General features: G+C 44.2%; 12 protein-coding genes and 3 long non-coding RNA genes across 22 annotated transcripts; 9 read left to right on the forward strand and 6 right to left on the reverse strand.

The window, feature by feature from the left end:
- The first annotated feature begins 958 nt into the window (after positions 1-958).
- On the forward strand, positions 959-3,224 carry LOC129583100 (uncharacterized). Its single transcript, XM_055474815.1, has 3 exons — positions 959-1,762; positions 1,838-2,677; positions 2,782-3,224. Exons 1-3 carry the CDS (start codon positions 1,136-1,138, stop codon positions 2,947-2,949), a joined length of 1,635 nt encoding a protein of 544 aa, XP_055330790.1. The 5' UTR covers positions 959-1,135; the 3' UTR covers positions 2,950-3,224.
- Positions 3,225-9,760: 6,536 nt separating this feature from the next.
- LOC129582906 (uncharacterized) lies at positions 9,761-14,873 on the forward strand. Its single transcript, XM_055474534.1, has 6 exons — positions 9,761-9,897; positions 12,832-13,088; positions 13,157-13,291; positions 13,650-13,772; positions 13,842-13,950; positions 14,193-14,873. Exons 1-6 carry the CDS (start codon positions 9,877-9,879, stop codon positions 14,871-14,873), a joined length of 1,326 nt encoding a protein of 441 aa, XP_055330509.1. The 5' UTR covers positions 9,761-9,876.
- A 322-nt stretch (positions 14,874-15,195) lies between these two features.
- Positions 15,196-17,385, forward strand: LOC129583045 (putative glycerophosphodiester phosphodiesterase YhdW). The gene is made up of 2 exons (XM_055474736.1): positions 15,196-15,456; positions 16,301-17,385. The coding sequence occupies exons 1-2, from the start codon at positions 15,242-15,244 to the stop codon at positions 17,133-17,135; spliced, it is 1,050 nt and encodes a 349-aa protein (XP_055330711.1). The 5' UTR covers positions 15,196-15,241; the 3' UTR covers positions 17,136-17,385.
- A 5,477-nt stretch (positions 17,386-22,862) lies between these two features.
- LOC129582907 (uncharacterized) lies at positions 22,863-24,790 on the reverse strand. Its single transcript, XM_055474536.1, has 4 exons — positions 24,627-24,790; positions 24,416-24,565; positions 23,682-23,804; positions 22,863-23,283 (listed from the first exon to the last, which is right to left on the reverse strand). Exons 1-4 carry the CDS (start codon positions 24,689-24,691, stop codon positions 22,863-22,865), a joined length of 759 nt encoding a protein of 252 aa, XP_055330511.1. The 5' UTR covers positions 24,692-24,790.
- A 781-nt stretch (positions 24,791-25,571) lies between these two features.
- LOC129583094 (uncharacterized) lies at positions 25,572-28,903 on the forward strand. The gene is made up of 10 exons (XM_055474808.1): positions 25,572-25,699; positions 26,129-26,246; positions 26,323-26,367; positions 26,745-26,823; positions 26,883-27,518; positions 27,771-27,896; positions 27,954-28,123; positions 28,197-28,256; positions 28,324-28,362; positions 28,442-28,903. Exons 1-10 carry the CDS (start codon positions 25,590-25,592, stop codon positions 28,541-28,543), a joined length of 1,485 nt encoding a protein of 494 aa, XP_055330783.1. The 5' UTR covers positions 25,572-25,589; the 3' UTR covers positions 28,544-28,903.
- A 15,234-nt stretch (positions 28,904-44,137) lies between these two features.
- On the forward strand, positions 44,138-50,878 carry LOC129583070 (serine/threonine-protein kinase nekl-3-like). 4 transcript variants are annotated; one of them, XM_055474771.1, is made up of 4 exons: positions 44,138-44,267; positions 44,338-44,782; positions 46,853-47,891; positions 47,973-48,729. In XM_055474771.1, the coding sequence occupies exons 1-4, from the start codon at positions 44,238-44,240 to the stop codon at positions 48,532-48,534; spliced, it is 2,076 nt and encodes a 691-aa protein (XP_055330746.1). In that variant the 5' UTR covers positions 44,138-44,237; the 3' UTR covers positions 48,535-48,729. The 4 variants fall into 4 exon arrangements, with proteins under 4 accessions (XP_055330746.1, XP_055330749.1, XP_055330748.1 ...); XM_055474772.1 differs by having other exon boundaries at positions 44,146-44,267; positions 44,342-44,782; XM_055474774.1 differs by lacking the exons at positions 46,853-47,891; positions 47,973-48,729 and adding an exon at positions 50,705-50,878.
- Positions 50,879-53,000: 2,122 nt separating this feature from the next.
- On the forward strand, positions 53,001-55,024 carry LOC129583106 (uncharacterized). The gene is made up of 2 exons (XM_055474820.1): positions 53,001-53,853; positions 54,514-55,024. The coding sequence occupies exons 1-2, from the start codon at positions 53,143-53,145 to the stop codon at positions 54,727-54,729; spliced, it is 927 nt and encodes a 308-aa protein (XP_055330795.1). The 5' UTR covers positions 53,001-53,142; the 3' UTR covers positions 54,730-55,024.
- A 298-nt stretch (positions 55,025-55,322) lies between these two features.
- On the reverse strand, positions 55,323-58,448 carry LOC129583063 (uncharacterized). The gene is made up of 7 exons (XM_055474760.1): positions 58,318-58,448; positions 57,929-58,247; positions 57,611-57,856; positions 57,351-57,540; positions 57,019-57,233; positions 56,663-56,950; positions 55,323-56,253 (listed from the first exon to the last, which is right to left on the reverse strand). Exons 1-7 carry the CDS (start codon positions 58,372-58,374, stop codon positions 55,694-55,696), a joined length of 1,875 nt encoding a protein of 624 aa, XP_055330735.1. The 5' UTR covers positions 58,375-58,448; the 3' UTR covers positions 55,323-55,693.
- A 5,587-nt stretch (positions 58,449-64,035) lies between these two features.
- Positions 64,036-74,179, reverse strand: LOC129583004 (uncharacterized). 5 transcript variants are annotated; one of them, XR_008689701.1, is made up of 10 exons: positions 73,415-74,027; positions 70,510-70,824; positions 69,438-69,560; positions 69,170-69,288; positions 69,068-69,094; positions 68,860-68,958; positions 68,672-68,782; positions 65,152-65,621; positions 64,355-64,438; positions 64,036-64,292 (listed from the first exon to the last, which is right to left on the reverse strand). XR_008689701.1 is itself a non-coding variant. In XM_055474668.1 (9 exons), exons 1-8 carry the CDS (start codon positions 74,074-74,076, stop codon positions 68,708-68,710), a joined length of 1,170 nt encoding a protein of 389 aa, XP_055330643.1. In that variant the 5' UTR covers positions 74,077-74,179; the 3' UTR covers positions 64,036-65,621; positions 68,672-68,707. The 5 variants fall into 5 exon arrangements, 2 of the variants coding, with proteins under 2 accessions (XP_055330643.1, XP_055330642.1); XR_008689700.1 differs by having other exon boundaries at positions 64,036-64,438; XR_008689699.1 differs by having other exon boundaries at positions 64,036-65,052.
- Positions 74,180-100,624: 26,445 nt separating this feature from the next.
- Positions 100,625-105,962, reverse strand: LOC129583060 (uncharacterized). Its single transcript, XR_008689716.1, has 7 exons — positions 105,848-105,962; positions 105,257-105,448; positions 103,918-104,621; positions 103,786-103,851; positions 103,234-103,347; positions 102,759-103,039; positions 100,625-100,746 (listed from the first exon to the last, which is right to left on the reverse strand). It is a non-coding gene; the product is annotated as an uncharacterized LOC129583060 (long non-coding RNA).
- Positions 105,963-106,084: 122 nt separating this feature from the next.
- Positions 106,085-107,453, reverse strand: LOC129583061 (uncharacterized). Its single transcript, XR_008689717.1, has 6 exons — positions 107,361-107,453; positions 107,087-107,246; positions 106,739-107,023; positions 106,495-106,675; positions 106,304-106,438; positions 106,085-106,248 (listed from the first exon to the last, which is right to left on the reverse strand). It is a non-coding gene; the product is annotated as an uncharacterized LOC129583061 (long non-coding RNA).
- A 3,388-nt stretch (positions 107,454-110,841) lies between these two features.
- LOC129583062 (uncharacterized) lies at positions 110,842-111,349 on the reverse strand. Its single transcript, XR_008689718.1, has 3 exons — positions 111,211-111,349; positions 110,971-111,106; positions 110,842-110,909 (listed from the first exon to the last, which is right to left on the reverse strand). It is a non-coding gene; the product is annotated as an uncharacterized LOC129583062 (long non-coding RNA).
- A 3,098-nt stretch (positions 111,350-114,447) lies between these two features.
- LOC129582908 (uncharacterized) lies at positions 114,448-115,616 on the forward strand. The gene is made up of 2 exons (XM_055474537.1): positions 114,448-115,075; positions 115,207-115,616. Exons 1-2 carry the CDS (start codon positions 114,544-114,546, stop codon positions 115,614-115,616), a joined length of 942 nt encoding a protein of 313 aa, XP_055330512.1. The 5' UTR covers positions 114,448-114,543.
- Positions 115,617-120,854: 5,238 nt separating this feature from the next.
- Positions 120,855-122,833, forward strand: LOC129582909 (nucleolar protein dao-5-like). The gene is made up of 3 exons (XM_055474538.1): positions 120,855-121,314; positions 121,494-121,733; positions 121,902-122,833. Exons 1-3 carry the CDS (start codon positions 120,855-120,857, stop codon positions 122,831-122,833), a joined length of 1,632 nt encoding a protein of 543 aa, XP_055330513.1.
- Positions 122,834-127,134: 4,301 nt separating this feature from the next.
- Positions 127,135-130,410, forward strand: LOC129583080 (uncharacterized). The gene is made up of 3 exons (XM_055474788.1): positions 127,135-127,648; positions 128,520-129,540; positions 129,795-130,410. The coding sequence occupies exons 1-3, from the start codon at positions 127,246-127,248 to the stop codon at positions 130,342-130,344; spliced, it is 1,974 nt and encodes a 657-aa protein (XP_055330763.1). The 5' UTR covers positions 127,135-127,245; the 3' UTR covers positions 130,345-130,410.
- Positions 130,411-140,402: the final 9,992 nt, after the last annotated feature.

The following is a 140,402-nucleotide window of genomic DNA, read 5'->3' on the forward strand; positions in this document are numbered from 1 at the left end:
CTAGATTGTGATCACGCTGATTTCATAATCTGCAAAATGCTGATTTAAGGCGAAGATAAGGACTCCGTGTGCGGGTGGAACGCCGTGGATGTTCTCGTTGACGGCCAGATAGGCTGTTTAGTGTATTATCTGACAATTTCAAAATTTTGTTGTAAACTAAGTGACAGGCGCTGCAGCCAGCTATAGTCCAGCAGAAAAAACCACTTCGTACTGATTTCCACCCGAATGTTATCCTGCGAATACATCCCCTGCACGAAGACTCTTAAAACCCTGCAGCCCTACGTCTACCTCGTACAACGTACACCACAGGGAAAAAGCTTAACTTTTATTTCATGACAGCTGCACTCCCGACAACTGTGCCGTCTCCACAGTTGCATCAACTATATACCACATCAATATGCATACAACACGCTCATATCGCATACAGCCACAAAGCTATAAAACACACGCACCAATCTGACCACTGCATCCGCTCCTGCATCCTGCCTTCCTCTCATTCACACTTACTTGACCATCGGTCACAAAACACTCATGCATATAAATGCATAACACCATAAAGACATAAATGTCCCGCACAAATATGATCATAAACCATACAGCTCAGACTCGGCACAAACAAGACCATACAGATACATACAGCCATGCAATCCACGCTATCCAGTGTCCACGGTCGTAATCCACGATCGTAACAAGACGAAAAATAACATCCTTACGATGAGAATTGTTACGCAAGAAAGCAGAAATCCAGTGTGCGTTGCGCTGCTGAACACTGCAGAGTGCAGATGCTGTCCAGCCCGCACGAGGCGGCAGTTAGCGCTGCCCTCTATTCTGTATGCCATACTAAGGCCCGTATAAGCCTTTAACAGTTTAACTGTGTGTGAGGACAAAATCTGAGTGTGACGTCTGTCGTTCGCTGGAAATTGTCAGTTTACTTTTCTTGTTGGTTTCTTATCGCTTTTCACTTGTCAGGTTTTACCTTGTAAACTGAACTGTTGACACAGTAGTCCTCGTTCAACGAATCTGTGGTAACTGCAACTGGCTGATCAGGGGTGTCTGGTGACTGGTTATACGGAAAGCATACTGACACTGTACATAATTGTATCGCGTCCGCGTAGAGGTCGATCCTCACTGCGCCATGCTGATTTACCGAGACACTGTCAACGCGTGGAACGGCGTGGACGTCGAGGTGGACGGCGGCCAGCTGCAGCACGGCAACGTCATCGGCGTGGTGGAGAAGGGCCTGCTCATTGATTTCCAGTGTGGTAATCAGCGCTCGCAGTTTGTGGAGTACGAGCGCAACATTTTCCACTACAGCGAGTACGAGCGCGCGCCCGTGCAGTGCCCGACAGCGCGTGCGCAGGTGCTATCGCGGCGGCAGTTACAAACCGACGGGCCGTGGCTGTGGTACGAGGCCAGCGTCATCCCCAATGTGTGCACGTCGTACGACAACGATGCGCTGTTCGTGGAGCTGCAGTTGCCGCAGGGCGTGGGCACCGTCCACGAGCTGCTCCCGTTTCAGCAGGTGCGCGCACCGCCCACGGACGCCCATCTTAACAAGCGGCGCGTGGAGAAAGGCCAGTTTGTGCAGCGCTGCTGCCCGCTGCCGACCGCCTTCTGGTCAGCTGCAATGCCGCAGCTCGGGACTGTTTTCAACAGGGAACTGGGCGAGCGACACAGGGTAGTGTTCGTCGCTCGACTGAAGCAGACTCTGCTTTATCTACAGAGGGCCTATAACAAAGACCAACTGGACGCTGAGAAACTGGTACAGTCCGTCATGCGTGCGTAGTCGAACGGCATGTTCTCATAAATATTATTAGCTAAATGAGTTCTCTTGCAGGAGAAGGTATGCCAGCTGGCGACCAATGCAGCGGAAGGCAGTGGCACCACTTCCCGTTTGCCGGCGGTGCGCGCCCAGCCGATGATGGCGATGACCGATCATGTTGGCAGCGGGAGCGGGTCCGGTGGCCGCAAACGGCGCCGAGGGGTGGATAGCGGGGCCGGGTGTCTGCAGTTGCCGGCGGAAGTGCTGCTGGAGGTCTTCCGCACGCTGGACTCCATCGAGCGCGTCCGCTGTCGGCGTACCTGCGGACTGTGGAACGGCCTGCTCACCACGGAGGCCCACTTCCCGGAGGTGCGCGTGTCGGGGGAAATTGAGGATTACGGGGATCAAGGGGTGTTCGGTGAGGAGAGCATGTACTGGGCGATGGCCTGCATCCTCAAGTGTCTCCACCGTCGCACCAAGGCGCTGGTCATCAGCAACCGACAGCTTGGCGGCTATGCGCAGCTCTTTGAAGCGGTGCAGCACCGACTGCAGAACGGCCGTCGTCTGCCGCTGGTGGTCTTCTTTGGCTGTGTTTTCGGCTGCGACCGACTGAGTCTGCCGGACATGATGGAGCTGGAGGCTGGCGTGGTCAGGAAGTGCCCGGGTCAGCGCGTGGTGTGGAAGGAATGCCGGCTGTTTGACGGGTTTCTGCAGGCCGCGATTGCCTATCACGAATTCGACGTCCAGGGCCAGTCGGCCGAGCAGATGGAGATGCAGCTGTGGGATGTGTTCGAGGGCAATCTGGTTGTGGAGGAGCCGCTGGATTTGCCGGCCCTACAGGCCATGATCGCTGCGGCCCACCCTCCCGCGGGGATCTGCCAGTTGAGTGCGAAGCGCGTCTTCATATTGGGGCAGGTAGGTCGTAGGTTGATTGTCCCTGCAGATTGAGCTGGCGCCCGACGGATCATCCGATCCGACGGCTGCTGACGTTCTTCTGAGGACTGTGTCCATTCCTGTAGGGTCAATACCAGGATGCAGATCCCCGCCCGACCACCACGCACTACCGCGACTGGCACTGGAGGCTGGACGCCATGGCCGGTGTGGATGTGCGCAAGCTGACTAAGCTGACGGCGGCCTTCCTGGCCAAAGTGTACAGCGATCCGCAGTCCGATGAGTGGGACGGGTAATCGCCGGATGCCGACTCTCTTGACCTTTGGCTGGCGCAGCTGTTTACCCAGATGGAATGCTGTGCCGGCGGAGTACAGTATGATCCTCTTTTGCAGCTGAATTCCTGCTTAGTGTCGCGGATAAGCGTTTGTTTTTGCTTCTTGTGGATCAGTTATTTTTGGCTGGTGTCACTGTTTCCTCTATAGACGATTAATTCCCTTTCCTGCTATGGTAATTTCATTTTTCTCAGATTGTTTCCTGCTTGTAAACGTTACGGACTTGTGTCGCCGCCTCAGTTCACCGTTTCTAGAGGATTACACTGTACATGTTATTATTTTCTTGTGATTTTCTTATAATAATTGCGGTAAAGCAGGTACATAGATGCATTCGAACGTTTTGGACAATTATTGCTAAACGTGCTGTTACGTGAGGATTTCACGTTGAACAGAAATTTCCGGCTGGCTATTCGCTGTGAATAATTTCTCATTCCAAAAAGGACACGGCGCATAGTAATCCGTTGAGGTATTTGTATGCCTCTCCGGTGGGAAATGAAACCTCGTTCTGTTTTAACCACATTTACAATCACAGAAGCTCATTGAAATTTGAAACATGCCATTTCACGGACGATTCAGTTGAATTCTGTAGAAATGGGAAAAGTCCGGCATGCACGTTCACGCCATTAATATCGTATTAGATAAATTTCTTATGTTTTAATTCCGTATTTTCCGCCGCCGTTAGTTGTAGTTTGTGCAATGGAGCGCGACGCGACGGTCTTCTCCTGCTGCTGCAGTAGTCGCTAGTGGTGGCGTGACGCGGCGTAGTGCCATACTGAGCTGCAGCGTGGCCTCGGCGGACGACTGGAAAGGACGACTGGAAGTTGCAATATTTTTTGTCTAGAGTCGTGAATTAACCTTTAATTTTGGAAACCCAATATTTACTTTTTATTCAGCAGTAGCCAGTACATTTAAGTAAATGCCTCCGCGAAGGGACACGAAATAAAACTACTCAAATTTAAACAGAATAAACCTAAATCAGACAAGTGAAAATGTTATCTCTTTATGTGAGTTTAGGAAGTAACCACGCAACTTTTCCATGTTTTTGAAATTTTGAAATTCCCTTCCAAAACTGAAAAAATGCCAGAATTTAGTATGGTTTAAAATTCCCATAAAATCAATCACAGATCTACACAGGCTTCCATTTGACAATAGGAAGGCGTTTACGTGGATGCGAAGAAAGAGTTGCAGAGAGGAGAATCCCGGGAAGCGCAGCTGCTACTCTGTCAGCTGAATAGCGGAGCTAAGAAACCACGAAAGACTTCCGGACGTCTTCAACAGACCTCACCGCTGCCGGTGGAGTTGTTGGTGGAAGTCTTCCAGTCGCTGGATTCCATCGGGCGCATCCGCTGTCGGCGTGTGTGTCACGTGTGGAACACCCTTCTCACCACCGCAGCCTACTTCCCCGACGTGCGCGTCCGGATCGACCATCCGGATTTCGGTGTGCTAAACCTGGCGTACCACGGTATCTACTGGGCGGTGGAGTGCTTGCTGAAATGTCTCAACAGCCGCACCAAGATGGTCATTATCATGTCAGTCCAGAGCCATCGCCGCGAGAGTTTGACGAAGCTAATCCAGTTTATCCTCACGCCGCAGAAGATAGCGACGCTGGTGTTCTACCAGTGCGAATATTATGATGAGTGGGAGGTCCTGGAGGATGTCGTGTACAGCGTGGCTAACACGTTCCCCGGGTGCGCGCTGTGTGACCGAGTAATGTGGAAGTACTTCACCATGGGAGACCGATTTCTCGAGGCACATGTAGCGCAGTATACCTTCCGCGCCCAGTCGGGCGACGAGTTGGACAGGGAATTGTGGGAACTGTTCGAGAAGAACCTGGTTCTTAAAAAAACCCTTGGACCGGTCGGCCCTAGCGGCGTCTATTGTCGACTGCATCGCTGGCCAACCCAGTGAGCTGACGGAAGGACAGATTGTCAAGGTAAGCCCAGTATCCGACAAACCGTTCCCTCATGTTATCCCTTATTCTTAAGAGCATGTACACAGGCGTCAGGCAGTTCACTAATATCAGAAAAACAAGAAAATTTATTGACAAACGTGGCTCGGCGTTCAGTTTGTAGAACCGGGTGTTTAAGTGCTTGGTTCTGATTTCTGAAGTCACATCGGACGAGCCCATCGATTTACTAGGGCAGTAAAACCTCTCGTTACCTACACTTCCTTATTAAATATACTTCTCTGTAGCATACAACCTGTAAGGAACCGAATTGGCTTGCATGTTATAACATAGGGGGGATTCTCTTTATAACATTCACCTCTTTATAAGCCTTACATACATTTTTCCGCGGAACCGAATGCAGTTTAACTGGTGTAGAGAACCTCTGAACAACATTCAGCTCCGGTTAAATACCGCTGCATACAGGTAGCCGGATGCAGTCTGATGTTATCTTAACATCCTCAACGAATATGGGGCAACATTAACGTTGTTTGTGTAAATGTTTGTGTAACTGCGACGCCCCTCACCCCAAATTATAGCAGCGCACCAGGGGACAGTTTCCCTTTATATAATACACCCGGGTATAACATACGAAACTGATGGAACCGTGCCTGTATTTATAGAGAGGTTTTACTGTATATTAAAACGATGCTCTTAAAGCATCTCAACTCGAATTGCTTACTCAGCGCCTCGAGGGAGCTTACGGCTGTTCAGGTTGGAAAAGGATGCAAGGTCACGAAGAAAGCTGTGATTACAATTACCAGAATCGAGAAACACCAGTTTACTGTGCGGCCAGATCCCAGGCCTAACTTTATTAGTAGGTCCCGTACGAACGGACGAAAGTCCAAAACTAAAATCAGGTTTAGAAATAGAATTGGCATCTTCCGATAAACGTGTCTAGTCATGCTACGCTCATGGTGAGCTGGTCAGAACAGGTAGTCACACATGGTGAACCGCTTAGACAACATTCATATGCTTTAATTAGGTTGCCGTTTTTCAGGCATTGAATACTTACCAGAGTCGTGATCTGCGCCTGTCCACTTATTACCGCGATCGCACGTGGACACCGGCTAGTCTCAGCGATTTGGACACCAGCAAGCTGACCACGCTGACGGCAGCTGTCTTAAGCGAGGGCATCGATTCGGCTACCGATTCGGAAGAAGACAGTGAGACGGCTACGGATTCCGAAGCAAGCGATGAATGAATGATACGATCCGCGTTAAATTCCAAGGTAATAAAATGAATACCAGGAACCCGAGTTACCGGCGCGCCTCTCCTAAGTCAGTCTAACCATCTATAATCGTAATATAATTTCACACGCGAATCTGCTTGTGGATGACTTCATTAAGCTTAATACCGTACTACAACTGTATGGAGCCGCACATGTAATGAAGATTTGTGACCGTTAACTGTGTTTGTACTGGTCAAATTTTGGAACTATAACTGTTGTGTTTAAATGAACAAAATCAATCAACGTCACTTTGCTGCACCGTTTGGAGCGTTTGATTCCGCAGTTTCAGTTTAAATGAGCAGGTGGCTACTGGCTGGCGATCTGGAAATCAAGGAGAGCTTCAAATAAGTAAAAGACAGGTGATAACATATGTACTTGTGCCGTACTTGTGCCTCACGACCTTTGATCCCGGTGTACGCTGGTCTGATGTTTCGCACGATAAAATTACTGCTGAGTACTGAGTGTCTCACTCACTCTCAAACCGCCCGGTTATTACGGCGAGAGTGGACAATCATACCATGGTTAAAATGCCGTTTTACAGTTTACTGTATGATGCGTCAGTGAACTGTACTCGTACATTAGTCACGGTTTGTAAATGTAAGGTGTGGTAGTTTTGTGAATTTTGACATTACATTAAACGGAGGTGAGTTATTACTTGCGCCTTTCCAGTCCCAGGATTGGCATTTTGTATTTGGCTTATGGCTATAATGTTGGGCAGCTGCGTCTCTGGTAGCATTGGGATATTACTACTGTATACTGCGGTGATTTGCGCGACTGTAATGATCGTCTCCTCGGCGCGGATACCTCGGATGGCGTACTGTGTGGGAGGACCGTCGTGTCAGCAGGACGCGGACTGTAGCGCCTTCTGTGCTGGGCTTAACGGCGGAAAGGGATACTGCCGCGGCCAGCACGGCAAATGCTTCTGCCAGCGTTGCTGACAACACTTGCCTCCTTTGATAAATCTTGGCAACCCCTTCGGCAAATGTCTACCAATTCTGATTAAGCTTTGCCAATCCCCTACGGCAACTCTACAACGTTTCACCTGAAATTAGCCTGTAAAGCATTAACTCAACAGCTTTATTCAGTAGAAAATCATTAATGGGGTTACGTGCTCTTTTTCCTCTTTTTATTCGCCATTCATCTTTTTTCTCATGAATGTTGATTATGTAATCCGGAAGGTGTGTGAAAGGTTACTTATTTCTCAGTTTACTTCGTGAATGTTCGAAATGAACTATGATAAAGTCTCCAGTTCGTAAATCACAACTTCCCGTAGTAATGCGCGGTGATAATGCTGTTTTTCTTTTTTGCTGTTGATTACAGAAGCTCATGTATCTGTAGCACGCTCACCAACATTAAGTACTAATTTTTCCTTGCCGTCAGGGTTTATGTTCTAAATTTTCGATTCGGAAAACGTGATTCGTCTGTATAAACACCTGGCTTGCTGTTTTTACCCTAAGAAACCAAGGAAAACCTCCACTACGCTGGCAGTAAGCGGTCTTAACACGGTCTTACCACACTTTTGAGTCATGACCTTTGAACCTTATATGCAACAGTTTGATGCTCCGAACGATAAAGTCACTCAAAGCACGGCATTGCTGCCGTATAAACTTCCATTTTCACTGAGCAATAATATAAACTGAACAGTGAACACCGTTACAGAGTCGGTTTGGTAGATGACTAAATCTTTGGTGCGCGAGGTTTGCAGACCGCAGTAACCGCACGTTTTAACGCGATTGCCACTCCAGTCCGTGGATTTACATTAATTTTTGTATCGCATCCTAATGCAACAATGTTGGCCAGCAGTGTTTTAGGCGACAATGTTAAGCTACTGTTAATTGTCGTGTTGTGTACGGCCATGATAACCGCATACCCGGTACTCGAAGAGACCGATACGGATGTGATGTTTTCATATCGGACGCAATGTGTGGGTGGACCACGGTGTGGCCGGGACGCCGAGTGCAGTGCATACTGCGCCGAGCGTGGCGGCGGACAGGCCTCCTGTCGGGGCAATCCCGGGCGTTGTTTCTGCCGGCGCTGTTGAGAACATCACCTTTGCCTACAACGTTTGCGTTCCTTTGTATACTGCATTTTCAAATGCTGGGTTTGTAGTACGTTTTTGGTGTCTGTTTTTGCGGTTGTTTGTCACGTAGTAGATTCTGATTAGAATAAAACAAAAGAGGTTGTCCATCTGCGCTTTTTTAAGTTGAGAATTTACTGGTCAGTCGGTAGCTAGTCATCACATTATTTTCATTTTATACAGTATTCGCTTGACAAGGCGCTCGACAAATTCATTTATTTAGGTGTCTAGCCAGGCAGGTCCTTGCCTTTGATTCGTCTTCTTTTCGATTACCCGCAACGATATTAGAGAACCCTTGTAATTCCTCATCCAGCTCTGTTGGCTGTGGTCCTGTGGGAGGGGGGGGGGGCAAATGGATTAAAGAACACCGGCACGTCTCAAGTAAAAAACATAATACGAACACGCACCAGCACAAACAGCACATACATACTTATGCACAGTAAATTGGCTATTAAAACGGTTTAGAAATGCTCTTTTAAGTTTCGTTATCTGCGATCTCACACCTACTCGTGTTCGTGTTTTCTTTCTGCTGGCGGTTACAACAAAATATACTGTAACACCAGATAATTCCCAGCGTCGTCTTGTTGTTTTTATTTCTTAAGAATACCGCTGTTTTGATGCGGCGACGAAGCACACGCCAGCACTGGACTGCTTACTGCTGAAATGCCGTACGTCGCCGCAGGTGGAAGGGTCAGTTAAATGTACAATTAATTTGTCCAAGCAATAACAGAGAGCAGTGCGAGACGGCGGTTCGGGTGTGTACACAACGTCTGTGCATGTATGTACACAAATAGGGTGAATGCATGTAATAATTGAGTCGTATATTATGAGGTACACGGCAGTTTTCAGTGCACATATTCCAGAGGATGCGCAGAGTCAAAACGCGGACTTACATCGAGCATCTGCGACTTACACCGAAGCAAGAAATAGGCGTCCCAAGTCCCAATTGGCTGGGCTTCGATGTAAGTCGCTTTTTGCTCGATGTCTGTCGGTGAGCGTCGACGAAAACCATTACCAACATGGGCGTACCTTGTAACGGGTCTAAGCGACGCCCAGCTACTTACAAACTTCGCGTTTCTGCGATCTTGATTGGTGGGTCAGCATTTTGAGTTAGATCGAGGCTGCCCACCGCCAATGGCAAAATTCGAAACCACGTGGTCGTTTTCCCATACTTTGACTAAACGTCAAGAATCATGGCAGTAGAACAACGGGCTTTTTCTAAGTTGATTTTCCAAATTTATTAGCCTAAACTACTACTGTGGAAAATTGAAAAGTTTCTATTCTGTACTGGGTTCATGCAGCAGGGAAGCCTGCTTTTCTGGGATTCCAGTTGTAGTCGGACAAATAAACCCTGCGTGTGGCTCCTGCTTTCTTAAGTGAGTTGGGTTTGTCCAACTGCCGTGACTTGATGCCAAATTACCCGTGACAGCACTTATAATACTGCCAAGTGCATTGCAGATGGACAGAGAAAGACCCAGTGGCGTGCAAATATGCATCTGGGCTTTCTTTTAAAATCTGTAATGTTCTTGTTATTTGCTGCTACCATTGCATCGCAGGGAACCCTGCTTGCTGGCTACCCAGCTGGTGGATATGTTGACTGCGCTCTGAGCTTGTTCTTCGGTAGCGCTGCTACCCATAATGCTGGATAGCACGCGTCTGGTATGTGATAATTTTCGTTTTAAATAACTTATTGACATAAACGATATAAACTGGGTTAGTTTTAATTTGGTTGTTTATCGTGGAAGTGTACGTTGCAGTAGAACAGTAACGTAAATTTGTTGTGGAATTTCAGTTTGTAATACAGCGCGTTCCCGCATTGAGCTTGTTTGAACGTGCTAGCACCTTTATTGTTTATTATTTTAATATTTTTGTGGTATTCAAATTTTTAACATCACCCTGCATTCCACGCTACGTTTGTAGCATACTCGCTTGCTGGCTACCCAGCTGCATCAATTTTCGCAGTTTTGTGTTGCAGGTGCAAATAAATTTCATATTTTATTTTGTTTCCGTACATTTTTTTTATTTTGTGTTGTTGTGTTTTATTTTTTGTTTATCAGCTGATGCATTGATATTGCTTTACAGTATGTATAATTAATAATAATTTCTCGACTTTAATTATCGTATCTAAAGTACAGTACAGTACTCTACTTCCGGTTTAATTATATGTGCGGTCTGTATGTAAGTGCGGTGGCCATGTAGTGCGCACACGGTGTGGTTTTACACGTACAGACTTACACGGAAGCCGTGCAAAAGGGCGCGGTTTTGCTTACTTTGTATGTAGGTGCATGGTGAAATTCGATGTAAGTAAGTCCCCGAAGCGCCTATGCGCATCTGGTCTATTATATACTGTACTGTGTACATACACACACAGCTGCGCACTTCGTTGCGGCCATAAAAAGCGAACAATAAGAGAGAGCCGTCGCGTAATGTCGATCATATGTAGGTCGTGGTCTCACTGTCTCAGGTAACGCTGTATGTACAGTGCATGCAAGCGTTTTCCTGAAATTCAGTGTGCAAACTTTCTTTCTGAACTAATTTGTTACCAGTATTGCGGCGTTTAGACAGTCGTCCCAGACCAGTCTTCTCAAGACGCGCCATATCCGGGTTAGCCAATGGGCAGTGTGGCGCAGTAGCGTTACAAAACCGGCGTTGAGTCCATTTCATCAGCTGTGCGTATGATGATTCAGTGATGTTATAACCAGAGTTATAATCGGGATTTTTTTGCGGATTTACACGTTACGTTAATAATTATTTTTTTCGGAGTTGTTTGGGTTATGACTGGATGTCGGGATTAATTGTCTGACTAACCGTTTTATTATGGAATTCACTTACACACCGGTAAGCCACACACAACATTATCTTTCTGCAACTTCATTCTATTTTTTAAAGAATTTTTATTCACACAGCGATTTTTTTAAATTGCATATTAATACTTTTCCCCTTGATGTCATTTCTAATTTCCTACGATACTAGTATTAGTGAAAAAGCGAAATCGTTGACATTGAAAGGCAGTAAAGTGGTTTGCGGAAAGTGAGCTGTCGTCAACAAATTAATTCGCGCAGTCGCATCCTGCTGACCCATTTCGCTGCTCCCAATGCGTGCATAATTCAATGCCGGCAAATACTTACCGTATTTTCTTTTTATCTTGACCATGGTTGCACTGCGGATTTTGTCTCGGGTTTCACCGTTTCACTGGAAATATGCAAGCCTTCCCTAATTAATTCGCCAGCTAGTTATCATTCCCAAATTCGAATTTATTTCCCCGTTTTTCCGGTTGTGGATGTTTCTGTAATTATCGGTCAAGGTGGACGGACGACTGCCATTTATAAACCAAACGCCGATTAGCCGAGCTAAATGCCGCTCCGCATTGCGCATGCATAATTTTATTAGCTAATCGTCAGTAAATCAATAACTCCTTCGCGTCACGCTGAACGCAATTCATACTCGACATGCTTTCTCTGTCCGATGCCGACAGTTATAATCATGCTTCAAGACCAATATTTCCGTAATGTTGTTTTCGGCCCCATTTACGCGTTTCCTAGTTTTCGTTCTATCGTAAATTATTTTTGGTATTTTTATCTAATTTCCAAACGAAGAAATTCGGTGATCTAAAGTAATGTTTGTACGAAAAGAAGTTATAAACAGCTCTTTGTCGGGATTCTGATATTATTATTCATTACGAAATGTTTTCTCAGATGGACCAAAATTCGTATCGCCGTTTTGTGCTGTTGTTGGAAAAATAAGCGTCAAAACAAAAATTACCAGAAATAAATTTTTAAAATGCAGAGAACTGATATTCGTCATTTGCCAGTTCACCCGGCTAAAGAACTACGGTGGGTGGGCGATGCGACTCACAGCGCGTGGTTATGCAACCGCGATGGCGCAATCGATCGACCCGTCCATCAGGCGCGAGAGCGATGCTGTGCTGAGTGCAGCGTGACCTGTTTCGGTGTAATCTGTCTGCTTTCTGTTTTTTCTCTCGGAAACAGCATTACCGCAGCTGACCACTAGCTGGCCGCTGCATCCAATAAGCTGCGCAGGGTTGACGTTTCCGCAAACTTTCTTTTTTGTCGCGATGGCCCAGGCCTGGCAATCTGGGTCACTCAGATTATTATTTCAGTGTGTACCGCAGCAAGAAATGCCGGCGAAACCACACATCATTAAATTTTATTTGGTAGATTGTCAGCTTTACCTGTTCAGCCTTTAACAACTGGCTCTTAAATCGTACGCTTAACGGTTCCCTTTTTCGTGGGCTACAGAAATACATACGGTTGTTTATTATAATTATTAATTTTGCAGCGGGAGAAAATTCTCACGGTAGTATTGCGTGGGAACATCACTTAGCATTTTATTTTTTTAGTATTAGCATTTTAAATGACCGAAAAGCCCACTGGAGAAAGAGCCAACTGTAACAAACCATAATAATTAAAATTATTTGAAAAAGTACTGGTAATATAATCCATAAAAGATATAGCTGGAAATTTGGAAGGCAATAATAACACGCCACATTAAAAATTAATAGGAAATTGTGGTATGGAAAAAAAGGGAGAACCATGCGCAGATAACTAAGAGCAGTTGGTTGTACATTTTCAGGTATTAAATAAGAGGAGATCCGTGCCGCGGTCCAGCCCCACACGGGCGATCCTGCAGCTGGTTTTCATAGTCAGCAGCGGCGGATTCCTGCTGCAGCTGGTCCGCGCCGATCGTGAACCGCTGCGGTCGTCCTCCTCCAATTATTTGCCGCGCACCCGGCCGGACTTTGATCTCCACGACATTCCCTGCGATCTCAGCCGGCCGGACACGCCCTGCACGCTGCCGGGCAAAGCCTACCCCTGGCTGGCCATCAACAGGTTGGCTTAATTAAAAATAATATAATAATAATTATTATATCAATAATAATAATTCTTGTGACTAACAGTTACATGGAGGACAACAAGGCGCTAATCAAGCGCATGTACGGCGACCACGATGCCGGCAAGCAGGCGCGCCTGCGCGCACAGGGCCCCATGAGCCGGCAAGGACGCCTCGAGAAGGACAAGCCGGACGGCTTCGTGTGAGTGCCTCCGTCTACCTTTGACTTTCGCGTTCAGTTCTGACGTGAAAATTTAAAAACATTTATTATATGTGATGACTTCACAGTGGAATACATGTATAGCAAATCAAAAGACCCAATTATGCGGTGTACAATTAAGAAATAAGAATTATGCAGTTATCTGCTTATTTATTAGATATTTTCTCACTATATGTTTTACTGTTTCTATTTTTTAATTTCCCAAATATTTCACGGAACAAATTGCTGGTACACATTGATAGCGCTCGTTTATTACTCTGAATAATTTGTGTTAAAAACTAATTTTGGTAAATTCTTTATAAAAATGCGGATTAATTTGTTAGGACACTTGATGCTACAGGAATGCGTGCCCGTCGGAGCAGTTCGTGGTGACGCCGTTCTGGGCCAACAACAGCGCCGGAACCACGCTGGCCCTCGTGAATTTCCAGCCCTTCGAGCAAGCGGTACAACAGGAAGTCTGCAAGTACGTAGCAAAAACAGCACGCACAGTTCCTTAATTTACTGGCATTATAACCGGCTTTTTTTTATGTAGACCGGGCACTTCCGGACGCTGTCGCGACGGTTGTCGGTGCGAACAGAAATACTCATGGTACCGGCTGCTGGCTTTCGATCCCCGCAACGAATGCCGCGGCATTTTTATGGTAAAACACTATTTCTTTTTATTTACAAATTAAATTTTTGCTTGCTATATATTAATTTTGGCTTTTATTATATATTATTCAATATTTAGTAATTATTACAATTATTTATTACATTTTAATTATTCGCTTAACTGCTAAATGTTTATTATTAATTAATTTTATTTATTGATTTCAGTTAAATTTTTAATATTAATCCATAATTATTAATGAATGGCTTCATTTTTTCCTAATTTTTCGTGCAGGACTGGTTCCAGTTCCCGTCGTGCTGCGCCTGCCACTGCTACGAACTGGACCCGTCCACCAACGCCGAGTCCCATCCCGACCTGCCCCTCCCCAAAATGGTCACCCCCACCAGCCCCGCCCCCGTGGCCACCTCCACCCCCTCCAACAGCACCCCGGAGACGGACTTTGACTACGAAAACGACACGGAGCCATCCGTTACCCTCCTCACCTCGCTCCCGACTACCCCACCCACCTCCACGCTCGCCACGACCACCACCGTGACCGCCACGACAAAGGTCACGACCACCGCCACAAACACCACCACCTCCGCAACCCCACCACCGGCCCTGACCTCCCCGGCCCCCGGGCACGCCGCCGGGGTCCTCAAGTTCCCCTATCCGCCCTCCAACCGCACCGACTACATCGCCGCGTTGGGCAGACCGTTGTCAAACAACGCCACGGCTTTCCGACGCCGGTTGGTGGGTCGGCCGACGACCACGCCACTTCCGGCCCTTCCCCAGGCCACCGCGGACCTCGGAGGTGCGAGCAACACCACGACGCCGTCGTCGACCACCTCCGGTTTCGTGTCGACCACCTCCGAGGGCGCCGAGAATGTCATCCCATCCGGGCGCGACACCTACCTGCAACTGTGGAAGAGTGTCGATCCGGCGAAGCGAAAAAATCGCGTTCCTCGAATCTAATATTTTTTCTCTATTTTTATTTATTTTTTATATTTATTCTGGATTAATCTGTTAATATTAATTTTAATAAAATTTATTCGCGTTTTCGTTTTCTTGCATGATAAATTGGTTAAATTTAATTTTTAATAAAAGCCGACTGATTTATATGGACTTTGGACTTGTTTATCGTTTTACGCGATTTTACTCTGCTTTGTGTAATGATCGGGCAAAGGTCACGCGCATATATACGATGATAACCGATAAATCAATCAGTGACAATCTGCCGCAGCCGGTGTTTGTTTTTCCTCTTAATCGGCTGTGATTACCGTGCAGTTATCCGGTTTTATCGTCGTGCGCGTATCACCACACTATCATAAACACATGCGTTCATGAAATTATCAGGAAACTTTCATGGTCATTATGGTATTCAGCATAATAAGCAGCAGAGTGTGGTGGAGCGTCAAAGTCGACTAAAAATGCTTTCTGCACGTGTGTTGGGATTTTTGTTAGCCAGCGGTGTGCTGGCGGCGATTGCCGAGGGGAATACGCGCAGTTTCAAGGAAGACACGGTACAGCCGCTGAAGAAACCCGCCACCTGCTTCCGGTATTTGTTTCTACAATTTCCCCCATTTGCCCGTCCATTTTTTCCTAATATTCGATTATTCTAACCAATTTTTTAGCGCTATATTTTATGTTCTGTTTTTATGAAACCGGTAAATTATTGCTGTGCAATAAATTTATTAAGGAGCTTTTACAGTCAATTGTCATTGCATTAAAAATTTTCTTTATACGATGGCAGGATTTTAGCTGTTTTTTAGTAAGAAATATTTCAGTCACGTTTAATTACTTTCAGATCAAAATTGAATTTGTAGTAAGTATCTACAGAGTACATATACTGGTTTTCCTTAATTCTGCCGTTATAAAGTTAGTCTGTATGTATTTTGGAAAACATTCAATCAAAAAATTATTCAGTCTGTTTTCAGAAATGTTTGGTTTGTACGCTTGACGGAATTTTGTAAACCATATGACCATTTTTAACACATCGAACAATGAATTACATTAATTTTGCTTATTTTTTAAAAAATTTTCTAATAAAATCGTAATTACTTATATTTGTGAGCCTATTTCGTTCAAGCGACTTCGAAAAATATTGCGGATTTAAATCGTAAAAGAAAAATTCAGAATGCACATCACAAAGAAAACCATATAACTAGTTTGAAATTAATGAAGAATTTAACATGAAATTAATGTCGAATAACAAATGTATGATTAATACTCGTACAGCAGTAGAAGTAGTGAATATGATTTCCCGTGTTTTATATGCGTTTGCGTTTGCACTTTAAATTCCTGCCGTTTACCAATTTTTCTACGCGCTTTCATAATCATATTCGTCTTCGCAGTACTTAATCAAATTCCCAAATGCTGAACGTTTAACTGGCATTTTACAGATGCATTAAAACCCTGTCGTCCTTCGACAAGCAAGGCCACCGCGGCTGCCGCGGCCTCCTCCCGGAGAACACCATCGCCGCCATGCTGCACGCCCTGGACCTCGGCGTGACCACCCTGGAGCTCGACACCGTCATCACCAACGACGGTCACGTGATCGTCTCGCACGAGCCCTTCTTCAACCACGAAATCACCACCAAACCCGACGGCTCCTTCGTCCGCCCCGCCGAAGAGCGCTCCCTGAACATCTACCGCATGAACTACACCACGACGCAGCAGTACGACGTGGGGGCCCGCGGGAACCCCCGTTTCCCGCGGCAAACGCCGCAACCGGCGACGAAACCTTTACTCCGCGATCTAATCAGCAGTGTGGAAGAGTACGTAAAGGTCAACAACAACCGGACCCTCCCGCTGTACAACATCGAGACGAAATCGTTAGCGTCCACCGATGACCTGTTCCATCCGCCGCCCGCGGCGTTCGTGGAGGCGCTGGTGGGCGTGGTTTCCGCCGGAAACATTCTAGAGAGATTGACGATTCAGTCGTTTGATTTCCGGACGCTGCGGTATTTACACGACAAGTACCCGGCAATCCGGACGGCCGCGTTGATCGAGGAGGGGTCACGCGGGAATTTAACTACGTACCTAGATTCGTTGGGGTTCGTGCCGACGACGTATTCGCCTCATTATTCGCTGGTGACGCGGGATCTGATTGACGCGGTGCACGCGTTAGGGATGAAGATATTGCCGTGGACGGTGAACAGTGCGGTGACGATTAATCGGTTGATGGACGACGGTGTTGATGGGATTATCACCGACTACCCGGATCTCTTTCAGTGACCTTTCTTTTTTTATTGTACGCAAATAAATTTGCGCTAAATCAAGCACAAATAGAAAAAAGAATATTTTTATAACGATGTTTTTAAAAGGTAGTTATGTACAATGCTTGACTGAAAAAATCGAAGCTTGGTTTTACATGCATATTGAACAAACAAGCGCTTCTCTATTTGAACGCAGCGCTGGCTATTAACATTCGGATATGCTCTTGTTGCAGTGTTGATTAAATTTATTAAGAAATTTTTCAACCGCGAATTGACTGGCCGAATTCAACTTTTACAATGCCGAGATGCAATTTTGGCAAAGTATAAAAATGCAAAAAAACTAATAATTTTTTTCATTTTTGTATGCAGTTCATAACATGATGGTGTATTAGGCCAGGCGATAATTATGTTGTATCTTCTGACAAGATCAGATATTTAAAATGCCAGCATGGCACGGCGTTCTACGGCTGCACTTCCGTTTAGCCATCGTTTTCACTGCACAGCAGCTAGAACAAACGTTACCGTATCGGTTTGATAGATCTCCGGTGTGGAGTCCACACCGGTCCACACTGTGGACCGCACATTACCGAGGCATTAAGGAGAAAAACACTGTGTGCCACTGCAGTCCGTGGTTCGACATGTTTGCTATTGCAGCCATGTGGACCAGTAGTGTGCTACGCAGCAGTTTCGGGATACTATACACTGCCCTGTTTTGTTTGATAATGATAGCCGCTTACCCGGAGCGCAGTAACGACATCATGGACCTCCGTTCGATTGCGCGGTCGCAGTGCGTCGCACCTCGGTGTGCCAACAACGCCGACTGCCAGCCTTACTGCGAGCAGCGTGGCGGCGGACAGTCCTTGTGCCTGGGCTGGCCCAAGAAATGCTTCTGTCAGCGTTGTTGACAACACTGGATACCCGTTTTGTCAAGAAATTCTTGGTGTTTACCTACTCATCGACGGTAATGCTGGAAAGGCCTTACAGTCACAGCAACCGAAAAAATCTGTTGTGGGTTTTCTGATTCTGTTTTCTGTAACAGTCAGAGCCTAAAATCTTCAAAATCTATGTGAGCACACTTAATTTTGCAAAGAGGGGGTATTGATTATTTGCTCTGTATTTTCATAATGGCTGACATTGTAATCACTCAGGAGATTGCACACGTTGGCAAATTTACTGAAAATTTTATGGGAATGCCTATCGGATTGGATTCAGAGGGACGCAGGAATCCGGGTATTGCGACACGCGACACGCCCCCTTTCTAGTGGTCTCTCTGTTACAGTTACATGTGTGTGTGAATCGGTATAAATTGGGAAATGTTAAGCGCTAACGTGTGTCACTTGCTGCGTAAAAAAATTTTCAGCATAAAAGTTGTTTTACTGTATACTTTTGTAACGTTGTGTGGTGACCCATGACCTTTAGCCTTTTGACGCCATCGTGATACCGTATGTTGACAGCAGCTTGCAGATGCCTTTGATGCATAAATCGCATGGATTTAACCATGTCTGCGTTTGTTAAAGCATGTGTCGGTGTGTATGTGCTGATTGCGTTCAACCAGTTAGTAAGAAGAAGTTGGATCGCATGAACCGTCAACACGTCAACCGTCCCATTTGTGATGTGGAAAGAAAGCATGCCCGTAACCCGAAGATGGAAAGGAAATCGGCCTTGGACCACTACTTGTTGCCACCTACTCTGCATCAGCCGCTCAACCTTGCGGACTTGATTCCATGGCCTAAGCCTACTTGGCGGAATTCCGTCAAAGCTCCGAGCCAGGACATCGCAGTTGCCGAGCCCGTTATGGAGTTTTCGTCCACGGTCCATAAATGTTCCTTAACAGTGGAAGATGCCACCAAATTACCGCCGTACGGACTTTTCCGGGATTTCCTACGCAAACCTTGCTGAAGAGATCGCCGCGCTGTTTCTTACTTCGAAACGCCGGTAACCTTTGCTCACTTTAATCACGACCTTTATGGTGTTTCCGGAGAATTACTTCTGTCTGCCTCCTACCTAAATAAAAAATTTTCCTTTGACCCGGATTCTTCGTCTTCGCTTAATTGTCTTCTGCTGCCATTGAATTCTTACCGCTTTTGCTGCCGTGACCTGTCTGCCTTTCACATTCCGGATCTTCAACCCGTTTGTTGTATTGTGCAACTTTTACGTGGCATAGATTACTTCTTTACTCCCGGAACCGTGCTGCTTGCGGTTGACCTGTGGAATTCCCAGATCTACCGAAAAGTTTTGCTTATCGTTTTCTATTAACAGTAGGACGCAGTAAGAATTCCGTTGCTTCCTTTTTTGTGTGCACGCTTCTCCGATTGTGTGTACGTTCCCATGTACCGCACTGCACGGTGTGAATTCCACCAAAGCAGCGCTTTACCTTCCAGTAGTGCGTCGTTGTATTACTTCGTCTTATATGGTATCGTTTTCGTGGTTGCCATTAATTTTATTTTATTGTCGTCGTAGGATGCGACAGGAATTCCGTCGCTACCTGCTTGTGTACGTGATTCATCGATTGCGGACATCTATTTTGTGAGCCGTGCTGTACTTGACGTGATTTCCGTCGGAACAGCATTTTAACTTATTAGCAGCATCCCAATCCAGGAATCAGGCGTGAGTTTAGCTAGGTCTGTGGAAACCCCAGACCAACTAAAAGCGTTCGTCTGTGTTGCTTATTGCCGCCGGACGCGACAGGACTTCCTTGCAACCGGCTTTATTATATTTTTCGTGCAAATGTACTTCGCTCGGTGGATTCCGCCCTAAGCTGTACTGATTTGCGTTTTATGTGGAGCACTTGATTTACAAATATTTTCGAGATTTGCGGAATTCCGCACCTCACTTATCGTTCTGACATAGCTGCATCATCGTTGCGACTGATTCTATCAACTAGCATCCTCATAACGCTTTATCGGATCTTCTTCCGCCGTCTCTTTGTGTTTTGTTTTGGCTTTTGGGCTTGGGGCCGTTTCCGGCCATGTTCGGCATAACTGCCCAAAGGAAGTAAATTCCGAGCCCACCTTTGGTGTTCTCGCGTGGCGTGTAGGAGCAATCAATAAAATTGGCATTTAATACAATAAACATGAGTTGTGAGATAGTTGGAGTTGTTAGTATTTTTGTTCTAGAGTTTTGTAAGTACGACAGCGAATGTTTTTTTTCTTTTTTCGCTTCTCCCATGAGTCCGAATCGAGGCCTCGCGCGAAGCCGACGTTGCTTTTTGACCAGGAAATACAAGAAAATTAATAAAATTAAGTTATTTATTCAGAACTATTTCGGGTTTGTCAAATTTGTTCAACACTAGTATATAAAACTAGCGAAACGTTTTGTGTTGCGATTCGTTTTGCCCCGAACTCTTAACATGGCAGGGGCTGCATTGATGACCTTATGGCTGACATTCAGCAACGGTGTCAGTTTTGGACCGGGCGAACTGGTCTTTGATAAAGATTTACTAAGATAACCACGAGCTGAATCGCTAAGATATTCTAATGGTCGACTAAGATCACAAGTGCTACGAGTAGAGGCTGTAAAAATATCGCCCAGTAGAGAGATATATGCGCCAGTACCCACCACGTTTAAACGTTTTCAGTTACTGGGAGATTTGCCAGTAGACACTGGGAAAGTTTTTAAGTAACCACACTTTCTGGCGCTACATAACTCAAATGCACAATAGCGCATTGCAGCATTTGTTGAACTTAGTAATAATGCTGTTTCGCAGGGTAAATCCAAAAGCGGAAATGAGAAAAAAGTAGATCAGTAATTTCGAAAAAAGTATTCATAAATGTGGCTATTGTTTCCATTACGCAGATGGCATTCCCTATTTAACTCTATCGGTAAATGGACAATTGTTGCTGGTACAGCCACTAGAATACCGCATGTCTAGCCGAAATGGTCGTTCTCTCAAATGACCACCAGATCATCCCGTGAAAGTTGAAGCACACAATGCTTGTACATCAAATGACACAATCAAAGCAGTCTAATACGTGGCTTGTGTAAATTTTTAATTTTCCACCTGATTCTGCCAACTGGAGGTCAAATATAAGAACGCAGCTGTTTCTCTGAGTTCGCTGATTAAAGATTTGTTTTTCAGTATTATACGACCTTATGCACTCTACTAACTGCGCACGAAAGACATTTATACAAATGCTATAAACAGCGCGCGTGATTTTACTACGTGCAACAGGAGCACTATTGACCATGTAAGTTATGCATCGTCAGAAGTGTGGCTACTACACTGGCTAGTAAGTAGTAAGTATAAAACATGCCGTCTGCCACATCTCCCAGTGAAAGTTAACGTGACACGCATTAGCTTGTAGCTTTTACTTGTTTTTTCGTGAAAGTTTTTGCTCTCTTAAAACAAATAAAAACAATTAGAAGCTGGTTAATTACACAGAACGGGGGAGTATTGACAATTTTTAAGCACAAGTTGCGATCTAGGTGAGCACATGCACCTTTATGTGAGCACATTTTGTGCTATGTGAGCACAAGTTTTCAGGCCCTGTTTCTGTTATCGCACACTGTACTGGTGTGAGTGGCTTCCCATGGCTGTTTATTCAGTCGAGATATCGCGTTCCCCGAATACCAAATTAAAAACAAGGAATATCGCATCCGTGCTTTCTTAAGCTATTTTTGAATTCCTGATCAGTCGGTAACTGACCACATTCAGAGCTGCCTGACAGGTCACTGGGTAAGAGGATCATTTTGGGGGACTGACATATTGGCATATCCTTACTGCTACTTCCTACCCTTCAAACGTACCCGGGCCTTCCCATAATTTTAAAATAAATTTTAAAATTTTGGAAAATTCATTTTAAAATTGGAAAAAAATGCTATGGATCTGATATTGGTTCACTTTCGACTTCATGGCCAGGTGTCTTTTACAGCAAAGTTTCAAGAAGATCAGGTAATAACCAGACTTTTGGGTATTATGAACTTTCACCCATTTTAGTACGCCGGATCTCGACAACCGGATGTTGCGCGCGCAAACGCTTTTCGGAACAGTGTATACAAATCATTTAGCTTCCGAATGAAATAAAGTGTTACAAAAAAGTGATTCCGACTGCGGGAAAGCAAAACTTTTAGTGTATGTGTTGCATTTTTGACATCATGTATCGGGCCGTTTCCCTTAAGCATCCAGTTTTCTTGAATGCGTCTCGGAAATCAACCATTTCTTCTTCTTGCTTACCGCTCAGTTCTTGTGTTAAGCGTGCTCTATGTCTTCACTCTCCAGTGAAGGTTACAGTAGTATACCATGTACCAATATTCATTTACTCCCTCTTTTTCTTACTAACCCCTCTTGCCGCATTTATCCGCAACGCAGACAATTAATACACTAATTACTGACGTGCCGCCGTAATGCCGTACGTTGCGGCCGTTGCTGCAGGTAAAACGATTTCACTCATGGAGCTCAAGAGTGACAAATAATAGAAAAGTATATGTTTTTATTTTTTATGAGAATTTGACCTGGCTGATTTTTCGTGACTCTGAACAGGCGATCTCGTAGAAGCTTTAAAACAGCTAAGGAAAAAATGAAAAATGAATTCACAAAAAAAGCAAAAATAACTAATTCCATATGATAAATGGATTTGACCAAGCCAAGTTTTTATATATCGATACAAAGGTCACATCAGATTTTAGTCGGAGATCGAACTTGTTCTTTACCTGCACCTGTATCGAACCTGTACACTTGAGCATAGCAGCAATGTATGTAACAAATTACAGGGTATATGTACACAAACTCACAGAAACCGAGAAAATGCTAGAGTACAAGCGTAATGGAGTGACCTTTCCATGAAGTATGCGGCCGCGAAGCCGGTGTGCTCTGTGTGGACGTCGGCTCCGTTTTCGTGGTCTCCGGTTTCCGGCTGTTAGTCGGCCGCAGCGTGGAGGTCGTTGAGGCCTTGGTGGTGGTCAGATCGTCGAGATCGCGCTCGGCCGAGACGTGCGCCGTACTGAGCGTGGTGCTGGCCGCCGTGGTGTTGGCGGATTCGCCGCGATCGAAGCACTTGCACTGGCAGCAGCAGGGGAACTCGAACCAGTCCATGAAGATGCCCTTCTCGTCCTGTGCCGGGTCGTAGGCCACCAGGCGCACCGAGCGGTACTCCTGCATGCACAGGCAGTCGTCGTCGGGGCACTGCTGCTCCAGCTGGTCGTACGGGCTGTCCATGTCTGGCGTCGAACTGCAAAATTAATTATTACTCGAAGGCTATGAATAAACTATTTTTTTGTAATTTGCTATCCTCATAAAGAATAGTGTTTTTTTAAAAATATTGCTACTATTACAACCATTAGCTGATATAAGATAAGATTAAAAAACTGAACAATAAAAGTGCCCGTTATGTAATATGTACTGTGTTTTTATAATAATTATTATGCGAAGACGGCGAAAAAATAAAATTTTATAACATTGCAAACATATTTTAATTATTTTATTTGACTGAAAACATTGATACGTATTCGGATTATTTAGTGGCTGTTTGACTTTATACATTAATGCATTATGCATAGGAATACGGTTTATTTGCATTCGCATGCTTCGTGTGGCTTGCATAATTTTCCTCAATGAGCTACGACGTACAGGCATTTCTCCAGCTGGACAAACTGCTCGAAGGGGCTGTGGTTGACGATGACGCGCAGTTGACCCTTCAGGTTTTTCGACCAGTACGGCTGCTCCAAGGCCACATCGCTGACGCAAGGATTCCTGCCAATTACCAGCATATAATTCGTTTATATACAATAACAGCAATAACTAAGCATTGCTATTCGTGCCATGTACCGCACTGATTGTGTAAATAAAATACTAAATGCGGAAGGGCGGTATTTTTTTTAAGTACGTACTCCCAACAAATTTCTTAATAATATTACTATGCAGCAAAGAGATGTGTATTGAGTACTTTGGCGGGAAGATCGTTTGTGCCTGCGTTATCGACTTGGATAATCATTATTGTGGTTATCATAGTATTCCACAACGCTGCAGCACAACCAAGTGTACCAAAAGAATCATTACGCATAAACCGATCCTGTCCGAATTTTTCCCGTAAATGTAAATAAAATTATGAATAAATATAGACATGAAGATCGCTCGTACACCGAGCCAGAAGTCCAAAATAAATTATTTTTCAAATTCTGAAAACAAGAATTTAAAAATTTCTGAAATGCTAGTATAATTTCAAAAAGAATTTATCGGTGTAAAAACGGTCTTCATACACGCAAATGCAGATCAACATTATTTGATAATTATTATGTACCGTGTTACTGCCTTTATATTAGAAGCAGGCGAACAAAGTCAAATCGCTACTCGATATTCCGTACCGTAACAGCGGCTGGTTTTTCTTGGCCACCCGGTACTCCGCCATCTCCTTAACATTGAGATTTTTCAAGGGACTCAGCGGATCCGTCACGGCGCCGAACAAGCGGTACGTCAGCCCACGGTTCTCCTCAATGTACTTGTCGATCTGCTTCCTGTTCAAATAAATCCCCGCTCCTTGTTATTGTTGAAGCCGGGTATATTAACGCCACTTACCAGGGATAACTGGCGCCCGGCTCGGTGCACATATGGTCCGTTTGCAGAGTGCACGGTGCCTCCATTTCCGGTGATATCGATACGGCAGCCGAGATCAATAATATCACAGCACAAATCAGCCGCAGCTGAACAGATTTTAACCTTACACTCAGACGCACAATAAACATGACTGAAATTATTATGAAATATTTTAGTCGGAGGATGAAAAAATTAGAAAAAATTATACAAAATAGAATTTTAATTATTAAAAATATAATAATCAATATTTAAATAATTAATATTAAAAGTACATTAAGAAGATAAATAAATTAAAATAAATAACGACATAATATTTGATAATAAGGTGATAAGGAAATTCAGTGATAAGGAAAAGTAAGCGCAGTTTAACGGTGAAAATCTAATGCAGCTGAGACTGTTTACCGAAGAAAAATAATCGCATCGTAACGTTCCACGCAACAACAACACCGACCGATGAAAACGAGCACATTACGATTACGACGCGATGTGCATGTTAGGTGCATGCCGGGCCACTTCCGTTTGTCCGTTGCTTTGTCGGTGAGCCGCGGCGGACAAGGGCGTTGGTACAGTTAACCGGCCGATCAGCACACACATCAGCGAATGCGTGTCAGTGATAGATGCTCCGTCCATCATGCACCGCTCTTAATGGACCAGCGTTGACTCATCAACACAGCGAGAAAACACCACAATGCGCTGTGTGTTTAGGTAGATGGATCCGGCGCCGGTTAGACAAAAGCCGGCATAGAAACGGCGAATTAGGCTAGACGTCCTTGGACCCACATTTCGCGGGGACACTGTTTGTCTACCGGTGGAGAGCGCTTCCGCCGGCAATTATCCCGTTTTGATGCTTTACAACCAGTTTGTTATAAAAACGTTGCGCGGCGAACAGCAGAGCGGTGGTTTCTTCCAGCAGGCGTTAAGAGCGCGGTGACCTTTGTGTGTTTCATGGAAGTGCACGTTCGTGAGCTGTTCCCGGGAAGATGGATGGAGGACAAGAGCGGCACGGTGGATATAGACGCGTCCATTGAGAACGGCAAATCCGTCGGCATTGTGCGGTAATGGAATTCTTATGATTATTTTCTTTTATGATCGCCTGTTACTTGATTTAAATTATTTTGTTTTATTTCATATTTTATGTTTTAAATTAATTATCCCTTAATTATTCCAAAATTAAATTTCAATAATCATTTATTTATCCAGTTAAGTTCATGTGAACCAATGCGGGGAAAATTAGCCATTTATCAATCAAAAATATTTAGTGAAAGTTTTAAAATAATTCGCTTAACTATGTATATTTTTAAAATATTTTTACTAAATATATTTTCACAATTGTCATTAATGAATAATATTAGTACTAAATTATGCCGTTATGTTTTTGGGAATCAGTGTGCGGAAAGATTTGCACTTTGTTGTGAGGCTTTGCATTACAAGCGTTTCCAATCAGAAAAACGTTTACTTATGCATTTGTATCATGATTTTTCCAGGGTTGATTTGCAGTCGACGTTGGCGGACCTGCGTTTGGCGCTGAATCGTCAGTTTGAGGCGGAACGGGTGCCGGCTAACTACGCCTTCGTTGAACGCCTGGGCAAGCAGCTGGTCGAGGTCAGATCAGCCGGAATTTGTTACTTTTAGTATTATACAGTACACTGAGGCTTATTTTCTTACGGCTGCTTTGCAGATTTGGCAAGAAGAGGAAGCATTGTTGCGCGTTAAAGACTTGGTGGTAAGTGAGTTCAACGGTGACCTTTCCTTATACGATTACAGAAGCAAGCGGCCAATGTGTTACGAAGAATAGGTTGCATATTCCAGTTTCTTAACACCCGCTTTATTTTTGTTTATTCAATTTATTTATTAATGAACAATCGGATTTTATTGGCTTGTGATCATATTAAATATTGCACCCGGTTACTAATTTAATAAACTGGAATTAATTAATTATAAAAACAAGGAGTAAAATGAAGCATGGTAATTCTTTATTAAAAAATTATTTATCAGTAAATACCTAGTAATTTAACAATTTTGTGTTTTGATTTATTAACTAAAAAAAGTAGGAAAAAAAAAATAAATTGTCAGCGTGGGTGGTGATGTTTTGCTCAACAGGGCCGGGATCCGGAAATACTCATCGTGGAAACCACGGGCGAACCGGGCGCCTCTCGTAAAGGCAAACGGCAGCGTAAAGGTCAGAGCGAAAAGCTTAAAGTCACAGAAATTTTTTATTACCTGTTCGTCCGTTACCAGCTTCCAACGCGAACGCGACGGAGCGTCCACGGTCGGCACGCGACTCCAGTCGCCGGCAGCAGCGCGGTGGCCGCAACCGCAAGGACTCCAACCAACGCCGCGACCGCCGCCCGAGCTACGCCGACTTCCCGGAGGACGAGACACGCTTCTACTACTCGGACAACAGCCGCTCCAACCGCAACTCGGGCCGCGCACGCTGGTCGGACGAACGCGAGCGGACGGAGGACCGCAGCCGCAGCCGTCGTCGCAGCCAATCCCGGAAGCGACGCGGAGGGGGCTCCACATTTCGTCGGAGGTACTCCAAGTCGGTGGAACCGCGATTGCGACAGGACGACTCGGATCCGGACATCCCGGAGGAGGACCGCGATCGGATGGACCGCGAACGCCCGGGGACCGTGCGGATCCGCAAGGAGCAGCGGGTGACGAAGGAAGTCATCGGGGATGAGGGGCGCGTTGGGGTGCGGCTACCGGTAAAGCGGAGTATGTTGAAGAAGTCTGTTTCGGTGGAGGATCTGCGCAGTGCGACGTCCTCGACGGTTTCCGATTTGGATGGGTTCCGCACCGCGGATTCGGTGACTATGGACGATTATTTTCTCGATCGACCGGCGTTGTCTTATTCAGCGCTGAATCTTCGAGGTACGAATACTCATTGGGAAGTGGCCAACAGCGAAATAACTGACTAAACAGATAAATTTAATAAATGATTAAAAACAATTAGTTAGCAGATTAATTTATTAAATTTTAACAGAAAATTTAAGTAGTTATTTTGAAAAAATACTACGGAATATCCTTTGCTTTTGTCTTTTATTATAATAATTTATGTCTCATTTTATTTTAGTTTTTATTTATTAAAGTTTATTTTAAAAATTATGTATTACTTTTTCGCAGAATTGGAGAAGGATCCTGTCAACTACCGGAAGAAATTCGAAACCAGCAAAATGGAACGCCGGTTGGCTGGATTGTTCGGAAAAGTACGCGGCATCGAAGAGAAGACCGCACTTCTGAAGAACATCGGTAATTATACTCACTGTATATAAGCGCTTGATTGTGCTTTGAATAAGTCCGCTTCAGGTGAAGAGCACTGGCGCGGCCGTTTCCTGCAGCTGCGTCGCAATACGTTGCCGTTGGAGGAGCGCGTCAAAGAGCTGGAAGAGGAGGAAGCCGAACTGATGGACAATCTGGTGCGGCTCTTCGAACTGCGCAAGCCCATTCGCTATGAACTATACGGCGACTACCGCAAAGTACGTTGATGGATTCGCCTACGTTCTGCACTATATAGTGGAGCTATGTAATAAAGGTCATGACTTTTTCTAGAACGCGTATATTCTGCAAGCGCAGCGTCTGCAGAACGACATGGTCCAGCTGAATAATCAGGTTGGTCGTTATTTGCTCCGTAGGCATAGCGGCATTATGCTACAGGCTTTAAACGCAATCGTTGCAGATTGAGAACATTGACTTGGATCTGTTGAAATATCGCAAGGTAACCGGATGCTAATTCTCCCGGATTGGGGCTGCCTATCAGTGTGTAAAGTTGATGGAATTTTGATCATGTTGTTTAGATGCGAAAGCTGGCGGAAGAACAGACTCAGGGTCTGGCGCGGGATATCCAGCGGGAGAAGTTTCTTCGCCATCTCTTGTTAGGACGGACGTTGGCCGTGTAAAAGTCCCGAATTCCGTCTGCTATTACGCAGAGAAGGATCTCGGTTTTGCTGCTAATTCTTGTCCCATTTTTTCATGGTGCTTTTTTGGTCAGTGTTAAATTGTTAGTAGTGTTTGCGCAGCATATTCGGATGATTCAGTAAGCACATTACACAACAGTTCATATTTCATGAATTTTAATCGTCGCACTGTTTTGATGAAGCAGCATTAATTTCATTCTCCTCATACCGTGCATACGTATGGACCAGTATGGTTATTCCGTCAGAAGATAAGCCCCAGCCGCCCTATTTGCGCGAACTGTGTTTCGATACGCTTTGTGGAAAATAATGTTGAATTTTCATTGATCTTGCTGCTGTTATCAGAATGTATTTGATCTTTCAAGTGCTTTAACAGTTCCTGGTAGTTAAAATACCTGCATGTTGTAGGCTGTAGCTAAAATACTAATCATCGTCATCCGGACGAGAAGAATTAAAATTGTGCGGATCATTGCACGAATACTCGTAGTTGTGCCTGCTAATTTTAGTTGCGTATACATGTCTAAATAAGCAAATGCCGGCTGCATGATATGAACCGTGACTGTTACTCATATGTCGCGTTGTAAACATCAATAAAATAAGCAAGCAAAATGGAAGACACTGTAGTTGCTTATTAACACTTATCTTCATAAGCGAGGGTCGCTCAATAAAACTGAAAGCTTCATGTACAGAAATCATATACATACCAGAAGTATATGCGGGATCCATCTTGGGACCAGCTCTGGCTAAATTCGATCAAAATAATTTTGTCTGTGGTTCGCTCGCTTGCTCCCGCTTTGGTGTGACAGACTCTGACTCAATGCGATGCTTGAATTTGCGATGCTTGAATTCTGGGTTTTTAACTTTGTATTTGCGTCCATAAGGCACTCTATCCAGATAAGCCCACAAATATACTAAAAATGAGATTTATCCTTGTGTACTTATCTGGTAGTTTAGCATTTAAAATATACCTAATTAACATTTTTTATCGCCTGCCTAATTAATTTTTCTCTACGTGTAAACACGATATTTATTAACAGAATAACATCTTTCGACACATTTCGAAAAACCACTTATCCCGGCTAATAAAACACAGAAATTTACAGCTCAAATGGGAAAATCTATTTCAGTATCACTACCTACATTAATTGCCACTGCCGATAAAAAAGCATACCGCGGCGGTATCGTTGCCTTGAAATTCGATAGCAGTTGGATATCCTTTTCCAATAAGTTAACGGACAACCATCCTGCGTCGTCCTTGGTGTCGTAAAACTCTATTGCCAGCCCTTGTTCTTGGTCAGCATAACAGCCCACCGCAGACGTATATTCTGTCTTTGATGACGCAAGTGGCATGCTGCGATCTCGGTTGCGGAAGTGGCTGTATGTTTTCCCATATAGGAGCGGTAGCATGCATGTTCAGACGGATGCAATCAGCTGTTTTCGAAAGGTGTCGTACGGAGTCATCCAGTGTTTTGAGAAAAATTCCGCCTAAAATGTAAACGTATCCGTTCACGGCAGCCATCGCAAAGTCCCATCGAATCTCTGGCAAATCCAACAGGGATTTCCATTCTTTGTGTACAGTGTCATATCGACACAAGTGGCGCGTTGTAGCATAAAATATGTACTGACCACATTTAGTCAGTGACACTCGTTGTGGAAACCTGCAACCGAAAAGCTTTAATGGGATCGCAAACATATAATTGCCGCTTTTGAGCAGAAAAAGCACCTGTACAACGTACCGGCATCTTTTGGGGGGAGTTTTCAGATACATTGAACTCCCAGTTGAAGCATCGATCTCCGCAAAGTGTCCACTCTGGTCCAAAAGATAAATGTTTTTGTCATGCATTGTAATGCTGCGATAGGGGTGATCCATGTCTCTCAACGCAGGCATCGTTACTCTAAATTTCTTTTCCACGACATTCCATGAAAGGAACACATAGGTTTAGTTTAGTTTAGTTTAGTTTAGTTTATTCAATGAGCAGACAAACCCTCGAGGCACTAACAAGTCTGGTCAGTAGCATATGAAATATGAAAACATCAGAATTAAGATCATTACAACAGATTCGCCAGTTTCAGTGAAGACAGGTATTCCTTAACAGAGCCACAACCAAAATACTCAACACCATTATTTTTTCCACCACCAGTAACTTTATCAAACAAAGTTTTCAGCCTCATTGCTAGGGTCGTCTTTCCAATCCGTGACCTCGCAGTGGTGTCGATGCGTGCCTCCCGGCGGAGGGCATACCTCGCGTTGGTCTCTTTAAACGGAATCAGCTCACACATGTACGACGGTACTGTGAAATTTTCCCGGTTTCGTATCTTATACAGCCACACAGCTTCGTTCTGGCGCCATCGATCGACTGCTGCGGTTATACCCAGCCGTTGGTACAGTTCCGGTGTTACCCGTTCCCTGTTATCGGTGATGGTCCGTAAGGCTGCGTGTTGCCGTTTCATCAGCTGCTCCTGCTCTCCCAAGGACGCTGCCGACCATGCCATAGCACAGTAATCTATGTATGGCTGGACGAAGGCGTGGTGAAGGGTAACTCGCTGGGAATCGCTGAGACCGGATTTAACACGTTTAATCTTTTGGATGCCATAGTTGATGTTGCGCTTTACTTTCTGGAACTGCTTGTCCCACTTTAGGTGTTGATCCACTTCAACGCCAAGGTATGTCGCATGCTGCTTAATGGTTAACTTTTGGCCGTTAAGGATGATCGGTGGATTGGCCTCGGCTTTATTTTTCTTTTCGGTGCATATGAACATTCCCGCACATTTCTTCACGTTCAGTGCTAATCCGTTGTCATCAAACCATTTAGCCGCCTCCGCCAACGCCTTGTTCAACTTTTCGGCGGCCGCTGCTTTGGTTTTCCCGCGACAGTGGATTATAGTGTCATCCGCAAAGGCTTCGATCTCGCACTGAATAATCTGCAACAAATCGTTCAAGAATATTATGAACAGTATAGGGCCAAGCACGGTGCCTTGGGGAACGCCGGAAATGACTGGTAACCAGCTGGATGTCTTTCCGTTGATCTTTACACGTTGCTGACGATCGGTCAGGTACGAATGGAACCATGCCAGAACTACATCGCCAATACCACTGCGTTTCAGCTTCGATAACAGTTGTTCGTGGTTCACGGAATCAAACGCTTTTTTCAGATCAAGCATAGCGACTGCTGTGACATCACCTTCATCCATCGCCCGTTTCCAAGTTTCAGTGACTTTAACCAGTAGTGTTTCACAAGAGTGTCCTTTGCGAAAACCAGACTGCCGCTGTGACAACAGGTCATGCTCCTTCAGAAAGGCGGTTAGTTGAATCTGAACACAACGCTCGAAGATTTTAGAGATGTTGCACAATAGCGATATCGGTCGGTAATCATCGACACTTTTCGCATTGTTTACTTTCGCCAAGGGACATACATCAGCCATTTTAAAGACTGAGGGGAAAACGCCTTCCCTCAGAGACTTGTTAACCATGCGGGTTAACGGGGGTACCAGCATAGAAGCGACGGCTCCTAATACTCCTGAAGGTATCCCAAATGGCCCGCATGCTTTCTTTTTCGCTCTAATGTCTTGCACAATTGACATCACCACTGCTTCCGAGACTTCTGAAAATCTACAAAACAAACTGTTAGCGGTATCCGCCCCGACGGGGGCTGCTGGTGCGACATGCGGGAATCCATGTTGGCCCATAGATACAAAATGCTGGTTCAAGGAGTCCAGATTAACTGCACATTCTGCTTGATGTTTTGTTTTGCGTAACATTCTGCCCAGTTCTTTCCACAGACGCGAGGTCTTTTTTTGATTTTCATAAAAATAGCGCTCTTTGGCAAAACCAATGTGCTTGCGTACCGCTGTCCGAATACTGCAGTATTCCTGATGGAGTGCAGGATACTGATCTGTTCCTCTCGCTTTACATTTCCGCTTGTACAAATCATTCTTTTTTCTGATGTTTCTGCGTATTTCTTCAGTTATCCAAGGGGCTTCTTTCTGCTTCACACGCTTCGTACGAGTTGGAAAACAGTGATCAACAATGTCAGAAATGCCCTTCACGAAGCTGCTCACCTGGGCGTTAACGTTAGCGTTTGCGTCTTGGAACTCATCTTTCATCGTGAAACATTTTACTTGCGCTGCAAAGTCTTCTTCTTTCGTATGCTTCCACAAACGGTAGGAAACTGTTTTGTGACGTGGCACAGCTGATTTGTATTTTGCTGTAGTACGACACATGCGGTGATCGGAAATATCGATGTCTTCTGCTGCACTGCTGGTGTAACTAACAGGGGGGTGGCATAACATAACATCAATTTTCGAGTTGGTCACATAAGGGGAATTATCGGACTTTTTTCGGCGATTTGAAACGCGTGTACCACCAATAACCATATCTTCGAGATCGAATTCATTGCAGATATCAACGTAATGACGATAAAATGGGGAGCTGGCATTGTTGGCGTTAATGTTTAAATCCCCTGTTATAACATAGTCACAACTAGGGTACCTACAGAGAACATCACGGATATGGTCGAATAAAGCCTCCGTACTGCGAGCGTTGGTGTCAGGAGCTCTGTATACGGTACCCAGGAGAACTTCTTTATTTCCGAATCGAAGCAATAACCACAGGCTTTCCACATCCACATTATCAGAGGAAACATCAACAACAGAATAAGTAACGTGGGAAGGAAGGTAAACAAGGATGCCACCACCACTGCGCTTACGGTACTGAGTAGAACGGTCCTTGCGGATAAACGTATAGTTCGGGATTTCATACAACTGCGAAGGATCATTTACACAAAGATGGGATTCCGTTACACAAAAAATCTTCACTAAATTGTCATCACAAGACAAAATTTGCTGCACTGCATCGACTTTTTCGCTGTTCATACGCTGTATATTAAGATGATGGTACACAACGGTCCCGAGTGGTGATGATTTTCTGGCCCGCATTTTTGAATTACTTACTGTATCAACACAAGCATGAACTCAAAAGATGTAGAAAAGAATAAAGAATAGTTCAGTACGAAAACAATCTACAATTTATGCAACAGAATTGAAGAAAGTAGAGAAAACTTTGTTGGCTAGACGGAGCTAAATTTAGCCCGCCAGCCAACCAATCTCAACTGAAGAACTCGTACCATCTCTTTCTTGTTGTAATACCACCGTTTCTCTTTTTTCCCCTCCTAAAACGTCACATAACCGAGCCAATGCTGACGGTGGGCTGAACAAGTGTTGAATATCAAACGCTCCAGAATCGGGTTCGAATATTAGCACATCCTTCAAGGTCCAGTCGTCAAAGCAGAACGGGAATAGCACTATAACATGCTTCTTTTGTTTCCTAAAAGCTCGTGCGCCGACGTTCTGCTTATACTAACCGGATGCAGACATTGTCGGATGAGCCGCGCCAACTTTTCTTCAATGCCATCGCTCACCAATGGCACAAAACCGTCGATGATCAGATTGATATACTGTGAATTCGAAACACGGTTTCCAGCTTCCACAATTTTGGTGCCATTAACGAGTCTCTTTTCGATTACCCTGTGAAGTTTTTCAGCCATTTCCAGAATGATGCAGCCCAGACTCCAAATGTCTGTTTTCCTGCCTGGTGACTCTATCGCTGTTTGGGCAAATTTCCTCAGCATTTCTGGTGACATGTATCGTGTTGTGCCGCGGATCTGCAATATATCTGCGGAACAGGTTGCGCTTCCACGGATTTGAACTAAATCGTCTAAATCGCCGATCAGAAGCGTTTCCCGGTCGTCATCGACGGTTTTTACAAGGATATTCTCCGGCTTTAAATCGCCATGAATTATGCCATTCCGATGCAGGAACTCCAATCCACGAGCGATGTGGAGCGTGAACCTAATAACCTTTCTGCGAGTATAACGATTCAGCAAGCCTTCATTTCGCGTATTTTCCTTCAGAAGAGAGGCGAGATCACCTAAGGAAAAGCGCGAACGCCTTACTAAACAATTGGATGGAAAACAACTTTGCCATCTTAAAACCAACGAACTTTGAAAGCGTCAAAACCCACGGGGGGTAATGGCGAATCTAGGCGGGTTTGGACGGGGGGGGGGCTAAAAACCCACACAAAAGGGAGGAAGGGTATTCTTTCGCTTTTTCGGCGACCTCGGGCGTAAAAAAATTCGCAACGTACCCCCCTCTTGAGAATTTTTTTGACGCCCGAGTTACAGGGGGGTCATTAGCCCCGGGAGCCCCCCCTTAAATTCGCCACTGGTGAGTGCGGCTGTATCAGCGATGTACGTTATGTATCACCGGTACGCACTGATTTTAAAAATAATCTGAATGTGATGTATGTCAATGCACACAGCCGCATCGGTCCCATTCTCTGTAAGGCTGTATGTGGTTGCCACATCCTATATTTTCATCTCTGCGCTAAAAATATCCGATCGGACTGTACTAACTCGCAACCGTATCATTTCCATACCAATGTTAATAGCTATGCACTCCCCGCGGCTCGCAGTAGCATTAGCAGGGCCAGCCAGGTCATCACAAACGCTCGCGAGTTATTTGGTGGTGTTACCCCTTATTCCGTTATTTATTTAGGTACCCGCAGGTGGAACACTTGCTGCATAAAACGAATCCGCAGTCTATTTTTTGTGTACGGGTTCGTAAGTCCTGACGGTTACAGCTCAGGCAGTCAGAAGGTGCATACATTCTACCCAATGAGCTAGTGCCTACAGTTACAATTGTTTAAAATTCGTTCGACTTTAGAACGAAAGGATAGAGATGTCGAAATATGTAACAGTATATTAAAATAACCTTTGAGATGATCCATTGCCAGCTCCACGGTTGCTCCTCCGGGAGCTGTGAAGATGGAAATTTTGGGGTAAACCACCAGATGTTTATGAGTCAGTTCCGTGAGTCTTGTCAATCTTGTCAAGGCATCCATCCAGCTTTGCTCCCCATCAGCAGCTGCGGTTTGTATCACTTTGACAGCGATAGCGTTCTCTCCCGTGTAAGTGCCGGGCTGCGTAACTTTGGCTCTATAAACCGTACCAAAGGTTCCTCTGCCAATGAAGTCCATGTGCGAATAGCGGTACTGCATATTGCAGCCAATGACTGCCACTGCGGCGCCATCGTTAAGCGTTTCGGTAGCGTAGCCGCTGATCGTTTTGTTAGCTGCGGTGTCTGTGTTGGGAGCAGTATTAGCCACCTACCTCAGTTAAAAAACAAAAACAGATTTATAAAACAGTTACCGACCTCCACAGTTTAACATTTTCACCAACCATGATAATTAGCGGTCCGGATTAATTCCGTCGATATGTGAATAACATTCGTTCCAACAGCAACCTTCCAATATTGCTAACAGCACATTATGACTGGCTTGTAATATCACGGTGCTTGTTCCGCTTGTGAGAAATGGGAAGGTCCTCATTGTAATGTAAACAGAGTGCTGGATTTTTCAAATAACGCTGTCTTTGAAGATAACATAACACGAGCAACAGAGGGACCCGTAAACATACGCATACTCTGTGGAAACAGTGCAACAAATATTTGCTGAGCATACAAGACTGTCGCCGGTTTCGGAAATTCTACCAAAATTTGGCCAGGCGACCCACTATTATTGCCACCTGAAACGAGAACTCCCAACTAATATGATTTTGGGTTTTGCTACATGTAATGTTGTAGAATTTCTTGTAGCTTTGGCCTTTCCATTGAGAAACCAAAAACAGCAGTGATGGAGAACGTTGCAAGGGCAATTTTAGTGCAACCATTACTGTTACCATCTTTGTAACCGCTGATCAGCTGTATAATACGTTATTCACAGGATTTTTCAGCTACGACCTTATGAATGGCAGTTATGGCACTAGCATCACTTGAAAGTTTAGCTTCGTTTATAATACTACATTTTCACTCAATAAATCATTCTGGTTACACAGGGTAACGACTTCGGCACTGAACTTCACAGTCTGCAATCTCCATTTAGCCGCGCAAGTCCAGTGCATGCATTTACATCGTACAGTTTATGACAAAAAAGACGCATAATCCCATCCACAGCATTTCGAACGCATGCGGCGCAGTGCGCTGTACGACTCAGCTGAAATATTATGATCAAACATCCGGTTGTAGAAAAGTGCACTTGCCACATGCGTACGGATATCTGGGTGTGGGGTTATGCGTCTTTTTAGTCCTAACCGGTAAGCTGTATCTGCACCGTACAAAACCTCCAGATATTAGCTAGACTCGAAAGGCACTTTAAATGAGTTCTGTAAGATACAGAGCCGGAAGTTCTGTAATTTTTCGATCACACCCCCCTACCGCTGATTGGACGGCAGAGTTAAAGTGTTCTGTATCTAAAAGGAACTCTCCTGCTCCGTTACGATACAGAACTCGCTTTTTTTCACCACAAGTCAAAATAATAATTTGTCAAAAGAATTCGTTGTGAATTTTTCATGTGCCAACTGTACGCAGAAAATTGAGTTTTGAGTTTACCTTTGAGTTTTGATTTAAATTGAGTTCAGTTTACCTAAGAGTTTTGAATTAATACGTTTTGAGATACGCTATTAGATAATAGAATAGTGTAGATTGAGCACGCTTCCAGTTATCAGAGCAAAAGCAGTAACGGTTACCAGCAATAATGCGACAGAAAGTGATGGCACCAAGGAGAAACCCAAGCGAAAACGAAGACCCCGCTTTAGTTGGAAGAAAGAATGCGCAGACTTGTTAATTGCATGGCTTACGGAGCCTGGCAATTACGACAGGTGGAAGTCCACTGCTGTGCCTACTGGTCCGGGAAAGACTAAACGTGTGTAAATATGATCGCAAATAAGATCGTAAATTCTTTTAAATCCTCGCGTAACTCGGACTTCAGCTCGGTACGTAGTATCAAGCGACTCCCAGTTTTTCCATACAGTCATGCCTCTTCGGTACAACGGTTCGGTCCATAAGAAATCGTTTACTGGATAAAAAGGCAGTGAATTCTAGAATCTCATCCGTTTCGCTCTCCGACGATTCACTGGAACTCTCAGATGAGTCGTCGCTACTGCTGCTCGAAGACTCATCGAGCGCTTTTTCAACAATCTCCAGCTCACATAGGTTTGCAAGTCGCAGAGGAGTTTTTTACGAGAACTCATATTCGAACACTTCTGTTAAAAATCTTACAAATGGGGAATGGAAACCGTACTTGTCAAAAAAGAAGTGTCAAAAAGCAAGACATAGAGAGTGTGACTATCTGAAATCACCGACACATGGTGAAAAATAAATTAAAATTAATTCGACTTAACAGTACGGGCACACATTTTGAGTGAGTGGTCTCGCTGCTCTGTAACGCTCTGTAAGATTCAGCGGTGCACGATTGGTAAATTCACTTTTACAGAACTTCCGGCTCTGTATCTTACAGAACTCATTTAAAGTGCCTTTCGAGTCTAGCTATTGTACAGTATTATACCGTCATTAACACCAGAGAGACTTATAATTAATTGTGCCGACTGGCAAAGGTTATGTCAGTGCTACAGTTCGTTGCTGGTGTTGCGAAGAGATGGAGATAACAGCGTTCAAGACAGTACAGGCGGTATGCGTTTCTTGGAACATACATATTCTGACCGCGGGGCAGCAGATTGAAAAGACTTCTTCTCTTACCAGAGCGTTTATAAGCATTCGCCGTTATCCCAAACAGCATCTCGAATCCGAGTGACCGAGAGCGTGACAGCCCAAGTGGTCGCGGGACATTTCGCCCCACGTTTTTCGTCGCAGCGGCACATTTGTTTTTGGATAACTCGTTTTGAAACCGTTTTCTTTTCTGACAATAGGTCGCGCAACTTTCGCGGAGTCGAAAAAATATCGACTAGTTTATATGAAAGCTTACCAGCTAAAAATTGCATAAACAGCTTGCCAGCAAATGGTTTTGATAGAAAACAGACAGTAATTTGTCTGTTGCTAATTTTTTTAATATGCAGTGAATAGAAATTTTTATAGTGCAGCTTATGAGCAAATGCAGCCTTTTTCCGTGACAATTTTGGCGACTAATATGATATAAACTACAAAGCCATTTTTGCTTTTTGATCTTTTTCCGGAAGATCCAAACCCTCAAAAAAGCACTGTTTTCCGCGATTTTAAAAGAATCAAAGCACAAGCTTTTTAGGTTAAAACGATTTCCAAGGGTTACATAACTGTTGTCTACCATCCGCCATGACAAGCGTTGAAGATCAATAATCCTCCGTTGTGGTGCTGCAGGGAACGCCCTGCCGGCGCAGCAGCTATCCAGCCGGCCGTAAATGGTCTGATGTGTGGTTTTTATTTCACAAAATGCGGTGACATCACAGTTTCAAAACAATAATTCAAAGTAACAAAGTTTCATTTAACGCTGCCGTTAAATGTTCGTAATTCTTCGACACTGCGTGCTGGATGAATAGAGCGGCTTTTTCTCCAGCTTTAGACGCGGCCGTTCCGTGACCGGCGCGACGCATGGCAGAAAGCGACCGTCGACGCCTGTGAAGTTATTGCTCGTCAGATCCTAGACATCATCTTGCATCCAAATTACCGCGAAAACCGTTCGTACTATACAAGCTCGACCGATTTTCCCGGGCATTCGGGCGTAGACAGAAGATGGCTTGCAGCTCTAGGAAAGGCGTCAAATTAAGGCTCCATATGGCATTTTTCTTGCAACCACAACCCTTTCGGCTCCGGTGAGCAAAATCATGGTTAAGAAACGCATTATCATTACGGCGTTATGCGGTTCCTAACCTGGATATTGTCGAGCGCAGGGTGTGAGTGCCGCTTCTGGATATGGCACACTTCGAACACAACAATTTTTTATGACCGCACTTCCAGGTCGTAGTCCAGTAGCCACCGTAGTAACCTGTAAACTTCATATTCTGTTTGTCGACTTCCGAAAATACTACTACTTATTTCATGCTGTAGCTGGGTGCCTTCAAAGGAAAACATAATTTATCAACACAAAAGCAAGAAAAAAACCATACGCAAAAATTGCATAAGAGCTGTGCAGTCAGATTACAATTACCCGCTCAGATTTCCTCTAGATATCAGCTTTGCATCTGGATTAAGTACATTTTCTACAAGAGCTACAAACTATGTTTTGCCAAGGAAACTACAAATCCTTCCGGGACAATTGATATGCAGATACAGGTGGCTGCAGAAGGCTGACTCGTAGTATGGACAAATATCCTACGAAAGACGACCGAGACCATTGGTATCTATAAACGACTATAAGACTACAGGCGCCTACGTATACTACAAAGACTTTAGACACTACTGGGAGCCACAAAGAAAACAAAACTACAAGCGACTACGCAGGCTACATGAGCTAGGGTTATTACAGAAAACTGCACAGGCTTCGAGACTACTGGTAGTGGTGACTACCAAAAACTACATAACCTACCAAGACTACCGAGACTACAGAAAACTATGCAAATTACCGAGACTGCAGGAAACTACAGAAAACTACGCAAACTACCGAGACTACAGGAAACTACACAAACTATCGAGACCACCGAAAACTGCATAAACTACCCAGACTACAGGGACTACGGTAAACTACACGAACTACCGACACTAGTGAAAACTACAGAAACTACCGGGACTACTGAAGACTACACAACCTAGCGAGACTACCGAAGACTACACAAACTACCGAGACTACCGGGACTACGGTAAACTACACGAACTACCGAAACTACTGAAAACTACAGAAACTACCGGGACTACCGAAGACTACACAACCTACCGAGACTACCGAAGACTACGCAAACTATCAAGACTACCGAGACTACAGAAAACTACGCAAACTATCAAGACTACCGAGACTACAGAAAACTACGCAAACTACCGAGACTACAGGAAACTATAGAAAACTACGCAAACTACCGAAACTACAGGAAACTACACAAACTACCGAGACTACAGGAAACTATAGAAAACTACGCAAACTACCGAAACTACAGGAAACTACACAAACTACCAAGACTACAGGAAACTACAGAAAACTACGCAAACTATCAAGACTACCGAGACTACAGAAAACTACGCAAACTACCGAGACTACAGGAAACTATAGAAAACTACGCAAACTACCGAAACTACAGGAAACTACACAAACTACCAAGACTACAGGAAACTACAGAAAACTACGCAAACTATCAAGACTACCGAGACTACAGAAAACTACGCAAACTACCGAGACTACAGGAAACTATAGAAAACTACGCAAACTACCGAAACTACAGGAAACTACACAAACTACCAAGACTACAGGAAACTACAGAAAACTACGCAAACTATCAAGACTACCGAGACTACAGAAAACTACGCAAACTACCGAGACTACAGGAAACTATAGAAAACTACGCAAACTACCGAAACTACAGGAAACTACACAAACTACCAAGACTACAGGAAACTACAGAAAACTACGCAAACTATCAAGACTACCGAGACTACAGAAAACTACGCAAACTACCGAGACTACAGGAAACTATAGAAAACTACGCAAACTACCGAAGCTACAGGAAACTACACAAACTACCGAGACTACAGGAAACTATAGAAAACTACGCAAACTACCGAAACTACAGGAAACTACACAAACTACCAAGACTACAGGAAACTACAGAAAACTACGCAAACTATCAAGACTACCGAGACTACAGAAAACTACGCAAACTACCGAGACTACAGGAAACTATAGAAAACTACGCAAACTACCGAAACTACAGGAAACTACACAAACTACCGAGACTACAGGAAACTACAGAAAACTACGCAAACTACCGAAACTACAGGAAACTACATAAACTATCGAGACTACCGAAAACTGCACAAACTACCGGGACTACGGTAAACTACACAAACTACCGAGACTACAAGTTACTACAGGCCACCGCACAAAATAATGAAAATGCTGGTAACTACGGGCATGGCGGAAAAATTTTGCCATTGTATAAACATCCTTCGCGAATACATAGGCTACAACGGAAAGGTGCACTACATCGTCTAAGAATGGCCTTAAAAAAATGTCGTGTTCGAAGTGTGCCATAGGTGGCTGCTTCGGTCTTCTATGTCGATAAAACAAGTCGATAAAACAAGTGAGTAAAAGTAGCCTCTGCAAATGGGAAAAATACAGCACATACAAGCCATCGCGCTGTTTATTTTGTTTAAACTGTGCAAAAATTTCCGCTCTGGCCTTTCCGACTTGGCAGTATATATAGTAACTTTCTTAAGTGGCTTAGGCTCGGACACGATCGCCTTGCTGGCTGCTGGTTGCTCAGTTGCATATCCTATGATATTTACAGTGTTACACATATTGCTGACTGCTGCAAAAAAGCACTTCTCTTCAAGCGCTTGAAAAAATGTAAATACGCAGCTAAAATTTTACCGACGATGCTCGTTGCCTCAAAGCTGAATGTGCAAGTGTATGTTGTTGCCGAAGAGGAAGCAAGGCTGTCACACCGAAAGCGCCATTATCGCTGGAAAAGCACTTGGACCGCGCATTGCTCGCAGAATGCTGATGCTGCAGCAGTATGAGTGCTGCTGATTAGGCTTCTAGAAGCGTGCATGATTCCCGGCAAAACGTTTTCTGTGTTGGCCTTAACTGTAAAACAGATGACACTAAAACATCTACCGCTACATGCAATTTCGCCATCATCGGTAGCAACTTCCGCGATGGATGTAGCAAGGTCAAGCAAATTTTGAAACCACTATTTTGCCAATGCGCGAGGAAAATGTCCTCAGTGGATAGAAAGAATTCTTAAGAAGAGGTTCTACCATGTCGGGTTACCAAAATTTTAATTTTCGAAGCTTTTGTAACTGCAATCAACATGGCTTGGCCTACCTCCAGACGAAAGTTCGGTTAATCAAAATTGCAACTTAAAATGATATAAAATTTTTTGTGATAGCTGCGCTTATTCTTTTGGCGGACTGGCGATCTTTTCTGCTGCCACCTGTGGCAATAAGCGCACAGCCGAATGAATGACCATAACTGGCAAGGATAACAAGGAGAATCTAAAATAACAGTCGAATGGCAAGTGCAATAGGAAGCAGACCAAAATCATGTGTACTAAGTGAGGACACCCAGCCATAACATCTCCCGCGAGACAAAGGGATAGGCCTGAGTCCCAGACCTGTGCAGTTATTTTAACTATTTAACGTAACGCGAGTTATTTTCGAGTTATCGAGTTATAACGTAACTCTGAAGCGTAACTCGTCCCCCCGAAAACTTAACTCTAGCGTAACTCGCTCAAAAAATTGTATCTATTGTCTATGGTAGCGTAACTCGCTGAATAACTCGAAACTCGGTTTACTTGCATTAACAGCGTAACTCGTAGCGTAACTCGCACGCTCCCTATAACTCTTAACTCTAACTCTGGGTCAGTTTTCCATAACTGCACAGGTCTGGGCCTGACACCGTTCTGTGAGCGCCAGTGGTCATTCTCCGCTCATATAACTGGCGGCACTGCAGGCGCAAAAGTGAAGCATTCCGAGAAGGGGACAAAGAAAGTTCTTCGCCGAATACTGAATCTTTGTAGAAAAAAGAAAGTTCTTCGCCGAATACTGAGCAATTTCATAAATTTAATCTGTAAAATCTATAACTAATTCAAAAACCTAAGAAAATTCCAAACTTTGATCAGTACGTGAAAAAAACATTTGCTATAACAACTTTGTGGAGCGTTTTTATAGATTATTGTCTCCCAACCCCGTATTTAAAAATGAAAGTGTCATCGCGTGTAAAAAAATGCAAATTTTAAACGCATTTTAAACTATATTGAAAAAAGCTCTTCACAAAGCTTTTCCTATTCCAGTGTACGCTGCTTTTGCGTTAAAAATAAATTTTTTTTTTAAAGCAATGAAATTTTTTATAACGTTTTAAAAAATCATAGTGAATAACCGCAGTTTTTTCGCTTAAAACATACAAACAATTTTTTTCTTTCATTGAATTGCGTAGTATAACCATTTTGTTTGTTATTAATTGCATCGGTTTTGCTATCAGCGTTTCGCGCATGGTGCGCAAGCGATTCTACCGCTCAGATAGCGAACACGGTAGAACTCCTTCTTAAGGTGGCAACGGAACTTATATCACCAAAGCAATTTTGTTTTTCGATTGGCCAATTCAAGAAACCACCAGGCCACAGGCTCGGTTTCCAAGTTTACACCATGCTTTAAATTTCAAAATGGATTTCGACATTTTTAAAAAAAACTTCGTTTATACGCCGAGCAGATTTATTCAAATATCGAGAGAAAAATCATAAAATTTATGGTTTTTTGACAATTTTCAGTCAAAAAATTTGTATAGTGCACTAACGTTATCCGATGCGGATAAAGTGGCTCCTTAGAATGCGTCGACAAAGGCAGACAGCATTTGTATGTTTACAGACGCGTACTGCTAAACCATGACTATAATATTATTGCTGCCGCTTCTGTGCTGCCGAAGTTTTGTGGGGTTCCAAAGCCGACGGCATTCACGTATGACAAGCCAAGTACTGCACGATTTCGCAGTTTTTCCGTATGATTATGTATTCTTCTGTCGTGTGGTCGTGTTATCTCGTTACCTGTTATCTTATCAGAAGAACTGAGCACTAAGTTAATGCTACTCTGAAGACCATGCGTTTCATGCTAGCGAAAGATACCACCACTCTAAATCTGCTGTCTGTATTAGCTACAGCAGATAGTAAATACCGTCAGAAATTTATATTAAACGCTTTTTTACGTGGTCAGTAAAATGGCTTGGCTAGGAAAAATAATAAAACGGGTTAGTAATAATGGCGTAAAGTTAATAACCGGTAGGCAATTTTCTAACGAATTTTTTTCATCTAACCAAGATAGGGAGCAATGCGAGCACTGCTACCACAACGGACACTACACGAGACGGACTTATACACTACAGGGAGCCAACGGCTACCACAACGGACACTACACGGAGCGGTGGCGCAGCCGAACCAGTTAACGATGAAGGCGCAGCGGAGATCATTGGCTGGAGTATGCAGTACCGCTATTCACACGCCGACTACATTGGCAAAGGAACCTTTGGTACTGTTTACAAAGCCAAAGTTACGCAGCCCGGCAGTTACACGGGAGAGGATGTTGTCGCTGTCAAAGTGATACAAACGGCTGCGGCTGATGGGCAACAAAGCTGGAAAGACGCCTTGGCAAGATTGAGAAGGCTCACTCAACTTTCTAACAAATATTTGGTGGCTTATCACAAGATTTCTATCTTCACAGCTCCCGGAGGAGCTACCGTGGAGCTGGCAATGGACTACCTCAAAGGTACCGTGGCACTACTACACAGTACTGCGTAATTTCGTCATGACTTCAGTACTCGTATCGTATGAAAGGGAAGTTTGCGGACACATTCATGACGTAAAGTGTGCAAACTAAAAACTTTTCGTTTTCGTGCAACCCGAAACTCTTTTTCCGTTAACTTATGTCACCACCATGTAACCCAATAATTACCCACTGGCGTGAAAACCGTCAGTGTACGAAACATCTGGTTAGGAAGTTGTTGATGCAAAGCCTTCCTTATGTTTATTCAACAGACGTTTACCAAAAACAGTCTCATTACGAACCGATTCTGTCAAAAGCGCACACGTACTTATGAAGAGCTTTTACACCGAACTAAGGTTCTAGCTTTTTCACATTTTTTAATGGAGTTCAAAAATTTTAACAATCATTTCAAAATTTGAAAAACCGGTGGAATGACTGGAATCCTGATTGGGCTTAAGGAAAATGACCCGGTGCATAGCGTCAAAAATGGGAAACATGCACTAAGACTCTCGCGTTCGCGCACTCCGAATCGCTTTTTGTATACTTTATACTAAATCTGAATAATTTGTATTTATTGTTTTGAAAACCGTTTGCGCGCGCAGCACCCGGTTTCCGGGCTATGCCGTACTAAACTGAAAGAAAAGTTTAAATGCATTGGTTGTGTACCGAAAGTCTGGTCATTGCCCGATCTTCTTGAAATTTTCCAGTAAAAGACACACAGCCATGAAGTCGGAAGTGAACCAACTTCAGATCCATAGCATTTTTTTCCGATTTTAAAATGAATTTCAAAAATTTTAGAATTCATTCTAAAATTATGGGAAAGTGCTATGGACCTGAAATTGGTTCACTTTCGACTTTCTGGCCATGTGCCTTTTGCAGCAAAGTTTCAAGAAGATCCGTACACAACAATGCATTTACAACTTTTCGCCCATTTTAATACACCATATTTCGGCAACCGGATGTTGCGCGCCCAAACGGTTTTCAGAACAATGTATACAAATAATTTAGCTTTCGAAAGACATAAAGTATGGCAAAATATTGATTCGGAGTGCGCGCAAGCGAAAGTTTTAGTGTACAGATATGTATCCCATGTTTGATGCTATGTACCGTTCCATTTCCTTTAAAAACGACCTTCATAAATATATGCCGTTTCTATTCATGTATCAGGAGCAGACAACCCGGTAAACGGGACTGCAATGTCTGGTCGGTAAAGAAAACAAACAGCTAACTATTACCAAGGAGATTATTAAAACAGATCAACAGTTTTCAGAGCGAACTTAAAAAAGCCGACACCGATAACATTGAGTATCTCTGCACTAACTTTTTGAATCCGTTCAAAAACGTTCTTCAATCGCATAGCAAGCGTGCCTTCTCCGATTTTCTGTTTCGCTCTGGCTTGGATTCGTTTCGGCTTCCGGAGATTGTACTGGGATGACAGGTCCTTGAAGTCGATCATTTCAACCAGGTACGGCGGAGGTTCGTACACTTCATGGTTGTAGATCTTGTACAACCAGACGGCTTCCGACTGTTTCCAACGGTTAAGTAGCGGCAGGATGCGCAATTTCTGATACAGCTCGGGGGTTACCCGCTCCTTGTAATCAGTAATGGCCTGCAGTGCTTTCCTTTGGGCTCTGGTCAGCTTGTCGCGCAGAGTCGAAGATGCTGGTGACCACGTATCCGACCCATAGTCGAAATGTGGCTGCACGCAGGCATGGTAAAGACTCCTACGTTGTGACATGTCCAGGCCTTCCTTCGCTGCGTTTTAAAAGGTGGAGTGGATCGGTTCCCAGTAGAGTATGAGTTTCGGTATAACTCGATGCCGTCATACATTTTGGAAGCTTATGTCCCCAAAAACAACCAAACGGTTCTTTTAACATTGAAGACACAAATCGCTTGACTGCAGAACGTTAAAACACAATTAAAAAATTAATAGTGTTGTTTGTGCGCCTGTGCGTGAAAACAAAAAGTTGGCGTGTATGTGCTCGTATTTGGTACAACCTAAAAGCATACTTCCCGCTCTTTACCCTCTATTTGTTTATATGTTAATGAGGCTGTACACCTTTCTGTATGTAGGTGATCTTGCGTCCTTTCTGAAGGAAACTATGCGAAATGAAGATTTACTGAACCGTTATACTCGCAGAAGTATCATTAAGTTCACAATCCACATTGCTCGTGGACTGGAGTTCCTACATCGGAATAGCATAATTCATGGCGATTTAAAGCCTGAAAACATCCTCGTGAAAGTGGTGGGAAACGACCGGGAAAGGCTTCTGATCGGCGATTTAGACGACCTAGTTGAAATGCGCGGAAACGCAACTTGTTCCGCAGATATATCGCAGATTCGCGGCACAACACGGTACATGTCACCAGAAATGCTGAGGAAATTTACGCAAACAGCGAACGAGCCACCAGGAAGGAAAACAGATATTTGGAGTCTGGGCTGCATCATGCTGGAAATGACTGAACGCCTTCACAGAATCGAAACAAAGCGACTCGTCAAGGACAAGGAGATTGTAGAATCTGGAAGCAACATTTCGAACCAGCTATATGCCAGTTTAATCATCGATGGTTTCGTGCCACTGGTGGGAGATGAAATTGAGAAAAATTTGGCGCGTCTTATCCGACAATGTCTATTTCCAGTTAGTAAAGACAGAATTCGGGCGGACCAACTACTGCAGACTTTTAGGCAACAAGACAACAAGCAAGTAATAGTGCTGTTCCCGTATTCCAGAGACGGTTTCACCCTGAAAAATGTTGTTTTATTTGATGTTTTATCCGGCTCGTTTAATATTCAAGATGTGCCTAAACTGCCATCAGCATCGGTGGATTTCTGTGCCGTTTTAAAATGGAAAAAAACAGAAATGGTGTTGGTACAACGAGAAAGGATCGATAAGCACCGTACGGTTGCAAATTATGGGTTTCTTTTCTGGAATGTTGTGCAAAGGACATGGCGCAACACAATGACTACTTTGAGATATAAGAAACTCCCTCCAAGCTGTATTATAACGAACGCCAAAAAAATTTATTATTTGGATGAGAGAGGGAACTTCGAAGAAATCGACGGTTCTAATGGCAGCAGACAACCTTTGGAAAGCGCTTTCAATCATATGAGGTAACCTGCACCGATGATTTTTCTTATTACAATGTTTGGCAGCTGTCAGTCAACGACTCCAGCAAAGATTTTCGGTTGCAGTTTTCCAGATCAAGTTGCAGTGACTAAATGTGGCCAGTACATATTTTACGCTACAAAGATCGGCTTGTGTCAATATGACATTGTGAACAAAGAATGGCGAATGCTGCCGGATTTTCCCAAGCCACGAGGGGGCTTTGCAATGGCTGTGGTAAACGAATACGTTTACGTTTTAGGCGGGTTTTTCGCTTTGACAGATGGCAACCCTGGCCGTCAAGATTTTAATGAAACAGCTGACTGCATTCGTCTAAGCGTGCATGGACATTCTAGTGCTCGTGCATGGAAGAAGATAAAGCCGCTTTCGCAACCGAGGTTTTATCATGCCGCTTGCGTCGTCAACGATAGGATATACGTGTGCGGTGGCAGATACGCCAATCTAGAGCACGCGTTCGTAATAGAGTCTTATGACACCAAAAACAACGCAGGATGGTTCTCCGGTAACTTGTTAGAAAATGATATACAGCTGTTGTCGAATTTTGTTGCAGAGATAAAGGAATGGTATAATCACATATCGGCAGTGACAGTTAGTGTGGATAATGAAACTGTAATCGAGTTTGCCGGTTGAATTCCACATTTTCATCTAGCAGTTCACTTGTGAAATGCGTCGGAAAATGTCATTCCGTTAGTAAATATGTCTAAAGGTTCGAAAGCACAGAGTAAATTGACTTAAAAGTGCTACGGTTTGAGGAAGGGCGTGCTTGCAAATTCATTTTGCCCAACAGGATTCAATTATTATTATTAATTATTATTATTACATCAGGAGCAGACAACCCGCTAAACGGGGCTTCAACGTCTGGTCGGCGCAAAAACCAAACAAAAAAAAATTACTAAGACAGATCAACAATTCGGAGAGCAAATGTGAAAAATCCAACATCATCAACACTGAGTATACGCAAGTTAACTTTTTGTATGCGCTCAGAGATGTTCTTTAGTCGCGTGGCCAGCGTGCCTTCTCCGATCTTCTTCTTCACTCTGGCAGCAATTCTCGTTGGGTTCTGCAGGTTGTACCGCATTCCAAAATCCGTGAAGTCGATCATCTCGACCATGTTCCTCAGCGGATGGTATGCTTTGTGGTTGTAGATCTTGTACAACCAAACCGCTTCCGACGGCTTCCAACGGTCGTACACCGGCAGGATGCGCAGTTTCTGATACAGCTCGGGTGTAACCCGCTCCTTGTAATCATAAACCGCCCGCAGTGCTTTCCGCTGTGCCCTTTCTATCTTGCCGCGTAATGCCGAAGATGCCGGCGACCACGTACAGTACCTGACCGGAGTCAAGATGTGGCTGTACACAGGCATGGTAAAGGCTCCTACGCTGAGGCAGATCCAGGCCGTCTTTCGCGCGGTTGATCATTGCTATGCCGTAGTTGACTTTCCGCAGTACGTGATCGTAGTGCACGCTCCACTTCAGGTTGCGGTCAATATAAACACCAAGATAATTGACTGACTGTTCCGCGTCCATCTGGTATCCGTTGATCATTACAACAGGACAGTGTGGCTGTTCGTTCCTTCCGAGCAGATGTACATTAGCTTGCACTTCTTCTCGTTGATATCTGTCAAACACCTGTCTTTAGTGGCTTAGGCTCCGACACGATCGCCTCGCTGGCTGCTGGTTGCTCACTTTCACGTCCTATGATATTTACACGTGTTACACGTGTTGCTGACTGCTGCGAAGAAGCACATCTCGTCAAGCGCTTGAAAAATGTAAATACACGGCTGAATTTCGCAGACGATGCTGGTTACCGCGAAGCTAAATGCACGAGGGTATGATGTTATCGAAGCAGCAGCAGTCGAATAATGCTGACTAGCAGAAAGCGGTATTATCGCTGGAAAAGCACTTGGCCGCGCACTGCTCGCAGAATGCTGATTCGGCAGTAGTCGAGTGCTGCTGAGTCGGGCTTAGTGCTGACTACTAAGGCATCCAGGAAGCGTGCATGATTCCCGACAAAATGTATTCTGTGTTGGCCTTAACTGTAAAACGGATGAAACTAACGTAATTAACGCTTCATGCAATTGCGCCATCATCGGAAACATCTTCCGCGATGAATGTAGCAAGGTCAAACAGATTCTGAAACGTCTATTCTGCCATTGCGCGAGGGAAAAATTAATTTCCTCAGTGGAAAGAAAGAGTTCTAAAGGTTTCAAAGGAGCTAATAGCAACAAAGCAGTTTTGTTTTTCGATTGGCCGATTCAAGAAACCACCAGGTCACAGGCTCGGTTTCCAAGTTTCCACTCTGCTTTTACAATTTCAAAATGGATTTCGACATTTTTAAAAAAAAATTCGCTTGATATTTGAATAAATCTGCTCGGCGTATAATTTAAACGGTCTTCATAATGTCAGTTTTCTGTCAATTAATTTTGAAGATGTTTAATTCTTAATGGGACTTTTGGTACACATTTGTGAGAACACCTTTTTTCAATTGGTTCACAAGCAACTCTGAAACCGGGTGTTGCGCGCACAAGCTGGTTTCTTGCCAGTGTATTCCCATTAGTCAGCCACAGAATGCCATGAAACAAAGCAAAAATGCTTTGGCAAGGCGCGAAAGCGAAAGTTTCCGCACATATACGTACACGAATTTTCAGTTTTGTACTATGTTCTGGCAGACTTCCCTTAAAATGAGTTGAGCAGCGAAAATGACATCGTATTACACAGTTTGACCCGCATCCGCGAAGATATCAGATTGTCAATACTCCTCTGTTGTCGTGCTGAAGGGAACGTTTTTATTTGCGCAGCAGTGATCCAGCCGGCCTTAAATACTCTTAATCCTTCGACACGGCGTGCTGGATGAACAGAGCGGATTTTCCTCCAGCCGCAGACGGGCGGTCCGTGGCCGGCGAAACAGACCTCAGAAACCGCCCATCGACGGCCCAGTGAGGTTGTTGCTCGTCAGATGTCAAATCTACCGCCTCTACGCCGTGCAGAACGAAGAAGCGACTGAGAAAGATATGCTGGATATTATTCATTCGCAGGGTAATTTTCTGCAACACAGAATACAACGTCGTCGTATTTGACAGAACTAGGGTAACGGCAGGATACCTTGACGCTGCTGAGTGGTTTGATAACGGTGAAATCCAGAGTAGAGATGTTATTCCCCTGGATGTTAGGGAGCTCAGTTGGGCAGCGCTGATCCGGGTGCATCGCCCAACGCGGCAAACGCGTTGACGTCAATGGATACCATGCGGTTTCCTATGAGATCTAAATAGTCTAGCGCGACGAACCCGCCCAACGTGTGTCGCGTCAGCGTGGGCAGGTGAATGAACCACAGTTGCAGCAGAGTCAGCGTCGGCTTGACATTGACCAGGTACTCCGCCACGGGGAAGGACCGGTCGGCCGGCGCAGCCCAGATATGGACCAGCCGCACCTCGAAGGCGTTGGAAAGTGCGGGAGGGGCGTGAAGATGTCCAGTAGACAGCTGGGCCGGCAATGCGGCATGAACAGGTCGATGTGTGTCGCGTTAGCCGAGATGCTGCTGAGGTTGAAGGCGGGTCTGCTGCAGGCGCAGTATTCCCATTGGTCGCTGCAGCCCGACAGGACGTAACTGACGCAGGGCGCCGGCGTTGTTGTTTTCCCCTTCTCGCCAGACGGGTCAGAATACCCATACACTTTGGGCCCGGGTCCGTATTAGGTTGGGAAATTCTGGTACGGTTTAAACGCGTCGACGCTCAACCGGAGAAACAGCAAAACCCAGAGGAAAAGCCAGTAACATGCACATCGATGCATGGTTGATGCTTACGCAAAGTGGCTGTGTACAACTTTGATGGCAGTGATTTCTGCTGTGGTTAATTGGAAAGTGCTGCAGTCGAGCCGGCGATGTTACTGAATAATTTACCACGCACGGAAGAGCAGTATTGAGTCGTTTGATTAAGCCCGAGGCGTGCTTGAGTGCGAGCAGTTCGGCGGCAGCAGGATCTTGTCGAATGATGATGCATGGATTCGTTTTTCTTTGCATGAAAATTAGTAGAAATGACGATTTTTAGTTATAATGCCGATTACCGACCTCGTCGCTGAATTGATCAGCCTAATCTTTTTTTAGCTGGGAACAGACCATCCATTGTGCATATGGCATAAAACGCTTGTCGCAGACGAGCACTGTACTATTCTAATAGGTGTGCAGATATACAGATACTGGCTGTGTGTCACGTGAATCATAACAATGTTTTGTCACCTACGAGTAGATTTTATTTCCGTCACCATATGCCATATTACGTCATCACGCTCGACGCCACATTTCGAGCCAATGGAAAAAATTCTTGTTCTATTCTTGGAAAAAATAAGAAGGTCCGTGTTCTTCCACACCCAGATTTATCCGTATTTCAAGGGGGTGTTAGTCCTTCCTCGTGACACCACGTATCTTAACGTATCTCTGCTGCATGCGTCGAGTACCTTTCAAGTATACGGATAGTTTTCAGTTAGATTTCCTTGTAGAATACGTTCAGAATACTGCAGAGATACGGTGGGATGCGGCAGTGATTAAAAAACGTAGAAGATTTGGAGGATACACCAAGGATACGTAGTAGATACCGTGAAATACGATGGAATACTGTGGATACATGCCTAAACATATGCCCGAAAAAAATCAACGTGTACTAACCGTGCCATAGGTGATATTTTTACAAGAATTTCTATCACTGTAACGATTACTAACTGCTTATTAGCGTGGGTGAAGCAGCCGGTACTGTTGTGCCACAAAGATTGCGACAGCCGATTGAATTGGGTAAAACGTGTGCAGGGTAGTTCCAGCTGTATGCCAGCGTTGAGTGCCGGAACAAATGAAAAGAAAAACAGTTATCGGTGATTAGTAATGTAAAGATGGCTCACCACGGCCACCCTAGTGAAGAGCAAGTTTTCACTGGCTGTTGCGGAGAGGCAGCCACACCGATTGTGTTGTGTGCATAGTACGTATGACACACTGCCAGGCATCGCTGCAGCAAGCCACAGAAACCTGTTCTCGGGAATATGTACTGAGTGCAATTTAGGTACAGAGCGATCGCACTTCGCACTACAACTTGAGCCGATAAGTGTTTCTGTGAGGCAGACCGGTTTTTACTCTTCGGAAGTTACTGGTCTGACACGAAGTGGCCGATATGCTGCTCATCGACGTTTCCACGTTGCACTGACATAAGCACGTATCTTCCTGATGGCTTAATCTAGGCATTCCACGATCTGTACTGCGATGGGATGTTTAGTCGTTCCCATGCCTATGTCGCTGAACGTGTTCGTCACCTTGCTGGCAGTACTGGCCGGCTACACTTTGCCGATGACGGGAGTTTTTCTCCGCCCGAATTCAGATGAATTCATTCTGGGTAGTGCCGTGGAGAAGGGCGGATCATACACCGGTCGCGACCCACAAAAGCGCTTATGCCACAGCTACGTCTTGCCAGCGTGCAACGACGAATGGGAACGCTGCGGCTGCGACAAGCGGGAGTACAATGTCAGCGCCATTTCGCGCGCGGTGCAGTTCGTCAAGATCGGAGGGTGGGACCGCGTGTGCGGCGGTAGTTGCATGCTCAGCAGTTACCTACCGTTGCCGCATCTGCCCAATTTGACCAGCATCTGGATCTTCGATGTGTGGGTGGCGCCGGACGATCAGCCGTTCCCGCTCGGCCGCTTCCTTGTCAACGTTAGACGCAGCGTAACAGAGATGCGCCTTGCCGGCATCCACCTTCCCACACTGACGCGGGACACCTTCGCGGGCTTCGCGGCATTGACGGTATTGGAGCTTCTGGCCGACCGTGTATCGGCGATTTCACTCGACGCTTTTGTCCCGCTGATGACGCTGCAGGGTCAAGCGTCTCCCTCGAAGTTAACCCGTGTCACCATTGCCGGAGGAAATTTCACCAAATTCGATTGGTCAGTGTTTGCACCGGTGGGGGAAACGTTGAAGGTATAAGTAGAATTTATTCCTTGGCGCTTACGTACGTAATTCAAAATGCCACGAAATACGCTTTTTATGCTGTTTGGAAAACTGTTTTCCTCGACAGCTGTCGCCCCTCTGTTGTCAAACTGTATGATATTTATTATGTAGCGCCGGTACCGATACAGTATCATAATACTATTTCATACAACACTGCACTAAAAGCTATTGTACCCGGTAATGGTAATTAGCAGCAATTAGGAGATGCACTACAGTGCGATTCAAATTTACGTATGGCTTTCTTCAACGATTTATCACCACCCGTCCCTTGTTGTAACACGTAACGCTAGCGCGACAAAATTATCACCGCACAAGTAGCAGAAAGCCCAACCACTCCTTATAAAATTAAATCTAAACATATTAAGTAAGTTCATATTATGTATTACAGTTGCTCATTAATTTTTCATAGTAAAATTTGAAAATGATTTCTCAACCTCTACGGTCGATGGACATCTTCAAACTAACATAAACGAAAACAAATTATAATCAATATGATTTTACAACATTCGAGAACCTTACAAACAAAGAGAATGATGAAAGAAAGTACAGATGCAAGCAGCCGAACACCCACATAATTATGAAATTTTTTGCTGATTTAATGCCCATGTAAAGCGTTGTCATTATTTACAGACGGCGTCCTTGACACGGAGCGGCATTGAGGAAATTTACTTAAGTCAGTTCTCTGCAATGTCTGCAGTGGAAACTGTCTCACTGGCGGGCAACCGTCTGACGCGCATCGACGACAGCCTCCTGTCCAGCGTGTCCACGCCCTGGGTGCGGCCGTATTTAGACCTCCAATCCATTGTGGGGCAACGATGCCGACTGTCGCTGCCCTGGCCTGCGTAATCTGTGGCAGTGGTTCGGGAAGCCGCCGCGTCGCTATATACCAATCATGCCGTGCTGCTCTGTCTACGACGGTTTAACCTGTGATAACTACACCGCGGAGACGGCCACGCCTAGCTGGAGAAACCCGTCAACCGTGGTGACCGGCACCGCAAGAGGAAAGCATTTCCAAGGACAAGCGGTAACCGATCTGGCTGCTGCTAGACTGGGCCACAAAAAAGCGCTAAATCAGCAGCTTGTCTCCGCAAACGTGAAAACGTGATCTGATTTCATGTACAACCAGCTGGGCAACCCGAACTGAGGCGATATATAGTATCTGTAGAAGTATTTCATCTGACGTCCAGTTTATGTCTTAGTTTTCTTAATTTATCTGTGCCCAAATCGAAAGTAAAAAAATTATGCTTGGTCAAAACGGAAAAAAAATTTTATCAGAGTTTATTGGATTTTATAAAACGCATTTTGTGGAGGACGAACGGAATGATAGAATAATTGTAACCACACAATATCTCAACCTATCAGGCCCAAAGAATTTTTACACAGTGCTAAAAAAGTTCAAGGTCCCAATATTGCATTGCAATTTTATTCTTAAAGTGCGATGATAGTACGTATCTGTAAGACCTTGTTCTCGTCTAACAAGAAAATACTTTCGACAACCTCGGTAACAGAAGCGGCATTTCCCCGCTGACTTGCTCCAAACAACGGTTTGGAAAGTCGCTCAGTTCAGTTATCTGGATGGCATTGCCAGCCTGCCAGGTCACCGAAAGCCAGTTAAAAAAGAAATAGCAGTGAGAAGTTTATATGACAAGGGACGGAGGAGCAACAAAATCACGCATCGCGCCTTCCCCCGTCCAGTTGCTAAACAGTATTTTAAGCCGCAAGAGCAACAAGCACGCATAGCGGGTTTTCAAACAGATTAAGCGTACGGTCGAGGCTTTTTGAACAGACCTGCGGATCTATATCGCTAAGGCTAAGCGTACGGAGTATAAGTGAACATGGTGTCCCAGTCCTGGACCAGGTAAGTCGTCACGCGGGAGTCTTTCGCCGGAACGAAATTCTCCCAGCGCGAATACAGCTGACACTGGACACGGCCGCTATTGTCGCTGGCCGTGGCGGCCACGCAGACGCCGGGCAGCAGTTGGCACAGCATCTGGCATTCGCCCGGGCGCAGATCGGCCAATGCCGAGTCGTCCACCTGCTCCACGCGTCGCGTTGCGTCGGTCCGCGTCTGCATGCGGGTGTTCTCGAAGGTCCGCAAGATGCGGTTGCTGCGCAGAACGACGGCCATCGTATGGTTGGCGGAATGATGCGGTGTGTACTGGCAGTCCTGAATGCTGGTCAGCACTTCGCAGACTTGTCGCTCCAGATCCACATTGGCCAGCACAGCGTGTTGCTCGTCCACGAGCGCCGCGCAGGCGTTAATCATGGACGTCTCGGTAATGTCACCGGCCGGCATCTGGCCCGCCAGTTGAAACCGCAGACCATCGCATTCCACCTTCCACTGGAACAGGACACCGATCTTTCTCGATTCTGAAAGGGAAGAGTCAGTTAAGTGAAATAACAGCGATCGAGGTGTGTTTTTGCAGTGAAATGCGGGCCAAAGTATAAAAGTGCATAAGCCACAAATAAACGCTGGCATAAAAACGATTTCCAACTAAGTTGCTTGTCATATATAAAATACGCTGGTTGAACAACAAGGGTGACTCACACAACTACGTGGTTAGCACTTATCTATAAAATATTTTTTTTTAACAGCTGCATAAATGCTTCGTTCGATTAGCTGCAAAAAACTTGTTTAATAAATAATATCAGACTAAAACAGCCGCATAAATCACCCGGTACTAGTGTTACGGTACAGATGCAGCTGAAGCGTGCTGAAACTAATTAAATGCAGAACATGGACTGACATTCTGTGCGTGAATTAGCGTGACTGTCTTACCGGTGCGGGACTGTGGATTGTCTCCAGTACACTGATAACGGGAGCGCATCTTGGCAACGTCAAAATACCCCAGACACGGTTGCGGTCCCCACGGACCAATGTACCAGTGCTTCGGCATTCCAGACTGCATGAACAGCGTATACAGGGTGTTGTTTCTCTCATCAGGTCCACGGGAATAGTCGGTACCACTGGCGTGCATGATGCTGTTGGGATCGTAGGGAAAGCGCATATCCGTTGCGAAATACGGCGCCTGCAGGTCGTTCTTCTCGAAGGCAGCGGCGTTTTCTTCTACAAAATGGAAAACAATCGTATGATCTCTAGTGTGAAGGAGAGAGCGGTCGCCCGTGACAACGTACGGCACTTGAGATTGTCCAGCAGCGGCTTGACGTACTGGTCCCGGTCGCGTCGAGCGTGTTCGTGGCGTAGATCGAACACCGCGTGCAGCAGCTCGTGCATAATCACGATATGCAGCATCGCATCCGGACGTTGGTGTTCGTTGAATGGTACCGTGTTGATGTAGATGGCGTTGTCGCCATAGTCGTTGTATCCATATTGTTCACTGTGTGGAGCCCTAAAAGAATACGGTACTGTCTCTTAGATAGTGTCATAATTGCACTTAACGGCGGTGTAATTCTTGTTAAAATGACCGGCTCGTTACGGAGCAGTAATGCTATCGGTTGACACTTACCCGCCGTTACAGCTCTTGGAATCGGATACGTCTTGGTAGATGTGGATGCTGAGCACATGACAGGTATCAGCGTCACCAGCAGGGCGCATCTGGAAGCCCGTGCAGTCGATCATGGCGGCGTTGATCATGTCGATCGCCCGTTCAGCACTCAACACAAATCTGTCAGCGCCACGATCGTCGCTGTCCCTCACTGCAATTCGATTTTAGATATACAAACAAACCAGGGTTATACAAGGTGACAAGGAACGCGTGGAATGCACCGATTTTATAAGGAATTCCGCGGTTCTCGACGTTCGGCCAAATATGCGGCTGGCCAAAAGGTTGCCCGTTGGGGAAGAACGGCTGACATCGGCTAGCGGCCAAACCCGGCAGGCCAAAATTCACGCCGGGAAGGCCGCCGCCGAAATTCACGTTGGGAAGGTTTGGCATACCGGAGAAGAACGGATATGGTGGCATGTTAGCGTAGTTCCCGTAAACCGGGTGACCATTCATGAAACCGGGCAGTCCTACAGAAACAGCACCCCGGCACAAGCGGTGATTTTTACAACATGGCTATAGGTAGCGCGGATGGCACTAACCTTCCCCGTCCTGTCTGCCTTCACGGCCGTTGTGGTCCGGAGCGACGGTCGTGGTGGCTGTGTTCACCGGCCGGCGTTTGGTTGTTGTCGGCCGGGGTTTTGGCTGCTTGGTGGTTGGGCCCGCCGGCTTCACGGAATGCTTGGTGGTTGCTATTGCAGCGGGATGGGGTGGTTGCCTCGAGGTAAGTGGCGGCGAGGATCTGGGGAATCGGCAAAACCCGAAATCGGGAGTGGTATAGTCGCACTGCAGTCCCAGGTCGGTGCAGCAAAGGATGTCGGCCCTACATCCTTCCTCTCGGGTCTGGCAGGCGAGAGTCACCTGTTAACAGAGAGCACAAATGGTGACCTTTTGTCTCCATACATACGACATCAGTATGTAAAGTCCCTACCGCAACCAGGGTAACACTCCAGATGCCGGCACAGGCTAACAGAGCTATATACCGCATAATAAGTTAGGAATTCCTAATGACAGAACGCTACTAACTTTTTTAACTTGGTTTCGCGCCGTCGGTAGTTAAAATTCCGTTAGTGTTAGTTATACATAATCAGCGTCTTTTATACCTGATGTCCGGACAAGTGTCGTGTCCTCAAGTGCATCCAGGTGCAAGCCAGTGATGTGGACGTCAAGTGTTTGCTCTGTCTGGCTGTTTCCTCCACACGTGACTGACTAACCAAGTTTTGGCATCCTCCCGCTTACAGTATGTACTAGAAAACAAACTGGAATTTGCAGATTATTGCTGATTGTTGTGGATTGTCTGCTGCACTTCAATTCGTGTCCGCCCTCGAGACAAACGACCACATGATGCCGCGCTTGAAAAACTGGATATGGAATTGCAACCCAAAGCAGCTTTTTGAGAGCTTGCAAGCCTGGACAAGTGTGTGACTGCCGTGTGGGAAACGTGGCGTTCGGAAAAAACACATTGTTATTCACGGCGAAACACTTGGGACGTGCATGCTTCCACGGATGCTGAATTCGCATCGACGAACCATTTTTCGATTCCGTTCGCAGAAAAATGTAGTCGGTTTATCACTCTTATAGATTCATGCCATGTTTATGGCAGGTCTGCCATACAAAGAGGACATTTCTAGTTAGCAGAACAAATCTTTCTAACACACAGTGTTCAGAGCCGTGTGTGCTAACTTTTCGAAGTGCGCTGGAAAACCGGTTTGCAACAGCACTGATCAAAATTTTGACGGAATATGAGATGCGGGACCGTGTCAATTTTTTATCGTAAAATAAAGTCTCACAGAGGTATATTCGTTTGTAAATCCGTTCCTTGACCTAATTTTATTGAGTTCCAGGCGACAACTTAGCCACACAGATAGGTTAATATCATAGGCTCATAATTTTGGTTACAGTTTTGCAAATAAGCAACAGAACTGCAGAAGACCAAGTAATATCTGTACTATGACATTTAATGATTAACCAAATGGAATACAGGTTTTCAACAAAAAATTCGCAGACAGCAAATCTACCAATCCTGAAAACATGACAAACGAGATAAGCAGCAGTCTAAGACAGATTCCCCACATGTTGCACAAACTAGGTCACTGGTTAGCGGTCGAAACGCAAAGCGTTGAATTAATAACCCCAGATCACATCGTGCGCAACAAGCAGAAAATCCCGCTCCAGACTTCCACGTCCAATTCGCCAGTCCATAGAGCTCGGAAGATTCACCAGCCAGGAGGTTCGCGAAGATGACCACAGACAGTTGAATGAAACGAGCGAAGAAATGACGAAAATGCCAGGGTCCTCCAGGGTTCCCGAGTCCAGATCCACGGTTCGCACCCTCACCAAACACGAGGGAAGCCCACACGGAACGCCAAAGCACTGCACTAGCTAGGTCACTGGTTAATGGTCGAAACGCAGAGCGTTGAATTACTAACCCCAGATCACATCGAGCACAACGCCCAGAAATCCCCCGCAGTCCGCCCCCATGGCCAGCTAAATTCTCCCCGTGGCCCCAACTCCAAGCCCCGCATGGCTCCATAAAACAGGCAGGAAAACAGTACGACATCAGATCAACAGTCATGAGTAAGAGCAGTAAAGAGTATCAAGGAATGAGAAATGTGCTGGAAGGCAGTAAGTGAGGTGATCCAGTACGATGGGCTCGTGGCGAACAATTCCGCGATATGGTTTGTCCCTGCCAATCTGGTATGAACCAGAAATGGCAGGGCTTGTAATTTATTCGAAAAAGGTTACCAAAAATAAAGTAAATCGTAAGGAAAAACAAGAACTCTAGACAAGCCTGTCTAGAGGAAAAATTAGAGTACATATGACATTGTTCTGAACAAGTAATATCTGTTGTTGGCAGAGTTCATCATCAGACGCAGAACTTTGACGGGCTACATTGCATGTCAGTTATTGTCATCAAGGTGACGTAAAATCCAAGTAGAGTATAACAAGGTTGATAATAGCAGCACAGTTCCAATTTCACGTAAGAGTCCACATGAAGTTCCTTGGAAGCGACGTGCTGTTATGATGTTGTGATACAGGCAGCGTTTCCAAAGTACTTATGCGAATCCGTAGTTAATCATGCGCTCGAAAACAGTTCGACGGAATGTGGACAATTCGATGACTACGAGTAGCTGGCGATTGTCGGTTAGTTCTAATAAGTGTTAGTGGGCATGGATGGACTGGCTGGACTTAGACGAGGACATTGGCCTGGACGGACACCGGACGGCTTCGTACAAGGACACTGGACGTGCGCGGACACTTGTTTGTTTTAATACTTCGAAACTTATGTAAGAGGAGAATCCTCTTTACACACAGCAGCCGCCCATCCGCCGCCTACCTGGTTGGCTCAAGCTCAAGCACAAATATCTTGATCTTCGCAAACAGCAGCGATGGCACAGTGGCTGTGCTACGTGGATCTCACTCGGTAGCCAGCGGTTCGATTCCGCTCCATCGCCATTTTTCGGAATTTCCTCAACAGACAGGATCTTCATCTGACCGCCCTCCCTCGCTGAGATCATCACGGACAGCCGACTTATGGCTGCCTCTGTTATACTTAAAAAAACGTAAAAAAACTGGCTTATAATGTTTTTTGGCACGACTTTGCTGACCGTTTCGCGCGATATCTCATACATACCGGTTCGCATTTGTGATTTTTGTATTTTAATTTTTCCTGACCACTGGTCATCTTCATGGCCATCGTGTTGCTTTTGTAATAAAGAGCTTTTTTAGGTTTATCATTCAAGCTATTGGCATGCTCTGTACGATTGTTTCGTCAGTTGTTATAAAAGGCAATGGAAAATATTTCAGTGCAACATGGTTCCCATGCGTGTTATTTCGCATAGGTGATTGGTCCTATCTTACTTGATTTATGGTCACTAAAATTTTGAAAATACTTCTTTCTTAACTGAATTAACTTGTCCAGGCCGGATACCGACTGTACATGGACGAGGATGCTGGGCAGGATGGACACCGGACGGCCTGGCTCGTGCACACTGGACGTGCAGTCGTGCACTGACCTTCAATGTACACAGTGTCTATACACAAATACACAAATAAAGTGTAAATCTGGCACTCCCGGCCGACCTTTTGAAATTGTCGAAATAGTGGCAGCTCCCGAAATAACGACACCTCCCCAAACCAAGCGCACCTGCACCATGGCGTTCGAACTATTTGCCGCCGAGTGCCACAAACTCGGTAATTACGGTCTGTGCGTGTAGCTTAAACCAGCGTTTACTGAAAATCAGAAAAACCTCTACGCGGATTAATAATGGCTGAGGACCACTAATGCTGCTTGAAAATTTTTGACGAATAATTTTATTTTACATTTCCAATGGTTCTAAACAGGCATTACATCTCAAACACGTCCTAACGTTTGGGTGACGAGTCTGCCACTGTAGCATCCCACAGAAAGCGCGCTCTGACCGTGAATGTTAATTTTATTACAAAGATTACTATTCAAATTCTGACCTAAAAATACTGTACGAGTACATTTTCGAAAAGAGAAGTGAGAATTTGTAGGTTTTAGTTTTGGTTTTACACAATCTAGATTTTGAAAATTTAAATTTTGGTAAATAAATTGGTCAGTCCCTTCCATATCCATTTATCAGAAGGTTAGAACTACTTGCAGTTGACTCGCTCAGCATGAGGTTTACAGTGAATCGGTCGTTTGGCAGCTGATTGACTTTATTGGCTCAGATTTTGCTTTTTCTAAATTTATTTAGGTAATAGGTACTATTAACGGATTGCTTAGCTTTCGCTCTACTGTTTAGAAATTCGTTCTTTAATTCTTTGTTTAGTCGTGCATGGGTGGTCCATCGTGATGTCAATCGGCTGCCACAACAGTACGTAATGTTCCCCAAGCCATTAAAAGCCCGAATCCATCTTGTCGATCACTCATGGCGCAGATCGCCATAACCTTTTTTTGCTTATTTGTTTTGCATGCACACGTGCCATTTCCATGGTATTATGATGGTAATTGAAAGCAGTGCACAAATTAGATAATACAAATTATCAACCAATTAATTAATTACAAAATAGAAAAAAATTATAAGTTCAGTTCAGTTTATTAAACGCTTAAGTTCATTAATCGCAAGCTTATAAGTTTTATTTTCAGTTCATTAAACGCAAATCACATGTTTACATGATTAAGCGTAGTGAAGCGAGTTTTTAGCGACTTTTCTCGGCAGAGTGCAGCTACAACGGACATTTGGATACATACTGTTGTTACGTACCATGCGGAAGTTGTGTAACGATGAGCGCATAATGACATAATTCTGATATCATATAGTTATGTAAACTGTTAAGTGTTAACATGGAATATGCCATCCTAATGATTGATGTGTGTGTACCTTTTATGATAAGTGCTGCTCAATGGTTTCTTAATGAGCTCATAATGGGATGAGTGTAATGACTGATGTCATACTTAGATCAGCGTCCTAATCTCCTTTTAGTATTTAAGGCTTTTTTGCCCGTAGAGAATTTTAGTATGTTGGATTTTCAAGTCTAGATCACTCTCCTAGTTCCGCTGTATACAGACTCCCGGAAGTGCCCATTAAAATGTAGTTGACCTTTCATGTCATGTTGCTTATGCTTACATTGCGCTACCTCCGGTATTCATGCAACCCAACGCATTTATAAGCGTAACATTTGGCGACCACGAAGGGAATACCGTATCAACAAGGTATGCGTAGTAAGACTAGTGACCTTTAGGCGTAAGTGACACTTTTGCTAATGTTGTTGAATGATGACCTTTCGTTATGTTTCGGGTGCTTAGCAAAACATATCTGCGGTGATTCGTTCCTAATTTTCTGTTTCCGGGATAAAACCTAAAGGTAACTGATTTAATCATTAAAATGAAGTTACATGAAGAGCATGTTAATAATGTATCGAATGTCAGTAATATCAGCAAGTATCCTTTTATTATAAGTCGAAAGCTTTTTAAAATGTTTTTGCAGTGGTTACGATGTCTTATGACGTATAGACGATTGCAAATGGACGGTCATTTGCTATGAGCGCTAAGTCATATTTAGTTCTAGTCAGTTCGCTTTTAGTTCTAGTCAGTTCGAAAAGCAAGCGAACTGCATAAGAATTATTCGTAGGATATTTTTATTTCCGTAACTAGCTTGGTGCTACGATTTCGGTTTAAAAGTTTTTGTATATTGTTTCTTGTAATAACGGTCGTAGAGAATACAGTAAAATTGTAAACGTCTCTGCTGCCTTTTTTTTATTGAAATTTGTTTCTGTTAATATGGAATTTTTCCTTAATTGCGCTACGTTAACTTGGACTGGTTAAGGATATACAGTAATACAAATTTTGGATTCTAAATTTTGGTATTATTACTGTACTACCAGCATATATTCCAGTTTTACTGTGGGAAACTAATTGCAGTGACAGCAGTGGTTCAGCACGCGATAGGACAAAATGCATCTTCGTTCTATTTTTGGACACCAGTTCCATAACAAAAAATTTTGTGTTTGACGGTTGCATTTGACATGTCGCTATACATTTCGTTAATATGTTGCTCCTGAAAGCGCGATCGAACTGTACATGGCTTCCATTTTATTAAATTATATAATAATGTGCATGTGGTCGAGGTGTAATTATGGACACCACTCGATATTTAATTTGGGCATGGGTTGTGTTGCACGTTTTAATTATTGATGTACGGTAGTTACTGATACATTCGCTCAAAAAAGAGCGCGTCGAGTCTGCAAGTAATTGCAGAAGATGCCTGCCCAAAACATTTTGTGAAAAGCATTGCAGAAAGGGCAATGTCAATGTTGCAGCGTAATGCAGTGAATGCAGCAAGCCACGAGAGATTAAGTTTTGTTGTCCCGCAGAAAAGCCAATAATATTTGGATTAATGCAGCGAAGGAAGTATTTATATGGAACCCCAGTCCCGAACCCTGGAATAAAGTGATTTAAGGCCCCGTCAAACCTGGATAGGAAGTTTGTCATGACCTTTTACATTATTTGGTGCATTCGCTGTCTACTCTTTAATTTGTCCACTGCCGGAACAGTCATGGAAATTGCGGGATTTTGATAAAATAACCTGAAAACAAAGAAACAGAAATTTTAAAGTGCAACTGATTGACAACTCTGGATGAAAACGTCATTTAATGGATCCCAATGGAGGATCAGACCTACGGCCTCACACTTAGGGAGGAATCTTTTCATGCCGAATCGGAATATAACAGATGTTGCAGTTCACGAGCCGTCTACTGCCATTCGATTCCTTGGAGAACAATTACCAACGCTCGTCTACTGGTGCTCATTAAGCGCATCTTCAAAAAAAAGTGACTACTCAGTGCCGCTGAGCGAAGCGAATGCCTTCCTGGACGATACAACGGTCTGCCTTATTTGGATTGCAGAATTCATCAAGGAACTTTGCTGTGATGGAGAAGAAAAAGCCGCCGAGAGCAGTAATAATACGCCAGTTCTTTCTTAAAGAGGGGAAGAGATTTTGGAAAAGTTGAAGCGTCGTTTTCAAGCAGGCGCTCACACTGCCTGACCTTTTCGTGAAGAAAAAGATGAGGATGACGATATTTACATAACAAACGGTTTGGGCAACAGCGTGATGTCCGAGTATTCAGATGGTTTAGCAGTTCCAGATGGTTTACCTATCTACCGGGTTTACAGGAGCATTCAGCAAGCGAGGTGAAACGACTACCAATCGAGCAGAAAAAAAGAATGGATTTCAGAGAGTGTCATAAAACAGATGCGGCATGATTGACAGAATAACTACAAATGCTCTGAATTTCTTACACTGTCAGTCCTGGTGAAGTGAAGTGCATTGTACCTATTTGGATACAACAAAACAGACGAACGGATACCGGCGACAGCGATGTTTTGTTCGGTGAAGTGAAAGTTTACCGCAATATGTTCCGTAAAGGCGTAGACCGAAAAACGTAGAATGGTATACTGTATTGCCAAGTTGAGATCACGCTGGAGCGAACCTGCGCTGGATTGAGTGTGCGAATTTTACGGGAGTACGCATGGGGAAAACAAAAAGGTCAATCATGTGTAATTGGTGATCACTAAACATAAACACGCGGAGGACCAAAAACATCTGGAAATGATGTCAAATTGTAACTGCAAATGCCGGCAGAAAACCCAGTCAGTGAACGTGTCGGGAACTCATTGAAATGAAAGAAAACTTGAACGAAGAGGATTTAAACCAGCAATCCAGCGCAGCAGATAACATCAGCGATTACCGGAAGCGGTAATGGAACAGCCTACGGCAACAAAGACTACTATTATAAAAAGTCCGCAGATGACGACCTTAAAGAGATGCTATAATTATATACACCTAATCACTTAAAACGACCACAGACCACGTACGGATTTTGTTAATCACGTCTTACCGGAAGGACTCAACTCTATCTTTCTTAACCTGGACCAAAGAAACGCTGCGCATTTCTTCTTCTAAGCGGGAGGAAATGTTACGTACCATGCGGAAGTTGTGTCACGATGAGCGCATAATGACATAATTCTGATATCATATAGTTATGTAAACTGTTAACATGGAATATGCCATCCTAATGATCGATGTGTGTGTATCTTTTATGATAAGTGCTGCTCAATGGTTTCTTACTGAGCTCATAATGGGATGAGTGTAATGACTGATGTCATACTTAGATCAGCGTCCTAATCTCCTTTTAGTATTTAAGGCTTTTTTGCCCGTGAGAATTTTAGTTGTGAATTTTCGAAAACGCTTTAAGGGGATCGCTATGAAATGAATTTCATATAAATGTGTTATCAATATTAACATCAGGTTGTAGGAAATTTTTCGGGCTTTCAGATAGTATGTCTCGATGGGTCATATTGTACTGCGATCATAAGTTATTTACTGGATTGCGGCGGCTCTGAATCGCTGCAGAGCAGCCAACGTTTGCATTCCAAATACCGCTGCTGTTTGGCACAGAAAGACGTCTTTGGTCTGCTGCTTGAAAAAGACTTGCGAAACAAAACGTGCGCCATCGCATACAATAACAGTAGGGAAACGGGGTACATGTGGACTGATCTTCCACTCACATTCAGTCATACACTTACGTTCTACACTCAGACCATATGCATTTTGACCAGTCCGAGCGACTTTGCCCTCTCCTGTGTCTTTTGATAGGAAGCAGGGAGCGCAGCAGACGACCAAGACCTACATGTTCAAAAAGGCGATTTGGACCGGGCTGCAGAGCGTTGCAGAGGACGGTCTGCAGGCCAGACGGGGTCTGACTCAGACCGCTTGCCATTTTTATTGCCTCTGCAATGCAAACTATCCCTGATTTGTAGCGATTTGAGAGCCGCCGCAATCCAGTTATTAATAAAAAAAACGAGAGCGTGTCAGCAGAGGCGAAGTAAATGCAGTGATGTTATTGGCTAGCCATGGCCAGCCGCATGGCAGATAGATCTGGACAGAAGACAGAACGCCTCAATGCTGTCCTGTGGCCGGAGCTAAGCTCATTCTTCCCTCTCAAGCTATGTTCTGTCTGATTTCTATCCTGCAAAACGCGGGCATGGGTAGCCGGCTCTGGCACACATTGCTGCCGGTCAGTCAGCAAGCCTTTCATTCAGCTGCTGTTTTCCAAAAACTTGTTATATGGCCTTAAAAATCGATAACTTCATTGTGAAACCTGCTATATTTTCAAAGTCGGTATCAGACGGTGTGCTATTTTCTAGAAAGCTTATATACCGAGACACTGTCATAGTCCAATAAAGCATGTTTGAATAAACTTAAAAAAAACACTTTTCAAAAAGTGTTTTTCTCGATTTTTTTGTAAACTGACAACATTTTTTATTAGCATGTTGGAGAATATAAGCTTTCTAGGCTAAAACACATCCAGTGATGTGTATCACATCTAATTTGGGAAAACTCTCTCATTCGACCTTTGAATTCAAAGTTTTTCCTTTGTTTCTTGAATAGCTCTGTCTAGAGAAAGCGCAGACAAGATCGCAGCATACCAGTGTGTAGCCAAACCCTTTGCGCATGCAGTGAGAACAATGGCAACAATAATCTTTCAGTTGTTTTTAACCTATTCATGATTTCCCAGACCCACTTTCATCTCATAGGGATCCCCTTAAGTTCAAGTTTAAAATCAAGTTCAAGTCAAAAAAGTAGCGGAGGGTATGCCTCGAGCCTTCGAAATATGAATCTCAACTTGCAAAAATGAACTTATCCAAGCTTCAGTTCAAGTTGGAAGGCCCTCCAACTTGAGCTACTTTCAGATTGTTGCCGTTTGTGAACGGCCGAATTATAAACTTGAACCATAGCAAATGTTTAGAAGAAAAAACATTTTTCTGCAACTTCTTTGCCTATCTGCAAGTTTAGTTTGTGGCGATTTAGACACTAACGGTGATCAACGGAGAGGACCGATTTTTTTATTTCTGTCGTGGAACTGACACCAACTAACCGCTGGGTGCGGCAATCACCCACTTGACTGTTGACAGACGCTGCAAAGCTTTGTACTGTCGTAATTACTTCACCTCTTTGCGAACACTAGGCAACTCTAAAGTAACAGATAGAGAAAAATCTAGCAATTTTCTTGAATGCACGGAAGGCCGTTTCTGTTCACAATGAATCCCTAAAGGTTTAGTCGAAATTATGTAGCATGGTAACCCTATGGACCGCGGAGTACTCGCACACCACCACTTGTAGCTCGTAGGTCCCTATGGTAATATTTAAGAACGGATAAAAACCTTTGTTCTCCATCAAATTTTCCTCCCGTGGTATCAAAAAACACTTCAGAATTTTTTCATGGGTGTAGTCTAAACTTTCATGAGATGTGAAAAGCGAACGTGATGCCTAAGGATCCTGAAACCAGTCATCAAATTTTCGTAAGGCAGCATCGCTACCGCGTGCAGGCGACGGTTAGAAAAATTCATGAACTTTAGTTTGGTTTGCTGCGTTTGGAAAAGTCATAAGTGTACAATTTCAACTTAAAACTCATGGTTAACTTCAAGTTGCTAACTTGTATTCGAACTTGTGTCTGAATTTAAAGTGGTTTCGAAACGTCCCAAGTATGTTGGATTTTCAAGTCTAGATCACTCTCCTAGTTCCGCTGTATACAGACTCCCGGAAGTGCCCATTAAAATGTAGTTGACCTTTCATTTCGTGTTGCTTACACTTACACTGCGCTACCTCCGGTATCATGCAACCCAACGCTTTGAATTTTATAAGCGTAACACTGTATTTTGCGCAGACTTATTGGAGCACTATTATTTGAAAGGGGTTAGGCCAGTTCTCCTCTGTGACTTCATCCGGTTGAATAGCATTTTCGTTTTTTATACCAACCAGAATATTAACTTTGGAATATCCACCACGAGAAGGTCATCCAGCTGGAGGAGTGGCAGCAGCAGTGATTGTGAAAGAGCTCGTGGTATGGTAACTCAAGTATACAATGCTCTAGAGCAATCAAAGCATCGCGGGTTATTGCCAAATTTAATCTCAGTTCATTTCGTGCAATGGGTCACTCTTCTTACTAGTCTGCTGGCCGTGACAGTGACAGGACTATTGAAAGATTGACAGCCCGCATCGCCGTAAGGAACGCCGTTGATTACCAGGAACACTTTGTTGCAAAACTACGAGTTCAGATCCTTTGATAAATCGAAGAACAATCGAAGTACGGTATCTTTAATAGTCTGTACTTAGCACGTCTGCACAAATTACGCTTGGGCTTTATTAGCTTACCAGCCAGTTATAAATGACAGGAGCTATCTGAAAAACAAATAGTGAATAATAATATAATTATTTTCGATTGCGCTAATGCAACGACATTGTGAATTTCCTTACGGTGATATGGCTTCCAGGAGGTGCAATCATCATAATCGGACATACTGTGATGTGGTTAGGGTCACTGGAGAGCGATATAGTCGTGTCGGCCGATGTCAGGAAATAGCAGCCTCCACACGCTGCAGAGCAAACACATTGTGCCGGGAGTGCTTTGTAATCAGCGAGCAAGCTTAGGCACACCAAGTGCTGAATGCTTCGCACCAGCTACTTGGAGCGAACAACACAAATCTACCGGGATGGTCCGCATTAACGGTCGCAAGGAACTTACGGGTAATCGGGAACGGCGCAGCAGGGGGGTAACCAGCGCTATCTACCATCGAGACTCCCTGCGCCACGCAAGACGTATCGGGGGATGCGGTTGTTGTTGCAGTCGTTGGTGTCGTCGCAGTCGCTATGGTTAAACAGTGGTATACAGTTCAATACTAAACAAGTAACGAATCAGCTTGCAAATCTGGTAACTTAAACAGCAGTAATGGCGAACGCCGATGGCAGTACATTTCAGTGCAGTACGAGGGCAATACTTCAACAAATCCTTAATTCCGGTTCTCCTTTTCATTTTAATTAAGTATTATTCCGGCTCCCAGCTGGTTGGAAATGCAGCATAAACAACCGTACCATCGAGGGAAACCATTAAGAATTTTTCGAAGTATACGAGCTACCTTCGGAATTAAAAACCTTAGTATGGAGCCGCGAGAAACGCTGGATATTACTACTGGTAACGCAGTCTAAATTTGTTTTAATTTCTCGGTTAAATTTGTAAAATGTTTGTGAGTACATCAGACGCATGTAACCGGCAAAACGGCGTAAACGGGTGGACAATCTCCTTTTCTGAAAACGAACGCTGTAAATTTTCTCCAGCTAATTCTTCAATAGTTTTGCTGGCATCGAGCGATGATAAAACAACACTGCGATATTTTCACTGGACAACGAATTTCCAGTCAAACGACTCGCATTTGGTGGCAGTAGCCAAATTGTGTGGCTGCAGTGTCAGAGAGGATGCCCTAAGTGCGGCTGCCCGTGGTCTTCTCAGCGAAGGAAGGGCGAATCCGTGAGGTATTCGCAAAAATGGCGATGGAGAGAAATCTAACCGCTGACTACTGAGTGTGATCCACGTAACATAGCCACTCCACTAGCACCGCACTGTTGGCTGATATCTAGATATTTTGGCTTGGCCTTGAGCCAATCAGGTAGGCGGCGGTCTGAGCGGCTGCCGTGGATACAAGAGCCTTCTGCCCTTACAATAATGACCATAGCGATGTTTTTTGAAGTAAAGTGCATTTAAGACAAAGCCTTTATCGATCATGTTGGTGCTACTCCGTTTTAATAATTATTTAACTTACTGGTCGTAATGGCAGTAGTCGTCGATGGACAAGCGGTGGTGGTCCCAGCTGTCGGTGCTGCGCAAAGCTCGGCCGGGCAGCGCGAGCAGGTGTCTGCCGAACAGGGCGGACAGCTTCCGCAGAGCTCCGCCGGGCAGCGCGAGCAGGTGTCTGCCGAACAGGGTGGACAAGCTGTGGTGTTTGCAGCTGTTGATAATGCGCAGAGGTCGGCCGGGCAGCGTGAACAGGTGTCCGCCGAACCGGGCGGACAGGGACAGCGCGCGCAGGTGGTTGCCGAGCAGGGCGGACAGTTTTCTTCCCTGCACGTGAACGGCGCTGTAAAAAAACTATTTAATAGAACTAATAAGTAGTGCACCCGCGCTTGCAAGTATTGCTATTTGGGTGGCTATTGCCAATAAAGGGACTATATAGAATGTACAGATATTTCCTTCAGCAATAGCCATACATATACTGTCATACAAGTATCGGTGGCGCGAGCGCGCCACCAGGTGTGTTTTAGGTATGGAAACACGAAGGAGATGACGAAGTTCAAAATGGTTGTAGACATATTCAAAGACATAAAAATGCGTAAAAGCGCGGCGCTATCAGCTATTACTGCATCTTAAGCTGTTTAGATATTTAGTAATTTTAATTACTCAGATATTTAGGTATCAAAATATTTAGAAATTTTGGTATTCTCAAGCATTAAGATGACGGCCCCGCTGCGCGGGGCGCGGCTTGGATTTCGAAGGATTTTTAGAAACGTTTAAAAGTATTTAGGAACAGAAGTTTATTTAAATGTTTAGATTTTGAACAATTAGATATTTAAGTATTTAAATAGTTTGAAAGCTTAATTTCGAAATTCTGAAGCGCAAAAAACTGGAGGTAAAACTTATATTTAGATATGTATTTCACTATTTAGACACTTAGTCAGTAAGATAATATGATATGTATTCAGATATTTAGTATTTGGAAACATGGATTCTAAATTCTGGGCCGACTAGAAATATTTAAAAAATATTCACTGAACAATAGAGGGGCGTAAACTATTTAGTGTTTTATATATTGTAGTCTGCAGATTGTTTGTAAATGATGCTAATTGTAAGTTGCAAATCTGTATGTTTTGATCATTCTAGATGCTTCTAGAAACTTCTAAATACTTAAGGCTAAAGTACGGAAAACCTAAAAACGTTTTTAGAACGTTCTGGAAGAGCAAAGATTTTTTTTCAAAGTGTAGGTGACCCCCTTTGATGGACGCTAGATTTTTTAAAAATATGAACGGTTCTGAAATGTTAACCTTGAATTAGGAGATAATTTCGAAAAAAAAAAGGACATAAAGTATATATGAATCTATAAATAGATAGATAGATAGATAGAGATAGATAAAATAAATAAAATAAAATAGGCAAATAGAAATAAAATAAAATAAATAAATAAAATAAAATAAATAAAATAAATAAAATAAATAAATAAAATAAAATAAAATAAATAAAATAAAATAAAATAAAATAAAATAAAATAAAATAAAATAAAATAAAATAAAATAAATAAAATAAAATAAATAAAATAAAATAAAATAAAATAAATAAAATAAAATAAATAAAATAAAATAGAAATAAATAAAATAAATAAAATAAACAAATAAAATAAAATAAAATAGAAATATAAAATAAAATAAAAAATAAAATAAAATAAAATAAAATAAAATAAAATAAAATAAAATAAAATAAAATAAATAAAATAAATAAAATAAATAAATAAAATAAAATAAAAAAATAAAATAAAATAAACAAATAAAATAAATAAAATAAAATAAATAAAATAAAATAAAATAAATAAAATAAAAAATAAATAAAATAAAATAAAATAGATAGATAGATAGATAAATATGAAATAGATAGAATAGATGATAGATAGATAGATAGATAAAGATAGATAGATAGATAGATAGATAGATAGATAGATAGATAGATAACAGATTAACCTAGTTTCGATGTATAATAAGATAATAGAAAACCTATACATTAACTAAAATAAGAAGTGACCGAAAAATTACCAAAATGTTATTTAAGGATATGATCAAAATGTCATTCTTAATCTAAACCTTAAAACATTAATCCGCTAACTTTGAAATTCATTGCAAAAATACCGGTAATAAGAGTTGTTATACTAAATTTTTAAAATGTCCTAACCCTTTCAAAGTTAAGCTTCTGTTTATAAGCTATTAGTTTTTTAGTGTAAAAAACACACTATAGTTTGATTATATAGATGTCCAATGATTATATAGATGACCTTTATATAGATGTGAGTTTGATTATATAGATGTCCTTTAAATAACAAATAAAATAAAACAGAAAACAATAACAAATTAAACGAAGACCCACCAATGCCCAAACCTTTGTGTATAACTTTCCAGAGGTAAACAAATTCCTTGAGGACGTAAAACTTCAAGCCAACCCTGATCTATTTGCATTACTTGAAAAAATATATTTCTTTAAAAAAACCGAAAAAAAAAGAAAAGCTCAGGTGGACAATCTTTTTAGTATAATAATCAAAATTAAAAACAATTTCCGTTTTAAAGAAGGTACCAAGAAAATTTTTATTGAATAAATAGAAGAAAAAAATTACTAAAACAGTTAATAAAACCAGAGTTCAGAGAGAAAAAGCAAGTCAATAAACACTGCCATAAAAAAATTCTTAACACGTGAAAATGTTATCTTATAATTGGACAAAATAAAACGAAGAGCATAACTGAAAAAAAAGTACAGCAAGTAATCCTGCGATGTTAGATCAGCCTCGATGTTTCAAAATTTGCAGTTTTGAACTAAGCCGTCCTCCGGCGTGCAGATTCGATAATTCCGGTGAAATTCTTAATTTAATTCGTTTTTGGCACCGACATATACAACACTGCCGGATAGATACGTACTTGTAGTTGGGTAGCGAATACAACGGGTGCCACTGGAATCCTGGTAGGCCAGTGCATCATCGCACACGCACTGACGCCGGGCGTTGCAGACGGATGCGGGGTCCGCGCAGCGCTGGCCAATACCGGCGCACGGGCACTGCAGACCCGCCGCGGAGGTCATGCCTTTACAGGATTCGACGAACGCAACATCCGCGGGACTGCCGTTATCGGCCGTTTTCCTAGACAGCGCCGGCACTAGTACCCGCCCATTGATGGGCGTGGACGGGGTGGTGGGCAGGGCCGACGGGAGGCTCTGGCGATCCAGCCAGGTGAATTTCCCCAGAGGTACCACCAGCTGGCATGGTGCCGGACTGATACACCACAGCAGCACAAGGTAGAATAATCCGAAAGTATCTACAGTCGATTTGAAGAAACTTCTGTTTAAGGAAATCGGAGCGTCGGAAGAAGACATTGTTGAGCAGTTTGTTACGGTTATACGGTTATGCCAGGTGCAAAGCCTGCGTTTAAAATGTTTAAAAAGCAGAAGCGATCTATCTTCACAGAAGCTGGGCGTTTTATGTCTACTGCCGGCTGCGACGTGTTGTGACCTGCAGCTGTTGTTGTACTAACTTAACAGGTGGTCACCACAAAAAAAATACCGTACCGTTGTCTATTTTCCTCATAATCTGGGCTCTGCGTTAAAGACCGTTTTATTCAAGTTTCGATAAGGCAAACCCGCACACGCAATGCGATGATTCGCTGCCGCAGATTAAATTTATGTTTAACGTCTTAGTGAACTGCAATCTCAGTAGAGACAATTACTGACTCGATTTCTTTAAGCGAGGCAGTCTCTTTTTGCTAAATCCATCTGCAAATAACTGCGGTGTTGATCATAATTTCCTATAAACAACCGTTATTCTTGACAGCTTGTCACTTAAGACGGCTATAATGTACCTCAGAAAACGGAAGAAATTCCAAATTTCTGTATCTAGGCTGGTCTGGTTGGCAGGGCAATAAATTAATGTACTCCGTTTCATGAAAGGAAAGTGAGAAGATCGTTGTCGAGCTTCGAATTTCTGTATTACTTGTTTTTCCATTTGTCTGCGATTTTGTAGCAGTTCAAACGCTTCTCGGATTTAAACCCTACGGAAAATGAAATTCTTTCCATTTGTCTTACCAGCAAATATGTTGCTGGAAGCGGAAATCTGTCTCAAAGCTTTGTGTAACTGACAAGTCCGGTGCATCGTTGATGAATTGATCTGCGTTGAATTGTCAGGAAGCGATTGTCTCGCTTAACGCGAGATTTAAACGGAATCGGATATTTTGCGGTAGGCCGGTAGCTCGAGTTATATTCTATGAAAACATGATTACGGCGTATAGTGCTGAAGCACTGAGGAAAGATGAAGATTTTTGTACATGCATGGTCAAATAACTTGAAGTACAAGTCTGTCCAAGGAACGAGCGACCGCTGTAAGCGGGGAAAATCAAAAGCACGAGCTTGAGCCATTTACCATCCTACGCACGCCACACCGCCGTGGTTACCTTAACGACAACCGCGGGAGGTAAGACATAAGCAATTTATGTGGCTGTGTGTGCAATCTTTGATTGCACTCACTCTGCCACTCAGTGTACATGTACGTTGATTTTCTGCATTACCGTACGCGTTTCATTATGCCGTCGCTTGCACGGGTCAGCCATTTCGTGGACAGGCTAGTATTTAAGAACAATGCAGTGAATGCACTTCCTGTGCTGCCGGTACGTCTTGCTTATGTACGAGTTCATATTGCTGTCTACACATACATATACTAGTACATAGAAGGGAAAAGCCAAACGCCTTTAACCGTTTCCCAGTACTGCTGCCGTTCCAGGGCTGGAGGATGGCGTTGCGGCAATATTTGTAAAAGCATTCGGCGCGGTACATAAGCATTATTTTCGAGTGAGATGTCACACTCCCGCCGGGTGACGACAACAGAACAAGGAAACGGGTGAAATGATGGCTAAAATCAAATTTAACGGTTAAAGTTCGGTTTTAGCATCATTTCACCCCTTTCTTATTGCGTACGTGTTATTTCTTATTATACGTTCTTATTTCTTATTGGGTATTGTGAAATGAAACGCTCGTGGATAAAAGTCGTACTTTAACCCTCCAGCCGGCGGTACCGGAAGGAGTGAGAGTTTCCTTTTGAAAATCAAGATTTCGCCATGAAAAAAATAATTTAGAGAGGCAATTTTTGTGAGCTTGTGTTGAACATAGGTCAGCATTGGTAACTAGGGTGTTTGCCAACGCCAGTGCCCATGGACGGTCTACAGTCTAAAAGTCAGTGTCTAATTTTGTGGTACTAAAGCAAACAAAAATTCCGTAAAAGTAATAGTATAATTAAATAGTACAAAAAACTACTTTAAAACAGGAGTATAGAAGTGGTCAACAAATTGACCACTGGTCAGCAACTTACTTCCAAACCTGTTTCCACGTATTTTGACCACTACTACATGTAGGAAAACACAAAAAATAAACGATGCTAACAATAGTCCTTCCAAACACATTCATTATTTACGCTCTCATATGGTATTTCACGAAACAATTTTGTTTATGCGCAAGAAATTCCTGAGAAGGAAGTAGCCGGAAAAAGGCGTATCGATTTGATTAAAAATTTATGCAAATTTCGAATTTCTACAAGGAATCATGGCCCCTTGGCACCGTCTGACATTTGGGCCAAAAAAGCTGAGAACTTTAAGCAGACGAAATAGGTAACTTAAGCCCCTGGCTAGCTATTGTCATCCCTTTTACCCCCTTTAAGAAATATCGTCCCGTTTCTGAAAATAAAATCAACACACCTTAACACAACTGTCACAACTTATTCGTGGTACATTCGATTGGCTGTTGCCACAACCTTATCAATAGATTCATATATCCTTACGTCCTTATTTTTTTGAAATTATCTCCTAAATCAAGATTGGTTTTTTCGATAAGTTGATGATTTTATAAAATAGAGCATCGCGCAAACGTTCCTGCCTTTATCTTTCAAAAAATCTCAAGTTTTGGAGAAGGTCTAAAAAAATTTTCTGAAGCTGTAGTACTTAAAGGTTGTTAGTACTTAAAGGTTGTTAGTTTTGGAAATTATCTCTAATTCGAGAATCCATTTGTGAAGCTTTTGATTATTTTATAAAATCCAGCATCTTCTGAAGCTTCCTACCTGCAGCTTGGAAAAAAACTTTGGTTTCCGGAACGTTTTCAAAAACCCTTTCAAACTTTCAGTACTTAGCGTTTAAAGTTCATAGAAATTTCCAGTAAATTCTAGAAACGTCTCGAATGAGCAAATACAAGTTTCGCAACTTAGCAACCTAAACTATAGTTATTCAAAATTATAAGTTTGATGGGATTGATAATTTTGATCCCATCAAACTTATAATTTTTAATTATCAATCCCATCAAACTTATAATTTTTTTTTAATCCTTGAAACCTTTAAGATGTTTTTAAATCTGTTTGAATACCTCAAAATAACTATAAATTTTTCGAAAGTCGGCTCCAAAAGCTTTTACATTTCAAGAATTTCTAAATATTTCGACTCGGCCCCGCGCAGCGGGGCCGTTACCTCTAATTTTTTGAGCCTCCAAAATTCCCAAATTTCGGAATTTAAAAATATCTAGAAATTTGAGTACCTCAATATCTCACGGTCTAAATTGTCTAATTTATAATTTATTTATAAATACGAGGTATCTAAAACTAAAAGCCAGCCTGCGGCCCGTTTACCGTATTCACTCACATAGCGGCTCTGTGATACTGGTGGTAGCTTGGGTATTCACTAACCTACGTTGCTCTGTAATACTGGAGGTAGCTTCACTAAATTCAAAATCTAATAAATATGTATTTATTTTATTTTTATAAATACTGAAGAGCTTGACTGAATGGCTGAAAATCTTACAATTAGTATTTAAAGATGCAGCCTGCCAGGTCACCCTGGACAACCGTTAATTGTTTCTCACTAGTTTCCTTTAATTCTGCGCTAAAATGTCGGCTGAATGGTTTTGTGGGCATCGTGTTAATGATCCCACTCCATTCATTTAATCACCGTTTAAATATTATCGGTCGTACAAAAAAATTCAAGTTTTCAGTTCGTTAGATCGGCAATATAAAGTTACATTAAAAACGTAAAAAAGAACCGTGAAAAATGCAAACAAAAAGAAAAACCGCGGAGGCTTTTACAGTTTTATAACACTGGTCGAATTTACCGGAAAACTTGAAAACTGTCCGCATTTCACCATGTTAAAATATTTTCGTAGCTGGCCTCGCTGGGGTTTCATATTTGAAATATTTCTCAAAATCATTTTTATTGCTGTACGAAGTATATTTTGTATTTTTTTCATTCTTCCATACCTCGAACACAACTGGTCGCGCGCTAGCGCGACCGATACTTGTATTTTATAAGCTTACGGCTTCATGGATGAGTGTTTATCTGCATAGAATCCACCAGTATGCTGATACTGGAGTTTTGCAGCAAGCTGTTTCACCGTCAGGAATTCATGACGGCATCAATGGTTGTCTTGTGATTTTTAGCCAAAGTGTGAAAGGTCACTTTAACAACAGAGTTGTATAAAATGCCCAAAGAGCGGTCGGGTAGCTAAAAGGGTGGACAGTGGTAATATCCATTTTAATTATTGTGTTCTGAACAAAAGTGGACGGGCAAAAAATAGCCGTCGACAGAATCTTTGTATGTTGAAAAGCGTGATTATCTGATTAAAAGACACGAGTACGATTATGAATAGGTATGATTGTGAGAACTTTTAAAACAAGTATGATTATGATTAGGACGACCAGTATGAGTATGATTAAGAGTTTTATTAGTATGAGGACGATTATGAGTATGAGAGTCTTACCCAGCCCCGAACTCCAGTTAAATTCAACAGTATGAATTCTGAAGGCAAGGACGTGACAGCCGCATTCGGGGGTGCAATAAAACCTCGTATAGTGTGAACTTTTTTATTCCCTTGCTTCGGGTCACATATGCGTTTTGCCTTTTATCGGACTAAAGATGAAAAGCAGCATTTCAATGAACCAGCGTACATAGTGCTCGAGGTGGCAGTTGAACGTTTCTTTATATACCCTGGTGCGCTGATAAAAATGCAGCAGCTTGCCAAGTACACATTATTTTAACAACCAATAATAAGCTACGAGTACGTTCAACCCTTCACGCCGCGCTCCGGTCTGCCAATGCACGTAAAAGTGCATTTTCCTAGTATTATTAAAGCCTATATGTTACTACATGCTACATATAAGGGGCGAAAGTAAACGCGTTCCACCGTTCCCACTTACTGCTGCCGTCACCCGCCTGGAGTGTGACGTTACGGCAATACATGTGGTTAAACCTGGCGCGGTACATAAGCGCCATGTTCAGCCACAACGTCACACTCCATGCGGGTGACGGCAGCACTACAGGGGAACGGTGGAACACGTTTACTTTTGCCCCCTATATGTAGTTCATATGTACTAATGTACATACTGCTACTGCATATGTACTTACATACAGCTGCTGCATAAGTACTTCAGTTTAGAAATTCCTTGTGTGGTTCTTTGTTTACTTGTGCACAGGTGGTCCGTCGTGGTATTAATCGACTGTCAGCAACAGTATCGTTCCGCAAAACGGTGAACTTCCATAGAACGGCCGCATCAACCTTGTCGGTCATACATGGTGCAGATTACCCTGGCCTTTTATTTGCTGATTCTCTACGTAGCATTCCCATGGTCGAAAGCAGTGCACAAAATACAAATGTAATACAAATTACCAATCAATTAACTAGGTATTTACAAATCACAAAAATTTATAAAATTTATCAGTTAATTAAACACAAACTACAAAATTACATGCGTATGTAGCGAAGCGAGTGTTTAGCAACTTTTCCCGGCAGCGGGCAGCCATAAGTGACATTTCCGTATTTCGTGCAGATTCATTAGCGCATTATTTGACAGCGGTAATCCTTATTCTTCTCGGTGACTTCATCCGGTATCGAACAGCGTTTTCCTTTAAAATAGCAGCAACCATATCAACTTTGAAATATCCACCGCGAGAAGGTCATCCAGCTGGCGGAGTGGCAGCGACGTTGAATTCGACATTGCTATCGGTTTGTTCACTGTAGTATGCAATTGCCTTGGGTAATCCAAAGCATCGCGGATTATTGCCAAATTCATTGTCAGATAATTTTGAGCAGTGTGATTCATGCACTGGGTCCCTCTCCTTACCAGTCTGCTAGCCGTCATAGTTATAGGAGCAGTGAAAGGCTGACAGTCCGCGTCGCCGTAAGGAACGCCGTCAATTACCAGCATCACTTTGTCGCAGTACTACAAGTTCCGATTAAATAATGCATACGAGCCAAATACTGTATGAGAAAAATCGAGTTGAGTATCTTTAACTTAGGTCGTCTGTACACCATTACACCTAGCATACCGGAGAGATATACGATATCGGGGTTATCTGCAAAACAAACAATGATAGTAATATAATGATGACTATCTGTTGCATTAATGTATCGAAAGCGTGGGTTTCCTCACGGTGATGTGCATTCCAGGAGGGGCTATCATCATAACCGGACATAGTGTGATATGTTCTTCGTCACTGGACATCGATATCGTTGTTTCGGCCGTTGTCAGGAAATGGCACCCTCCACAACCTGCAAACACGTTTTCTTATCAGCAAGCAAGCTTCCGCAAAACTACGTACTAAATGGTTCGCCCTAACTGTAGCGAACATCTTGCACAAAAAAAAACAGCAATCGACCGAGATGGCCTGAATTAACGACTGCAGGGGTTTGAACTTACGGGTGCTAGGGTAACCGGCGACATCTTCAATCGAGGCTCCGTCGCCCGCGCAAGACGTATCGGGTGATACTGTTGTCGTAGTCGTCGTTGGTGTCGTCGTCGTCGCTATGGCTAAGCATTGGTGCAAAGTTAAACACAGGTAACAAATCAATTTGCAAATCCCGTTACTTAAAATGGCAGAGGTCAACTGCATTCTAGTAACCGATGCGCCTCGGGCAACGAAGTGTGGGGCAAAACAGCCAAAAGGCTATTTTGACCCACTGCAATGTTTTTATGGCTATTTTGTTATGTGTTTGGGACGAAAACGCATACCGTGACACAGATACAAACTTATAAACTAGACATTTAATTTCTGAGGTGAAAACACGCTAACCATATTCGAGCGTTGGTAAAAATGACTTTTGAGTTTCGCTTTGCTGTTAAAATTTTTTCCTGGCACGCAAGCGTGCTCACCTTCTGGGTCGCTGATGCGTTGCTCGCTGACTCATCGACAACTTTTACGTGTTTCAGGGTTTAAATAGCCTTCTGCTATTTTGCCGCTGTTTTTGAATAATACATAATTATTCAATAATCGCTTGAAATCTGAATGCAAGAGTATCCGATTCAGATTTCTGGCGATTCCAAGTTAAGTTCCTCAAGTTGTAAGAACACACGAAATAGCAAAAGGCTACTTCGCCCCAGTATATGAGGCAAAATAGCGAAAGGCAATTTTTCTCCAAATACAGGGCAAAATAGCCACTTCGAAAACTTTTTAGAACTGTGCAGGCATTGTTGTTCGGATAATGGTTGCACTTCGACGTCGAGCACGGAAAGGCATGCTGATAATCCGTCACAGAATTTCAGTTTACCAATCAAACCATTTGGCTGCTTACGCGTCATGATGTCATGTTTTGTTACGCGGCTGCCGCTTGCGCGTCGCGTAAGGCTCACACAGCACATCTGCCTCTAACGCTGATGGCAGTACATTTCGGTACATAATCGTGCCTTCGGAGTTGTAAACCTCTTTTTGCTTGTTGGGTTTTGTGAGCGGATTATTAAAATTAGAATCAGGGAAGCCCAGGAAATGATATTCAGGTTTTGTGTGCTTGACCGCAGTGTATCATGGCTACATGAGAACTGTTGCTGCTACTGCTAACGCAGTCTGAATTTATTTTATATTTTCCGCTAAATTTGTGAAATTGTTGATGCTTTTCATGTACTCTTCGGTATTCCTACTGGCTTTCGAGTGATGAAATTGCCACATTGCGGTATTTTCACTGGAAACAGGAAAACGATCAAACTGCGTATTGTGACATTAGCCAAATTTTGAGGTGACTGTAGTGACCTTTCATGTTTTCTTGAAGCAAAGTGCATTTAGGGCAAGCATTAAATAATTGATCATGCGGGTACTCACTCGTTTAATAAGTAATTCACTTACTGGTCGTAGTATCTGCGGTTGTCGTTGGACAGGATGCGCATGTCGTCGACGGACAAGCTGTGGTCGTCGCCGCAGTCGGTGCTGCGCAGAGATCCGCTGGACAGCGCGAACAGGTATCTGCCGAACAGGGCGGACAAGCTGTGGTCGCCCCAGTTGTAGTGGCTGCGCAGAGGTCGGCTGGGCAGCGCGAACAAGTGTCGGCCGAACAGGGCGGACAAGCTGTGGTGGTCGCAGTTGTCGGTGTTGCGCAGAGGTCGGCGGGGCAGCGCGAACAGGTGTCTGCCGAACCGGGCGGACAGGGACAGCGCGCGCACGTGGCGGCCGAGCAGGGCGGACAGTTTTCTTCCCTGCACGTGAACGGCGCTGAAAAAGTGAAACGTACTGCATGCCACAAAATGTATAGATATTTCGTTCAACAGTAGCCAGACAGCTTGCCCTGTTAGACATCAGCTTCAACAATTTAAACTTTGCACATCGAAAATAAGCGTCCTCCACCTGACGTTGAAATTGTATACATCAGGTGTGGAAATTGGAAAAGCACGGTAAAATGTGTTAGTTACCTTGTTTGTGTTTCTAACACCAACACATACACAACTCAAGCGCGTACCGGGGGTTGGGTAGCGAATACAACGCGTGTCGCTGGAATCCTGGTAAGCCAGTGCCTCATCGCACACGCACTGGCGCTGATTGTTGCAGACGGATGCAGGGTCGGCGCAGCGATGGCCGATACCGGCGCATGGACAATGCAGACCCGCCAAGGAGATCATGCCCTTACAGGAGTTAACGTATGCCACATCCGCGGGACTCCCGTTATCGGTCGTTTTCCGGGAGAGCGCCGGCACTTGTACCGGCTCAATGATGGGCGTAGACGGGGTGGTGGGCAGGGCCGACGGGAGGCTCTGGCGATCCAACCAGTTGAATTCCCCAAAGGTGCCACCAAGTGGCAGAGTACCGGGATGATACACCACAGCAACACAAGGAAGAATAATCCGAAGATATCGACAGCCAGTTTAAAGAAACGTCCGCTTGAGATAACCGGAGCATCAAAAGACGACATCATTGGGTAGTTCGGTTACTTCGGTGAGGTAATGTGGTTATTTTGGGTGCAAAGTCGGCTTCAAAAATAGAATGTCTGGAAAGCTTTTCTTCTGCAAAAAAACTGGCGTTTTATGTCTACTGCTGCCTGCGACGCGTTGTGAACCGCAGCTGATGTTGTGCTATTAGAGTAGACCACTCTGTGCCCACGACAGCCGCCCATACCGCCGCCTACCTGGTTGACTCAAGCTCAAGCACAAATATCTTGATCTTCGCCAACAGCGGCGATGGCACAGTGGCTGTGCTACGTGGATCTCACTCGGTAGCCAGCGGTTCGATTCCGCTCCATCGCCATTTTCGCGAATGCCTCACGGAACCGCCCTCTTCGCTGAGATCCCCACGGACAGCCGACTTAGGGCTGACTCTGTAACAGTGCAAAAAAGAAACTTTACGCAGACGTTCACCGCAAAAAAATTACAATACTTTTGTCTAGTTCACGTGGTTCGGGCTTCGAGTTGCAGCTTGTATACTATACAGGTAAAGACCATTTCTTCAAGTACGACAACGCAGATACACACAAATAATGCGATGATTCGCTGCCGCGTAAATTAGATTTCTGTCTGTGTGGAGGCGGTGCGGACATTACTCGTACATTCACGTAAAGTACGTTTGAATGCATCTAACTAAGTCCGCGCGGCCACGCCCTCCCATCTCGCCGATCCAACAGCCAGTCGTTTTTGAGAATTCAAGCCCTCTTCTTTCGTTTACTCCTTAAGGGAAATGGCCGGTACATGGTACCAAAATTCGTGTACATGCACGAAATCTTTCACTTTCGCGCACTCCGAAACTTCTTTTTCTCTTGTTTTATGACATTCTGTAGAGCCTAGAGGATTTGTATACACTTGCGTGAAAACCGTTTGTGCACGCAACATCCGGTTCAGTTAACGTCAATACTGAACATTAAAAATCATTTAAGGAAGCGAACTTTTATTTTTTACAGTCTTTCTTATTTTCATTTTTTTTTATTTTGTTTACACAGTTTTTGATATTATCCATCTTAAGAATCAATAAACGATGTTAAATATTGTTTAGGGCAAGAACTGTTATCTGGGAATGCGTTTTTAGCAAAAATTTGAATGAATTCGATATACACTTGAAGTATAAGTATTTCGGTGCAGTGCAATGCTCAAGTACAACCATTTTGGGTTTGTTCTTTTGGATCTTACGTTAGCGAGAGCATCTCGCCAACCGGATGTAGCGAGCACAGTGCACTTTGGCGTTATACGCAAACTTCCATGAGTCATCTGGCAACAGAATGCGATAATTCACTTTCGGCACGCCGGCAGAAGCGCGCAAGCTTAACGTCTTAGTGGAATAAACTCAGAGAAAAAACATTACCGGCTCGGATTCTTTAAGCGAGACAATTAGTTGTTGCTAAATCAACCAAACAACTTCGACGTTGCCCATGATTTTAATTATCAGCAACCCGGCATTCTTAACAGATTGTCACTTTAGGTGGCTACAATGTACCGGTGACAAACGGAAGAAATTTCCAAATTGTGTAGGTTGGGCCAGTTGCAGGGCGATGTACTCCGGTTATTGAAGTGTTAGTTGTCAAGCTTCAGATTTCTTTATTGCTTGTTTTTCCATTTTTCTGCCGATTTTTTGTGCGGGTCAAACGCTTCTCGGATTTACACCCTACGGAAATCAAATTCTTTTCATTTTTTACCAGCAGACTAGTAGCTTGAAGCAACAAGCTGTCTCCGAGCTTCTGTGAAACTGATAAAGTCTGTGCATCGTTGTCGTTGATGAATTGAATCTGCGCTAAATTATCAGCAAGCTGCTGTCTCGCTTAACGCGAGAATTACACGGAATCGGTCGTTTTGCGATAGCTTACTTACATGCGATAGCTCGAGTAATGCTTACATGCATGCTTTAGCAAGAAAGCATGCAGTTATATATGGCAGTAATGGCACACAGTTCTCTGAATCAGGCACACAAAAAGGTAAATATTTTGTATATCGTCAAATATTTTAAAAATTATAGTGGCACAATGTGCATAGTACAACGAAAGCCTTATGGTGGGCCTCCGTTACCAGTGACTTGGCACTTTGGCTTCACGCGGCGCGACGACGCTAAACAGACTGATGTTAATTGTCTAATTTTATGCACGATGCGGATTCAATAAACAGGAAGATCTTACAGTGTATAGTTGTATATTATTGAGTAGGTAAAGGAACGACGAAAGGTGGAAAGCGAACGATCAATCGGCAGGTGTCCATGTACGAATTTATTCACAGTTGCCGGGAAATGATAATCACTAACTGATCGCCGTGCAGTTTTACCGTCTTACTTTACATCGTTAAAACGGAACTACGCTCGCCAGCCGGAACTCATTGGCTTTGCAGGCATCGCCCAATCAAATAAAAATAGACATATGTGATTTATACAAATTTGGTATAATATTTGTAGCTGGCAGGCCCTGTTTATGTACAATACAAACTACAGACTGTACGAGTTCATATTACGTGCAGAATGGATGGTGTACATTACATGCATGGAAGGGGAAAATGAAGCGTCTTTAACCGTTTTCCAGTGCTGCGGCCGTCACTGGCCTGGAGGGTGACTGCGGCAATATAGAGGAAAAATGAGTCTGTTCGAACCAGTTCCTTGTACTTCTGATGTAAGCCAGCTGGTGGCTTACGTTGTGGCTGTACAGCGTTTTATGTAAAGAGCAAGCAGCGCTTTACATAAAACGCTGGACATAGTACTCGTATTATACTATACAAGAATACACGTACAAAAGACCCGTACACAGTACGGAGAGGGTTCCAGCCAAGTGGTTACAGCTGCGACAGCAATTCGCACAATTTTCCCCTTCATAATAAAACAGGAAGCACGGAACTGAGTTTTTTGTGCTTTGGAGTGTTCTCGAGCATATTGTACAGCTGGAAGGTTTGTAAGTAGCATAGATCCAAAAACGATCTGGAATTGAGATGTCCAGTATTTCGTTTTCAAAGGCGCTTTTTAGCTACTCCGTTTTTTGAAAGTTTCCAGAAATCAAAATTTCACCATTTATCGCCTCAACTGACTAGCGGTGGGCTAGCTTGCGTTGTATTTTGTAGCGTTTTATTTGCTGATTTTTTGTTCATACACTCTCATGGCATTCCCATAATCGATAGCAGTGCACAAACTCCATAATTCATTTACCAATCAATTATTAATTTACAAATTACAAAAATATATCAAATTCAGTTCATTAAACACAAATTACATAATTAAATGCTTAAGTGAAGTAAACCGGTTTTTAGCAGGTTTTTTTCGGCAGTGCGCAGCCACAACTGACGTTTTTGATTTCGTGCAGGCTTATTAATGTATTATTTGACAGCGGTAACGCCACTTCTTCTGTGACTTCATCCGGTATCGAATAGCATTCCATTAAAATACCAACCAGAATATCGACTTTGGAATATTCCCCAGCAGAAGGTCATCCAGCTGGCGGAGTGGCAGCAACGGTGAATTCGACAGAGCTTGTTCTAAGATAACTGTGGTATGCAATCGCCTAGGGAATCCAAAGCATCGCGGATTATATTGCTGAATTTAACGGCAGTTAATTTTTTGCAGTGTGATTCAAGAAGTGGGTTACTCTTCTCACCAGTCTGCTGGCCGTTATAACGATAGGACTAGTGAAAGACTGACAGTTCGCATTGCCGAAATTAGTCCCGTAAGCAATGCCGTTGATTACCAGCATCACTAAATCGCACACCTATGAGTTCAGATCCGTTTAGAAATCGAAAAATCTATATGAGCAAAATATGAGAAAAATCCACTTGGTTATCTTTACTCGGCACGTTTGTACACCATTACAGTTAGCATACCGGAGAGACATACGAGACAGGAGTTATCTGAAAAGCAAACAAAGATGATAATGATATATTATTGATTTCGTGTTGCGTAAATGCATGGAAATTTAGCGTTTCCTCACGGTGATATGGCTTCCAGGCGGGGCAATCATCATAACCGGGCATAGTGTGATGTGGTCAGCGGTGCGGGCGGCTCGCCCCATATAAATCTACGTATGTATATACGCTCTAATCAACGGGACTCGGCGCCGGCATTTTATTCCACTGATCAGAGGAGCTCCCTCTGCGCTAGCACAACCGACACCATATATACTGCCACTGCGCAGCGCAGCTGCAAAAATCAATAGTCTGACATCACATCTCCAGATCGTTCTGGATACTTCCAGAACGCACGTCAGTCATACTCTGATCATGCGTACAGCGCGTGCACATGCATACAGCCTGTATGTGGGAGATATCCCACATACTTCCCCCTTTCTAAACCGACACGTATAACAGTAGTCACACATTAGAAAAAATCGATGACAGTAAAACATTACATGTTAAGGAAATTGCGATTACGATTGCTCGCACATCCAGGAAACGTAGAGGTTTATTGATTTTTGGAGTGGAAGTAGGTCTTGGAAAGCAGTTTATCGTCACATGGGAATCCGCTCAATAACAGGCAGGCATTTTCTTAGCAGTAGAAGCATTGCAACCGTTATTATTCCATTTCCCCACTGGCCGAACTGGCTACATAAGCTATCAGGCTACGAAAGCAACTCGGGCTACACAGGCTAAATCGAATCAATGGCTTCCATACTTCGTCAATGTCTGTATACGGGCAAATTCATAGGCTTCCTACATGTGGCTGCTTCATGTAACATGAACGTGCGTGAAAGCGATGGTGTTTCTTCGGAGTTTTCTGGGACGTGTTGACGTGCGATTCTTGGTCTGGTAGAACATGTAGTTTGATCGCATTAAAATTATATGGGGTTGGGCTTACAGCATGGATTTGTTGAACAGGAAAGAATAATCTTGGTCGTGAATTAGGTGGGATTGACTTCAGCTCAAAAGTCAGCTGTTGAACAAAGGTGTTGATGGAGTCAGGCAAATTGGCAAAAATGTTGGTTTCAGCTGTTCTGGCAGATAGTCGAAGAGAAGAGATAATAAATCTTGAAACGTTGGATTGGGTGTGGTTGATTTTAAGTAGCAGTGGATTGCTTGTACGTATTGCTCCGGTGACAAAGATTTGGCATCCATGTTGATGGTCAAATGTTATGAAAGGTCACATTTATTCGTATAAATTTCTCAATTGATTTTAAGGTAATAATGTTAAATAACAGTTCACTAAAATACGTTCAGTACATTTAGTAAAGGTCAAGAAAAACGATGGAATTTCTGATCAGCATATGCAGGCGATGGAATTAGAATCATGCGTTGGTGAAATCCCGATGAAATATCGCGTTAGGTAGAATAACTAAACACCGCAGAACGTATTCAGGCGGTAATAATCTTGTGTTGGCAAAATTGGGAAAAGATGGTATAGATTCGTAATGGGCTCGTACTGGGGCGAGCCACCACACAAAAAATTCAGATGAAAAATATGAAAGGTCAGAGGAAAACTGATGTTAACATAGATCTCAACCACGATGTGCTACCAATTTGCGGGCGGCTCGCCCCATATAAATCTACGTATGTATATACGCTCTAATCAACGGGACTCGGCGCCGGCATTTTATTCCACTGATCAGAGGCTCCCTCTGCGCTAGCACAACCGACACCATATATACTGCCACTGCGCAGCGCAGCTGCAAAATCAATAGTCTGACATCACATCTCCAGATCGTTCTGGATACTTCCAGAACGCACGTCAATCATACTCTGATCATGCGTACAGCGCGTGCACATGCATACAGCCTGTATGTGGGAGATATCCCACAGCGGCACTGGACATCGATACAGTCGTTGGGGCCGATGTCAAGAAAAAGCACCCTCCACACGCTGCAAACGCATTGTGTCGGGAATGTTTTTTAATCAGCGAGCTAACATCCGCATACAGCGTACAAACTGTAGCGAGCTACTTGGGTCAGCAAGAAAAATCTACGGAGATGGCTTGCACCGGTATTGACGAGTGGAAGGTGCTGCACTTACGGGTACTCGGGTAACCAGGGACATCCTCCAGCGAGGCTCCATCCGCTTCACAAGTCGTATCGGGTGCCGCTGTTGTCGTAGTTGTCGTTGGAGTCGTCGTGGTCGCTATGGTTAAACAATACAACACAGGTATCAAATCAAGTTGCAATCGGACAGCTTACAATAATGATTAAGAACGCGGATGACCATCATTTCAGTACATGAAGGGTGGGCCTCAATTAATCATAAGCGAATTCAACTAACCGCACGAGTTGGCTATATGCACAACCTCGTGAAGCGAGATGCTGTATCGTAGCCAGATTCGCTTCGAATAGACGTTCCCTCAGAAGTCAGGGTACATGTACAATATCTACATACCTTCGCCCTTCGGGATTAAAAATTGCTGTATAGAGCCAATAAGCAGCCGAACTTTTCCTGTTGTATTCTTATTATTGTGAGCGTAATATTAAATTAGAAATAAGGAATTAAATGAGGATTGTTAAATTAGAAATTGTTTTATTACAGTTAAATGAACAATATCTGAACTGTCGTAGCTCGTATGATCCTTTTACCCGCTCACCACGCTTTGAACCTCTTAAAATGCAGCATGGGATCGGTTAGAATGATCTACAAGCTATGCAGTACGCACTGCGCGGTGTCACCTTGAACCAGATCTACTGCGACAATTTGACAAAATGATCATTGGCGGTTTGTCGGCAGTTACCAACGTGCACATCAATGACGCCATATGAATGCAAGCGTCACTTCCGGTTGCACAGGGCTGTCTCGGAATCAGAAGCACTGAGAAGCTTGCTCTTCCGGCGTTTTTGGCCTCGGCTTGCTTAGTGGCTAAACTGACTAGCGAGCTATTGGATTTCGACCCGGAAGTGTACTGTTGTGGCGCCTCAGAAAAGTGGCAGCGAATGAGTGAAGCCTATCTCCGCCTCTCGAAACCCGAAAACACCGGAAGATGTGGGACGAACCAGTCATCCGAGGTTCGGTGGACACTTTGCTAGCAGCTGCCCAGTCAGATATTTCAAGTGAAGCTCGCCTGCGTGATGTGAGCACGAAAGAAACCAGGGCGTGATTGGAAGCGCTTCCAGCAGCATCACTCGGACATTTCTTAAACGACACAAACTTCCACGGTTTTGTTTGAATTTTTAAATGAATATTAAAATTTTAGAAATTTATTTAAAAATTTGAAAAATATACCAGAACAGTGGATTGGTGTAAGGACGATCTTCATGGTAATGCACATTCACGTGCAAAATTTAAAAGAGATCGGTCCCTAATGGGACTTTTGGTACGCCTGATTGCATTTAAACTTTTGGAAATTTTGCACCGGTAACTTTCCAACCGGATGTTGTGCGCGCAAACAGATTTCACTCCTACGTGAACAAATCCTCAAGCTACAAAATAACATTGAGCAATGCAAAAAATTGTCTGGTAGCGACAGCGAAATTTGCCGTGGATGTACACGAATTTGGTGCAAAGTACCGGCCAAATTCCTTAAGTACAACAAGCGCAAGTAATCGGCAAAACGGCGCCGTCGGGTTAATTGCCTGCTGGTCAGAAACCACCGCTGTAGATTTTAGTCAGCTAATTTGCCTTGAACCTGACATAATACACGCACCGCGTGTACTACGACCAACCTGACCGCAGTCAGCAGAGAAGGAACTATGCTAGCCGATGCTAGCCGACGACGAAGCGCAGCTTCTGATCGGAGGCTACCGATAAGAACACGGATATACTACGTCATCGCCAGTACAACAGGGAACACACGTACATGTGCACCTTAAACTCGTACAATATAATACCAATTATGTCAAACCCTTCGATATCTGCGACGTCGCGAGGCCAAATCTTGATTGGCTTCTCGCTTAGGCCCGATAAAAATAACGGAATAGCAATTTAAAGAGTACCACATAATCTAGAATATTAATCCTGCGTGCACGGGTGAACACGTGCGCTGGTTATGTGCACGGGTGACCTTTTGGGTCCACTCCGCACGCGTGTTTTTGCGTGCACGGTGCAGGGTGCTTACAAACGAGTGTGGTCTAATTTATTTATTTTCATTTGTTAAATTTAAAAAATTAAATTCTGCAGTATTTTGTTCTGTAATAATAACACTGGAATAAGGAAAAAAAACGTTTCCGTTCTTTCAAAGAACTTGTGCTATAACAAAAAGCATTTCGAAATGGCTATTTTACCGCAGCGTCTGCCAGCATAATTTTAAGGGGGGGGGGTGCACGGTGGCATGTGCCTCCCAAAACGTATCGAGTGATGATGGAACCACACTGCGGTTTTTTCACTGGAAAACGAACTTCCAGTCAAACGACTCGCCCGTGCGGAAAATGAGCACACTGCGTAGTCGGCTGCAGTGACATCAGCGTTTTAACACGCTATGCGTAGAAAGCGTGTACGTACGTACGTGCTATGACGCACGTGTTGTCTGTTTCGTACCATTTTGCTGTTCTTATCTAACGCATTTGATCACTAATTCCATTAGCGATTCTGATTGCATAGTTAGACTTTGGTCTGCAGAGTTGGAAGAGTCTGAAGACTGTGAAGTTAGCTTTGACTGGAAAGTTGGTGTGACCTTCTGGTAGAAGTGTGTTCTGTTTGTTGATTAAACATTTGGGAAGTTCCTGAGTGTTTGGGTTTCGGTAGCTTTCGTTAGGCACATCCGCAGTACCTAGCGGAAGTAGTTTCGTTGTGTACGACCACTCATCGGAGTCCAGAGTGTATTCCCACTGTACCGACTGTGTATGGTTGGTCATCGAGTACGGTAGTCGGTGCGACTTCCGTATAGCATGTCATGGCGCCCACCGGATTTTAACAACCCTTGGGAGTCTGGATCGTCTGGTGAGTGTTTGGTTTGTTTGGTTGGTTCTGGTTGTGTTGGTTGGCCACGTGGATCCTCAGAGAGTCCCGTGAGGCACGGTTCCTAAGTGAGAGCCAGGTGCTAGACCGCAGTTTGATACCGCAGTGATCTCAGAAGGTCACGCGAGGCACGGTTCCTAAGTGCGAGCCAGGTGCAGGACGGGAGTCCATAATCTGTACTTGTACTGTTGAGTAGTACTGTGTGTACTGAGAAGTTGTGGCGAAAGCCCTGTTATTTGGACAGACTTACATCCGGGTACATTGACCTGGATCTCGTGTCTGTGGTTTGGGAAGCAGGCGAAATGGATGGTGTACTGTCTGAACCATCAGCATTAACTGCTGGACAGGAGGATGGTAGAGAAGAGCCATCAACTGGTCAAAGTAAAGCATCCAGACGAAAAGGGATGATTAAAGTTGACGAGTTTGAAGCCATGTTGAAAAAGGCGGATTACTTAAGCCCGCCTACAGTGCAATGGTTTCTTCCTGAAGATGAACAGGTTGGTGAATTTTGTAAGAAGTGGGAAATTGTTCTTCCTCGTACTGGTGAGTTAAGCCAGGAGTGGGTTGAATATGACCTAAATGGTGGTAAAAAACCAGGAGGTTATGATCAGTGGATCCAGGCAGGAAGGAAGATTCCCGCCCGTAGAACGATCCATTTGACCTTGCATGATTACGATCAGCAGTACGGCACTGAACTGCATGATAAGTGGATGCAGTATCTTGCTCGTAAGAAGCCGGATGCGTCTGCAGCAGACGGCAGCAAAGCAGCTCGTCCAGGGTCGGATGCGCAGCAAAGTAGTGGTGTGCTTGCTACAGTCAGTGAGGGCAATGTGCTGTCAGCCAGTGGTGTGGGTGGTACTGCGAAGGATATCGCGGTAACTCAGCATCTGGACCTGACGGGGATGAATGAAGTCTTGGAGCGGATTAACAATGCTCCAGATTATTCAGCTGTTGTTACTCGAGACAACGATGATGTTGATGAAGAACTGGCTAGTGTTGGTTATCAGCGCGATAATGTCGATAATTTGCACCACAGTCAGTTCGTTGCCAAAGAAGGAGATGAGTCATCAACCGCTTCTCTGGTTGATCAGTTACGTAAAGCCTCAGATGCAGAAAAGGTACGATATCATGCGCTCAGTTTGAAGCATGATGAATTAACTGGGAAGTATAAAGATTTGATCGACAGATATGACGATGTTGTTGATCGCCATAATGAGTTGGATGATCAGGTGAAGTTGCTTGGCATTATGCGTACGCGAGATGCAAAGTTAATGCAGGACGCGTTCGAGCATGTTAACAAAGAAAGCGAGAAGTTGCAACTGGAAAGGCAGAAATTCCAGTTAGAAAAGCAGCAGGCGCAGAATAGTTTTCAAAAGGGCACAGCTGCTTTGAATAAGAAGTATGAAAAGTTTTTAGCTGAGCAGAAAGCATTTGATGCTAAAGTCGACAAGTTTAAAACTGATCGGAACAACAGACGCCATTCAGTGAATGATGACGTCATCTATGTTCCACATATTGAGGCAGGTCGAAGCAGCGCAGTAGTACAAGATACGGTTGATCCTGTGCGAAAGCTGTACAGTGCAATTCAGAAGCCCGTCTTTGTGGTTAAGGATAACCACAAGCTGGATGAATTTCTGGATCTGCGTGAACGTGCTCATAATATGCAAGAATGCTTGGGTGAGTCGCGTAGTCCCTCACCAACGATATCGGAAGTCAGTACAACTGCTTTCAGTAAGATGGAAGCAAAGGTAGCTGAACTTGATCGTCGATTAAAGGAACAGGAGACCAAGGGCGGTTGTGCTGTTTCCGCTCCATTCGATATGGAGAAGTTCACGAGTGCGATGAAGGGTGCGTTCAGGACGGATACAATGTATCCTGAAAAGTTTGATGGGAAAACGGATACTAATAAGGTCGAGCAGTTCATCCAAAGTGTGGATAACTGTAAGAACCACAACGGTTGGTCTGACAGTGACGTCATCAGTAAGTGCCTGTTGCGCTGCCTTACTGGTACGGCGCTGACGTGGTACTTGGATAAGTACGATTCAAGTAAAAAGTTAAAGTGGTCCGATTGGAAGAAGATGATCCGAGAACATTTCTCGGATAAAAAAGATTTGATGGCCGTTCGCGATAAGGTTGCTGATCGTCATTTTAACAATGACGATACTCCGAACTCGTATGTTGACTGGTTCACGACTTCGTTCAAAAAGCTAGACTTGAGCGAATCTGAACGTGTTTATTATCTGAAGCAGGGTTTGATTCAGCTGGTTCAAGTACATGGAGGAAAAAAGAGTGACAGATGTGGAAGAATTTCTGTCAGAGCTGAAGTTACAGTTTAAACTGCGGAATAGTAATCCAGGTTCGGTTTACTCGGATGGGAAGCAGTTTAGTGGCAAGAAGCCAAGTGATGCTAACAGCAGTGCAGATAAGACCGTTGTTAGTGAGTCGAAGAAGTCCGATGGGACCGCAAGTGATAATGGTAAGCAGGTTACCATTAATTACGCGAAGTGGTATTTCCCAGACGGGCAGCCTATTTGTTTCAAGTGTCATGGTGCTCATGTTGGTAAGAAGTGTACCAGCACTGAACCACGTAAGCCTCTGACAGCGGAACCGCCTGATCATGTTATCAAGGCTTACATGATGAGAAAGTCGACAGGAAAAAATCCCGAAAGTAATAATTTGGGATTGTGTTTATTGCGTAGGCCGGAAGTTAATTCTTTCAGTGTGCAAAGTAACCGTGCACAGGAAGTTAATGTACGGAAGGGAACTTGCAGTGGGGGCAGAGCCGCCCAAGCACAGTTCAGCTCGATACGCCGTTCAATGGGGCACTCGCTTCGCAGTGGGGGTGCTCAGGCTCATGAAGAGTGGCGTCAGAAGCAGTCTGGAAGTGCTTATGTAAAGCACTTGAAGTTCCTGATCAAAACTCCCGAAGCAGGAATGAACCGGGATGGGAAATTAGATGTGAAACTGTTTCACATTTATCGTGGCACTGTGTACCGTAGCAAGGGCGGTAGGTATAGTATACACCGTGTTGTCGTACCGGAAGTAAGCCGTCAGGACTTGTTACAAAACTGCCATGATAGTTATCATGCAGGTGAACTGCATGATTGTTAGTCAGTCCGTAAGCATATTTTGCGGACTTATTACTGGCCTGGGATGAATTCTGACTTGTGGAGAATGCAATCAGAGTGTGCGCACTGTTGCACGCACTGTTAAGTTGAGACTGCAACGTTGCGAGTCCGCGATTTCTGTCACGGGTGTGTTGACAGAAAACTTGCTTTTATTCGCAACCGCAGAATTAATCAGCAAAAAGGGGATGCTGATTGTGAATGTGATTGATAGTGAACAGTTATGGATTATGACTGTTCATGAATTTGAAGTTAAGTATTTATCGTTTAAGTACTTTGTGTCTGGTGTCGTAGCCGCTGGTGTAGCAGTTACGCGTGCCGAAACGCTGTACGGCATTAAAGCGCGTGCATTTTTCAAAAATGATTTCAAAAATCAGTTTGAACTTTTGCAGTTGTAAAAAGTGCAGTTACTGTTTGTTTGTTTGAGAACTGGATGTTGTGTTTAATCCAGTTCTGATCGATCATCCTTGAGTTAATTTGGGATAATGTTGGCTGTAATGGCCAGGTTTGCTCGATCGTTGCAAGAACCGTACGCTGAGGTTAGTTCTTGTGGTCTGCTTGATTCTGGCTTGTTCGATCGTTTAACTGCAAGTGCAAACTTGCAGTGGGGGTGAGTGCCAGAAAAAGTGGAAAATAAATATCCGCTTTATGGTGCACTCTGAAGATGTGGTAACATGGATTTTATTTATCCATTTTGATTCGTGCTGTTGATTGATTTTGCCAGTGTTATCAGAGATTTTGCCATTTCTGATATGTTTGGCTGGTTTAAGTGTGGATCCTCGAGCTCTTTGGAGGAAGAGGAGAGACGAAAAACTCATGGACGGAACGGACGGAATTTTCAACGTTTTGGATGGATGATGATGTACGCGTCTGGAACAAGGAACTCCGGAGGACGTGGACGGATCGCTAACTTGGACCGCTCTTCGAACCCCCGTTTCACCCCCGGATTCCACACACGGATGGTGATGCACTGGATCCTCCAGGATTACGGTACTTTTCCTGGAGTTGGAGTGTTTTTATTGATTTGGTTTTGTTCTGTTTGTTTTGCGCTGTTGATTAACGCGGACGTTAATTCCCAGCAGTGGGGGTAACACGCTATGCGTAGAAAGCGTGTACGTACGTACGTGCTATGACGCACGTGTTGTCTGTTTCGTACCATTTTGCTGTTCTTATCTAACGCATTTGATCACTAATTCCATTAGCGATTCTGATTGCATAGTTAGACTTTGGTCTGCAGAGTTGGAAGAGTCTGAAGACTGTGAAGTTAGCTTTGACTGGAAAGTTGGTGTGACCTTCTGGTAGAAGTGTGTTCTGTTTGTTGATTAAACATTTGGGAAGTTCCTGAGTGTTTGGGTTTCGGTAGCTTTCGTTAGGCACATCCGCAGTACCTAGCGGAAGTAGTTTCGTTGTGTACGACCACTCATCGGAGTCCAGAGTGTATTCCCACTGTACCGACTGTGTATGGTTGGTCATCGAGTACGGTAGTCGGTGCGACTTCCGTATAGCATGTCAGTTTCTTATTAAAGCAGATTGCAGGTGAAACAAGCATATACGTACTCAACTGATCATGCTGGCGCTCATTTGTTTGATGATTAATTCACTTACTGGTCGTAGTGTCTGTGGTTGTCGTTGGGCAGGGTGCGCATGTCGTCGATGGACAAGCTGTGGATGTCGCAACAGTAGATGTCGCAGTTGTAGTGGCTGCGCAGAGGTCGGCTGGGCAGCGCGAACAAGTGTCGGCCAAACAGGGCGGACAAGCTGTGGTCGTAGCAGCTGTTGGTGCTGCGCAGAGGTCGGCAGGGCAACGCGAACACGTGTCTGCCGAGCAGGCCGGGCAGGGACAGCGCGCGCAGGTAGCTGTCGAGCAGGGCGGACAGTTTTCTTCAGTGCAAGGACGAGAGGGCGGGCACGTAAATGGCGCAGTTGAAGGTAAAGCTTTAAGAAATGCGTTGCAATCAGCAGTAGCAGGACAGCAGCGACCTCGCGCTGTCAGACATTAGTTTCGACGGTTAAAAATTTGCAAAACCGAAATAACAAGATTTTTTACTTCAGGCGTGCAAGTGCAAGTGCAGTAATTACGGTAAAATGTATAATTTTATCCATTTTTAGCACCGATTCACCGACATAATTGTATATAAAACTGCATGCAATACGTACTAGTAGTTGAATAGCGAATACAGCGGGTGCCGCTGGAATCCTGGTAGGCCAGCGCATCATCGCACACGCACTGGCGCCGGGCGTTGCAGACAGATGCCGGGTCCGCGCAGCGCTGGCCGATCCCGGCGCACGGGCACTGCAGACCCGCCGCGGAGGTCATGCCCTTGCAGGCCTCGACGAATGCCACATCCGCCGGACTTCCGTTATCGGCCATTTTCCTAGGCAATGCTGGCACTTGTACCTGCTCATTGATGGGGGTAACCGTGGTGGTTTGCAGGGCCAACGGGAGGCTCTGGCGGTCCAGCCAGGTGAATTTTCCCAAAGGTACCACCAGTTGGCATGGTACCGGACTGATAAACCACAACAGCGCAAGGAAGAATAAACTGGAGACATTGACAGACAGTTTGCAGGAACGTCTGCTTAAGGTCATTGGAGCATTAGAAGATGACATTATTAGTGCGGGTATGCCGGGTACAGATTCAGGTATATCAAACAGAAGGTCTGGTTTGCGTTTTACCTCGAAGCCGGCGTTTTATATCTACTGCTCGATGCGGCGCGTTGTGGCCCGCAGCTGTTGCTGTACAGTTTTTTAAGAGGTGGTGAGCAAAAAAAAATTCAAAGAACTTTGCTAAGGCGTAACATTTTCGGGGCTTTGCGTTGCTGCTTGTATGCTGTACTAGTATAAGTATGGACCGTTTACTTGAGTAAGACACCGCAGATACACGTCGCAAAGCGATGATTCGTTGCCGCGCAAAAGATTTAAGGAGGTGTTATAATATGTTTGTGTAAAGGCGGTGCCAGAAACTATAACAAGCCTTCGTGAGATCGAGTGCATTTTTCTTTATATCGCATTTTTAGCGAATTCCACATCATAGTATAATTGAGAATTCTGAGTTATGTATAAACATTTTTAAATTTTGTTCTTTTTGGAATCGCACGATAACCATAGCTACCCACTAACCGGATGTTGCGAGCACAACCCACTTCGGCATTAACTAGCATGAATCATATAGCAGCAGAATGCAATAACCTGCTTCCAAAAACGCCGGCAGAAGCGCGCAGCCTTAACGTCTTAGTGAATAAACTCACGGTACAGAAAGTACTGGCTCAGCTTGTTTAAGCGAGACAATCATCTGTTGTTAAATCCACCAAATAACTTTGACGTGCTCATGATTTTGTATCGGCAGCGCGACATTCTTGATCGAATGCCGCTTAAGACGGCTACAATGAATCAGTGAAAGATGAAACAATTGCAAATTATGTAGGTTGGGCCTGTTAGCAGGGCAGTGAACTACTGTTAATGATAGGAAAGCGCAGTGATGCTTGTCAAGCTTCCGGTTACTTCGCGGCTTATTTTTTCGTTTCCCTGACGATTTTTTGTGCAAATCAAATTCTTTCCACTTTTCACCAGCAATGCTAGTCGCTCGAAGCAGCAAGTTGTCTGCAAGCTTTGTGTAGCTGACAACGCTTGGTGCATCGTTGCCGTTGATGAGCTGATCTGCAGTGATTTACTAGCAAGCGACTGTCTCGCTTAACGGGTGATGTACACCGAATCGGTCATAATGCGGTGGCTTGGGTTCTGCTATAAAAGAACAGGTTTATGGTTACCATTGTGCTTAGCGCATTTGAGCACAAAGGAAAGAAAGAATCTCGTGTATGGTCAAAATCAATACCAAATATAGGGGCAAAAGTAAACGTGTTCCACCGTTCTCCTGTACTGCTGCCGTCACCCGACTGGAGTTTGACGTTGTGGCTGAACATGGCGCTTACGTACCGCGCCAGATTTAACCATATGTATTGCCGTAACGTCACACTCCAGGCGGGTGACGGCAGCAGTACAGGGGAACGGTGGAACGCGTTTACTTTCGCCCCTTATATTAAGAATTAATATATACTATTTTGCCGCCTGTAGGTTGGACGAGTTCATTATTATTATTGTCTAAACGTTATGTAAATGTAGTGTACACTATAATACCGGTATATTATAATACAGAAGGGGGAAAACGGAACGCCTTTAACCGTTTCCCAGTACTGCTGCCTGCGCCGGTCTAAAGGGCTAAGGGGCAACATTTGTGGCTGAATTCGTCACGGTATATAAGCATTAAGCAACCATCATTAGTCAAAACGTCACACTCGAACCGGGTGCGAACTGTGCTCAGAGCTTGTGCTTGTGCTTGCTACTGAATACGAATAATACGAAAATTAAATACGAATAGAGCTTGTACTTGTGCTTGTTATTAGGCCGACCCTCTCGATTGATGTCTAATAAGTGATTGTCTCCCAAGTTACTAACGGTCAAATCAAAGTCAAAGCGAAATACGAAAAACATTGGTTCTGAAAACCTCTACACACTAGTACTAGGGTGTACTGCTTTTCAGTGCGAGTGCTTTTTAGTTTTTGTTGTGCCCCGCACTAGTGCAGGGCGTATTTTTGCCACTTTTGCCTAATCGAAAACAATTCGCAGTAATTCTCCCCTTCCTAATAAAGCACGAAGTACGGTATATACGTACATGGTTTCATTGTGCTTTGAAATGTTCTCGAACTTGTAGTACAACTGGAAACCTTGTAAGTTCGTCAAAAGAACAAAAAATTATTTGGAAACGAGGCTTACGAATGACGGTGGGGTAAGTCTCTCACTGCTGAAGTCAGCCTGAGCTTTTCTACTCACCACTATCAATGCCGCATTCTATGTGTCTGTCCTACTTCCGCCTTGGCAACAACATGCACTCACGCACTGAGTTTCCAGCAAACCAGCACTATCTGTAGAACTACATCGTGTTCTTAATACTTACATTTTTCAGGTCCTTGAATGAAGTGGTTTCTTTGCAAGGATGGTGACGATAACTACCGCGTTCTGCAGCAGTCAGCAACATGCTGTGAATACAGAGGCTGCAAAAGTGCGAAAACACCAGCCAGCAGCTCGTGTCGGAGCCAAAGGCATTTATAGAGGAAATGTACCGGCGATCCAGAAAACCTTGTGCGTGAATATCTGCACCGAGCGCCCGTATTCCCTGCGGTAGTTACAAAAAAAATACAACGAAATGTAGCTTAGTTGCGCACTAAATTTCCCATATGCAGATGCAACTCTTATTCAATTGTTTTCCGGAGACTAAAAAAGCAAAGCAGCACTCAAGGGCTTCGCTCGCTAAGATCCAGACAAGAGCGGCATAACACCGTAATGCAGGATCCGTTTCCTCACAGTGGTTCTGATCATCAGAGCCGAGAGCATTCTGGATGCGAAAAAAATGGCATACGGAGTCGAAATTTGAGGCATTTCTAAGAGCCATAGGAAAGGGAATTTGCTCTTCCATGAGATAGCCTGACTGCCTGGAAAATCAGTCAGACTTTTACAGTACGAACAGTGTTGCGATCCTTCGACTATCTGCAGGAGTGTCTGTTTGGGGAGCATGTCTGAACTACGCTCTGATAGGGATCATCTTCTTTTATTGTACATGTGTCGCCCTGCCAGATTATGTTCCAGGAAACACAGGCCGTCTACACCGTCTTGAATCTCACATCTCCATGCAACACCAACAACGAATTACGGCAGCGGAAATATTTAAGTTTTGGCATCGGAATCTTTATGTCTGTGCGATACTGCATCTGTAGTTCTACAGTATATATGCATGCATTTCACTTCCGAACAATGTGCAGACTATGGTGCTGATTGCGGAATCACTACGAGTACTGCATGCGCAGCCAGATGAGATTCAGTAAAACGCAGTAAAATTAACCTAACCTTTCTTGTGATGATTGCGTCGTTAGGTTTGGTCGTAGCAAAAACCCGGTGACAAATTTATCAAGAAGCTGACCAGTGGTCATTAAGGTGGTCACAGTAATGTTTGCACTAAAATTGCACTCGAAAAATTTCTTCATGACAGCTGTATTGACGTGTGGAGGAGTACGTACGAGGGATTCCACCGTGCATCCACTGACTGTCCGCCTCTACCTGCAAGTACAACCGGAAGTGGTTATCGTTCCATCTAGTCTGTGATTCGTTACTCGTTATGGCTTAGCGATGTATTCTGATGTACGGCATTTCTAGTCTATATAAGCTTGAGTTATTCCTAATATTGGAGCGGTCTCGGATCAGTCTTGGATTTCAGACTTTGAGACTACTTACTTTCAACTTCCCTGTGTTGTGCATATGATTGTGTGTTAGCGGAGTAAAGCATTTTCTGTGTTATCGACGTTCATAATTAGATACGGATTATAGCGTGGTAATCACGGTATGCTCGTGCTTCGTGGACCCTCATGTGTATCGACCGGAAGTTAGGAGTATTCAGCACAATTGCTGAGGGATTCCTGATTTTACGTGTTCCAGAATTATCCATTTCCGTCCGATTTACTGTAACAGTTGATTTAAGAGTTGTTCTACCGACTGGGCATTAAGGCAGGGAGCAGATCTACAATCCGTTTCGTACAGGGCATCCACCGGATATACCGTACCGAACTGACTGTCATTAGCAGGATCGAGCAATACGACATGGCGCCCACCGGGTGTCTCGTAATTTCCCTGATGTTACGGTAAATTACGGATGGAAATTGGATGGTGTTTTGTGAAAAAGTGTTGATGGTCCGAGAAAGGCGTCGAACCGAAAGGTGCGCCGAAGGAGGTCAGCGTTCCTGATCTGGCCTAGGGTTTTTGTTTTAAGCGAGCTTCCTCGCTAAATTGGTGTGCTTCCACACCGGGTTGAGCTTCCTCGCCCAGTAAATTTAATAATTGTATTGCATTCGGACCGAAACTGTGCAGTAATAACTAGTAGTCGAAACCTTAAAGGTCGGCTACAGTGCTTTTTGCGGAAAGCAGAAAGTGGGTAATTTCCGGGTTGTCTGCGCAAAGCAGTGACCGCGGAGAATAAAGTGTAATTGCAGTGTCAGTGTGCCTGGCCTGTAGTAAGCAGTAGCTGTAGATATAATCAGGGCTAAAGCCATAGTAATTGGCCAGCCTAGATAAAATCTTCAGCGGAGCAGAACAAAAGGCGCCAAATCGGTAGCCAGATCAGCAGCTAGCGGTAGCTGGCAGCTAAAACGTAAACAAACCAGGTAGTCGGTGACTGACCTGCAGCAGTAAGAAATTAAGTAAAGTTTAAACTGTGGTAGAGATCGCAAAGATTTCCCACAGCATAGGGAATTATCCTGCATACCGTTTCAAACCTAAAAGGAGAATCGGGAGCGGATATAAGGCGGCAAAAGTGCTGCTGTATTTCTGGCACAATCGCCGGAAATAAAATAAGTAATAAGTAGTAGTTTACTTGGGTAGATTAACCGCAAAGGTTAACGACCAGTAAAGCTACATCATGGCAGATTCAGGGAAGAAAAGTTCGAGGGCGATCACAAAGATTGACCCGAACATTCTTGCACTGTATAAAGGCGCATACGATGCGTCACAGCAGAAAAGGTTCAAGTTTAATGCGGAAGAAATCTCCTTGGAACTGTTGTATCGGGAACTAGGCATTGAAGTGCCCGATGTAATGTATTGCGGGAAACTCTGGACAAAATACCAAGAGGACCCACAACAGCCACAGTTCCAAAAGAGACGTCCTAATTATTACCCAAATTGGCTTACGACAGACCGGTGCATTCCGGAACCGTACATAAAAGAATATGTGTCGGATGAGCAGTTTAAAGCGGCAGTCGCCCGTGCACGTGAGAAAATGCCTGAATTTTTGAAAGAAATTGAGGCAAGGAAACAAACAGAGGCTGCGGCGCAGCGCAAAGTTACGCCACAGGAAACGGAAAGACAAACCCGATCCGCACAGGAAAAGGTCGTCACAACAGTTGTGAATCAGGAAGAGAAGTCGGCACCAAAAGAGGCGCCCTCTCAGCCTGAGAATTTAAACGAGCCTATATCGGCCGGAAGTCTCATTGACTTCAATGCAGCCATGATGGAAACGGAAGACGATTACTCGTCTAATTACGAGTCACCAACCAGTAGGTTGGAGGATAAATCAGACTTACCTAAAATGAAAATGATTCGCACAGGTAATTCCACTTTCCATGCATCCCAGTTGGGATTGCAGCAGTACATAACGGATAAGGATTTCGAATTCTCTGACGAAGAATTCATGGAACAGGCCGCCAGCGTTGATGATAGGTTGGCCACGGCAGTCACAGAAAAAGATTTGGAAAAGATCACACGTGAGTCACTCCCGTTCCTATTCCGAGGAATACGGAGAATAGTGGCACAGTCAAAAGCAAAACTGGACTCCATTGGTGAATCAAAACGCATGGATCAGCTCCTGCAGGAGGAGAGGAATAATAAATTAAAATTTCAAAATGAATTTAACGAAATGCGGAAAAAGTGCGAAACAGTTAGTAAAGAGCGGGATACGGCCCTTTACCGGAATAAAGCACTCAACGAAAGTATCTTAAACTATCGACAAAAATCGGAAGAAGATAAAAGGGAATACGAAAATTACTGGATGAACTTAACCAGTTAAAGGATGATAATCGCAATCTGGAAAATGCCACAGAAGAGCTCCGACGGGAGTATGAAGCATTGAAAGCATCCCGGCAGTCAAATGTTAATCAGCAGGCTGACGCCGACCTGCAGAAACAGAATCATAGATTAGCGGAACAGGCAAATACGTTGCGTAGAGAATTACAGCAACAGAGAGATGCCTACGTGGAGCTACAGAAAAGAAGTAGTTCAGAGTATAATGAACTGGAAAAGTTGCGGAAGCAGTTGGTAGAAGAACAAAAAAGAATTAATCCGAATGCCGATTATGTAGCACAGTTACAGGAAGAACTGGCTACGGTAAAATCCCAGAATGAATTATATTTACAATCGACTAGAGCAGCAACCTCGGCCGTCTCTAAAAATAGGGAAGAAACGTTGCTGTCTACAATTGAACAGTATAAAGTTGAACTGGCCAATGAAAAGGCAGAAAGTGAAAAATTAAAGAAGGAACGTCGGCTGGATAAACCGTGTAATAAATGCTCAGAGTTGGAAAAAGAAGTAAAAGAAGCACAAGCTGTTGCTTACCTGCGCCAAACGGAAGCGGATCGTCTTCGAGCGGAAGGTGATCAATGTCGAGTCGCCATATATAATCTGCAACAGCATTTGCACAACAATGAAGCAGCTTACGCAGAATTGCAGGAGGAAGTGCAACATTACCGGAATCAGGCACAGCATCCGGCCCGAGAAGTTCACTTTGAACCGGAAGCACCAGTGAGCACGGGAGACACAGTTGCTCCGCCCGGAAATGATCGCTACGATCATCAGACATTCACCCCTTCTGATCCAAATTCGTCACATACACAACGGGAAGCGAGTGCAGCTCCGTCGCTGAAGCCGGTAATCCGTCAGGATAAGGCAGCAGAAAGGCCTGAAATAAAAGACAATTTTATTAAGTTAAAGAAAACATCAAAACCGGGATTACGGAAGGAAGTGTTGCAGAAGCACACTATCGAAACAGAACAGAAGAAGAAGAAAAATAGCCGTAAGATTGAATCGGATGAGGAAACAGAACGTGATGACGATAGCGAGGATGATGAACAAAGCGGTCCGCCCAGTGCGACGGGATCGACGTCGTCTCGATCGTCCCACAGAATTATCCTCCAGGATCCTCGGGAAGTACGACAATCAGAGCGCGACGATAAAATCGCGGATATTCTGGAGAGGTTAACGGAAAGGGGTACAGAGAGGAATGAGTCCGGGATGAAGCTTCAGAATTTCGATGACACCCGGCCTGAGCGTATCCAGCAGTGGGTGATTTCCGTCGATCAGTGTCGTACCACAAACGGCTGGAACGATAAACAGACTTGTCGAGCGATTTCCGGTGCACTAAAGGGACCGTCTTATGTTTGGTTCGCTGATCTCTATAAAGACAATAAGACAAAGACATGGTCAGAATTCTTCAAACCGGCCATAATTAAGCATTTTAATGGTGCATCGTCTAAAGCGGAAATGAGAAGAGCAATGAACAATCGTCATTGCCAGCGGGATGAAGCTGTACGCACGTATATGGACAGTTTCTTAATATGGTTTAAGGAACTAAAAGTTCAAGAAGAAGAAAAAGTGGAAATTCTCCTGGAAGGTTTGAAAAAGAACAGGAAAGAGTGGTATCGAACCATCTACAGGGATCGACCGGAAACGTATGCCGAGTTCGAAGCACAGCTTCAGGACTGTGAGAAACTGCAAAAGATTTTGGATGACGAACGGAAGGAAGATGAGCCGCGTCAGCGCGTAACAATTCGAGAGCCGCGGAGTGCGGGCAGTAACGTTGAAGCGGAAAATCGCACCAGTCGCGGTGAATACCAGCCACGAGGAAATTACTATTCGTCACGAGGGAATCGCGGGAGCTTTTATAATAACCGCGGAGGATATTCCAGGCCGTACTACGGCTCTGGCAATTATCAGAATGTACAGACCGGAAGTCAGACGCCGCCACCGCCGGCGCCGGCGCAGCCTATTTCTGTACCGAATGTACCTCAGCAACAAGTACAGTACATACCGTATCCGGTATATCAGCAGCCGCAAGTGATGGAGATGCAGCCAGTGCAGTACGCCCAGGCATTTCCTCCGCCGCCGATAATCCAGCCTCAGATACAGCCGCAGATGCAGGCTCCGGCGCCGCCGCCCGTGCAGCAAGTACAGCAGCCGCTTCCGCCGATGCAGAATTTTCAGAATTTCCGGCCAAACGGACCTGCAAATAATAATAATTATAACCAGGGTAACTTCCGGCCGAATAATTACGGTTATAATAATCGTAATAATAATAATTTTCATCGGGGTGGAAATAATAATAATTATCGCCCACAGAATAATAATAATAACTTCCGTCCGCAGTATAATAATAATAATAATAATCGGCAAAACACGCCAGTGCCTAATCAAGGGGAAGAAATTCCGTTCGATGAGAGAAATGTTGTTAGGGAAAAATGGGCAACCACACGGGGCATTGAGATTTGCTACCGTTGTCACGGAATACATACGGCAAACTCGTGCAGAAACCCGTTAGCACTACCCAGGTTGTACGAGCCAACTCCGGAAATTCTAAATAGGGCAAACGGCCTCCAAATAAATATGATGGACCTTGATCTACCTGCGGGACTGGAAATCCCTCCGATCCAGTGTAATTCGGCAGAAGTAGTGGACATTGATCAGTACCCGCTAGCTGATCATGTATGCTTGATGCCGACACTTGACGCACAGGCTTGGTACTCTGTAATTGATGTAAATTACAGAAAAGTCAAAACTATGATAGATACCGGCTCGAGCATTTCTGTAATGTCCTATAAAATGGCGAAGGATATGAATTTAAAAATTCACCGGTGTCCGGATCACATTCAGGGAAGAGTGGTGCACACGGCGTATCAAGGGCGCCAAGTAATTGAGCCGATGTCGGTGGTAGTCACCATACACGAGTTCGGAACAGCGTTTGAACACGCCTTACTGGTCAGCACCATGTTTGATCGGGATCACATTGTGCTCGGTCTTGATTTCCTAGCGACAAAGCCGTTCATTCTGGATATGAGCACGATGACTTGGAGACTCTCACGTCGTCATCCCACTGCACCGGATTGGTATCCGCGCCGAATGCATCATATGGCGGACATCATACGGTCACATCATTTTGACCCATTGCTGCCGCCAGGAGTTAAGCAGTCGCCGTCGATACCGGCGCTGATGTTGACTGAAAGAATAGGTGTAGCAAAAGAAGCTCAGTTTGTACCATATGAATCAGCTCACCTGATACTTGCAAAAGCGAAACCGGAAATATGCCTTATGCATTTACAACGGGCAAAAGAAGAGTGGCCGCGCCCTACAAAACTGGAGAATCCAGTACGTACGGTTGTGTCGACGCCGTCGCCGGCACCGAAGCCATTGTTGCCGGGCTCAGACAAACGTGACAAAGAATTCCTGGAGGAAGCTGTACATGAAGCAGTAAAGGGCTATGTAAAGCCAAAGCAACAAAAGAAAACAGAAGTTGTACCGACAATGGAAGTAACCTCCGGTCCAAGTCAAGTTTGTGGGGGAGGTGGTGTGCCACAGCAAAACTTCCAGGAGGAACGAATTAGAAAGGAAAGTGAACAGTTTCCGCTACCGTCACGGTGCGTGAATAATCCAAATGAAACGGCAATTAAAGGTGGACGATGTCTTGCAATAGATCCCAGTCAAGTTTGTGGGGGTGACAATAAACCTCCGGTAAAATCACTTTCCACATTGGCAGCATTATTGAGAATGGTACCGGATGAACAGTACACATTCGCCGGGTTTCCTAAAAAATCAAATAAAACAGTTGAATGCGTAGTTTTTAGTACAAAGGTGCTAAATGTTGTACCGATTGACTTCAATCACCAGCACGTTGACGAAGTGCACGAACGGGAATACCCGCACCGCTTGGCGCGAAATCCAGAATTGATGAAATGGATGATGCCGTTAACCCGGCCGCAGGACAAGGACAGATTCCCGACGGAAAAGGAATTCAGAGATGTTGAGTTCTGGAAAAAAGAGCAGCAGAATTGTATGGATAGCCGGATGTGGCTGAAGTTTCTAAATAACCCGCAAAATGCGAATACGAATTACTTGAAGAATGAATTAAACCGGATGCTTACGTTTGAAGGCTTGATTTGCCGCGTCCCTGATCATGACGGGCAGTGCCCACGCATATATGTCCCATTTCAGTGGCGGGACAAGTTAATAGCTAAATTTCACGAAATATTGATACATAATCAAGTATATGGGCCACGTGAAAAATTATACCCGTATCTTGTAAAAATGTTTTACTGGCCGGATATCATCATCCAGATTGAAGAGTATGAAAAAGAGTGTGAAGTATGCCGTAATTCAGTTAATTTCCGGCAGCAGTTTACAATTACTCACCGGAAGGAACGGTTAGCTGAGCCAGAAAAGAAGAGAGTTACATTCTCACCGGAAAATCCCGCTCCGGCAGGTGACTTCGAAAACGGAAGGTTTATTCCAGAACCGAGTATGTCGCCAATTGACATGGGACATGTACCAGTCTCCTACGAGGATAGACAGGCGGAGAAGCAGCAATTTACGCGAGATCAAGCGCTATCGAAATTACCGTACGGTCTTGACGTTTCCAAAGTACGGCGCAGACCACAGACACATCCGAATGATACGGTGGTGTATTCAGGCGCAACGCAGGACCCGTCAGTGGCATATCATGGACAGAGAAAAAGAATCCCAGATTTCTGTAACCCGGATGTCCAGTTAAACCAGGTCGCAGTGGCGGATGTCAGTATCGAGGAACAGCACCGGTTATGGAATCAGATTCAACAAAATAACGAGGTTATCCCTCCTCCAGAACAATTTGCAGATAATCCGGTATACGGAAACACAGGAACTTTCGGAATACAACCGGAAGATACGGGGTATATGCCTGCAAGAAGAAGGAAATCAGGTGCGAGCCGCCGGTGGAAACGGCAGCTATTACAACAGCAAACAGTAGCGCAGATGGCTATGGAAAGCCAGCCGCCACAGAGAGTGGCACACAGTTTGCCCAAGAGATCACAGGACGCGAGGGAATCGGTGGAAATTCCGGCGTGTGTATATACGCGCGACGGTATCGAGTTAGCCTATCGTGAAGCGCATCTGCAACAAGCGGAAATGAATATGACTGAGCACAATATGTACCAGCCCGAATTAATGCAAGATACACGGGAAATGATGCAGGAAATGTTTCCCTCTGACCTTGATGAAATTTATAATGTACAGCCGGAAGTCGGCCCGATAGAATTCTTCAAGATGGAATTATTTCCGGTCCAACCAGTGGTAATTCAACCGCACAGTCAGGGAATTATCCGTGCAACAACAGAACTGTCACCGGAAAGTCTGCACCGATTTAACAGGGCAAACCTGCAAGAGAAGCCGTATCTGTATGAAGGCAAAATCCCAGAAAATAACAAGAATGCCTTGTTGTTTGATGGCGTTGTTTCGCTGAATGATAAAGGAAACTGTCGACTTTGTGTTATGAACGTTTCCGATCAGCAGTTAATTTTGAATAAAGATACTAACCTGGGTAGTATCGTTGCCGTAGAGGAAGTGTACCAAATGAATACCCCAGAGTACAACGAAAATTATCATGACGAGTTCTGCCGTATATCACGAGATAATAATGGACTTCCTGTGCAGGATAAACGCTGTGAATGTCGGGCGATGCAGGCACAAAGTCCACTGTTTGATAATGCGGTTGACGCTGAAACAGAGGAAACATTTTCCAAAATTAAAGTTGGGGACATTTGCCCAGATAAACAGGCATTGAAGAAAATATTTTACAAGGCCAAGGCGGTATTACCTACCAAGGCACGGCCAGTAGGATGTTGCACCATTTACGAACACTCGGTAGACACCGGAAATAGCGCACCGGTGCGGACGCCGCCGTACAGGACGTCCTTCGAGGACCGGAAATGGCTGCAAGCAAAAACACAGGAAATGGTTAAGGACGGTATCATCGAGCCGACTAATTCGGCGTGGGGAAGCCCCATATGCATCGTAAAGAAAAAAGATAAGTCGCGCCGACTTACCGTTGACTTTCGAAAGCTTAACGAGCGCCTGCTAGGCAGCTCGTATCCGTTACCGCGTGTCGATGATATCCTCAATGCGCTTGACAAGGCGAAGGTATTTTCGAAGATAGACCTGAAGTCTGGCTTCTGGCAAATAAAGATTAAACCAGAAGACCGTCCTAAAACAACGATGGTAGGCGAGGAATTTACATTTCAATACAAAGTATTACCTTTCGGGATGAAGGACGCGCCTTCCGCTTTCCAACGTGCCATGGATTTGACGTTAGCCAATATGAAATGGCGTAACGTGTTAGTATTTATTGATGACATTATTGTATTTTCAAAGAATCTTCAAGATCACATGAAGGATCTTGAAGAATTATTCCTTCGTCTTCAGGAATGCGGCTGGACAATTAGCCCAGAAAAAACGGAGCTTTTTGTAAATACGATAACGTTTTTGGGACATACTGTTGATGAACACGGCATTAGTACAGACCCTGAGAAAATACAGGCTGTACGTGATTTCGGCCCGATTAAAGACAAAAAGGACATACTTCGATTTTTGGGAATGGTAGGTTACTACCGCCAGTTTATTAAGAATTTTCAGGAGAAGGCAGAGCCATTACAAAGGTTGATACCGAAAAAGGTAGATTTCGAGTGGGGTGAAGAGCAAATTAGAGCGGTTGAGGAGCTAAAAGATGCACTTACTTCGGCTCCAGTATTGGCCCGTTATGACCCGGAAGCGGTGTCACGTGTTGTTGTCGACGCGAGCACTATTGCCGTCGGCGCCGTGCTGATGCAGTGCCCTAAAGGACAGAAAACAGAGGTACCAGCAAACTGGAGGCCAATCGCATATTTAAGCCGAAAGTTAACCGAAACTCAGAAGAGATTATATTTTCCAACTGAGTTAGAGGCGTACGCCTTAATCTGTGCGTTAAAAAAGTGGCGGCACTATCTCTCCGACTACTTGTTCGAGGTCCAGATCGACCACCAAGCGCTGGTTTTTCTTCATAATATGCGGGACGCCGCAGGCCGTCTTGGACGCTGGGCCCTTTACGTACAGCAATTCAACACGAAACCTGTGCATATACCTGGGAAGGAGAACGTCATAGCAGATGCACTCAGTCGTAATCCAGGGGATCAACCCGAGCCAACATCCGACGAGTCTGACATCGAGTTTGATTACCGGCAAACGTATCCATTCACTGGCGATGCCGCCATGATTGAGTTGTGTCATAAGGTACTTGAACGGGATTACTTGGATCATTACATGGAAATGACTGCGATGTCCATGGAATTGAAAGTGATAAACAAACATGATGAAGAAGCGTTCGATGCTAATAAAATACAGAAATTAGTACAGGATGAAAAAGCGGCATACTGGGCAGAGGAACAGTCACGGGATAAAACCATTTGCAGGTGGAAATTATTATTAGAGAATAATAAGGAGAAAATGTCTGCGCATGAGCGGTTACATTTGAATAAATTCGTAGTACGCCAGGGCGTTGTGTATTACAAATTCGAACTAAACAAGAAGATATATTACTGCATGTATGTACCTTTGCATCGGCGTTTCGAATTCCTTCGGGATAACCACGACTCTCCATTAGCAGCTCACCTAGGAGTACTGGCAACCTATAAAAGAATTTATAAGTACTTCTACTGGCCGAAAATGTTTGAAGCAGTGAGACAGTACTGTGCTTCGTGTCCGGCATGTCTGGCGCAGAATACACCGGCAACGGCACCGGCGGGGCAGTTGCAGACGAATCCCACGGTTCCTCCAAGAATGGTCTGGGCGATCGATGTTGCTCCAGCACTTCCGCCAACCGAATCTGGAAACAAAAACATAATTATTGCGGTAGATTACGGGAGCAAGTACGTAGTGGCGGAGGCAGTAGAAAGAAATGATGCGGCCACTTTGGCGCTGTTCTTTTACCGGCGTATTTTAACAGTATTTGGTATGCCAGCGCACATCACTTCCGATCGTGGTAGCAACTTCATGTCTGAGCTTTTTCGGGAATTGTTAGCACTTTCAGGCGTCGCTCACGCACCCACGGCGTCAGGACATCAACAGGGGAATGGCCTTGTTGAGAAAAGAGTAGGCGAGATAAAACGGGCATTGGCCAAATATGTTAATGAGAAACAGAACGACTGGGATGTCTTTCTGCCCGCACTTACTGCAGCCTTCAACGCTAAAGTGGTCGAACGGACGCAGCATTCTCCATTTTTCCTGATGTACGGACAGGAAATGAGGCTCCCGATGGCTAATTTCCTTCCACTCGATGAAGATTATGTGGTTCCTGCACACGTATATGTGCAACAGATGCAGAGAGGATTGGGTGAAGCATTAGAGATGGTTAATGCAGAGGAGTTCAGGCATAAACTAAAAGATAAAATACGGTATGATGCTAATACATCGGAAGTAAAATATAATGCGGGTGACCATGTATTGGTATACGTATTACACCGGAAATTGGGTAAAAATCCGAGTCTCAGCCCTAAATGGACCGCAGGCTGGGAAGTGGTTAGGCAAAGTAGCCCCGTGCACTATGTAGTTAAGAGTAACAAAAAGGGAAATGTTAAATTAGACACAGTGCATGTGTCCAGGCTAAAGCCTTACTGTTTTCGGGATGTGGACGTCATCCTTGCTGATGAGCAGCCGCTGAAGCTCCTTTCTTGTTTTGAAAAAGAGAGCCCAGATGTGGTAGACGAAGTGCCGGCTCCGCCGCCCGTCCTACCGACACCGGATATGGCGACATCGCCACTGGATCGTGAATACGCGGAGTTTTTGGACAAACAAGAAATGGCCCCGGTTGTACGCACAAAGTCTGGACGTGTCAGTAAACCAGTGGTAAAATTCGCGGTTGAGCATTCTAAAAGAAAAAGGGATCAGAGTACCGGTAGACCGGCTGATACTACTTCGGCAGACAAATTAGCCGATGTCCCGAATGTATCCCAGTATATGACGGTATCGGCAGAAAGACAAGTACCACAGAAGCGAATAAAAATTGAACCAATATTTCCACCATCGATACCTATGCCAGAGACGAAAATAATTTATCCAGAACACGACATGGCCCCTACCGACAAGATAGCAAAAGTAACTGTAAAACCGGAGATATTTTGCGGTATTTTCGAAACGGAAGTCAATGCAATGGTAAGTCAACAGAAAAGTAACATACCGGTACACGACATGGTCCCACCTGAAATACCAGATTGGGCGAAGCCCACGGAGAAATTTTGGCCCGTTGGTGTTGTAAATGATGACATTATGGAGCGTCCGGAATTCTGGCGTTTCCGGCAATCCGAATGTGCAGATATACAAATGTGGAAGGCGCTGGTAGATGGCGTACTTGTGGATAACTCCCGGTATGTACAGCAGCATTTACCTAAAATAATAAATAAGAATGGGTACATCTGCTATGTAGACAGTTCACCGGAAAAAGTGCACAGAATTTTGGTACCTCACCAATGGCGCACTCTGTTGTTGGAATCTGTACATTGGCGCCTTAAACACAAATATTTTAGTAATGTGCGCGTACTGGATTATATACTGTATGAATTAAGACTATACTGGCCGGAAGTCGAACGCGACGTATTGTCTTATGAAGATGATTGTGTACACTGCTGGTCCAAAGGAAACCACCGGAAATAAGCAAAATAAATAAGCAGGTACATGGTACCTTGTAAATGTTGTACATATGATTTGATATTTTAACTTCCGTTAGGTTTCAATGGTTTTACATGTATATAGTCAAATTATACGCGGTTAACTTGCTATCAGCAGAATCTGGAAGGGTTAAATTGTACGTACTCGTATGAGAATAATTCGTCATTGGTTGGCAGGATTAAGAGAATTAGACAGCGTTCGTTGTCTTCTTATGATGCACGAGATCCGGGTAAAATTTTACAGTCAAAATCTAATTAGTAGGTAGCAGCACACAGTGTTAAAGTTTAAAGGTGCGAATTTTAATTGAGAGCGATTTAACGGCAAATTTTTGCAAGTGTGCTCCCTTCTGACTTACACGTTATCATGGATCCCAATGATCAGCAGATTCCTCCTGAGGATGAGTTAATGGCAGAGGAACTGCCAGATGACGATGCAGAAATGGTAGAGGCGGACGATGAAGGATCAGAGACGGGCACCAGTGACTCTGTTGATGGAGAATCGGACAGTGGTGCATCACCGTCAGACAGCGGACAGGAAACTGAGGAAGATGACTGTCAACTTCCTCCGACTACGAAGGACTACGCACGTGGTGCGGATGGCCGTCCGCATCCATGGTCGATTTGGCGACGGGAAAACGAAGAACCGTATGTTGCCGTCCATCCTGATACGCGAATCTACATTGGCAATAAGTGTCTACAAGCGGGTGGTGTCATGCCAGTGAAACGTTTCAATGAGTACCTGGCTACATTGGATTATGAGCATCCGGCGGATAACTTGATTTGGCAGTTCTTGTGTGCCAGCCCGCATAACACTTCAAAGATTGCTCACCTGGTGTATCAGCTGCGTCGAAACCACGGAGTGGATATCGTGAAGGACCCGTTGTTCACGATTACAGCCGTTGGGTTGGATCCAGGCGAATTGAATGATAAAGGAGCTACGTTGACGTATGGACAAGTCTTGGCGCGCGTGTCGAACCAAGCACAACAGCCACGGAATGAATTTCCGCTCCAGGATGCTGCTGTACGCGAGGATGCCATGCAGCGAGGGACTAAGCGTGGTCATGATGAATAATGCAGAAGGCCGCTTGGCGTGAAATTCCCCATGGGATAGAGCAACCTACGGAATAATAATGATTTTAGTTCTAAAATGAATAGTGATTTGTTGTTTCGTTAAGCCGTTGGACCACGAAAATTATGGAAAACTTTAACTGCACTGTGTGTTCTTAGGTTTTCACTCACAAACCTGTCTGTATCGTTATAGTCGGTGCATCTTCGTTGTGTCCGGTTAGAATAATTGATGAAGTATAAAATAAATGGAAGATGAATGCGAGACTGATCGTGGATTCAGAATCTGAATAAAAGGAATAAAATGCAAATAGAATACCGTAGGGGCAAACGGTAAAACCACAACAAACTGGCAACAAGCCAACCACCCTCGGTAGTGACTGCCTGGGGTACTCAGAGAATTGTGCACGCTGTATCGCGCATAACGCGTAATGCAAAACGGAAGTTTACATTTTATTCTTTTATTTGGAAGTTCTCAAGACTTTTAGATCCTGCGGCTCTTAAACAGTCTAAAACAATTTTAATTAACGCAAACATGACGTCTCCTGTTTCCGACGCTGTGTTTTTGACAAACGAAGTCTACAGCAGGCTTAAAGCCCCACCGAAATGGGACTTTAATGCTTGGTTGTATGCGGATGCGATTCAGATTTGGCGAGAGTCGCCCAGCGGGATTCCGTTACAGAAAGCTCTTGAAAGAGCTATGGAACAGGATCTGGGCCCAGAGAGTGAAGAAGAGAGTCTCCTCACTCGGAATTTTCATCCTGATACTGCGGAACACCAGAAAGATCACTTCTGTAGCTTCGCGCACCGTATGTTGGAAGCACGTGCACACCTACAGCAGCTGCAGCGTGATACGCTCGCCGCGGGCCGTTTCTTCACGAAGGAAGAGGCAGAGAAGTTTGCCCAAGCAATTCACACCTTGGACACCATGCAGCGCGGTGCGGACATGTTTGCGGACGACCGCATCCGAATCTTACTTAAGAAGAAGCTGGAACGCCAGCAGGAGATTTTGGATGCTATGAAGCAGACCGCAGAAGAACAAGAGCAGGCTGAAATAGCCACGATCAGTAAGGCGCATTAGTACTTGTTCAGACATTCAGTCTTATTAAGACGTTCTACAGCTCTAATAGTTAAGAGCGGAGACCTAGTACGGTTTAATGGTTTAAAATAATACTAACTGAATGGTGCATGTATGTAGGCAAACCCTCACCGGAAATGGCACAACAGCAGATGATCCACGCTGCTGCTACGGTGCGGTATTGGCAAGTACATTTGCGTTGGGCAGCGAAGAGAGCTGCAGTCCGCAAGGCATACAAGAATTGCCCCAAGGAACCGAAACAGACGAAGGCACCGGAACTTGAATCAGCTGAGCCAGTGGTGCAGGCGATGCAACTGAAGCCACACGCTGAAGTAGCTCCAGCTGCACAACAACTTCCGCCGAAACCAAGGAAAGTCAAGAAGTTGCACGCCCGTCCCGTCAGCTTGTACAAAAACGCTGAGGAAGTGGATGCAGCAGTAGCAGTTATTCTGAAGCAGCCGGAGGAGAAACAGGATCGTAAACAGCTGCGTTGGCTTATGAAGCAGTATGTTCGCTTGGCTGACAAGTGAATACGGAATTGGATAGTAATAATCGAGATAAACAGAACTTTGGTTTTAAGGTTTAAATCAATTAAACGCTGTGATAATGTGGATCTTTTGTTGTTTAACCGAATGTTAAATATGGCAATATTAAATTCAAAATACTGTAAAACTCGAATTTGAGAAATTGAAGTATACGACGGCAGAACGTTATGCTAAATTGATGGCCGTATATTGGAATTAAACAATTTTTAAGCCACTCTGCCGTAAGCACGACGCTTTAAGAGCAGCGGGTTGCAATCAGCGGTATGACTGCAGTATGGTAGCGGATGACAGCTTCCGGTCGCAGCACTATACATTTCGATGGTGGGAGGCATCAAACTTAAGACTAGGAGAAGGAAATATCGCACAAATTGCTAGGTGTAAAATCGTATTATGTTACGCGGAATATAATGAACCACCTCCAGAAAAGAAAACAGCTGAATTTGGGAAACCTATGGACCTCCGAGCACGTGTCATCCGGTACATTACTGTACTAAAGGTTTTGAACCCGGTGAACTGCACCGCGTCACAGGAACACAAGTTAACTTCATTGGAAGTACGCCGTCGGAGACTTCTAAGCCTCCATTACCACATGAACACTCTAAGAACAGTACAAATTAACGGGAGCGCCTGTGGTGCTTAACTTTTAGGGACTTCCGGTGAAGTTTGTAATGTAACGCGCCGAAGTGTAGCATAGGGGCGCACAAGCATACACAGCTGCCCCTTAGCTTTCAATATTCGTTTTCAGTTTTAAATAGGGAGTCCTCGCCTCCAAATGCGAAATTAAGGTACAAATTTATATTTCAAGTAAAATTTAACCAAAAGGAAGGACAGAGCGGTCGAATTCGGATTTTGAGTAACGTTCAAAAATTAACAGACAGTGGCGAGCTGAACCATTAAAAACTTCCGCTCACGTACTCATTTTCAACGGTGTAACATTCATAATTACAGTTAGTCGTGGATAATTTTGAATTCCGGAAAAGTCGTAGTATTTTAATGACGCGGTCGAACTAATTGTGTTAATTGTGGAATTTTATCGTAAAATGGCTCGTCAAGTGCAGGACGAGGAGAAAGTTCCTCAGTTGGTGCCTGCAGCCAGGCTGCCTCTGAAACAGATGCCTAAACTACAGCGAGTTTTGGAGATTAAGGAATGGTATGCGGAGGCTACGTGGGCAGCGAAACCATACGAACCCGAGCCCAAGCCTGTGCAGAAACCTACAGATGTGGGGGATTTAATGCAACTCTCCGATGATGAAGTTGAAATGGAGGGAACTGGAAAAGACGAACAGGTGATTCCGTCCTCCATCCCAGTTAAATTTCCGCTGCCTGTACCCCTCAGAGTTGAGCAGCGCGCACAACAGTTGGCTGCAGAAGCTCACGATCCGAATGAGGAACCAGACGAAGAAGATCCTCCTATGGGTGTACACAAAGAGACGTTAGCGGAAATTGAGCTTAAGGCTCGATTGGCGCAACAGCGTAGCGGACGCCAGATGATCATCCAGCAACACCAGTTGCCGAACAATCAGCTTTTGCCCAAGTGGCATGTGAAGTACACAGCGCACCTCACTCCAGAGCAGCTGACCAAGCTGACTTACGAGAAGTTCATTCGCATGGCTCGACGCCAGTACTGGGAGGAGTACAATCGGATCTTGTGTGGACGCGGACCGTATTGTGACGCGTGGACTCCGCGCGGTTCTGGTTTAGATTGGATGCCAACTTATAACGGATTCAATTTTGTTTATTATTAAATGGCCCAGGTCTTCACGCCACTATGTACATAATTTTATGGTTTTGTAGATGAATTTATCTTGGTTTCTGTCCTTGGTTTATTCAGTTAATTTCGTTTTATACATTTTAGAGAGAATCTTCCAGATTTTAATTGCTTGGTTGGGATTCAACCAGTAGAGTGATTGCGCTTTCGTTAGAATTTTATCAAAGTATTGAAGTATTATACGGTATGCGGATGTAAATTAAATTTACGGAGTCGTCATGGCAAACGCATTTGGAAATTACAGAACGTAGTGGCTTGCAAACCCCCAGCGTAGGCAACTTGCGAAAATAAGATCTGACTGCCGCGTGAATAGCATACCACGTACACTGAGTTACAGTTTACGACATGGCACCACCTGATGGATCATTAAATTGATTCAACCACTAATTAAAACGGTAGCGTATGGGCTAGCTTGTGACAGTGCTGTCCCACTGGTTCAAGGTTCTAACCCTGCTAAGGAAATGAATTTTGCAATTAGAATTTCATTTTTAACGATTTTTACGCTGAATCAGCTACGAATACAATCATAGTGACACAATTAAAATTTTAAACCAAGAATGCCGTAGTGGCTCAGTGGCTAGTAAGGCGTTACTTAGCATCTAGGCCCCAAGTTCGATTACCACACCGGGAGAATATTTTGTAAAGGAACCTTACTTTTTGTCACCATTACAGGGGAATATTATTGCACTAATTACTGTGCTATTTTTCCCCGGGGAAACACTGATAATTGTAGTAGCGCAGTGGTTAGGAAATTTATCAATGCGCGGGAAGGTCACTAGTTCGATACCCATAACAGGAGACATTTTCTGAAGTGAACCTTAATTTTTCGTTGTTTTTACGTGGGAATATATCTCGTACTAATTTCGACGTTGAAATTTTTAATAGAAATCATGAAAGCCGCAGTGGTCAACTGTACATTGGTTTGAGCATCTTGAGTGAAGGTTGCTAGTTCAATACACCTGTGTGGCAAGAATTTGGTAAATTAATCCTTATTTTTATTCTTCTATGGTTTTAATAGTTGACATGACGTTTACGGGGAATTTTAAAAGTGTTGAAATTATGAATGCCCGTAGTGGCCGAGTCGTAGACTAGTTACCGCAGTATTTCCAGATCACGTGATCTAACCTCCTGCGAGGACGAGATTTTGCAAATAAGTTGCCGAATTAATTATAGAAAAACTTCTTTTTGGCTCTTTATTATTTTAATTAATTTTTGATTCACCTAAGAAATTCGGAAACTGCCTTGGTGAATTATGCAGATGGAACTATAGAGCAGAACTACGGCTAAATACGTTACTTAATTTAATTCAACTTCATAACCGGCCGTCAGACTGAATTTGCAGAAGGAATCTATCAACAACAAAATCCTCTGTTAATCTCTTGAAATGCACAGTATAATTAAACAACAAGATCAATTTTTCCGGAGATTATTAACAATTAATCAACAAGCAACAAGTGGGTTTAACAATAATAATTCTGCGGATAACATTGTGTAACAATTATTAACAACGCAAACAATGGGTGATGAGAATGTTGAAATTCACGAAGAATTGAATTCACGGTCTTAATTAAGATCAGATGGAGAACAAAGAGCGGCCTTGATAGAGTCCTTCTCCTTCTCGTGATCTGCCATTCGTTTCTTCAGCTTGGCGATCGAGCGATCTGCGCGAGTAATATTATCGCGCAACGAGTCGGCAATAGCGTTCAGAACCTTGCCTGTCTGAACGCAATCCTTTCGAATGATTTCACTGAATGTTGGACCTTCAGTCTTTGCGCGTGTAGATCGGCGTGGCATTAGGGAAACGCGGTCAGCAGAAGAACAACCAAAGTGCAGCGGACCGGGCTTCGCTTTAATTGTAGGATCTGAGTCCGCGTTGATCATACCCATTGTACCAGCCAGGAAACACGGTTGCTCGTTTCGCGCTTTCTTCACAGCGCCCCCCACGATTTCAGCGGCGTCCGCGCCGATGAAGCCCACGCTGGCGACGGCCAAGTTGCCAAACCCTTTACACCCACCAGCGCAGTCGGTTTGGTGCGCCTGCATACGAACATCTGCAACACATTTAAAAATTAAAATTAGGATAATGATGTGCTGATTAGCAAAATGGCGGGTGAATTAATGCGTCAGTAAATATGAAAATTGCACGGACTCATATATTAGTAAAGATTGGGTGATTAAATTATTGGATGAAAACTAACAACTCACTTAAAGTACGGCCTAGCTCCGATGATAGCTCTCCGACACGAATCGCTCGTAACTTGTCATCCACGCAGGGATGAATAAACAGCGTCCCATTGCTGGTCCGTACGCATCCTTTCTTTAACATAAACATTAGAGCACGGCGGAAATCACTACGGAAATACTGCAGTTTGACGGCGTACGTCTGTTTCAGCCAGACGAGAAGTTCGATACGCGTCAGCCCGTGCCCAGCTTCCAGCAGAATTCCCGAAATGGCAGCACGTAGACGGTGAGCAGTGTCGATTGTCATCGTTTGTCGTTCACTGCGCAGGCGTTCAGCTTCACGTAACACAAAGCGGCCATCATCATTCAGCTGTTTGAGGAGAAATCCGGTTGACAGAGCGTTTTCGATATACAATTTCACTCGCGGTGTGGTGAAATCCGGGTGAAGAGTACACAGGAAATCCTCCATGGATTTCACATCCACGAGTTCGTCCTTTATGAAGGCATCTAATAACCGAACTTGGACAGCGACTTTCAAAGCGTCGTCACGTCGGATTTTCTTCGTTTCTTCAAGATCCAGCGGGGCGTCCATCATGCCTTTGAGATCTTTGCAGAGACGGCGCGATCCTTGCTGATCTCCAGGGACAGGAGCTCCTAAGCAATACATTGCGCTGATATAAATAGGATAAATAAATAAGTAATAATAAGAAACGGAAATAAACAGAACACGACAGACAAATAGCACGAGAAACGAGAGAGGAAAAGACGAGCACAGCTGATGAGTTCGCGAAACTCAGCTGTTAAAATTCGAAATTCAGCGAACTCCTATTCGGCATGCTGTCGTATGCTGAACACCCGTTAAAAGGCAGTTACGGTCAGAAACCGAATGTATCCCAGCCTGTATGTGCCCATGCGGGTACCCGCTCTTTGATTGATCTGGAAACTATGAATTGGTAGTTTCCCGTCTTCTAAACATTAAAATATTATAATTTAGACTAAAAAGAATTTTATGATCCATAAAAACTACCGGAAATGAGTTCCAGTAGTTTGGAATAAGTGAATTTAGTACTGTATTTACGCACCGGAAATTGTGCCTGTCGTCAGGCAACCGCTGTTGAATGATGCTTACGTGACTTTACGGTTTGTGCAGTCCTATCGAGCACATGGCCGGCGAAATTTTGCAAGTTAAAATTTTCGGGTTCGCCACTTTAGTATTTTAAGCCTTGGAATTTACATTGTATATGGGATCGTTGCCCATTTCCCTTCGTTTCACGATGTCTCGCGAACACTCGCCCGAATTTCCGGAGCGAGCACCTGCTCCTACTCCGCCGGTTGTTATCATTCCGACGAGAGAGCAGCGTGCTCTGGGTATTCACTTGCGTACGGAGCATCCTTTTGGATACAGACCAGGATCTTCCGCAGATCTCCAGTCAGGACGCGTTACCCGATCGCATGCGAATCCGACATCTTTCGGTCCACGGGATACTGTAGCAGCCAATGCAGCTGACTGTCAGCCGTCTACATCGGCCGCTGAAGAGCGTCAGGCTGTAGTTCGTGGAAATGCACGGCGCGGATCTTTTACCGCCACACCGGAACAGACGTACTGGCGTAATGCGCAGCCGTCTTCATCCAGTTCTAACAGCAGTACGCCGCCTGCCAAGATCAACCTGCGTATTCGTCTGGTGGGAGAAGTACACTTTTCTGAGACAAGCGACTCGGAAGGCGAGGCTGCAGGTAGAATCTTTTAAGATCAGATTAAAATTTCCGGTAGTTACGCGTTCCATATTCTCTGGTAGCAACATTAAAATCTTAGCTATTTTACGATTTTATTTTTATTTTACGACATGGCATACCTCGGGTGTCTTTAAAAGTTAGAATATTTAAGTGTTTAAGATAGCGCATTGGTTCTGTAGCGAAACCACTACCGCGCCCGATCCGTCCTGGGTTTGCACGACGTACTGGTGTGCCTGAACGACCAGTTGTGCGTAGCCGCAATCCTGTTTTGAACGCTGTTGGTATTGGTCGCGAGGACACGGACACGGAACCCTCGTCGGTCGACACTGTGATTCAGAAATTCCCGGACTTGGCCGTGGCAAAACAGAGGGATGATGCAGTGATTACTGCAGCGTATCACTCATCGGTGGCCAAAGATGGTGAGCACTACGACCGCCTCTGGCTTTCCAAGTTTTTATTTATTGATGGCAAAATTATGAATCGGTTTGATCTGTGGAAATTCACAACTAAACTCCCCGTTGAAATTGCTTATGAATTGAGGAGGCAATACATATATTTGAATCCTGCCTTTGTTGTTGTTTTAAAAGATTTGGAGAAGCAGCACGCGGACGCGGCCGCTGACAGAGAGAAAGCCGTAGAGTCTGTACTGGAGAATGAGACCGGAAGTGCTGAGGATTCGGGCGCCGAAGCCGATGGTGAAAAGTCTGACGTGGAAGATACCATTGATGCGAACACCAGTGGTACGACGGGCACATCGGATACTTCAGACACAAGTATGGAGACTCGCGCCGAATGGGAGCGACTGCAGCGCGCCCATGCTCAGCGCAAAGTCCGTTTCAATTTGATCGGTAGCATGAAACGCAAGTTTGAAGAAATGGAGGCGGAAGACGGCAATGAACATCAGCCAACGACTTCTGCACTGAGTTTGTATCAGCCGGAAACAGCTGTTGTCAACGTTGTCAAGCCAGTGAAATTAACTGATGATGAACATGAACCGGGCACTGAAACGGAAAATGAGTTGATGGAGTTTGAAGAGTCATTAATTCACTGGAGTGACGACGAGAAGGCGCCGATTCCAGACTTGGAGTATCCGCCTGTAATTCCGAAGCCATCAGCGGCAGAAATCGCGATGGACGAAGCGGATATCGCGGATTTAGTGGCTATCGTGGACGCGGCGCAGCCAGACAATGATGAGCTGCCAGATTTTGACATGGAAGAGCTGGAAAAATTGGAAACGGAGCAGCATGACGACAATGCAGATGGAAGTATCCAACAGCCTATCGCTGCCGCTGTGCAACAGGAATTGGTTGCCGTCGAAGCTGTGCATGTTTCGGCGTCTGTGCCAGTTGAAGTTGTTTTGGTGCAGCCAGCAGCTGTTGACATAGCTCCACAGGCAGAAGAACCGCATTCTGCAGAACTGGAAGTTGGACAGCCGACGCCGGCGCCGAGCTCCATTGTCGACAACAAGGGGATGTTTCCGTTGAATCCCTTTGTGCCGTCAATCTTCATTAAAGTTTAATTCGGGCACAGTTGTTATTATTATTTTTTTCATTCGTGCTAGCTTTGTTGTTCATTATGCGCATCTTTTATTCAGTTTTGCGGGGTTCTTATTATTTGTAGAACTGCTGCGTTGTTCACAGTCTCGCTTGTCTTTTTGGATCTGTGTGGAGTTCAATAATTTTATTTTCAGTAGAATTTTATTTTTGAAGTCGCCGATCGTTGATCTTTTGTTAGTCGTGTGCCTGGTCTAATATTTTATCATGCGGAAGTAAAATGTAGTCGCTCGTGACGTAACCGATTTTGGGAATTAAAAGAGCTTTAGAGACGCGCTCTGATTGGTCGAACTGTTCAGGAAGTTTCCACAGTTACCGGCGTAATGCAAATTCAGAATTCGGCAGGTATATAAGCATGCCACGTGCGGTAAAATTTTCAGTGCATTTTTCATTTCCTCCTTTGCACTTTTTACGTTGCTGCGCCATACCGGTGTATCGTTACAGTTTTGCCGAGTAAACTATTACTCTTTTCGTTTCTTCTGAGTGTAAGGTCACTGTAGTTGCGTGTGTGTGATGTAATGCCGCCCATTGATCCGAATCGAGCTTTCGAAAAGCTGGTGGACGCAGTTTTTCAAACATCACAGTTAAATCAGCAGCAACAACAGTATGGATACGGATTTCGTGGAGGGAGCCACCGTGGCGGTTTCCGTGGCGGATTTCGCGCGCGTCGCCCTAACCATGTGCGAGTGTACAGAGGCGAAAATCTCCGTCGTGACGCACCTGCTTGGCAGCGTGGAAGCCGACCCCTGGGGCAACAGATGCCTGTTGAGGCTCCTGCTGGACCTAACGATTCAGTTGTCCGCGTGGCGCATCCCGGCCTCCCTATGGAGATCGATGCCCAGGACCTTGCGAAGTCGATTCCACCGCCTGAAAACCAGCATCACGGACCTGTGGTCGCGGCTGTCCCCGTTGCTCCTAATGCTGATCAGCATCTACCAGGTTCGGTTGCAATCGTAAACTCTGTTGCGCCTGTGAATTCTGTTGTAGCGCCTGCGCCAGTCGTTGTTTCCGTTGTGAATGCGCAGCCAGTGCAACCAGTGCAGTATCCGGGTTTGCCGCCTGGCGTAGAATCGTTTGCCGTACCAGCGAGTGCTCCTGTGCGTGATCGCTCCGCATCGCGTGACCGTGTGGGCAAGCCAAGCCATGATTTTGTGCCGAATTTCGTCGCAGACCAGGACATTCTTCAGAAGAGTTTGCGTGAGTCAGAGATGGAGAAGCGTCGCCTGATGGCCGTGGAAGTGAGCAAGCGTCTGGATGCAGCTTCCAGTAATTCTGGCCAAACCGGATTATTTTCATTGGCGCCCTCTGCTGGCAAGTAACCTTCAGTGTCCTTGTGTTAATTGTTGTGACCTGATGCGCATTTGAATTTCTCTTGTTGATCTGATCTTGTTGATTTGTTGCATTACTGTGATTTGATTTTCTTATTATTTTTATTTTTGCCTTTTTTGTTTCCTTTTACTAGTGTAAATGGGCCAGTTGCAGTTCATGTTGCACAGTGCCATGTGTAATTTGTCGTTGTGTGTTATCTGTGTAAACGAAAATCCGGGTCAGACCGTCGTCCCGGTGAAGGATTAACCACGTACAGCCTACCTCAGGGACCCTAAAGTAATGAAAAGTAAAATCCAAAAAAATCAATAAAAATCAGAAAAGGTCGTGTGGTTTTCCCTTCGCTTGTACATGTAGGAAATCAGAATTAAATCACGAAAATACGAACTAAACTGGAAATAAAGCTAGTGCATAGCACGACTACCACACAACGCCAGTTACGTTTGGATTGTACAGTTTTCGGCCTAACAACAGAGTACAGTGTATCGTGCACAGTCGAGTGGCACTTGACGTTAAAACTTCGAATTTTTCATTTCATTTTAAGTTGGTGATTGCAGCCGTGGTGTGTAGAACACGGTATAATTTTGTTGGTTTATTTGCACTATCGTGTACAATGGCAGACCGGAAGCGATCTGTCTCGTTCTTTCAACGGTATACGGCTGAGACGGATGACAAGCGTATACGTGCAGCGATATCGTTGGAATCCGTGCATAAGATCCCAGTTGGAGGATATGCACAGCGCCGTGGATCTTTGGCCTCCACACAGTTTAGTTTGCCACCATCGTCGCCAACATCTTCGACTCGAACGCTGTCTGTTTCATCAGTGTTCTCAGTGCCAGAATTGGGATACACATATACCCAACCAGAAGAACCGAACCAACAGATGATTCGTGCTGCGCAGCTAATGAATAGAGCTCTGGATTTGGTTGAGACAGTGCAGCCGAAGGATCGCCTGGCTTCCAAAGCGTTTATCCGTCAGAATTTCAGTGTGCAGCGCTGGACGAAAATCGCACCGTTGTTATTTGGTAATGGAGCAGTTCTTGGAAGTAAGCGTAGAGTACAGGATGAGCATCTGGAACCACATTCTGCTCCACCGATTGTGAAGCAGGGCTATCCTGTATTCCATCAGCAGAAATTGTCACCTCTGAAAGAAACAAACATGGGAGGATCTCCGTCCAGTAGCAGCTCTGAGAATAAGCCGCGAAAATTCTATATTGACGTAGAGCCGTTTACTGATTGATTTGGTCTAATCTAGATGTGTTCGTGTTTTCGCGTTGCCGCTTATCAGTTAAGTCTGAAGTGTTCACGGTGTCTTACTTTAATTTTAACGAACGGATGAGAATTGTTTGAAAAGTTGGAAGATATTGGATATGTTGGAGTATTAGAATTAAAATATCAGTCTGCACAATTATCCGCCTAAGGAATAAATGTCAGCATTTTCGGCTTTTCTGATGGTTCTTATAGTTCTTATTATTTAGTACTTTTTCGACAGTTGTCATTTTTATTCCACGACCACTTAATTGTAAAGCATTACAGACGTGCGTATAATCATTAAAACTTCAGTGGAAGTCGTCGTTCAGTCTTTATTTATCTTTTACCCAGCAGCACAATTTAAATTTTATACATTTTAACACGCGTTAATAAAGCCTTGTGCCAATCAATATATTGTACAGCATAACATCACAATAAAAACGGCACAGTAGTTGGTAGTAGTAGATTTCAGCCTCCTTGGATCCTGGATCTCCGCCTCGCCAATCCCATGGACTTCCGGATGCCATCGACGCTAGGATCCTACACTAACACTAACTACGGATCAGGCGTACAGTCATTGGGCATCGGATGGACATGCGTGGATTGTGTCGGAGTGCGAGAGATGGATCAGGATGGAGTGTTACACAATCACACGGGATGGACTGGATGGATTAGTTTATGTTTGCGGGAGCAAAAAATCGTTTGTGGGGGTGACGTGTGGAGGAGTACGTACGAGGGATTCCACCGTGCATCCACTGACTGTCCGCCTCTACCTGCAAGTACAACCGGAAGTGGTTATCGTTCCATCTAGTCTGTGATTCGTTACTCGTTATGGCTTAGCGATGTATTCTGATGTACGGCATTTCTAGTCTATATAAGCTTGAGTTATTCCTAATATTGGAGCGGTCTCGGATCAGTCTTGGATTTCAGACTTTGAGACTACTTACTTTCAACTTCCCTGTGTTGTGCATATGATTGTGTGTTAGCGGAGTAAAGCATTTTCTGTGTTATCGACGTTCATAATTAGATACGGATTATAGCGTGGTAATCACGGTATGCTCGTGCTTCGTGGACCCTCATGTGTATCGACCGGAAGTTAGGAGTATTCAGCACAATTGCTGAGGGATTCCTGATTTTACGTGTTCCAGAATTATCCATTTCCGTCCGATTTACTGTAACAGTTGATTTAAGAGTTGTTCTACCGACTGGGCATTAAGGCAGGGAGCAGATCTACAATCCGTTTCGTACAGGGCATCCACCGGATATACCGTACCGAACTGACTGTCATTAGCAGGATCGAGCAATACGACAGTATCGTGCTTTCAAGAGAAAAGATAAAAAACACAAGATATTCACACGGCAAAGTCCAAAATCAAGTCATCTGGTATTTTCTAGATGCAGTTACAGTTACCAATAAAATGGTTTGGTTGGTAATGGTTTTGCAAAATTTCTGAAGCCGGCAAATTTCATGTGTCTTCAGCAAATATGGGCACAATTTTCCATAGCGAATGCGAAAGATTGCGGATTTCTCTGTTATTCGTGTTGTGTTATCTTGCAAAGATAGTGTTATTTGAAAAAGCGGATACTCTGTTTACACTAAATAGACTTCGAGCACCTTCCTTTCTCACTAGTAGAAGCACGCACCGTGCAATATAAACACATCTGAAACTGCTGTTGATATTTTGCACATATAGGCGCAAAGTTGATCTGGAATGCTGGTTACCATTGTTAGTGAAAATTACTGAAAGCTAAGTTAGCCGGCAGGTAGACTTTGAAAACTTTCTTTCATCTTCTTACCGAGATGGGGAACAATGCGAGCTCTGCTACCAAAACGGTTGCTCCAGTCAGCGGAATTATCAGTAGCGATTCAGCCGAAACAGTTAAAGATGCCGCCGCACCGGAGATCATTGGCTGCAGTATGCAGTACCGCTACACACACGCTGACTACATTGGCAAAGGGGCTTTTGGCATTGTTTACAGAGCCGAAGTGACGCATCCCGGCAGTTACAAGGGAGAGCATGTTGTCGCTGTCAAAGTGATACAACCTAAAGCTGCAGATAGGGAAGACAGCTGGAAGGATGCTTTGGCAAGATTGAGAAAACTCGTTGAACTGTCCAACAAACATCTGGTGGCTTACTATAAAATTTCCATCTTCACCGCTCCCGGAGGAGTGACTGTGGAGCTGGCAATGGAGCACTTCAAAGGTGACGTTATTCTGTGATAGTGTGGCGATAAAAATGTGAATGTGCCGCCAGTAGGAGTGTTAATTGCCTTTCTCTAGTGTAACATGGTTATTGTGATTCGAGTCCGCTAGCTGTGATAGGTGCTTGCCTTAATGGCGATGCGCTGTTTTATGTGTCGTCTTCTGTTGTTGCAGGTGACCAAGTGCTAAGTTCTGTTCATTATTAGGGCTGTAATGATCATTAGTTGTGCAATGCATTAGTGCAATATTAATAGCGTCATTTCTTGTGGCTTCGGCTAGTTTGTTTGCTATATAATGGTAGGGTATTGATGTGTATGTATAAGAGGACTTCTGTATACATCTTCGGTAGCGCATTCACCATTACCAGTGCCAGACTGGAAACCATATATGTATCTAAGTATCTTTATGTATAAAGTCGAGCAAATTTAGAACGCTCGTCAATTCGTCAAGCTGTCGGCCGTGTGGTACAGTGCTTGTGCGTTTACATCGCCTCATATGTAGTTATCACTTGCCAGTACTTAGAAACTCCTCACAAACAATAAACAGTCATTGAGAATTCCTGTTATGCAGCATTTCCATACGAAACAAATGGTAGGTGGCAAAACAGAATACAAGGTAGCCAGGATTCAAGGTAATACCTTGCGAGCGCTTGCAATGGTCTTCCAGCGCCCAAAGCTGGTATCTTATACTGCTAAGGTTGCTGCCTGCGGTAGGACATGCGTAGTTGTTGACGGGCTCTTGAATGGAGACAGCTGCGAGCCAAACCATATAGTAAAAATTATCCCCGTCGTATTTGAAACTCCCAGAGTCGATTAGATTTTGAAGCTCTTTGCCCTCGAGTTTTTTTATAAGGCGTGTGCATTTTTCTTTAGGAGACCTGGCCTCCTTTCTGAAGGAAGCTATGGGAACTGAAGGTCTACTACTGAAGCGGTATTCAAACAGAAAGATTATTAAGTTCACACTCCACATCGCTCGTGGACTGGAGTTCCTACATCGAAATGGCATAATTCATGGAGATTTAAAACCTAAAAACATCCTAGTTAAAGTCGTGAGAGACGAGCGGGAAAGGCTCCAGATCGGCGATTTAGACGATTTAGTTCAAATGCGTGAAAACGTTACTTGTTCCGGAGACATGTCACGGATCCGCGGCACAACCCGCTACATGTCACCCGAAATGCTAAGAAAATTTTGCCCAATAGCGACAGAACCACCAGGAAGGAAAACAGATATTTGGAGTCTAGGCTGCATCATTCTGGAAATGGCTGAGTGCCTTAATGGGGTAGTCACAAAGCTACTGGTCAAAGACAAGGAGATTCTAGAAGCTGGAAACAGGATTTCAAATAAGCAGTATGACATTCTAATCATCGACGGTTTCGTGCCATTCGTGGGCGACGACATCGAGGACAAGATGGCGTGGCTTATCCGACAATGTCTGCATCCAGTCAGCAAAAACAGAATGTCGGCAGAAGAAATAGTTCATGGTATAAAGCAACAGAAAAAGCAAGTTATAGTGCTTTTTCCCCAAGAAGGCCATACCATGGAAAATTGTCTTATATTTGAACCGTTTTCTGGCTCTCTTGATATTCAGAATTTACTCAGCCCACCATCAGCAGTGGGTGAATTTCATGCCATCTTGGAAGGGGAAAAATCAGAAATTGTGTTGGTACAACGAGAAAAGGTTGGTACGGTCGCAAACCATGTGTTTCACATCTGGAACTTGATGGAAAGGAAATGGCGCAAGACAGCACCGTCGCTGAGATGTGAGGCTGAAATACGGTATACAAAATTTATTCGGAACAAAATTTATTTTTTGGACGAGAAAGGACATTTTGCGGAAGCCGACGCTTCTACCGGTCGCGCAGTATCTCTGGAAACTCCTCCGGAAAATTGTCGGTAAGTTGGACTGCTGATTCTTGTGTTCAACAAATATTGCCAATTATCAATTAAAGAGTGCTCCTAATTTGAAGCGAATCTCGTTGCGATACAGCAAAATCTTCCTCTGGAGGTGGCTTGGCGAACCGGTATCTGTGGGCGTGGCCTGCCACTGCACACAGCTACTTCGTGCGGTTGAGCAACCGTATCAAAGCTAGATTCGCTTGAAATTTAGGCCCTCCCTTAGTGACCCCAGCAAAACTCTTCTGTTGCAGTTTTCAAGTACCCGTTCAAGTGACCAAATGTGGCCAGTGCATATTTTATGCTACAGCAAGACACTTGTGTCAGTATGACACTGTGAATAAAGATTGGAGGTCCCTACCGGATTTGCCGGAGACTAGAACGTCATTTGCAATGGCTGCGATAAACGGATACGTATACATTTTAGGCGGGATGTTCGTTGAAAGGGTAGACAAAATTCGTCAGTTTATTAGGACAGCTGACTGCATTCGTCTGAACGTGCGCGCTGGTGCACCCGCATGGGAGAAGATAGAGCCACTCCCGCAACCGAGGATGAAGCATTCCGCTTGCGTAGTCAACGATAGGATATACGTCTGCGCTGCTTCAGAGATAAACGTTAAGGATGCGCTCGCAATGCAGTTTTACGACACAAAAAGCGACGCGGGATGGTGTTCCGTTAACTTTTCGGAAAAGGATATCCAGTTGTTTTCGAATTTTGTGGCAAAGATAAACGCGCCGTGTAGATTTTTATCGGCATTGTCAATTAATGTGGATAGCGATTTTGTGCTAGATTTTCCCGGTTGAATGTCAATTATTTTCTCAACAAGCAGTCGATTTCCGAAAATGTCTCGAAATGTTATTCTCGTGACAAAGAGGCTTAAACGTAGAGTAAATTCATTGGGTAGGCGATAAGGATTTCTGAATACCTGGTTATACGTATTTCATATAGCATGCTACCGAAGAGTCAGTGTAAACTGGATGGTAAATTGATAATACAGTACGAGTATTTCAGCACCTTTTAACATGAGCATGGTAGCACCAACAAAGGAACTGCGGCTTGAGGCAGTGGTGCGCTCGCAAATACGCTGCACAGTGCACACACACGTGTGTGTTGCTGCGGTTGCAACTTTAACAAACGCTTGCACTTAGAGTAATAATAACTGTAGATCTATAGCGGTCAGATGTTACCTTTCTGTGATTTATTGTTTCATTTACTAAATGGAACAGGTGTCCTTTCTGGGCAATGACGCATCGCAAACTCCACATACCGACCACGACCAATCGATAGAACAGTTTTTCTCTCTACTATGTTACGAGAAATGCTGGATAGTAAAATTTGATGGTCTAACTACAAAGAAGACAGGAACAAACAGTACTGACAGCCGACAGGGTGAACGTAGTACTCGATGCGGTAATTTTTCATTATAGAAAACATAAAATTGCCGAACGATCGACATTATCCGTGCACGAGTATTTAATACGGTTGTTCCTAACTTGTCACGACTTCATATAAAATTTTGTTGCCTCAGTGCGGCCCCGGGTCCAAGAAATAAAATCAGACAGGTTAGTTTTTCATTCAACCGACAGCAAAACGTTAAATAAGATTAGTACAACTTTAAAGAAAACGAAAAATTACCCGCTACATCACAGAAATCAGCTTCAATGGTACAGTGGTTGCCTTATTCGAAGTAAGTAATCGGACTCGTTGCGCTAGCGTCCTTGAAGCGCAACAGATCGTAATTATCGTGGTAATTGCGGTATGTTTGGCCGATCTTGGCATGGATGAATTTGGCGTTTTTACCCGCTCCAACGCGGATCTGAAATTGCGCAACAAAAACCACCAGCAACCATAGTTATTAAATTAGTTCTTACGGTTTGGGAAGATGCGTGTACAAAGCATAGTGAGCAAATATGCCGGACTGTACCTTGACGAAGTATATGGCGTCGTACTCCCCGTCGCACCCGCTGGCGTACGACACTGGAGTCAAACTGGTGACACGGCTGATCTTAGCCTTTTCCCTTACGGCAACCTACGCATACGCAGTGTGTAATCCACAGAGGTTACAAACGCCATAACAATTTTACAGAATACCTGTGAGGAACTTATGTCTTATTAGTGAAAGGACGGTTTAGAAAATGGATTAATTCAATTAATCCAATGGATTAATTGCATGCTTTACCCCGTATTCCCCATTGACGGTTTGTTTCACTCCTTGATCGACAGGCTTGGTTTTACTGATTGCTAGCGGTTTCTGTCGCCAGCAGCTGGCAGCAGCCCATCCGGCAAAAGCAGAGCCGATAGCCTGGAAGAAAATTAATTTGTTGACACTCAATGTTGTTCTAACCGACAAGTTGGTGCTTGGTAAAAAAACTTACAGCAGTACAAGAGGGCGAGACATTTTGCCACTGCCGGGTGTGTTGTGCGAAGTGTATGGTTGCCGATTGGAAATTGCCGAACTGAACTCAGCTGGATTGGATTTTATACCACATACGCAAGATCATGTAACACGGTGTTATTGCCGTAACCGGTAACGATTAATAATTGCTCGTGTGAGGGTGTAACAGCGAAACAAAACAGTCAAGAATTTCAGGCGCGGTAATCATATTATGTAACTAAAATGTTAGCGAATGCTAGACTGATTTCTTATGTAACAAACGAGCCTTCCCCTACGGCAGCACTATCGCGAGCGTTTTCAGAGTATGATTCCGTAAAATACCGCTGTGCAACTTGCAAGCTGCTGCTGACTACAGTACATAATAACTGTAGTCAGCAGTATATAATAATATAATAAATATAAAATAAATAATAAAATAAATATAAAATATAAATAATATAATATATAATAACTGCCGAGATAATCGGCTTTTTTTCGGTTTAATTTATTTCTGGGCAGATAATCCCCGCGGCTCATTCAGTCACACAAGGCACTAAATTTCAAGAGGTACTATAAAAGCTTTGCAGGTTGTTAGAAGGACCGAGAAGCCTTTGACAACGCCAAAAAACCAGATCTCTCAGCATAATTTACTGCAGTTGTTGATCAGCTTACAGTCCCCGTTTTAACACAGAATGGTACAAAAATGCGGCTTATTTAACACAGTCGAAATGCAACATTTGATACCGGTTTATATAATTAGGTTAATTTGTGTTGAAGATAATCCATAATACTATGCAGTTAGCTTTTTAGGTAAGCGCACTCTAGCAAAACAAAAGGGCACTGTATTGTAAGCTGGTCATAAGAACCAAAGAAGAAAAACGGTCAATATTGCGATAATCCATCCACAGTCAGGGCGACACTTTGTGTTTCCATGGACAGCTGCGATACTTCTTCGCTACGAATAAAGGTTTATCATATCAAACTGCTAAAAAATTCAAGCATTTTTTAGCAGCTACGAAACTGCGAAGTGCCCAAATTGCGGCCACATTTGCGTATCACTGCAGTTACATAGTGAATAAAGTTAACCGAAGCCTAAACTTAGGAATTTAGAATGTCTAGCTGGGGGAGCAGCATTGGTTCGTTGACTGAGAGGTGTTGATTACAGGTAGAATAATGTTTACCTTTGGGTTTAACGAGTCTCATCATTCACTCATTTCACTGTCATCGTCTGAATCGGTATCCAAACAAATGTCTTCGCTCAAGGCCACTGCCGTTAGTGTGGTCAGCTGACTCGCATCCAAACCGCCCAGCGTAGCCGGCGTCCATTTGCGACCGCGATAATGAGTGGTTAAGCGCGGATCACAACACTGATAACAATTCAGGGCCTGCAAAGTGATATTAATGTGTTACAGTAGTACTGCAAGTGTGATTCAGGCAGCATGCATCACTGCCCACATAAATGTCGGCTTGCCTTCGCAATCTGTTTTTCCGTCAGCTCACTGGGTTGGCCAGCCATGCAGCTGGCAATGGACGTCGCGAGGGCCAACCGATTCAGCGGCTTGGTCAGAATGAGGTTCTTCTCGAAGAGATCCCACAGCTCTCTCTTCAGTTCCTCGCCCTCCAGTGCGCTGAAGGTGTACTGCGCTACATGCGCCTTGAACAGGTTATCCTCCATGCTGCATTTCTTCCACACCACTTTCTCGCAAGCGGCACACAAGTCGAACGTCTCCAGTATCCCGTTGACAACATCTACGGTATAGCCCTCATACGCTGTCCAGTCGCAGTCGTAGAACACCAGTGTCGGCATCCTTCCCGGCATACGCTCAATCAGTTCGACCAAACTTGGACACCTGTCTTCGGCGACACTCGTGATAATGACCGTCTTGGTGCGGCTGCTGAGGCACTTGAGCAAGCAGTTCGCCGCCCAATAAATACCCTGAAACGCTTCCGTCGGCACACCGTAATCTGGATGGCCGTTGCGGACGTGGACATCGGGAAAGTTTCCTTCGGTGGTAAAAATACTGTCCCACAATGAACAAACACGCCGACAACGTATACGCCCAATGGAGTCCAGCGAGCGAAGCACCTCCAGCAGCAGCTCAACCGACAACGACACAGCGCTTTTCATACCGCCAGAAATCTTTCGCGGTTTTGTAGCTGCATTGCCCAGCTGGCGCTGCAGCAACTGCATGTCACAGGAGGAGAGATTCTTCAACTCCTTCTTCGCCCGGTGGTACATCTTTTCCTACGTTAAGCAACAAGACGCAGTCAGTTTCAGCTTACTCCCTGTATTGGATTTTCTCATTTTTCAACCTAGTTAACCCGGCAACGTCTGCTAGGTGGAAAAACCACCAGTAAAGTTCGCCAATTTTTACAACTCCAGGACTATTGTCATTGCCTGGGTTACATATATATTAGATAGAGCAAAGATAACCCTTAGCACAGTGAATTTTAGTTTTGTGATCAAACACACCATAAAAAACCTACAATGCTTAAAAAACACTGAAAAAATAACGTCAAGTTCTACGAAGTGTATCTAAATCGGCTGTTATGGTAAAAATTTGGAATTAAATTAGTGATAACTTCATGTGAGTATCTCACAATTTCAGTATTAAACAAAAGTCTGCAGCTCTTCTGTAAAAAACTGTGAATTTTCCAAAACAGCTGGTGGAAATTCCACCGCTTGGGCATTGGCGTAGGACAGTAGCATGCTGCCTGAACAGGCACAGTGACCAGAGCCGCACACTTCATATGATTCAGCCGTTGCACACTAACAGAGTAGCCAAACCATAACAGTGTCAGCTAACTGATCAAAATGTTAAACAAATAAGGACCTCTGAGTGCCTTTATAATAGCATAAATAGTAATAAAACATTTTTCTTATCATATCACAATATGTTTTTCGACTGCAATAGGAAAAAGAATAATAAAACGACGTTGAGATCGAAGCAACCAACCATAAATATGGCTGGCTGTGATCAGTGTTGTGCGCATGTAAACTGGCGCAGCCCAGCATGACCCTGTTGCATACTGACCGGAAATCACACATTTTTTGGATTATAAATTCAACCATGAATCTTTTCATGATGAATTAAATTGCACAAGCTAACTATTGTAAACAGCTACCACAACCAGGTTGATTCGAGTAGATCAAGTAGCCACAATGTTGTGTACAACGGAATTTGTGTGGTGTCGCACCGGCAACCACCTTACCCACACCGTGCGTATTGTATATCGTTGATGCCCAAGCGGTGGAATTTCCACCTACCCTTCAAATTTTAAACTACCGCAGCAAAAATTTTGAAAAAAATAGTATAAGTTCATTATATTATTATTATTCTATGGTATGAATTTCAACTTCGACAAAAAATTCCTTGATACCTCGGGCATTCCCGGGTTAATTAAACGCTGCTCTACACTACAATTTCCAGTATACGTTTTCCAACTCAAAAATGGAGTACGATACCCGAATTTTGCAGTTGATTAATTTACGAATTTTGCTTACCTATGTTTCGTGAAAGAATCAATCAGGGCCACTTACCACTTGATTGGATGTCAGTGGATCGGCTTTCGCACGCTGGAGATAGAGAACGGTCTGGCTAAGCAGGGACGTACACCAAACCTTGTACACGAGGTTCATATTGCGCTTGAATATCTCTCCAAGAACCTGGGAACCATCGGACCAGTAGGCGGTCGGCAACGGGCAACAGCGGACCACGAAGTCCTCCTTCTCCACGCGGCTCTCCCGGAGACCCGCCTTGGAGGGCAGAGGGCGTTTTTGGCTGACGGGGACCAGCTGTGTGTCGGTGCCCTCGGGCAAGTCCACTTCCATCAGTTCAGCGTCCTCGCATTCGAACTGTCCGTCAGTGGGAAACCTTCCAGGATACCAGATCCAGGCACCGTCCGGATAGCGGCGCAGCAGGACCTGCATGCCTTTTTTGGTGAAGCGCTGCATGGAGAGGCAGTGAAAAGCCCGTTCGTATTCGACAAACTGCGCGCGTTGATTAGCACAGTGGAAATCGATGATCAGACCGCCCTCCGCCACGTTGATGACGTCACCGTGCTGCAGCAGTCCGTTGTCGAGGCGAACATTCACGGCATTCCAGCGCGTGACGTCGTCCTCCTCGTCGCCGTAAAAGGGCATCCTGCAATTCGTGCCAGCTATTTGCAAACACCTTCAAATGCCCGCCGCCAAAAACGGAATTTCAATATACACCTGCGTCGCTGAAACTTTGATCACTCATCGGTTTGCAGTATCCAAGAACTCAAGAAGAGAAACGCGCTGATAACGCTCAAGTTCAAGAGAACAGAGAATTCGACAAATTATTCAAAGACTTCATGTGAAAAAGTTTGAGACTTCGAGTGATGAAAAAGCATGACTAATTGCCTAATCGTATGATCGACTGCTTTCGCAACGCATACTCACACAGTCATACGTACAAGAAACCCGGATTTCGCAGCATATAGGTGCCGATTAGCTAAAGCCGTGTTGCGCGGCCCCACGCGCTGAGTGAATGGAAGTGGCGGTATGTTTTTGCACAAGCTTAGCTTTGTCCAAAATGTATCGTTAATAAATCGCTATTTATTAGCATAAGCGAGTCATTATTTGACATAAATTATTGCAGAATCTTACACAAGGGAGGAATAAGTAATATGCAGCATGAAGTTAGCCGAAAGAGTGTAAAAACATATTATAACGACACAGCACATTTGCACCATTGAATCTTGCTATACATTTCCTAAGCATGACAAGAAACGAAAATTTGCGAAAAAATGCCCTTAATTTTTTCTGTTCATAGAGATACTTATGCTATATTTCGAAGCTCCGATACGGTGGGCTTGATAGTGTCGGTGCCTCATGGTAGGTTTTCCGGTGACGATAAGTTTTAACAAACAGTGTGTCGGCAACAACAAGATGGTAGATTATCGTGCGCTACTCCTCGAATTCTGTCTCTGGTGGAATTATTGAAATTAGCATGTAATCGAAGGTCATTTAAATGACCGCTCAGAAGTGAGCTAACATTATCACATCTATGCATCTGTACGCGACAATAACAAAACTCGGACCGTCCGCGCACTATCACGCACGTCAGCTGGATCAGAAGATTTTCCCGGCAACATTGTCCCTGGTCGTTTTGGGAATTTCCTCATATTGTCACATTTTCATTAGCATTTTGATACGTTGCGGAGGATAGATAGCAGCGTGGTGTTGTCACAAGCCACTACCCGAGTAGAGGAACGAGTGTTCACGCAATATGTTCAAAACTTAATTTGGTGATTTCGCTATTAAATTTTCTCTAAAAAATTTTAACTGCAACGCTATTACATTAGCAAGTATTAAATTTTTGAAAATTATTTTCTGTATAACTGCTGTATAACTGTTTTTGCTCTTTTAATTCGGTGTCAATAGGTAATGTCAATTCGGCGGTGTTTTTCCGATGTAGCCGGTGTTGACGTGTCGATTAGTGGTAAGACGAGCGGCTACCGATGCTGCTGACAGGGGATCGATTCTCGTCATGCAAGATTATTATTTTAAAACAACGACCCGTTGACTAATTAACATCCGCACAATCGCGCCGTGTTCCTTTCCTATCAAGAGGTGCGGCCATTCGGTGACTAACTACTGACGGATGTCGCTTCGGAATTCCGAAGCGACATCCGTCAGTAGTTAGTCACCGGTCACTCCCGGAAGGACGGTCGACTATCTTCCGCGTCCGGTTTACACAGTGTACACGACGCCGGGTCCCTGACTGATCACAGGTGTTGGTTTGTCCACATCGCACAAGAAGGACACCTCTTGAGGAAGCAATATCCGAAGAAGACCAGCACGCCGACAAGGACAAACGGCATACTGCAATTTGCAAAACACTGCGCAATTAGTTTTCCTTGCCTTAATTCGTGCTAGTGGTACATTTAAAATATCCTGAACGTAGAGAATAGACTATAAAATTTACAGAATAAATAGGCGTAGAGGGCAATATACACAGGTATATCCATTACATATACGTTCTATCAGGAAGGCTGCCGCGTTGCATTTTTTGTCATTACTGCTAATTTTCAGAACTAACACGCTGATAAGATGCGGGTACGCGGCTCCGTCATCTCCACCTCCGTTTACTGTTTCACCTGCCATGGCGAAACGACTTTCAATGGAGAGTTGCATGAGTACCACCTGCAATAACACCAATCAACGGAGGTTACGGAATTACAGTGCTTTAATGCAATATTCCTACTTCTCGGAATAAAGATCTCGAGGATCTTAACAAAACTGATTTTGTCTTGAACATACTAAAAAAGAATACGCTGTACTTCTGAAATACTCGTAGAAGTATGCTACATGCGTGAGGGTAACTGGTAACCGACTACTCACTTCCAGTTAGAAGCACCATGCTTCAGCCTGGACATACATCATGTACGAGTACATGCACATTATACATAGGAACGTACCAATAATCCGTGCGCTGTGACCTTTGCGCAATTATTATTTATACCTAGTACAGGGACCATGCATTTAGAAGGTTCTTGTAAATTCGTATTTACTCTTAGCTCTTAATGCAGCAATATGATCGCAGCGAGCAAGCTACGTATGTAATATACTGTCAAACCATTAATTTTACATTTTTGCCATAGCTGGGAAATAATAAAGAAATTTAAAACTTAACTTAGTCATTTCGCTATTAATATTTTTTTTAATTTTTAACTAAAGTACATAAGCAAGTAACAAATTTTTGAAAATTATTTACTCTTAAGAATGCTGCATATCTGTAACTGTTGCATTCGCGCGGTTCCTAAGGAAAAGCTTTGAGAGAATTCTATCTAACGGAGAGTTCTGTCTCGAATGGCGGAGACAAATCAATATAAAATATACTAACTGCTGGTGCTGGTAAAATAATTTCGCATAAAACGAGAAAGTGAACTGGGTGAAGCAAGGATGCATTTAACTGAACGGTAGAATTACTAAAATTAGAAACCACAAATCACAATAACCACAGATCATTCCTCCACCACGCATCTTTTTTTTATTAGGAAAATCCCAAAACAAGCTAACGTTAGAATTAACAAAAGGTAACTGCATGTCAGCAACTTTGAAAATATACGTAAGAAAATTTATGCTGAGGAGATTGAACACCGGGCATTAATTAAACCGAACGATCGTTACCGAAATTTTTTCGTCTTGACGGGTCGACGGCCGGAAACCAAGTAGCGTACCTTCATGAACCAGCGGAGCGCTGGGTGGCTGCGTGGGTTACCGAGAACTTTGAACAGCTTAGGAGCAGGAAGCGCAGATTTTAGAAAAACCACAGAGCTGATACTGACGCGAGTAATTACACTGGAAGTGCCTAACTGTTGTGCAACCTCAAGTTTATAATTATGCAGTGAGGATGCTGCACGGCGTGACGAAGACACGACGATGGAAACTAACGCAAGCAATTATCGCCATTGTGCGGAGCAACGCCCGCTAGGAAGATCCACTTTGCCCAGCGCACGACGCCAGTTTACCGCCGAGTTGCATCGGCCACGGCGAGTTGTTCTTGACGCAAAATCGAATATCAGTAATAAAATAAATAAGTAAAATTTAATTAAATTAAAATATCAACGCAGTAACAATGTCATAAGCGGATACGATGACTCATAACTCCTAAAAACGTTGCTTTCACAATACAAAATGTTAAAAACAGTTTAGAAAAAGCAAACGAGTCTTGAATAAAAACTGCATGCAGTTCAGTTGCTTTCGTTAGATCACGTATCCGCTCGCTGTAGGAACTCATACGGCAACTGTGATATTTCTCATGTTTTTTTTTATAAGATAAATTATTTTTCGTATCAAGTGTAAGAATAATACGCTGGGCTCTGAGTTTTAGACTCGGAGTTTATGACTCAGATCGGCAACGATGGAATCGCTAATTTGTTCAGATTTCTCTGTGGAAAATCGTCGGTGTCTCGATGCATGTGTCGAAGTCTGGCTTGTGCCGGCGTCAAACATCACGCGCAGTGGTGAGTCAGCCCGGTACAGTGACCGGCAAGGATATGTTACCGCAGGACTCCGTAGCGGGTGATTTCAAATTTCCAACAGAAGGTTAAGAGTGTTGTGGCCAGAAGGACAAATTAAGTTAGGTTTCGAGTAATAAAAAATTCAAGGTTTGTTTCACTAGTTCCATCCAAAAAAATCACGAGAAAGGACAGCATCGGGATACGCTTAACGTTTAACACCGAAGTAATGCAATGGGCAAAATAATTTATGGGAGGCCGCCGAACATACCACTTTCATGCTGTCTGATATCTCGGTTTTTTCGGTTTTACGTCCCGGACGGTCTGCAGATTGCAGTAAATGAGCCAGTTTACACATTTCCTAACCTACACCACGTACTATTGCGTATATACTGAAAAAATAAATAAACGCTCACCGGTAATGCGGAAGGCGTTGCTTTCGTCGCACCATTCTCAAGCAATTAATCCGTCATTCATTCAGGGTCTTTCCGGTACGTC

The sequence above is a fragment of the Paramacrobiotus metropolitanus genome, unplaced genomic scaffold (genome assembly GCF_019649055.1).
Source record: "Paramacrobiotus metropolitanus isolate TYO unplaced genomic scaffold, Prichtersi_v1.0 Parri_scaffold0000009, whole genome shotgun sequence".
NCBI classification, from domain to species: domain Eukaryota; kingdom Metazoa; phylum Tardigrada; class Eutardigrada; order Parachela; family Macrobiotidae; genus Paramacrobiotus; species Paramacrobiotus metropolitanus.

Bases quoted from the DNA above. Each gene is read 5' to 3' on its own strand.
- LOC129583100 (XM_055474815.1), top strand. From the start codon at position 1,136: ATGCTGATTTACCGAGACACTGTCAACGCGTGGAACGGCGTGGACGTC. The intron at 1,763-1,837 runs GTACAGTCCGTC...GTTCTCTTGCAG, and splicing joins AACTGGACGCTGAGAAACTG to GAGAAGGTATGCCAGCTGGC. The intron at 2,678-2,781 runs GTAGGTCGTAGG...CCATTCCTGTAG, and splicing joins GCGTCTTCATATTGGGGCAG to GGTCAATACCAGGATGCAGA.
- LOC129582906 (XM_055474534.1), top strand. From the start codon at position 9,877: ATGCTGGATAGCACGCGTCTG. The intron at 13,089-13,156 runs GTTGGCTTAATT...TGTGACTAACAG, and splicing joins CCCTGGCTGGCCATCAACAG to TTACATGGAGGACAACAAGG. The intron at 13,292-13,649 runs GTGAGTGCCTCC...TTGATGCTACAG, and splicing joins GACAAGCCGGACGGCTTCGT to GAATGCGTGCCCGTCGGAGC.
- LOC129583045 (XM_055474736.1), top strand. From the start codon at position 15,242: ATGAAATTATCAGGAAACTTTCATGGTCATTATGGTATTCAGCATAAT. The intron at 15,457-16,300 runs GTATTTGTTTCT...GGCATTTTACAG, and splicing joins AAACCCGCCACCTGCTTCCG to ATGCATTAAAACCCTGTCGT.
- LOC129582907 (XM_055474536.1), bottom strand. From the start codon at position 24,691: ATGGAGGCACCGTGCACTCTGCAAACGGACCATATGTGCACCGAGCCG. The intron at 24,566-24,626 runs GTAAGTGGCGTT...TTATTTGAACAG, and splicing joins CCGGGCGCCAGTTATCCCTG to GAAGCAGATCGACAAGTACA. The intron at 23,284-23,681 runs GTACGTCGTAGC...TTAATTTTGCAG, and splicing joins GTCCAGCTGGAGAAATGCCT to TTCGACGCCAGACATGGACA.
- LOC129583094 (XM_055474808.1), top strand. From the start codon at position 25,590: ATGGAAGTGCACGTTCGTGAGCTGTTCCCGGGAAGATGGATGGAGGAC. The intron at 27,897-27,953 runs GTAATTATACTC...AGTCCGCTTCAG, and splicing joins CGCACTTCTGAAGAACATCG to GTGAAGAGCACTGGCGCGGC. The intron at 28,257-28,323 runs GTTGGTCGTTAT...CAATCGTTGCAG, and splicing joins TGGTCCAGCTGAATAATCAG to ATTGAGAACATTGACTTGGA.
- LOC129583070 (XM_055474771.1), top strand. From the start codon at position 44,238: ATGGCTTGGCTAGGAAAAATAATAAAACGG. The intron at 44,268-44,337 runs GTTAGTAATAAT...CATCTAACCAAG, and splicing joins TAGGAAAAATAATAAAACGG to ATAGGGAGCAATGCGAGCAC. The intron at 44,783-46,852 runs GTACCGTGGCAC...TTCTGTATGTAG, and splicing joins GGCAATGGACTACCTCAAAG to GTGATCTTGCGTCCTTTCTG.
- LOC129583106 (XM_055474820.1), top strand. From the start codon at position 53,143: ATGGGATGTTTAGTCGTTCCCATGCCTATGTCGCTGAACGTGTTCGTC. The intron at 53,854-54,513 runs GTATAAGTAGAA...CATTATTTACAG, and splicing joins CGGTGGGGGAAACGTTGAAG to ACGGCGTCCTTGACACGGAG.
- LOC129583063 (XM_055474760.1), bottom strand. From the start codon at position 58,374: ATGCGGTATATAGCTCTGTTAGCCTGTGCCGGCATCTGGAGTGTTACC. The intron at 57,541-57,610 runs GTGCATTCCACG...ATCGAATTGCAG, and splicing joins CGGAATTCCTTATAAAATCG to TGAGGGACAGCGACGATCGT. The intron at 57,234-57,350 runs GTAAGTGTCAAC...GTATTCTTTTAG, and splicing joins TCCAAGAGCTGTAACGGCGG to GGCTCCACACAGTGAACAAT.
- LOC129583004 (XM_055474667.1), bottom strand. From the start codon at position 73,865: ATGTCTTCTTCCGACGCTCCGATTTCCTTAAACAGAAGTTTCTTCAAA. The intron at 69,289-69,437 runs GTAAGTTCCTTG...TTTGCTCTGCAG, and splicing joins TGCGCCGTTCCCGATTACCC to CGTGTGGAGGCTGCTATTTC. The intron at 69,095-69,169 runs GTAAGGAAATTC...TTTGTTTTTCAG, and splicing joins CTCCTGGAAGCCATATCACC to ATAGCTCCTGTCATTTATAA.
- LOC129582908 (XM_055474537.1), top strand. From the start codon at position 114,544: ATGACGTCTCCTGTTTCCGACGCTGTGTTTTTGACAAACGAAGTCTAC. The intron at 115,076-115,206 runs GTAAGGCGCATT...GCATGTATGTAG, and splicing joins GGCTGAAATAGCCACGATCA to GCAAACCCTCACCGGAAATG.
- LOC129582909 (XM_055474538.1), top strand. From the start codon at position 120,855: ATGTCTCGCGAACACTCGCCCGAATTTCCGGAGCGAGCACCTGCTCCT. The intron at 121,315-121,493 runs GTAGAATCTTTT...TTGGTTCTGTAG, and splicing joins CTCGGAAGGCGAGGCTGCAG to CGAAACCACTACCGCGCCCG. The intron at 121,734-121,901 runs GTGAGCACTACG...TTGTTTTAAAAG, and splicing joins CTCATCGGTGGCCAAAGATG to ATTTGGAGAAGCAGCACGCG.
- LOC129583080 (XM_055474788.1), top strand. From the start codon at position 127,246: ATGGGGAACAATGCGAGCTCTGCTACCAAAACGGTTGCTCCAGTCAGC. The intron at 127,649-128,519 runs GTGACGTTATTC...ATTTTTCTTTAG, and splicing joins GGCAATGGAGCACTTCAAAG to GAGACCTGGCCTCCTTTCTG. The intron at 129,541-129,794 runs GTAAGTTGGACT...CTTCTGTTGCAG, and splicing joins ACTCCTCCGGAAAATTGTCG to TTTTCAAGTACCCGTTCAAG.